Below are 141,153 nucleotides of genomic sequence, written 5' to 3'. Positions count from 1 at the left end.
AGCGATCTTCGAACTGCATTCCTCACAATCTTCATAGCAAGGAGCCTTGATCGAGTAATTGAAGACGTCTTCGAGGAACAAAAGATCCCGCATGAACGATCTTTGTGTTGTAATTTCATCATCCTCAACATTTTCATGTAGCTTTGAAGGTTGACAGTAGCTGCTTTGCTCCCTTTCCGATTGGTGCACTTGTGGAGAAGACATATGTTTCTCGTGCAGTTTCTTCGGAGTGACATGAGTCCATCCTTCAATTTCACTTGACTTGGAGCATGCCCCCAACAGTCGAGGTGAAGACTTTGAGTCGAAAGAGCCAGAAGTGACATCTTTCTTAGGGATTTCATCTTCAGTGCCGTTCTCTTGGGTTTGTTGGCATGAAGATTTGTCAGTGTGGACGATGATGCGCCTCTTTACCTTCAGTGGTCCTTTTGTGTCGACCTCTAGGATTGCTTGGCGCTTCATCCTTGAAGGAATCAAGCTTCGAACGTCGCCTTTTTCTGCTAACCCATCGAGCTTTTCTTCCTTTGGTGTTGTCTTCCTCTTTCCAAAAGGCTTCTCATTATCTTCAAATCTTTCCGAAGCTGATCGTCGCAGAGGAGAGATAGCTGTGTTGCTTTGTTTCTTAGGCTTTAACAACCTTTCAAAAACAGAGCTTTGGGATGTTGGCGCGTTAAGCCTCTTGAAGACGGAAGTTCGGTCTTGCCCACCAATACGATCAAGTGCCGAAATTCTGGGTTTTGAATGATTCAGCCTATCGAAGACTGACACTCGAATAGGAGGTTTAGGCTCCTCTTGATTTTGTTCAATGCTCACGCTGATGTGTTGAGCGCTAGCGTTTTTCGCTTTGCTTGAAATCTTCACGAGTGCATTTGGTGTGAAGCCAAGTCCAGCTTTGTTGTTGTCAACTCCGTAATCATGCTCCTTCAACTTCTTTTGAGTCTCGGTGAGGTCACGATCTTTGTCGTTGACGGTGTTTGAAACCTTCTTTCTAAGATTTGAAGAGGAAGCAAAGTCATGCCTAGCCTTTGACATGAGTTCGTAGGCATTTGGGTCAAAGCCTTCTTCGGTCTTCTTAGTTGGAAGGGAGCTTGGTTTCACTTTGACGCCATGTTGTGCCTCCAGACGGTTGATGAGTCCGGCGGTTTGCAAGTTTTTCTCCTCTGCAGTCTGTGTGAGCTTTGCGATTGTTTCATTCATCTGAGCTAGCTGCTCCTCGATTGAAGTTACTCCAGTGGTCATGACTTGCATGGTTGTACTGCCGCTCGAATCAACGTCGGAGAGTAGGAACTCTGAGTATTTCCTCAGGCTTTCCCCTCTTGATGCCCTTAGCGAGGCTAGGGTGATCACAGGCTCGTGCCTCAGGTGCTCTTGTTCCTTTGACAGAGTTAATGCAGGGGCGGAAGCCGCGGCAAAAAGAGCTCTTGCCTTACTTCGGGTTATGGTGCCCGAAATATCACCACTTGCGGCGATGATGTTCTTGTTCTTTGCTTTGATTGCAGGAACAGCTTGATCCTTTCTTGATGCCATTTGCGTTTTTCGATGATTTGAGGATAGAGATGAGAGGTAGAGATGTCCCACCGGGCGTGCCAAATTTGTGAACACGAAAGATTCCTTGAAACAAGAAACCAGAATAACGTGTACAAAATAATATTTTTGTGTTTATGATTTTGGGGTTACGATCTCTCTCAAATTTGGTCCTCTGATTCTATCTTCGTAAGGTGTAGGTTTGTGGATGAGTTGTTAATCCAAAGGGCCGTCGGGGCTTGATCTAAGGATGAACAGTTGATGAACGGATCTTCAAGGGGCGTTGGGCTTGATCTTGAAGAATGGGTGTATGGATTTCTTCAAGGGGCTTTTGGGCTTGATCTTGAAGGTTGATGGATGAGCAGATCTTCAAGGGCTTTTGGGCTTAGTCTTGAAGAACGATTGGATGTGTGGATTTGTTGAGGTTGTTGATCCAAAGGGCCGTTGGGGTTTGATCTTAGGATGAACAGTTGATGAACAATGAACACTTTCTTCAAGGGCCGTCGGGGCTTGATCTTGAGTTGGTGGAAGTTCTTCAAGGGCCGTTGGGGCTTGATCTTGAAGGAGGATTTGACGAAGAAACGAAGAGTGCTTTCTTGATCCTTCGGGATTTTCTTGAGAGCTTTAGAACTTTAAGGCTTCAAGGTTTTGGTGTGTAGAGAAATGTATTTGTGAATTGGTTGATGCTTGATACCTTGATGGAGAAGCCTATTTATAGGCTTTGAGAATGAATCACCACCACAAAATATTTTTTTCCTTTCCAAGCACCATTGCCTAATTTTCCCACTTAATGCAATATTGAAATTGAAGTGGTGTAACTTATGGCCTAATTTCCCACTTAATGCAATATTGAAATTGAAGTGGTGTAACTTATGGCCTAATTTCCCACTTAATACCATTTTAAACTTGAAGTGGTCTAACTTATGGCCTAATTTCCCACTTAACACCATTTTAAACTTGAAATGTGTATGCTTTGTCATTGCCCAAAATGAGAAGAACTTGCTTTGATCCGTAATGGATTGAAGTGTGCTTGCCTTGTCATTGCCCAACATGAGAAGAAAAACTTGTTTTGATCCTCAATGGATTGAAATGTACTTGCCTTGTCATTGCCCAAAATGAGAAGAAAAACTTGTTTAGTCCTTCAAGGGTATTTCTTCCTATTTTGTTGAGTCACACGCCACGTGTACAATTTGTACAACACGTGGCGTATGCCATGTATGCCTTGACACGTCAAAACTTTAATGCATTGGTGAGCATTTGTTTTACTGAAATTTCGATGTCTACAATCACATACAGTTGAAGTTTTCCAACAATAGTACAATACTAACATGGGACTAATTTTTCAATTATTTTTATGTACACAGTACACAACACCTACAGTCCAATCCCCTTAAGCCTTTAGCCATAATCCCGAATCCTTCTCCCATCCCCTTAAGCCTTTAGCCTCCTCCCCTTATACCTCCACTCCTCTCTATTTTTCTACTTTCCAACTCCAAGGCTTCACACCAGTTAAAAAAAATATAAAAAAATAAAAAAAATAAAAAAAAATCAAATCTCTAACTTTTTCAGAATTTAAGAAACCTTAACCTTTAAAATAGGGGATTTGATTGTGGGTTTGCTGACAGCGCTAGGGTGATGACAGTGTGGCGACTGGGAAAGGACGATCGACTGGGGTGATGCTGCTGTGTGTTTCTGGCGCGGGAAAAGAGGGTGAAGAAGGAAGTGGTCGAATCTATATTTTGAAACTGAAAACCCTTACCCAAATAATGTCGTTTAGGTTTGGGTGGTATTTTTTTTTTTTTTTTAAAAAGGCCAGACAAGGTGCCTGAGACGCCTTGAGGCACGCCTCCACTGCCTAGGCATCTCCGGCAAAGCGTTTTGCCCACTTCAACAAAACAGAGGCGTTAGCCTCACCGCCCGGTCTCAAAGACGCCCTAGGCGCTCCCCGAGGCTAGTTTTTTAAAACATTGGGTGTAGAAAGATGTTATATAGTTCAAATAATAATTTTCATATTATGTCTCTCGCACATTTCTTGTTTCTCTTTTCCGTGCCTCTTTGCACAGTCACGTTCTCTCTCTTCCTCTCTCTCACCTCCGTTTGCGCCAACTCTAACTTTACATGCGTCAGGTGTTGTAGCTGCCATTCACCTAGACTCTCTCGTGCCATTTACATATATTGATTCATTGAATATTGATTAAGATGAAAGATGACCTCAATTTTAGATTATGGAATTATTGAGTTGTCGAATTTGGTTCCGGGTTTTCTTATTTTTGATACATTGGTCTGTGACGATGTCAATGCCATGATAACATAAATTTTAACTTTCCTAAATTCTCAATGCAAGTATTTTTTTGTAGAGTGCAGGTAGGGACCTATTTATATGTTATATAGTAAATTTCATTAAATCCTCCTAGGTCCAACCTAGCCATCCAGGCACGAGGCCCCATATTGATGTCCGGCTAGAACTTAGCATCTTTTTGAACTTTTAAAAACATACGCGCGCGCGCGTGCACACACACACACACATATATATATATATATATAGCAAAACTATAACACACACACACACACACACATATATACACACACACACATATATATAGGCTTTGATTAAACCGTTGGGCATTGCACAATAGTTTAAATGAGTGTAATGTCTATATGTAAGAATCATTCAACCTAACTTTGATTTGTGTTACATTATTGTCATAATAATGTGAGTTTGATAGGGGTTAGGTTTATATATTAAGGAGAGAAAGATAAATTGACTCCACCATCCATGAATTACAGACCTATGACCTCTCACTTACAAATAACGAGAAACACCACTAGATCTTAATACCAATAAGTAGTCTAAGAATGTTGAATACAAACCAAAGTTACCAAACAACCTTATATAATTAATTTTTTCTAGATTAAATGCAAGAAATTAAGAGGCATAGGAACCATGTGGTTTTGAGGTCAAGATAAGCAAGCATAAAATTAGAAATAACTTAAAACAACGATGAAGAAAAATAACATAAAAATAAAATACAAAAACTACTTAAATAGCTCAAGGGAAATTAAAGGGGTTCTTAGATCATCCAGCACCACCGAACATTGTGGTCCTAATGCCCAAAAGTCGACACATTATCATCCACATCAAGAACTTTTGGTCGGCACGTCCCACATGGACCATGGAACCATCTGCATGACGTTCTGAATGTTCTCACCAGCTACTGTAGGTTCTGCACCTAAGAGTTGATTCATCTTCGCCAGCTCCTCCTTCCAGCTCTTGATATTCGCTTCAAATTCCTTCAATTTTTCTTCGATCATCCTCCTCATTTCCTTTAAATCAGTGAACTGCAAGTCGTTCAGGGGCTTCCCAGCAATGAAGTGGTTCATTGCCATCCAAATTTCCAATTCTCGGTTCCCTTTCTCCAGCTTGTTTACCTTCTCCAGCTCCATTTCGACCATCTGCTTCAGAAACATCTTATGGTTCACCATCACTTTGTTCCGCTCCTCCTCGGGCATGTTTTTGAACTGCTCGATGAGGCGTCGCACTTCTGAATGATCAGGCCAGGCATCAGGTAAATTGAGACTTATTTGGACTGTACATGATAGCACATGTTAGAACATCACAAAGTTTATTGATTTCATACTTCTTCATGAATCCCTTCCTCTTTTTCCTGAACGTCGCTTTTTGCGACGAGTTGTTCATCATGAAGGCTAGTTTGACTTTCTTTCTGGTCATGATTTCTCAATAGAGAGAGAAATGGAAACTAGGGAAATGAAGGGAAGAAGGCAACTTTAGGTTTCAGACTTTCAGTCGGTGTGCTTTAACCCTAGATAGCTTATGCTATTTATAGTATTTACAAGAGGCTACTTTAATCAATTATGAAATATTTTGTCCTCAATCGAAATTTAATATTTTTAAAATAATAACACGAACCATTTTTAATCTCTCACGCAACTTTGTTTAATCATGTCCATTATTTTTATTTGATTTATTCAATCCAATGGTGAAAAGTAAAAAAGAAATGTGTACACATCACCTCCACTAATATTTGCGCTGAAAATCAAATTTAGAATATGAAATCTAGGCTGGAGATTCATTACCATAATAATATTTTGTTTACATGACCTTGTTGGATTTTTGTTGATATTATCCACCATTTGGTTTTATATGGAAATTTATCTTGAAATTTTCATACATAGATGCATGTATTATAACGCAAATTTTTTGATATGGTTCATTCATTCATTAAAAGAGAGTTATTACATATAAATATCTTTGGTGATTATCACTTACAAGGTAAAATTCATTCTTCTTTAAGAAATTTTTGTTTATCTTTCTTTTCTGGCATACATACGGATATACTTTATATAACAAGACAATTTAAGTTTCTGATTTTTACCTTCTCGCATTTAAAAAAGAAAAACAAAACATCTTAAGAAGAAAATATCTCGAACGAGTCAAACTCCAATAGAGATTCATGCCTCATTTAAATGCTCACCCACCCTTCCTATGCGATAATGAATTTATAATTTATTTATAATAACATATGTCTTTTCTTGTGTGCCCATACATCCAAACGAAATATTATCATCTTTGCTGCATTCATTTTTTGCATGTGTTGATGTTTGGCTGCCCAACATTCATGTTGTAAAGCATTGTTGGCCTTACTATGCCCTATAAAATTTTATCTTGAGTTTTAGAGGCATAAGACGATCGCCCAACATACTTGATGCATTCTTCCAGTTATCCATCTAGCTTGTATTATGGATGAGAGATCTTCGTCTATTTCTTTGTGATTTTCCAAGAAGATCCAAGATAACTAAAGCATTCATTCTTAGGTACTTCATGATCCCCTTGTCTCATTTGAACCCTCATTTCCACTGAACTTGCAATTTATCTACTCTGTCCTTGACCTACTTAGATTAATATCTTTTGATTCCAACACTTCCTGCAGAAGGTTAAACTTTGCATTTACTCCCTCATACGGTTCATATATCAACATTGTATCATCTGCAAAAAGCATACACCAAGGATGTCATATTGAATGTTCCGTTAACTCATCTATTACCAATGCAAAAAGGTAAGAACTTAAAAGCTAAGTCTTGACATAACCCTATGATTATGGCAAAGCTTTCAGTTTGTTATTCATGCCGTAGTCCTTGAATCCTTGATCCATCATACGTATCATTTATTGCTTGAATATATGCTACTCATACTCATTTCTTCTCTAAAATCCTCAAAGAATTTCTCTTAGACCTTATCATAAGCTTTTCCCAAATATATAAAGACTAAGTGCAAACATTTTTCATATCTCTATATCGTTTCATCAATCCCTATAAAAATATTGGGATGTGCAATCCACACACCCCTTGGTATTATTTTCTTCTTTGATCTTCTTAAATTCATTCAATTCAACGGCTGAAAATTAGAAAGGTGTGTAAGAAATAAAAAATAATGTGTAGATATCATATCTCAAAATATTATAAATTTAAACAATAATATCAAGTGTTAGTGTGACGTCTGATCCAAAAATTTCCCATCTACTATTGGGCTCGCGTGCAAAATGCTAAACACTATGAATTCAAATCCAGCCCAATTAAGTGCCGGTCTCCCAACCCGCCCAAAACTGCACCGCGACTTCTCCTTTTATACATTGCAGACACAGAGATCCCGAGATGGGAACCGGAATCGGAATCAGAACAGAATCGGACTTTTGCAGTGATTTGCCACACTTTTCAGTCCCCAGAGGGTTCAGTTTGCGATCTCCCTTGAGTTTTGATCGAGGAGTTTGTATAGGGTAGGTAGATTTGGGGTTTTACAATCAGCTAATCGAAATATCGAATTTGAAATTACTGAATTTTGGGAAAATTGGGAATTTGTTCTATTTCATTGCGCTGAAATGTAGGGTTGTGGGGTTTTGCAGTTGCAGGAGGAGAAGATGAAAGTCAACATCTTGCGTATCCTTCTCGCTGTGTTTATGTTATTTTGTTCTTTCTTTCAAACTACACTAGTTTATATACCATTTGCAACTAGCTCATGTAATTTTCTATACTTTTATTCCAAGATATTAACTTTGTTGCATTTAATCATATGGTAGAATGAATTTTGGCTTGATTGTTTCGAATTCCTGTGATTTTGATTTTGTTCTTTCTTTCAAATTTACTAGTTTATACCATTTAGAAATAGCTTTTGTAATGCTCTTTTCTTTCCCGTCTCTGAACTGTTGCATCTAATCGTGGTGGAATGACTTTCAGCCTGACGGTATTGAATTTGTATGATTTGTCATCCTCTGGAACTATGAATATTTAATGAGCTGTAGAGTTGTACTACCTTAATTGTAGTCTAATGTTACGAATGGCAATCACAAGATCAGTATATATTATGTTAGTCATGAATCTCTTGCATATGTTCCCCCTGTTTATGATTCGGTGCGATTATCTTTTTAACAACGATCGTGATAATTTGACAATCCCATTTGCTCCGTGATCTTGTTTTAACTTGAAACATCTTTGATGGGAAATGGACGTATTATGCATTTTATCGTAACTGTTCTCTCTTGACCCTTCTCTCTTTGCGGATATCTGCTGGGGATTTTAAACAGAGTATGTCTTTTTTACCTCTTTTCGATCTCTTATGTTCATTAATCAATTGGAAATAATCAATTGCTGCATGTGTGAATGTGTCTAAATGTAAATTTGATGTGCCCTTTTTTCTGGGATATGTTTTATTTCATCTACTTTGGAGCTCTAACTCTTATCCCTTTGGACCTGCAGGTGGCATGCTGTCGCTTCATGGACATGGGATGCACAAGACGAAACATGTGGGATTTGTAGGATGGCATTTGATGGTTGTTGTCCCGATTGTAAACTCCCTGGGGATGATTGCCCGCTAAGTAAGTCGCTAACATTAGTGTCTTTATGCCTTGCACCATGTTTCATGTTTCACCAAATTCTTACATTTCTTCTATTATTAAGATCCAAGTCCACAAACTGAGTTTCATGTTGATCTGTAAACATGTGCTGGTCGAAAAGTGAAGCTCATGTTGCCTGTGTCCACATGGTTGTGCTTTTTTTTCACATTTTCCTGTCATGATTTATGTGGGTAGTTCTATTCTTCCATATATTATGGCATCAACTCGTAGCAATGCTTTGATGCAAAATATTATGGAATATACAGATCAATGATAATTTACAGACATCGACATTGGATATTCTTTATTTTTCTCTTATGAAATTTCCCAGATAATACATAACATCAGATCTGTGTCAACACCTTAGAACATCATTTACACATGGTTTCATTGGACATCATGTTACACATGGTTTGCAATGCACACAGCTAGCATGATGTGCTCCTAAGCTAACAGTCAACCCCTGTATATTTGGTTATAGCATCTAGCTGCCCAACCAAATTGTTTACAGTGCAGGCATTTCAGGTAGGAAACCCTTTATTATTTTTTGCGTGACCAACCAGATTGTGACATTTCACGTTTTGCATTAGTAGTGTGATTTGCAGTTTCTTTTAGTCTATGTTTTTTTTTCTTATTTCCCGCTAAATTATATGGTTTCTATTGATATAATCTGACGATAAAGTATTCTATTTGCAGTTTGGGGCGCATGCAACCATGCTTTCCATCTGCCATTGCATCTTAAAATGGGTAAATTCACAGACGTCTCAGGCGCATTGCCCCATGTGCCGCAGGGAGTGGCAATTCAAAGGATGAGAGAAAAAAATTGAAATCACTTTTAGGGAATTCTTGCTTACTCGCTCCCTCATCAAGTGCAGGTTTGCAAACGTTTGATTGTATACTGGTTGATGTAAATTATGACCACCTTATATCTGTTGTGTATTGGATGATGTGTGCTGAAGTAACTCCGTCTTGAGGCGTAACTTCTCAATCGTTCTTTGTATCCCTCCGTAAAAGTGAACATGAATCAGTAGAGCTTTTTACTCACCCTTATTTGGTGTTTTTGTTTTATAAATTTGTGCATCAATTGAGATTCAGGAAGCAGAGACAGCGCAAAAATATTTACCTTTTTTGTCAGCGGTTTTCAGGATCGCCGCTAAAACACTGCACCGAGGAGTTTTACCGATGTTGGCGGCGAATAGAACCGCTGACAAAGACGTTCTCCCTTCAAATTGGTCATCCATTGTTTTTGCTGCTCTTAATCTTCTTACCTTGATTTTAATACACTAGATAATTTTTTATTAATGTCAATTTGGAATTGGATTATCACAAAGGGTACTGTTAATTGGGAAATATTTTCTAACTTACTTGGTAAGCAAACGCCTAGATTAGACACCACCTGTGTTACTTCCCTACCCTTTCTTTTCGTTTTGTTTTGTTTCACATCAGGGCAGGGAAACATAATATTTGACCAAGGATTAAAAACACAACTAAGAAAGTGACCCTTAAAATAACTTTTTGTATTTCGTTACTTGATTTGATTATGCGATGAGAAAGATAGACAGAAAAAAATATACAATTGGTTATAAATTAAAATCTCTCGGGACTTGTACCCAAGGTTCTAAAAAATACTAGATGCTAGTCGGGCGGCGGATTGACGCCTAGCACTTAGGCGGCTGGGCGGGGTCTAGATGGACGCCTAAGCGGCATAGGCGGATTTAGGTAAATTTCTTATATATTTTGTAAACAAGTGCATATTAACACTTACAAAAAACACATTAAGTATATATGTCATATAACCATAGTGATGAGTATTGTAAGATGACATATTTACAAGAAGTTCACAATTTTAAACCACTTAGACTTAAATAGGATTTTTTATTTTATTTTTTCAGTTTCATTAAAAAAAAAACCACCTAGCACCGCCTAGCCCGCCTAGAGCCCATCTGATTTTTCCTACCGATTTGCAAGAAAACGTCTCGACTCACCACCGTCCAATGCTTAGACCGTTTTTTAGAACATTGCTTGTACCTAAGTTAGTTAAAAAAGAAAGGACGTTTACTTCTTGAGCTTTGAGGTAACGTCGTCCTGTTTGATTCTCCTCTGCTACTATCGCTTGTACGATAAGAAAGCACATGGACTGGAGCCCCAACATTGTCGTTTTGCAATTGATTGGATGGTAGGTAGCTTCCTCCATTGTTTTTATTACAAATTTGCAATGTACAGGCGATCATCACGTATCGCTTTTGAACAGAAAAAGTAGATGAACAACTTTTCTTTTTCGGGTTAAAAGTTAACATCCACTCTGCTCCACTTGAACACAACCTCTACAAAGCCCTACATGTTTTTGTGTATATATTATTTATAAATTATACTCCGCATGGATATGATGGGGGAGCGGTTCTTTTCCTTTGCTTATTGATAACGCTACAAATAATAATATATGTTCTTTTCCTTTGCTTATTGATAACGCTGCAAACAATAATATATGAAGCATTGAAACTGGTGATATTGCATACGTGAATTATGTTAATTAGGGAGAGCATTATGCACACCCTTTAAAACTAAAGTTTGGATATCGCTCTCGTAAATTAATGAAGTTTAGAATATATTTTATTCAAAACACCAACGGATAACTTGTAACCCAATTGGGAGTAATGAGAACACAAATCACATTGAAAAATAAATGATTAATGTTTTAAGAGACATTACTCAGTAATCACAATACTACCATCCATATCCACCTTTACAACAGAGAGATTTGAAGGAAGGAGGATAAAAATAAAAATGAGAAAAGAAAAACAAATAAATTGAACAATCACACCGAGACACACTACATGATACTATCAACCATCCACTTGGCTACACCAGATAATCAGACGGCTGAAAACAATCCCATACTGCAGAAACAAAATGACATATGTGCCCTTCACATCTCTACTACCTGTCCAGCAACGGAAACAAAGAAAACAGAAATACGTGAGAAACTATTTGGGTAGAGCATGACTTCAAGATCGGATTTTGAAGATTCGTAAATCGTGTCTGTTCATGATACATCGTGCGATTAATTTTTTATCAAGTACCGTTTATGTTTATTTTTAAATAAATATATTTAAAATAATTTTTGACCGCACACATAATTCACAGATTCTCGAAATCTCCACAAAAAGGATCCAGATTTAGAATAATTTAGTAAGGAAAGATTATATTCACATACCTCAAATTACTTCTGCCACACCATTTTAATTTTTTAATATTTTTTAAACATCAATAACACTTAATAGAAAAATATTAAAAAATTAAACAGATGTGTGGGAGAAGAAAAATTAAAATGATGTGAGATGAGTAATTTGAGATGTGTAATTATAATCTTCCTTTGGTAAGTGCATGCCACGTCATGACTCACGAGGACCCATACCTACCCTTGGTCCATCAATGAAAGATACGTTTGCTTAATCATGTAATTTAAACTTCAACCCTCATTTTTAATTTAACAAAAATAAAAGAAATTTTGTTTTATTGGAATTCAAACACTTGAATAAAATGTCAGGGATTATAACGCTCCTCCTCAAACATTTTTCATGTGAGTGTAGAAAAAAATAGTAAAATGTTTGTCTCAAGAGTGCAGATGATTAATTAAAAGTACAAAAAAAATTCAATAAAATTTTCTTCGTCCCGTCGAAGTTTAAAAATAAAAAGGGGTGTTTACAGAAATTAATTGAGGTATTACTTGGTGATGGCATAGACGGCGTAGATAATCCCAGGGATGTAACCAAAGATGGTCAGCAACAAACAGATCCAGAATTCCACCTGAAAAAACATCAAATCCACCATATATTAGACCCATGAAAACACATACATCACAATTATATTATATTTACAGATTAATTAGAGAAAATAACACTGTCTGGACCATCACGTCCGTAAAATTCTACTGGTCTAACGATTCAAACGGTGGTACCATGTGCGTTCGTGTGACGTATAATCTCTATAAACTAAACGACTCGGAAGAAAGAGTACTAACATGGCAGCCAAACTTGAGGAAGACACCAAGAGGAGGCAAGAGGATGGCGATGAGGATGTCAACGAAGTTTAGGGTTCCTTCGCTCGGCATACTTGCTGAGAATTTTTTTGCCGGAAAGCTGAGAGAGTTTTAGAAGAAGAGGAAGTAGGGCAACTGGTGGATATGTGCGTGGTGGTGTCACAGAAACGGTGAGTGGTTTATATATACAGCTCCTCCGCGTGCTGATGGGACACGTGGAGAGGGTATGCATTCGGTGGAGACAGAGCAATACAATGTACTGCGCGGTTCCTTAGCCCCGTGAAATCTGTGGATGATAAATTTTTTCGTACGTTGAGAACACGTTATAGGACATTAAATGTTATAATATACGCGGTTGAAATTTTTGTAAGTGTTTAACTACTATGTTATACAACTTGATTCATCGGACCGTGTGTCCGCTACTGAATGTCTCTTTTTGTGGAGGACGAGTAAATCTTACTTTTGGGTTGGGGCCTTTGGGTTTGGGTGTTCTATCAGAATCATACACCGTGGTATGGCATGCTGCAGAATCCGAATCCGTATCCGAATAAAGAAGCAAGAATCATACGGCTAAGTTTTGATGTAGAAATTCAGATTCATGAAACGGGTGAACATGGCTCGTGCGGTTCTCACATCAGTCCCATGTGCTTCTTGTATATACAAAGTTTGATAACCCATATTGCGTTCCTTTTTTTCGGTCGAACTTATTGTGTTTCAAGTTTCAATAGTTTTGGATTAATCAAATTTTGTTCATTAAATAATGTATTTGTTCAACAAAAAAAAAATGCTGCATTTATTGACATGTTACTGGCAAATACACTTATAAGCATATAAATATTTATATTTTTTTTCTCCATTGCACATGACCCACATGTCACTGATACTACTACCAAAAATTGTCGTTGGCCACGGGTAATTGTGGTTGACATTTTTTTTCTGGTCGTAAAAATATTCCAAGTCACTGTTCAACAATGACTTATAAAAAACAATATGTGCAACTTTTTCATCTTTAGTTATATTTTGTTGTGTGAGTTTATTGTTTTTCTTCATGTATACATAATATAATTAGAAAGCTTATGAGAAAATTCATTACTTAACATGTTTTTTTTGAAGTTCACTGTTGGACAGTGACATTGAGACAGAAAAATTTGATCAACCGAACCCTGGAAAATTTGATCAACCGGTCATAAGAAAAAGTTGGCCAGTCAAAAAACGTTGTAGGATTGAGTGTCAATCATGTAATTATTTTGAATTATAGTAGTATTTATATAATTATTTTGGTTGATTTTTTCATTGGTATCTAAATTTAAACTATTCGATAGGGGATGACCAATTAGGAATTGTTGCATAATTCTAATTTGTTTCTAGTCTAATTTAATTTGTTGCACGAGCACTCCAATAAATCGAATTTAATTATTTGCGTGATGCTAATTATTTTCTCAGACTTTTATAAGACATGTTTTATAACAAAATAACGTGATCGGATACCTCTGCACCATTTTTTTTCTTTTCCTTACATAATGATCCTTTCTTTCGTTTCTTTTTTCATTACAACACATTTTTTCACTTTGGTTAGGGGGTCTGTGAAATGTTGCAATGTTTGCCACCGACGACCATTGGGATGAAATCGAGTATCGACCAGCCTCCAGGCTGTCAGGAAAATCTAACGGCTCGTAGGTTGCCGCGGCATGCCGGAACTACGGCCGTGATGGAGGCTTCAAGTATGCAGCGACCAATGAGGTATTGGAAATTTTGGATAGAAATTTAATTGTCCCACATTAGTCACTACCAAAAGATTTTCTCACTTTATAAAGCTTTGTCTTTTATAAAAAGTGATTGAAGTGATGGATCTTGAAGAATAAAATTTAGCTCACCCTTGGACTCTGGCTCTTTAGTAATTAAATTCTTTAATTTCGAATATAATTAATTTTTTATTTTTTATTATTTTTAATCAACAGACTCATATTTTCAGATGAAGTCTAAAGAGTGATGAAAGAACGCAGAGAGCAAAGCGCCCCTCTGGAGAAGATGTCTCCCTAACTGACACATCCCTTTCTCATACCTGTTACGAATAGGCATACACCTACTATATATACATCCATCTGCATGGCATTTAGCATACAGAAAATTAACATTCTTCTTCTACAATCACAAATATCATTTCTGAGAGAACCACACAAAAATTCGACAGAAGTTAAGTTTTCCAGTGCTAGAATTCTGACTTGATCGTTGAATCCTGGTGAAGCAGACGTTCATAGAACTACAAGCACTAAGTAGAACGAAATTTCTGTTTCAATGACATTACAGTACACAAGCTTCGATCTTCAATATTTCTATTTAATATTATTTCTTTGTTTATACATTGTATTATTTATTTTTATTATAAATTGTTGACATTTCTCCAACATAGGGTCTTATCTGAATCGCCTACACTATGCACGTGATCTCATCTGCATTTTATAACCTAAAGTCCAATCTATAATCTTCGTGAAGAAGACTAGACCTTCTTCTTCTCACATGGGACACGTGGGAGCTTATTAGTGGAGTAATGGGTTTGAAGTAGCAGCCTGGCTCAGTTTGAAAACAAAAACGGACCGACGTTGATTAGACCAGTTGATTAAGACAGGTTGATGCTTGTGTGCTTAAGCATGAAGTTAGATCTCTTTTCTTATTAAAAAAAATAATAAAAAAAAAAAACAGAAAATACTATTGTCACATCTGATTAGTTATCTAATTGTTTTTTAATTAAAGGAAAGCATCACAAAGAAAAAGAGTAGGGTTGCCCCTTGGGACATTGAGAAGATCTTACTAGATTGTTTATACCTCAATTGGACAATATTATTCTTCATTTTTGTGATTCATTGGACAATATTATTCTTCATTTTTTGTGATTAGTTGGACAGTATTCCTATGAAACTTGGGAATTAACAATATGGACAGTATTCAAGAGTGTTTACAATTAGAATGAGGTATTAAGTACCAAAATCAAGATGCAAAATATCTCAATAAATTTTTGAAAATGGTGGTTGATTAAGGGTTGAGATGTTTACACTCTTCATCTCTCTTTTAACACTCTTCCCTTTGTTTTTATTATTTGATTTTTCTTTAATTTATTCGATAGAGGAATTGCGAAAAGTAAAAAAATAAAGTCATTTTCCGTGACTAAAAGCTGAAGCCAAATAATGGTGTTTCCTAAGCGGTAGGAAGAATGTGATCAGTCCTCTTAAAGTAAACCTTTTGAGGTCTTAGTTTACAAGCCTTGGATTTGTAATGCTTATGGTTTACAACAAAATTGATGATGCTTGCAAAAAAATTTATGCTCAAGGAAAGGGACCAATCAATGTGTTCGCATCCATAATTTACTTTTTTGAGGGTCGAGAAGAATTATAAAGGTTTTTCAATCCCTTCTTAACTATCATGTGTAATTTACATACGTTAAAAAATTCATAACGTGTCATGTAGAATACAGATTTAGAATTCATCCTCAATCACTAGCTCATCTCGAGGTGGTCGATGATGCTTGCAATTTACCTTGAACAAATGCGTTTGACTAAGGGCTGGGAATTGTCAAATCTAAGTCTTTTATTCAAATCAAAATGAAAGTAAAAAAAAAAAGGAAAAAACAAAGATCAATTGCTCTAAATACACGCTACATGAATGAGATCAACCATCCATTTGGCTACACCAGATTAAGATCAATCCATCAAACGGTTGAAAACAAACCCTTGATACATAAACAAAAAGACATAGCCTCCCTTCACACACATCCTTTACCACCTGTCGAATAAAAAACATTAAAAGGATCAGAATGTGATATGAGTCACTGATCCTTCTTTGTTAAAGCATATATACCACATAAGTATTGGTGGATGGCAATATATAAATTAGTGCAGGTCATTCAAGTTGACCCAAATCATTTTCTCTGTCGAACTAAATCATATGGGGTTGATAAAACCCAAAAAAGGCATATTTGCTTAAAGAGGACGTTTTATTCCTTTAAAAAATATTAGAGATAATTTGAGCAATGATCTTTTAAGTTTTAGTTTAATTGGTACTTTGATCTCTAAATTAAAATTCGTAGAGTTCAAATCTGAATTTGTAATAATGTAGAGCAATGGTCATACTGGCTAAATCTATTAGAATCTCCACACATTTTTTGCATCTTTAAACCCTTTATTTTGAATAGAAGCATTAACAGAGTTAGAAAAAATAAAAAAAACCATTACTCCACGTTATAAGAAGTTCAGGAATCAAAACTTGCGGATTTTTACTTCAAGAACAAAATCTCTAATTGAGCAAAGTTCAAGGATCACAAAATCTCTAATTGAACAAAATCTCAATTTTCTCAAAAAATTAAGATATTCGATCTCATGAAATATCCAAACCAAAACAAGCCCAATAAAAAAATTATCTAAGTCCCCATTTTAAAGCACTTTATCCTCTTTCTACGTATTCCTTCGATCATCAATGAATAATTGAATATCACACTACAACTAAAAATAAATAAAAACAAGAAATATTGATTGATAGAGAAGTTGGTGCTTACACAAATTGAAAGGATCACTTGGTGATGGCATAGATGGCATATATAATACCAGGGAGGTAACCAAACAGAGTCAGCACCAAACAGATCCAAAATTCCGACTGCAAATCATCAAAATCCACCACATATAAACATCAAAATTTCTCATAAAAATAACTGCATAAAAATTCTGTTTCAAAACACACATAGACACAGACCATACACAAATTAGGGCAACGATGAACGTTAAATCTATGAATTCCACTACTATGATGATTCAAGCAGTGTTAATATGTAAGACGTTTGTATGATGGACTCTCCACCATCATGACAGACAACATCTATAAAATAACAGACGCGAAAGAGAAAAACTTACATGACAGCCAAACCTGAGGAAGACCCCAAGAGGTGGCAAGAGGATGGCGATGATGATGTCGACGCAGGTTGCTGTACCCATACTTATCAAGTTTGATCAGAGAAAGAAAACAACAAAGGGTAGAGAGTTTGACAGAAACTGCTAAGGGTAGGGGGTGGTTTTATAGGGCTGCAAATTCTGCTGCTGAAGGAGCCACGTGGAGGCTAACCACTGGGTACACGTACGCAATTTTATTAGAAAAAAGATAAATGTTATTTATGTCATGTTTTTATACTAAACACACCTTAGGTGACATCTGACGTGGATAGCCGCATTATTTGAAAAATTTGCAAAACCCAAGAAAATGAAAGAGAAAGACTTCTCGTATACCACAATCATTATTTAATTAATTAGTTTATCTTAATTATTAGTTTATTAAATAATGAACTAAATTTAAAAATATAATTAATTCAAATGATGTGGCTGTTGATATCAAATATCACCTAAGATGATATAAACATTAAGATGATATAAACATGGTGCTTCTGATGCCTTGTGTAATTTGAGCGTGCCGACATGTTTTTTGAACTTTGTTCTTGATAAGGACCCTCCACGATGCATAGTAAAGTATCTTTTTGAGAGGTTCCTTCGATCTAAAGATAGATAGTTCTGACTTGGAGAAATGCAATGGAAAACTATTGAAAGTGGGATTTTTTTTTTTAATTTTCTATCATCTCTTTGTTTAATGTTAATTTTCATGTTAACAATAAAAATATTGTGTTAAAAAAACATGAAGTATCACAAAGTAAAAATTCCATTTTTAAAAGAGCCTCTTAAGCATTTATATTCATAATTATGCAGTTCTCTTTTCCTCTTATTATTCAGGTTGTCAATCTCTATGTATTTATACCGTTAAAAGAACTGAATTTTAGTTCTAAAATACCTTTGCAACAGCAAGATTGATCCGAATAATTATGTTATTGCAAAATTTCTTAATTTTCTAATTAAGGAATTCTTTGGATTTTCACATTCGAATTACGGATGCGTTTATAGTTTGGAAAAGTATGGTATTTTATAGAAGGATAAAATGAGAAACCAATGACAAGCTCTGCTATGGTACTGTAACTATTGTTTGATATTTTGCAACTTTTTGGACAACAATACCCCTTATTTTTTTCATTAATTTCATTATCTACCCTCTCTCCCGCAGCCTTCCTCTCTTCTATCCTCCCTCACTCTTGTAGCCTCATCCTCCTCCACCACAAACCCAGCAACCCAGGCTAACCCAATCCCAGTAAAGTAAACCCATCTGAACCCAACCCTACCTTCCTCCCTGCTAGTCCCATGACGAGACCGTCGCCCTCCGTCGAGAAAACCTCAAGACCACCTACTCGCAGGACGTGGTCGACATCGTCACTCGAGAGATGGGATGGCGAGGATTAGGCGAAAGATGTGAAAGATGACGTTACTAGTACAAAAAATAGTTTGCGTGATGCATGTACCTTCGTCGCACAAAGTCAAAAAATGTTGCCTGAAAATTAGCCCAATGACATCTTCGTCGCACACAAACCGTTGCGCAAAATCCATGAAAACAGGGTTTGCGCGACGAAGGAATAACATGCGTCGCACAAAAGGACTTATAGCGACAACAGGAACTGCATCGTGCGCAGTTTCTTTTTTTTTTTTTTCATTAAATATATTTTCTATATATATTTTTTTTTGGCAAAATTTTATTTTTATTTAAATGCGTTGAGTAAGCGCTGGGAATAGTCAAATCTGAGTCTTTTATTCAAATCAAAATGAAAGGAAAAAACAATGAACATTTGCAGTAAATACGCGCTACACGAATGATATCAACCATCCATTTGGCTACACAAGATTAAGACCAATCCATCAAACGGTTGAAAACAAACCCTTGATACATAAACAAAAAGACATAGCTGCCCTTCACACACATCCTTTACCTACCTGTCCAATAAAAAACATTAAAAGGATCAGAATGTAATATGAGTCATGATCCTTCTTTGTTAAAGCATACATACCACATAATTATTGGTGGATGGCAGTATCTATACTATGAAGAGAAACCTTCTTGTCATCTTTTATCTATTAAGAGAATTCTCTTTGTCAACTTTTTTTCTTTTTTTCCTATTTTGTCCTTACTTTTGATACATACTATTGACAAAAGGAGGAAATAGTAATTTTATACCTTTTGACAAAATGACAATCATATCCCTATTTTTCCTATTTTACCCTTTTTTTTTTTTTTGAGAAAATGACAATCATATACTTATTTTTCTAATTTTACCCTCACTTTTGATACACAATATTTATATAAAGAAGACAAAACAGTAATTATGTAATATTAAAAAAGATATTTATATAAGAAGAACAAAAAATATTTTTCACACACACAAAATGTATGATCTCTGCTAGTGTAAACTAATGCAGGTTATTTTCAAGTAGACCCAAATCATTTTCTCTGTCGAACTAAATCATAGTAGGGTTGATACGCCAAAGAAAGGCATATTTGCTTAATGAGGAAGTTTTATTCCTTTTAAAAATATTTAGAGATAATTAGAGCAATAGTCTTTTAATTTTAGCTTAATTAGAGCTTTAGGTCCCTAAACTAAAAATTTGTGAGTGTTAAAATTTGAATTTGTAATAATGTGGAGCAATGGTCATATTGGCTAAATCCATTAAAACCTCAACATAATTTTTGCGTATTTAAATCCTTTATTTTGGATAGAAGTTCTAACATAGTTAGAGAAAAAGACCATTGCTTTACATTATAAGAAGTTCAGGGACCAAAACTTGCGCATTTTTACTTCAGGGACTAAAGCTCTAATTGAGCCAAAGTTTAAGGACCACTGCTCCAATTTAAGCACTTATCCTGTTTTACGTATTCCTTCGATCATCAATGAATATCATACTTTAACTATAAAAGAAATAAAAAAAAAATTAAAACAAGAAATATTGATTGATAGAGAAGTTGGTGCTTACATTACACAAATTGAAAGGATCACTTGGTGATGATATAGAGAGCATATAGAATACCAGGGATGTAACCAAACAGAGTCAGCACCAAACAGATCCAAAACTCCGACTGCAAGTCATCAAAACCACCACATATAAACATCAAAATTCCTCATAAAAATAACTTCATGAAAATACTGTTTCAAGACACATAAACACAGACCATACAGAAATTAGGGCAACGATGAACGTTACATCTATGAATTCCACTACTATGATGATTCAAGCAATGTTAGTATGTGAGACGTGTTTGTATGATGGACTATCCACGGTCAATCAATTTTAGTACGTAATACGTGTTTGTATGACATACAACATCTATAAAATAACGGACGCGAAAAAAAATAAACTTACATGACAGCCAAACCTGAGGAAGACACCAAGAGGTGGCAAGAGTATGGCGAGGATGATGTCGATGCAGGTTGCTGTACCCATACCTATCAAGTTTGATCAGAGAAAGAAAACTACAAAGGATAGAGAGTGGTTTATACAAGAAGTGTCCGACTGCTTTGACAGAAACTGCAAAGGGTAGAGGGCGGTTATATAGAGCTGCAGCTTCTACTGCTGATGGAGCCACGTGGAGGCTAACCATTGGGTACACATGAGATAAACAATTTTATTATTTTAGTTTCCAAATAAAGAAAAATGGATTATGCATTTCCATAAATGTGTAATCGTGACACGTGTTAGTTTCCAATGTGCTTCTGATGCATCGTGGAATTTGAGCGTGCCGACATGTTTTTTAACTTTGTTCTTGATAAGGACCCTCCACGATGCATGGTAAAATATCTAAAGTTTTGAGAGGTTCGTTCGATGTAAACATAGATATTTCTGGCTTACAGAAATGCTAAGGACAAAGAAAGGGTTATCATCTCACAGTTTAATATTATTTTTTATGTCAACATTATAAAAAATTATGTAAAAAATATAAGATGATACAAAATTTACGAGAGTCTCACTTTAAAGAAAGCCTTCTAAATCCTAAGTGTTTCTTTTCATAATTATGCAGTTCCCTTTTCCTCCTATTATCCAGGCTGTCAATCTCTACGTATTTATACCGTGAAAAGAATTGAATTTTAGTTCTAAAATACATTTGCAACAGCAAGATTGATCTGAATAATTATAAATTATTGCAAAGTTTCTTAATTTTACAATTAAGGAATTCTTTGAATTGTCACATTTGTATGGCAATTTCGTATTTGAATTTTCACATTCGAATTACGGATGCTTTTATAGTTTTAAAAAGTATAGTATTTTATTCCTAATCTCTAATCTCTAATATTAGAAAGTCAGAAATGAGTTTTGGTGTCTCAAGTCTTCACCAAAAAAAACTAGACTCTCTAATAATAAGTCAATTTTGGTATTATTCACTTTACCTTTTATTTTGTCCTTAGCGTTAAAACTCAAAGTTTTCAAACTCTTTTCATTAGTTTTTCTAAAAAAAATGGACATAAAAGTCCCTAAAACAAAAAAAAATTCAAACCTTACTGAAAATAATAGAACAAAATTTGCAGGAATAATTTTGTCATAAAAAATAGATACAAAAACACTAAAGCAAAAAAAAAATTATTGGAAAAGAGATCAAATAATTTCAAAATAAATAATAGAGACGTGCACATTCTCATCCCACTTTATGCCCACATAGATTTTACAAAATTGATCAACGTCAACTGCAAAAGTGGTTTGCTAAATCAATGGGCTTTTATAAGAACCAACCTCACGTCCATATACCCACCTCTCTCCGTGTGAATCGCAGGTTATAATTTTTGTGGGTTAATTTTTGTGTTTGTAGGGTTTTGTTGATAAGCCAGTGACTTTACCAGATGAAAATGGTTAATTTGATGGTGTGGCATTGCACGATTCATGGCGTAAGCGCTCTGACCTATGGGGCACTATTAATTTAACTGTTTTTATGTATTTTTTTTAATTTTTTTTTTGGTAATATTTTCACTCAGAACTAAATTAAGGGTAAATAACTATGATGATATCAAGGGAAACTATAACCTGGTATCTGTAATTCCATTATGCATTGGAGCAGGAGATAATCGCAAAATGTCTCTGAAAGCTACCGACTGCGGAATCCGAGACTTGGCGGTTTCCAGTGAAATTGGGGGTGTTTGATTTGTAGAGATGAAGGTTTGGAGGGTGGATATTAGTGTTGATTTATGTTTTTATTCCAATTTTTCTTCTAATTCATGTTTTTAACATCAAATTTTCGTTCTTTTAGCATCTCCAAATTAGTGGTTAATACATGGATAGGTCATTTTCTTGCAATTCTGACTTCATGTACTGTGAGGATGAAAACAATTTCGATGAAGCAGACATTCGGCATTTAATTTAAGAGCTTCCCTCAACATAACATTATTCGGTAAATTCTAATAAGATATTAGAATTTAATATTGTTTTGTATTTATGTTTTTTTTTTTGGCTTTCGTATGGACTTGCAGCAGTGCACGTAGGAAGGTTAGTTAAAGGATAAAATGGGAAACCCATGACAAGTTCCGCTATGGTATTGTAACTATTGTTTGATATTTTGCAACTCTCAAACTCATGTCCTCGCGGTTATGGTCCAAACTACAGACTTTCATGCAAACAAGTTTATATTTACCATTGCATTTCAAGATATTAATTTAGGGCATTAATGGTTTAGAACGTCACAGTAAATAAGTGACAACAAACCCGTTGCACCTAACTCCTACTACAGTGGTACGAAATATATACAGGAAGCTCACATAATCACATGATAAACAATAACAACATTCATCCACTTGATTGGTTGGGGGGTCTTGTTTCCCACGAGCATGAAATGGCAGGTAAATAGAGAGTGACGTTGTGTTTTTTAAGAAGTGAGCTAAACAACATGATCGTGCCCCTTATTGAAGTTTTCCTTCAAGTTAGAGATTATGTCATAACGTTGATTGTCAGTAACCATATAGCCCCGCAATTATGTGCTACAAGCATGAGTTTTTATACAATCAGTGTCGGGTAAGTTTTACTTCATTATAGGAAGTACGTTGATAATGTATTTATAAACTAATAGTTAGAAAAATGTCACATTTTATTTATGCGTAGAAGTTAAACAGTAAAAGAACCAGAACTTGGAGAATGAAGGAATTGATTTGAAAAAAAAATATATATATATATATATATATATATAAGTGGGAGTGGGACAAATTAGAAAGATAAATTTGATAGTGAGAGTTCTCCTAATAATAGTAATGATTAGGAAAAAAAAGTACCAAGTTACAATGAAATTGGGAAGGAAATGTTGAGGATGAATCTCATATTGATGTGAGGAGGGATCTTGCATGGACTTATAAATAAGTTGGCCACTTTGCATATTGCCAATTAGTTTTATGATGGAACCTTAACTTTCTTCATAGGATCAGAGTAGGTTGACTCACGTGTGAAGACCTATGGCCCCACGTGCTCCACGTCATCCCATTTGTTCACGTGATAAGCTTGAAAATTCTCCATATGTGAGGGGACATATTGAGAGTAAATCCTACATTGAAGGAAACAGAGAATTTGTATGGACTTATAAATAAGTTTGATTATTCACCGTATTATTAATGGATTTAATGATGAAATGTCAACTTTCTTTATTAAAAAAAAACTGGTTGGAATGCAGTTGTTACAATTAGATTGGCCTCAATCCAGTGGTGCACCAAATAGGGGCCCGTTAGTAAATGGGTTCTAAAAAAAGTATTCATCTATGAAACCCATGTTTTTGTGGGCCGTGTATTAGTTGATTTGGTGGAGAAGGTGTTTGATGAAACCCTGAGACAGAGAGATGGCTTGTTCCTTACAATTCTACACTGGTGGGGTTTAGAAAAATAAATATTTACGATTAGGTCTTCGAAGATTGTGAAGAACCCATACTCCGGTGATTAAAGACATATTTGTTTAGGTAGAATACCCTGGCGATTGCTTCGTAGTCTTCTGTACTTGATACATGCTTCTGCTAACCTTGCAGCATCCCGTTCCAATTATTCCATGATCATGTAATTAGACATGGGAAGATATTTAGGAAAGGTTTGATAATCATTTTGTTTTTTTTTTTTTTTTTCGGTTTTCATTTTTTATGCTTGAGATGAGAGGAACTGTATGCGGGAAAGGAGGGGTGAAGAAGGTTGGTGGGAGAGATATAGAAGAAATAGGAAGAGCCAAAAATTAAAAAAAAAAACAAAATAGTTATCAAACGGGCTCTTAAATGTGTTGTAGGTTCATCGAGCGACAAGTTCAATCGTGGAGCCTAATTGATATTAGCAGCTACTATTAATGTAGGATTTTGACGAAGCCAAATGAGGTAGTTGGAGTTGGAAAGCTTGAGGAATTGAGCAATGTTAGGCTATCTCCAATTGAAAGGGGGCCAAAGGGCCATGTTTAGCCCTATAACTCTGCAAGAAATTATTTTTTAATGAACAGTGATAGACCATATTTTATATCATCTCCAACTGAGGGGGCTAAAGGGTTATAGGCCAAAATATAACTCGTTTGACAAAAGACCAACTCCAAACGAAGGGGCTATTTTTTAGCCCCTTCAATAATTTATTATTTTAATATGGTTAATTTAATTAAACTACCATAATAAAATAAGGTTTTCAGACATATTTTGAGTGCCATTTGTCACTAAATTAATAAGCCTCCGTGATTTCTTATCTTTATATAATGAAAATGATGTGAAAAATTGGTGAAAAATTAAAATTAAATGAGGTAAGATAGTATGGAATGGTGAAAAAGATGTGAGAAATGGCTTAGGTATTTATAGGAAAAAAAAATTAGATTTTTTTTTTTAAATTTCATCTTAAAAACAAAAAAAAAAAAATCAAATCCAACAGTAACCTGACGTCAGGTAGCATGTGTTTGGGCTGGGCTACAGGGCTAGCTAGCTGGCTGCTCTTGGCTAGTCCGTTGGCCGGTTCTCCAATTTTTTGTTGGGTGGGGCCCAAGAGCCCTCTGGCCTAGCCCTCTTTTGGAGATGGTTTTCGTGTCAAAACCGGCTATTTTTTGGCCTATGATCCTTTGATCGTGTCGGTTGAAGATGACCTTAGGACTAAGGAGAGATGAAGAAGACGTGGACATGGTGGGAAGTTTTCGAGATCGAGAAGGGGATGAGGACTCTTGTTTAACAGGTAACAACATTATTTTGCAAACCAAATCAATTGAACTCTTAAAATGTTTGGCTTCTTTATTTTAATTTTTGAACCCTAGTCAATTCAGTCGTGGAACAGGTGCTCCTCTTAAACCCTAATCAATTCTCACTTTCTTCTCGACATAGAATTGGGTTTAGTGCCTGGAAAATTCCAACCTATTTAAACTGTGTTTTACCGAATGCCTCCAAGCTAAACACACAGATATATAAGATATATATGGAGCTTAGTAAGCTTCTCCTGTTTTTGCATCATGTTCTTCCCTGGTGAATGGTTTGGTTTCCGGCTAGCTTCTGCAACGTTATTATATGATGGTGGAATATATTCTGATATATTTCAGATCATAACTACTAATGTGAGTGATGTTGAGCCAACAGTCAGAATATAGCTAGATATATAGCATAGTACAATGCAGCATGGGTTTCATCATTATCAAATGAAGATTTCATTGGAATTTGATGATTTCTTGGTAAATGCATATCTTTATCGAAAGTCAAGAACTACTGCTGAAAGTTTACCACCAGCATAATCTGGAATGAGAAAGGATTCTTGTCGGATTCTCTTTGTGAGAGTTCGGAGATCTTCTAATCATATGTGTTCATTGTATATTGTGCACGATGTATAATAAACGGATATGATTTGAGGATCTTTGGGATCCTCACAAAAAGGAACCGGCGAGGATCCTCAAGAATCTACAATACCTTCCAGAGAGCATCTCCAATTGTAGAGGCAAATATAATAAGTAATATGTACTATAATGACTCCGGGATTCTCACAAAGAGAATCCGGTGAGGATTCTTACGAATCTGCAATACCTTCCGCAAAGCATCTCCAATTGTAGAGGCAAATATAATAAGTAATATGTACTATAGTGATTGACACGATAAATATACTCAATTATCTCATAAAAAAAATATGTCATTCTAATGCAATAAGAAAATCAGGCAGGTAAAATTTTATTTTATTACACTATGTTTGGGTGAAGAAATTTAAGATTAATAAAAAATTTAAAAATGACGGAAATTGAAATGACGAGATTTTATTTTCTAGAATTTGTAAATTTTCTTGTTTGATTAACCTAAAAGAACAATGGAATTGAATACGGAATTTGTTATTTTTAAACTCTCAATCATAGAAATTGAGAAATGACACCTATTTACATGAAATTTGAACTTGGGATTTGGAGATCCCAAATTCCAAGTTTTTTTTTCTACGCAGAAATTTTAAATTTCTATGTTTATGAATCCAAACAAAATAATTGGTGTCTGTCAATTTATAAATTCTAACTTTTACCAAAATTCCATATTTATTTCTCTCATCCAAACATAATGTTATTGTCTTTCACCTTTGATATTCACTATTCTTTTTTATTTTATATTCATCTCCCCTTCATATGGAATACTTTATTAGAAATAGATATGAGGGGTTCAATTTTGCCTACACAGAAGTAGTAGGCAATTTTGCCTACTTTTATTCAAGGGTTGGGCTATGTTAACCTCCTCAATTAACTACTCGATTGGGATTTGATTTTGGCCATGTGGCTCACTAGAAAGAATTTGACTACTCATTTGCTTATGGAGATACTCTTATTAATATTAAAGTAGTCAATTGTTTAGGAATTAGTGCATTCACATTTTTCATAATACAACTACTAGCAGATAAGCATATATTTTGGATGTGTGAACAATTGCATTTTATTTTTTGTTTTTTTTATTAAGGAGTGTGATTAGTTTTTTAAAATATAAAAAAAAAACATGGAACAATGATATGCTACAACATGTACAATAATATCTCATGTAATATTGCACTGCGTAATTGATATGATATGCTACAACATGTACAATAATATCTGGTTACATGTAAGTTATTGTCGTAGTGCAGGGATATCTCATAGGGTTTTTGTAATGGCGGGACAAACCTGGACCTAGGTACTTGTGGCTATACGAACAGATGAAATCTTCCATGCCTGTACCAAATTTGCAATGTCCCATATTGTTGTGGAGTCTTCACAGAGCTGTCGTCTTACTGAATTTCATTTATTCCTTCCCACCATTTCCTCTTTGATATTCTGGGTCAATTGTGCCAGAATGCTAAACAAGGAAACCATCTCTGCAGTCAAAGACAAGATGCACAAATAAGGAGGTAAATTTGTTGACAGTCATCCATTATAATTTTTACTTTATTTTACAATTTTTTTAGAACTTAGTTTATTTTACTGTTAAGCATACATTTATATGCATCTATATGCATCTGCATGCTCTATGCTCAATTAATTTATTCAATCATAAAAGAAATATTGGTAACACAGCAAGTTGCATATATGTTGGCAAATGTGGATAGTTTGAGAGATTTGATGCTCTAATTTTTATCTGTATAGGATCTGCCATATTACATCGTTTGATCAAGTTGCATTTGCAAGACTACTATTCTAGTATATCTCTAAAGATTGAAACCCTATCTCATCTACTCGATCGTATAAAAGCAGCAAACGGCCTACCACAGGTAAATGTCAACAGTTATAGTGATCACACTGGACTGTTACATTTCTATCACCGATTAAAGTGTTCTCGTTCGTTTTTGAATGAGAATCGTTTGTATATCATCTTTTGTACGCATTCGTGCAAACTATTTTTCTCATCACGTCTAGTTACACTGATACACATTCATGAACAGTGAAGGAAAATAATGTCTCGTGCATTTGCCAACTGTACGGTACTGAGCATTTTCTGCCCAAATTAATTATCTTTTTCTAAAGTCATGCTTATATTGGTCCTCCTACACACTCATGTTATTTAACAGTAGTCCCCTCCCCTCCCCCTCACTTAAACATGAAGAGCAGCATGGGCTAAGCTATATATTATAATAGAAAGAGGTAGCTAGGCCCTAGGCAAACCCGAAAAATGACTGCTCTCATCACACTATTAAAAAGGAAAGAAAAAGAAAGGCTGCCCTCTACTCCTCTCTTTATTTATGCTTGTTTCCCACTTAAAGTGTTTTGAACATATGCCTTGTGTAGTTGTGTGTGTGCAAACTAAAAAGTTAAATAAGAGGACATATATAATTAGATATGGTTTTATCCCGCATTTGCTAAACCTTATTGATTAATTTGATTAAACTATAGGACTAAGTTACTAACAATAATCTTATCCACTTGAATAGAATGCTATCTTAATACTTCTTTGTTGTAAACATTGTTAATTATGTGATTGTTCACTTGAGACCAATAGGTAATATCTTAATAGATGAACACATTTCTCTATAAACCTTAAGACTATAAATAAGCAGTCCAATAAGAAGAAAAGAGATACTCTGATTTCTCTACTCAATCTCTCTCTAGTTTCTCTCTATTTCGTCTATTTTATTTCCAACATTCTTTGGTTGCGCACAAACTATGAAGGCTTATTTAAGAAGAAATAGTTACCTAAACCATTCTTCGTCACATGAGATTATCTAGTGAGTGAGAAGGAGAGAGCCAATATATTCCCATCGTATGAGTGTTTCTCTTATTTCCTAGGCACAAACGAAAGCAATTTGCATAAATCTTATGGTTTGTTTGATAACCATTTAGCTATTTTTTTTAGTTTTCACTTTTTGTGTTTAATGTAAAGATGAAATCATATAGACGAAATGTTAGATATGAAAATGACTGGATGAAGTTTGGTGGGAGAGAGGTAAACTAAAGTCCTATCAGCACCAAGGAGAGATGTAAACTGAAAGTCTAAGCAAAAACGCACAAAAATTGATAATACAAGACCAAAAACTGCATATTATAAGCTGTTTTCACTTTTAAGATTTTGTTTTCTTCGTTCTTCTTTATTTCTTCCACATCTCTCCCAAGCTTTCTTAGTCCTTCATTTTTGTATTCATTTCCTCTCATCTCAATTATAAAAAGGCGAAGAAAAAAAAAAATTACGGATCCTTACATAAAACTAAAATCCTAAAAAACAAGAGGAAAAAAAATAATAATAAAAGCATGCGGGCGGTGGTGGTTGTTTACAACGTTATACCCTGCAGAAGCACAGTGCCTCTGCATTTCTTTCAGTAATAAATATCTATTGCAATCAAAAAATTTTGAGTCATATAATATACAATAAAAGCATGAATGATATATCTGCAGAAATGGTTATTGGATGGGTCCGGTGGTCATGTGCATATTGCAGAGGGAAGGCAGACAGACAATGGCCAGCGAATTGCTAGTGTGATAAACCACGATCCATGTTTTGGGTCCATTTTAATTTTAAAAAAAAAATGACTCCACAACCAAGAACGCATGCCTTAAATTATTACAAGGTCAGCGACTCAGTACTCCAACCTCTTCCTCTTTCATCCAGGTCCCATGAAGGGTCATATTTTCAATTATTTATATTATCCTTCTGTTCTTCCCACATCTTTACATTCCTGTATGGCTGTCCTGTATCCCGCTGTATTTTCTTCACAAATCTTTGTGTCAGTCTTTTTTTCCTTAAATTTACTTGGGATCTTCATGCCATTTCCAACATGTTTAGCCTACAGAAATTTGTTATTTTCTCTCCCATGAATCATTGTCTGCATGTCTAACTCTAAGTACGGTTTTCATTTGTTTAATCCCTGCTTTAAATAAATAGTAATAGCTCCATTCAGTACTGCTTTACAAATACGTTTATTTGACTATTTCTGTCTCCGGTTTTGTAATTTTCTAAATGTTATAGTTCTTAGGCTTTAGACGTGTAAGGTTTAAGGATTCATAGAGGATCTTAGCTTAACTACTCTGATTGAAAAAAAAAAAAGAAAAAAAGCGCTCTATTTCATAAAATAAAAAACCAAGCTGCCATAATATGGCAGTAAACTTGAACATTAGTTTGTTATGTCTCATAAAATAGATCATTACTTGTAAATGAACTCAAATCCATGCTCACAAAAATGTGTATGCAGCTTTCATAGCTGCAGGACGTTACATAGTTGCCAGCTAGCTCCAAAGAAATAGAACTTTTTTTTTAACAAATGATATTATCTATAATAAAGGAGAGGGAGGTGGGCTAACCCTCATAATGGACTAACAATAATGTGCATAGTTCAAATTTATCTTTGGCGAGAATCAAACCTAAGACCTCATTTACAAGTGAAGAAGAATATCACTTGACCGTAATACTAAGTGGCCCAAAGAAACCAAACTTTGGTTCCACATTTTAGACCAGTGGAAGTGATACATTATGCACATCAATTCATGATATAACTAAAATCACTGTGAAACAAATTAATTTCTGGATTTGTCACTTTGCTGGGGCACTTGAATAATACATCCTCAAATATGGGACACGTGCAGGAAAATAGAAAGCAAGACATGCATGCCATGGAAACCAGAGGACAATAATTTGTATGACATGGTTCACCTTCATAATAGCGTTTTGTGCAAATAACACAATAACATGTGTAAAAAACTAACACATATTCTATAATATTGACATGAAACGCTATAATGGTAAACTTTTGCCATGCAATCCTTCTCAAATCAGTCCTAGCGGGCTCAAGCAATGAAAACGCACACACTGGACACACTAGATGTTGGATGCCAAATTCCAGGGACATGGAAACAGTAGTCACGTGAACTTCATACGTGCACGTGAATTCCCGCACCTTCCATATCTTTTTCTGGTTAAATATCCCGCACCCTACAAATATCTTTGCTGATTAGTCAATTTGGAGGGCCTCAAATCCTTCATCTCTGAAAAAGCAGAAACCCTAGCTTGCTATCACAGGACTCTTTTCTGTCTGTTAATAACGGTTCACGCATCAACCAGAAGATGAGAAAAAGATGCTCCGTCATATTCGGGTCCACCCATTGATGGCGCCAAATCCAATTGTTGGTTCAAGAAGGGTCCACGTGGACATAACCCATTACGTACCCATGCTTGAGACAACTGTGGTTAAGAGATTTTTAAATGTATCGAAAACTGTTTGGTATAATAAATTCTCAGCACACTAAAAAAAATTTCAGTGTAGTGGTCCACCTGCAGTCCCAAACCCTAATCTTTTGAATTTTGGTTTGGCATTTGGCTTCGCACATTTCCATTCATATACAGTTTGATGAACATTTTCATGTCATCTACGAAAAGAAAAAAGCATAAATTAAAGGACATCGTCCTCTTCATTGAAGACATATAAACACATCCAATCAATTGGCCCTTCTGATTATCACCGACTACGAGCTCACTATGTTATCCATATTTCTTTATCTTGCATGTTACATCATATCTTATCACTATTAAATTACTCTTTTTTTTTGTTTTTTTTTTTTTTAAATTTAATTTCTCATTGAACAATAAAATACTAGCTATTTTCTTATTCAACAATCTTTTATACCGGATACAATTTCATTTCAAAATGTGAAATTTTGATATTGAAGCAGATTGATTATGACTGTCATGCTGCTTGTGAAATTCACAAAATATGAACGATATGAGTGATTAATTTAATAGGCTTTAGTAACTTCTAGATTGTCCATCACTTTGTTGAACTTCTTTTATATGTTTTTAACATTACAATTTGGCCGGGGTCCTACAAATAACCAAGAGTATAAAATTTGTGATTTGGATGTCCCCTAATACTGTTGCCTTTTGTAATACACCATGCATGAAAACTAAAAAGGCTATCATATCCTTGGTATAAATCCTTATGCTTCAATAAATTAGAGGGCAGCTTCGCCATTTTGTTTGCCTTAATCAAGGGAAGCACTATATAACTCCATTATTCAACTGTGATATAGATTCTACTCGATCGATGAGACTGCAAGGTGAATTTTTTTTCAAAAGCAATTCGATTCGTTGTTTTGGATAAAGATGATGCGCTCTAAAGCTTTAGATCGACCCTGTTTGTTTTTTCTTTTTTTCCGAGTAACTTTTTTATATCATAGATTGGTGATTTGGTTTGTTTTTTTAACCTAAATAGTGATTCAGACGACGATGAATGTAAACTGTAAATTAATTTTTGCGTGCTATGCTTTAGTTGGTTCCCACTCCGCATTCATTTGGTTCATAACAACAATGCTAGGTATATCAAAATTTTAGACCATATTTACAAATTATATGTAATGTGTCACCAATATGAAATAAGCACGTTAGTTAAAATAATATAACCATTAACAACAATGTCGTATGGTTTATAAAATCTAGTCTAAATAGTTAGTATTAGTAGCTTTATCAGGTTTCGTAATATCATCACTCTTACACAACAAGAGGATTGAAACAAGCTAAAAGTCCAAAATATTTGATTCAAGTAAACTTTCGTTAATCATCTAATTAAAAGGCTGTTTAATTATTTATGTAATTAAAGTTGAAAATTACAGGAAAACATTGCAACCAAAACAAAAAAAAGACTAAACCTTTACGTCATTGCTGTGCCACTGCCACTGCTACAAACCGACGATAATATATAACGAATAAAAGTCTCTCCAAAAATGAAGGGGAAGAATATTTTTTTTAAAACTCGTTAATTATATGCAAGTCAATAGATTATTTATGCATTATGCCTTAATCCCTAACTTTCAAATCTAACGTGATTATTTAAGTTCAAATTTGAAAAAGGGAAACCAGCCAACAACATATAACGATCGATGTATATTAGTGTATATATAGGAATTCGTGGCATCATTTTTTTTTTTATACAATTTTTTATATAAGTTCTTGTGGAGTCTACTCCGTAATATATTTTAACGGTCCGAACCATTTATCTTTTAGACTATTATTCATAGATCATTCTTGTAAAAAATTAGACAAATACAAAACCATTTTATATATATATATATATATATAGAATCAAATCTAAAACCATTAAAACATTCATTTGTAGTGAACAAAATGATTTATACATTTCTACAAAGTAACCATAAACCCTTAACCCAATGGTGATATGGTTTCAGATTCGAATTATTGAAATACATTACAGGGTGGGCTCACAAAAACGTGTGTAAAAAAATGATATCACATATCTGATATAGACAAGCGCACACACACACTCAATAATGATGTTGTTGTTTGTATTCTAAATCCAAACATAAAGTCCACAACAAAACCCAAATCCACATCCAAATTTATAAGATAATAAGATAAGATTAACAAATACCATAGGATAATATGCTCTGTTCGAGTAGAGAGTATAAGGACATCAAATGCATCTATCTTATTAAAAAAAACAACCTGCCAGCTGTGGCCCTACTTTTATGATCAGTGCACATCAACAAATGGATTCAAAGCATCGGGAAAGGGATTACCAAATGGATCCAAAGCATACACTTGGAATTATAATTCAAGTGAGAAAACTAAACAGTGAATCAAAGAGCTTAATTTTACTAAAGTAGGCGCATATTGTTTGATGTTAGAGGACTCTATAGTTTACCTCTTGTCCTTCCATCTCTTAAACCCTCATGTTTCCTCAAAACGAAAACTAAATAAACAGATAAACAAATGCATACAAAGTACACACAACACTTTAGGTGTTTAAGCATGGAGTTATAATGATGTTTCATGTTTTTATTACCTTGTTTTGCCTCATCTAGTCGAGACAACATTTTCTTTTAGGTTTATTTTTAGATACGGTTTTTAGAACTCGATTTTAATTTTAATTTACTCTATGTAACTCAAAAGTTGTCATTTTACTCTCTAAACTCAAAAATCGCTTCACTTTTGCCCATGGAACTCAATTTTGATCTTAATTTACCTCTTGAAACTTGAAAAGTCGTCTCTATAAACTCAAAAATTTCGCTCCACATTGCGTTAGATATGTTAGTTTCTTATGTAGGTTTGATTTGGGTGAGCCAGAATAATCAATTTCTGTTTTTTTATTTTTTTTATTTTTATTTTTATTTTTTATCTCTTCAATTTCTTTTAAATTTAATATTCTCTAATTGTTGAATGTTGACTCATAATGGAGACTTATAATGAAATTTATTCCACATGTGGCATAGTCTTATTGGGTGTTGGGTCCCATATATGTTTTAGGAGGCGACCTATAAGTTTTAAGGAGGAGAGAGTCCACAAGTCAAAGTGAAATGAATTTTAAATTTGAAGGAATACAGTGATGGCTTTTAAATTACAGAGGACAAAATGAGATTAAAAATACAGTTTTAAGGGATGTAATTAAAAATAAACTTTTCTTTTATCTGTTACATGAAACGAGTGTCTCGCATTTATAACCTTGTATAGCTCACCTGATTTCACAAATGTAAGACACATGTTTCATTAAGATGTGCATGAAAGTTTTTCTTTGCCTAGTAACCCGCACCTTCGAAAATTCGATTAGTAAATTTACAATGACAAATTTTAATCGTCTCCTCTAACCTTCGAAAATTCGATTAGTAAATTTATAATGACAAGTTTTAATCATTTCCTCTAATTACATTGTGTCAGGGGCCATAACAATAAAAATGGCTATGTTCATGCCTTTTAATAGTAAATGTGTCTGTCTTTATTCTAACAAGACATTATAAAAATTAGGGGTGTGATATCCACACACTGCTTTTTACTTCTCTCACACCCTTTTAATTTTTAGCCGTCAGATCAGATGAATTGAAGAAGATTAAAGAATATAAATTAATAAAGGGTGTGAGAGAAGTAAAAAAAAAAATGTGTGGAAAGCACACCCCTAAAAATTAATGCTTGGTTATGATCATCCAAGTCAAAGCACTACCATGTTTTAGGTAGCAACTAGTGAGATCATGATCAGATTTGATAAGCACAAGTTGACAACAAGAGTATGGCTTAGTGGTGGCAGCTATCATCACCGGTTCAAATCATTTGCACCTATTTTGTATGTGATCTCTTTGTAATTTTGATCATTTATTAATACGTGCCAATCAATTTAACTCTCGTTAATTTTGTTATCATAAACTTAACACGTGTCAATCAATGATAGAGATCATAACAAGACCACATACAAAATGGATACAGAAGATTTGCTCTAATCAACTTTGACTGAAAAAAGAAAGATATTTAAGTTAGGATTAGCGTTTGATGTAATGATAAGGAAAATACTGACTCTTTTCATATACAAGTCTCTTTTGCTAAAAATTACATTTTCTGTTAAACATTACCTTATTTTGGTGCATGTGCCTTGTTCATAAGTGACTTCAGTATATACATAAATTTGCAATTTCCAAGTAAATATGAACAACTCTCGATTGAATGGAGCTGAAGAATGTTCATTAGGTAGTATAATTATGGTACATAAAAAATAAAGACATGCGAGTAAACGAATTGGGGAACAAAAATAAGACACGTAAGAGAATGGGTGTGCGGTAATCATTTTTTAATCAAAATTCAGAGGTTAAATGGCTGAAGCTTTCAAGGCATGATACGATGTTTGACCATGGTTAAAGCCACTGATGGCTTCAAGCTGCACTGGTAGTTGAAAGTTGAAGCTTTTACCAAACCCCGTCCCCCCGCAACTCAGCTAGCCTTTCGCCGTCTTCCACGTCCACTTGGATTCTCTATCTCTCACTCTGAAATCATGGGTTCTCTTTGCTCGAGCTCAGTGGCTAATTCTTAAGAGTTTTATATGATTTACCGTCTGGATTAGTGTAATTTGGCTAATCCAAGAAACTCTGATTTCCCCAAAATCAAGTGTCTTGCTTTCCTTCTAGCTTTCTAGCTGGGTTTTGGGCAGTGAAGATTTTGCTTAAAGATTGCTGATTAGTTTAAGTAAATTTAATCTGTTTTCTGGGTTCTTCGTCCAATGATTAAAAGAAGTGAAAAGAATCAATTTTTTAACACAAAGTAGCTTAATTTAGAGGGTTTTCAGGGATCTTTGGAACCCATTAAAGAATTACTTTGACTGCTTACTTTTTATGTTTTAATTCAAAATCTGCATATTTTATTTTCTTGTTGACAGAGACTTTAGTATTTAAAGTAAGATTTTATTCTGTAAAATTATATAACTGTGAGGTGAGGAATATATATATTTCTTTTCTTTTTCCCACTATAGGTTGAACTGGGATTGTCTTATACTGGGGGTTTGGTTGGGAGTTCACGTCTCTGTCTTCAATCACTCTTTCTTGGCATTCTATATGTACACATATATGTATTAATTTCTGGTGCTTTGATCTCAGCACAAATGGCTCGTTTACTAATCTGTAATCGGACTTTGTAAGATCAATGATGTCTGTGTTCTTGAAGCTGTGTGCCGTTTCAGAATAACAGTGATTTTCCAGCTCCTCACAATGCCTTTGTCCGAGCTTTATCGGATAGCCGGAAGGGTTGATTCAAGTCAAGACTTAGAGTAAGTTTTCTGTTCCAAATTTTACAGTCTTTGCAGTTTTGCCCCTTTTGATTCGTGCCATTGAATTGTTTTGTGTTTTGGGTGCTATCTCATTTAACATTTGAAAATTTGTGGATTTGTTGTGGGATTTAATGCAGAAATGATTTTCTTGAGTTGGTATGGGAAAATGGTCAGGTTGTGATGCAGGGTCAGTCCAGTAGAACTAGGAAGAATCCATCTTGTAATAGCTTACCGTCTTATAACACCCCGAAAAATCGAGATAGAGATGTAGGAAATAGCAACATTGGGAAGACAGGGAAATTTGGGTCTGTGGTGGATTCTGGATTGGATGAAATTCCGTTGTCGGTGCCATCTTCTGAGATGGGTTTGAGTGAGGATGATGACATGTTGCCTTGGTTGAATTATTCCATTGATGAGCCTTTACATCATGAGTACTGTCATGATTTTTTGCCTGAATTTTCTAGTGCAACTGCAAATGAGGCTTCCTCCAATCATAATCTTGCCTCGATCGATAAGAGGAGTAGTTCTAGTCAGGTGCTTAGGGATTCCAATCCGAATTCTGCACATGAAGATGCTAGTTTGCAACAAAGGAATGTGGGAAAGGTTGCTTTAATTGGCCGTGCTGATGTTAGCAGACCTAGAACTGGTACTAGTCAATTGCACTCGTTATCATCGCAGCAATCTCAAGCATCGTATCCATCTTCCAGATCAAGGGTTTCAGATACTGCTGGTGATAATATTAGTGCCACCCATCGCGGTGTTGGCAAGAATTCAAATCAGATTTCATCTACGGGCGGTTTTCCTGGAATGAAGATGCAGAGGCAAGATCCTGTAATACCTAGAAACACTAATCCATCCATAATGAACTTTACCCATTTTTCACGGCCAGCTGCTCTTGCAAAAGCTAATGTTCAGAACAACGGTGCAATGGCTGGCTCAGGTTCATCAAGCATGGAAAAGATCGGAGACAAGGACAAATTTTCAGCTGCAACTAGGAACAATCTGCCTGAGTCAATGCTAATTGATTCAAGCAGTGGTGCACCAAAGGAGTCAAATTCACAATGCCAACCAATTCTAGTGAGGTCCAGTGATGAATTGAAGCCAACAGAAACAAAGACTCTCGAGGAACCATGTACTGCTAAGCGGTCTGAGGGGGCATGCCAAGAAGAAACCTCTAAGAATGACATAAACGCCAATGATAAACCTTGTGAAAGTGCTAGTAGGGTATCTCCGGGTGGTGAAAAAACACTGGAACCTGTTGTTGCTTCTTCTGTTTGCTCAGGCAATAGTGTGGAGAGAGGTTCAGATGACCCACCACATGCTTTGAAGAGAAAATGTCGTGAGACTGACGAGTCTGAATGCCATAGTGATGTAAGTTGAAAACTTGGTATTCAATATTTCTTGGAGTTTTCTTAATGTTCCCCTTTCCTTAAATTAAAAAAACTTCCTCCTGTGCAGGACGTAGAGGATGAATCTGTGGGTGTCAAGAAAGGAGTGCATGCTCGGGGCACAGGTTCCAAGAGAAGCAGAGCAGCAGAGGTGCATAATTTATCGGAAAGGGTGAGCAAGACCATTCATTGATGGTATTCATAACAGGGAATATGTTAGTTCCTTCGTAATGTGCTGTTTGCAAACTCTAAGATCATTAAGTTGTACTCATTCTGGATTTCTCTGAACAGAGGCGAAGGGACAGAATCAATGAGAAGATGCGTGCGCTACAGGAACTCATACCGAATTGCAATAAGGTTGGTTTTGTTTTTTTCTTCTAAGTGTTATATTTTATCATTTTTCCGAAAATTTGCTTGTGATGTTTGATGGATTTCAGAAGTTTAACAATTTTAGTGTTAAATCAAAGATCTAATTAAAAACTCCTGGAGTGAAAGCAATTTCATAAAATAGTATTCATGCCTACGAAAGTCTATTGATTAAATCTGAAATGTATCTCTACAATCTTTCGAACTTCAACTTTTGTTTGAACTTGGTTGCTTAATGTAATAGATATTACTGATAATCATGGAAGTTTTAACATAACCTACTATTGGTTGATATCTTCTGTAATTTGGTTAGACTGAAATTTTCATTATGACATATAAGGTGGACAAAGCTTCAATGCTTGATGAGGCTATTGAGTATTTAAAGACGCTTCAACTCCAAGTACAGGTAAACATAATCTTTATCACTCCTTAACTAGTCATCTTTCGATGTTAATGTCCAATCAACTGAATGTTTGAGTATAACACGGTTATTATTTCAATATCTATGCAGATTATGTCAATGGGAGCTGGTATGTATATGCCACCAATGATGTTACCACCAGGAATGCAACACATGCATGGACCCCGTGTGGCTCATTTCTCACCCATGGGTGTTGGAATGGGAATGGGAATGAGATTAGGCATGGGTTTTGGGATGGGTATGCCCGACATGAATGGTGCATCTTCTAGTTACCCTATGCTTCAGGTGCCCCCCATGCAAGGAGCACATTTCCCTGGTTCACATATGGCAGGGCACAACGCCTTCAATGGGATGATGGGATCTAACCTTCAGATGTTTGGGCTTCCTAGTCAAGGAGTTCCTATGCAGATGCAATATGCGCCCTTAGCTCCCTCATCAGGAGGTCCCCTTATGAAGTCATCTGCAGGACTTAATGCAGGCAGTTCAGGAGGACCTGTGGAAAATGTGGAATCAGCTCCAGTTTCTGGTTCAAAGGATTTGGTTCAGAACATGAACTCTCAAGTGATGCAAAACAACAATGCCAATAGCTCTATGAATCCAACATCTAGTCAGGTTTGTGCATTTACTATGAAGTCGATTTTTGTTTATAATTATATGAATGTTAGTTTTGGAGTTTTGTTTAATTGATGCTTCATATCCGTTGGGGTTCTTTGTTAGTGTTTACATTAGAGCATCAAACCTGAATCAATTAACAATGTGTGAAAAATCCCAGGATTTTGTGTGTGTGAGATAACGTTATGATAATTGTCAAGAACCTTGGATTGTTGCATTATTTTCGTGCCTAAATCAAGTTTTTGTTGTTCTTTGGTGTTTCCAGGGCCAAGCAATTAATGAGGGATTTGGACAGACTGTATTGGTTGGAAATAATGTTCAAGCGGCTGATGCTAACAACAACAGAGCTAACAGATAACAGAATGATGTCGTGCTTAGTTGAGCAGCTAGTGAGTGTATAAAGGCATTCTCCACAAATTTTAATGTTCACACACACACCACAGTAATAATTCATTTTTGGAAGAAATTTGAACTTATCTCCGCTTGTATATTCAGGTTTCGGTTAACTAGCAGTTCTATCTGTCATTGGAGGAGAGAAATCCATGTTGCAGCATCCTGAGATTGGACCTTTTTGCCTTGCTTCTGATCTGGGTAGATACATTTTACAAGTACACAAAAAACTGAAAAAGTACGAGTCGGTGAGGTTGTTTGAACCTCGGCAATAACCATCTGAATTCTAATTTCAGGAGAGAGTACAATTACATATTGCACAGATTTTGGTCCTTGAGAAGACTCTGCAGTACCTTCTAGCATTTGTACATTCACTTTGTAGCCGGTGAGCTAATGCGATGTCTACGAGTTGAGAATATACCGGACAAATGTGTTGATTAATGAAATGATAGTAATGTCTTAGTTCATCTGTCGTTCTTTCTATCTTTCTCTGAAGCCATTTTGATGAAATATGTTACGATCGGTTTCTTTTTTATGTCCTGAAATTCCTTATTAATGAGAAATGTTAGTGCTTCGAAAGATAACATGATGAATTTTTGTCGAAAAATCTTGGTTTTCAAGGTTCCACGTTCGGTTTCTGCTCCCAGCGGGTGTTCGCAAACCTTCTGTTTTGCTGTTTTCAGTTTTCTTGATCTCTTGTATGCAATCTACTTATCGCTTCAACCGAAATGCACAATGATCAGAAAAATTGTGATCAGATGATGATAGTGATATTTGCAACTTTTAACATAAATCTGCATTCCATTTTCACGCTCATAAATTTCCTTCCCGATGAAACTGACAAGAATCAACGCCGAAAACTCAAACAGTAATTACAATTAAATCAACATCATCAAAGGGGGAAGAAAACTAACAAATATACACACCACATTACAGTACTGATTATGGCAGAGCCTTTATATCTTCTATATGCACACATCCTTTTACCATCAAAACACAAGCCAGATGCAAATTAATATTCCATCTCGTTATTTAACTTTGATAGCCTCCTTAGTTCCGGTGGCAGGAGTTCGCGAGCTTGGAGATTTCCCCCCGGTGATAGCCTTCTTTGCCTTCACCAGTGACTGTTTTACCTTTGACAGAAGGTTATTCGACTGTTTCTGAGAGGACTTAGGAACTTCCTCTGGCAGGTCCTTGGGGGGTTTTGCCTGATCACTATCCTTGGTGGGAGGAGGTTCTACATTCTGATCAGGTTTCGCAACTTCGTCCGTAATTTTCTCCAATTTATCAGCATCTGTTTTAACAGTTTCCTTTCCTTTAACTTCTAATTCATATTGCTCGGAATTGTTAAGTGGTTCATCAACTTCAACAGCTCCAGTGACTTCATCCGGCTTCTCCTCCTTGGTTTCAACTTCAGCTGGAGTCCCATTTTCTATCTTTTCTGCTGCTTTGCTTTCCACCACAGGTTCAACATCTTTCGCAGCTCCCTCAAATGATTTTTCTATAAATTCATTGAGAGAAATAATAGAGTTCTTGACATCCTCTTCAAGTACAGTTTTGTTTTCGTCGTCTTCAAATTTCACATTCTTTGTTTCATTCTTTTCTGCAGGCTTTTCTGTTTCCACCACTGCCTCTTCTGCTACCTTCTCAACCACATCAATTGGTTTTGTTGAATCCTCAGTTACCACATTTAGCTTTTCGTTCTCTTCAATTCCGCCATTCCTTGCCACCACCTCTTCTCCTACACTTGCCACCTTCACTGCCGCCTCTTCTGCTAGCTTCCCAGCCACATCAGACCCGCCTAATTCTTTCTTTTCACCCTCTTCAATTGGCGGAGCCGGATCCTCAGCTATTGCATTCCTGTCTTCATTATCTTCAGTTTCGACATCCTTTGCCGCATTATCTTCTCCAACCTTTTCCAACTTCACCTCAGCCTGCTCCGCTAGCTTCTCAATCGCATCACCTCCATTTGATTCTTTCCTTTGTTCCTCTATGATTGGTTGAATTGAATCCTCAGTTACCAAATCTCTCTTTCCATCCTCTACAGTCTCCACCTCGTTTTCTCCAACCTTTTCCAGTTCCACATCTGCCTCGTTCACTAGCTTCTCAGCCACATCAATGCCGATTGATTCCTTATTCTCATCTTCTTTAATTATTTGAGTTGAACCCTCAGGAATCACATTCCTCTTCTCGTTTTCATTGATTTTCACATTCTCTTCCCCGACGTTTTCAGTCTCCATAGCTGGCTCTTCTGCTAGCTTCTCAACCACATTGACAGCACTTTGTTCTTTCTTTTCATCTTCAGTTGCTAACTTTTCTGTGACGTCAGGTGGAGAAGCATCCCCTTCATCTTGTACTTCAATTTGAGCTTCCCGGCTAAGTGAAGCCGCTCCAAGATTTTCGGTTAGTCTAGGCTTGTTATCTTCATCATTTTTCGCTTCTTCCACGACTGTTGAATCTTCAACCTTATCAACTGAAAATCCTTCATCTTTCACTTTTTCAACATCAACACTTTCCTCAGGCCCAACTTCATCCTGTTTCTTTTCTTGTTCCACGATTTTGGGCTGTTCTGGTTCTTCCTCCACAGCTAGACTAGGTGCGTCCGTTGTTTCAGTTATCCCTTCCTCCAAGACTCTGGTAGGCTCAGTCTTTTCAGCTATAGAGTCTTCATCATTTTCCGTCTCATCCTGCACAATCTCTTCAGGCTCTACGTGCTCAGATTCTTCTAGTTTCTCCTTCACATCTAAGTCTTTGACTGTTGCTATGGATCCTTCGTCCGAAGTGACTTCCAATGGCTTCTCTTGATTCTCAATGGTTACAATTGATGATAGAGGAGCATCAACTATCTTCGGTTCCTCCACTTGCCCTACTTCAAAGCTATCTATGGATGGTTCTTTCGGTGCTTCTCTCACTACAGACGCAACCACACTTTGAATATCTAATGTTTGTGAATCAGGAATGGATTCATTTTCCATCTTTTTTTCTTCTGCGAGCGGAACATCTGGCACAGGAGCATCAACTATTTCAATGCTATCCATGGCCACTTCTTTGGGCACTTCTCTTCCTACAGACTTAATTGCGCTCTTAATCTCTGCCAGGCTCTCAACAGCATCAACGCTTGCTTTGGGATATCGAGTGTTTGTGAAGCAGGAATGGCTTCATTTTCCACTTTTATTTCTTTTACAAGCGGAACATCTGGGCAGGAGCATCAGCAGCCTTCTCAGCCTCAACTGCTGCAGCTGGAGGCTCAGATGATGTTGCAACGGTTAAGGAAACACCATCTGGTTCAGAAGCCTTTTCGCCTTCTATTTTCTTCTCAACTTGCTGCAATGGTTAAGAATGATTGGAAGGAAAATAAATGAATCCGTTCAGAAAGAGAACTTCACATAGAAATAACTCTGCTTCCAATCTCTTTTGGAATCTGTAATTTTACTTAGATCTCTTGATATCCAATTCAAATCATAAAATCCCAGATATGTATACAAATTCAAAACAACTAATATATATATATGTGTGTATGTATGTATGTATGTATATCACTTGTTGAACAGCTTAAACACACACCACCCATCAGTTTATTCATAGTAGGGATAAATTTTCAAAACCCTAAATATGAAAGTTACATAGAGTACATCCGATACCCCACATATTCTTAATATATCTTATCTGATCAGTTTCCATTAATTAAACAGAAAAAAAAGGTAATCATATGATGGATACAAGTAAAAAACAGATACCTCCAAAATTACAAAACCCTAAGAACAAGGTTTACTCCTATGAATTAACCAGAAAAAAAAAGGTATACTTCTATGTTGCTCCAAGTTGGTACTGATGAAAAAAAAATACAGATGATAAAAAAAATACATAATCATGAACAAAATCATTCATATATACCCAGTTTAAATTCCCAAAAAAGTTCATGTACTTAATCACTAAAACACTTAATTATCACAGTAAAAACTGAAGAAACAAACCTCATCAGTGGTAGGAATTTGAAGTAATGCAACAGTTTCAGCAGCCATGAGAGTGATCAACAGAAAAAGTTAACGCTTCTGCTTGGTAGTAAGTGAAGATCAAGTGACTAAAGCAGAAGCAAAAGAAAAAGGAGAAAAAAAGGCAATGTAAGAGTCCCAAAAGAAAAGCAAAAGGAAAAAAAACTTTTGGGAAGGCCACGTCACATGGTTTGCCACAGCAGCAATGATTAGATTAGAAAACCACTTTGGTTATTTTTTGTTTATCCACTTAAATATATAGATGTTAATGATTGAATTATTACTTAACTGTTGATTAATGCGTAATGTGCTTACTTATTTTTTATTGGTGACATAAGAAATGAGCATATTTATCAACGCTTAAGTAATAATCCAATCATCAACTTTCATATCGTTTAGTTTACAAAATTTGATCTACAAATTTAATCTTCTAGATTTACTCATATATAACTGGTGTAACAACTATAGTTATTTTCTCCTTTTTAATACAATGATATTGAAAAGGGTCAATCGAATTCGAAACTTCAAAATGCAAGATAAATACATTTAACTTGCATACAAATTCCTTGCGTGTGATAACTAAAGTTGGGGTCATGGGGTGTGAAAAAACACCAAAAGCTTCTGATATTTAACGCAATGAAAATTATTGAGTCAGTGTCGTTGGGGTCATGGCGGCCATGCACAGCACCAATTAATAAATCCCAAGAAGCTGGAATCCAGGGTGTACTTGTTCATAGATATGGAGAACCAGTTGATAATATTTATATTTTCTGTGATTTTTTTTTATCTTATGTTCAAACGTTTTTTTAACCTTGGGAAAAGGAATTAGACGGGGATTCGGCTATGTACAAGCTTTATACGAAATATAACCATTGCAAAAATCATTAGATTCTTATATAATGATAAACTTTTTAGGTACAAGTCGCTTTATCACCAATATCATTGATGTTATCCTCAACTTAACTAATTATTGCTAAATGTGGGGGTTTTATCATAAAGCCCTAGGTGATATTAGGGTGAAAACTCCTTTATATTAATCATATATTTTTTTATCATATGCCCGATTTAGGATCCTATTCTCTAACACGCTCTTTCACGAGTGGCTCCACACGGGGTCACAAAGGAAATCACCTCACATCTAGAACTGATTAAGTCATTATACTAGAGCTAAAGCCAATATGGTCGATAATTTTCAATCACTGGAGAAAACACCAATCTTTTCGAAGGCCCAGTCATCTCAGTTGGTATTTAGTCAATAGAGCCAATGCCAATCTTTTGGAAGACCCAGTCCTTCAGTTAATACCCATAAGCTGGAGCTACGCAACTTTTCGAAAGCTTTCCTTGCAAACAGTAGTACTCCTCGCCTCCGAGCAAGTAATCCCACGACCGAGGTTTCCAGGTAAAGCTCTAGCTGGATGATCACTGGTCTCAACTTAAGGAAGCAAATTCAGGCCTAGTAACCTGGGTCCATGACATGTCGAGATAATAGCTTGCTCTGTTACCAAGATAAACATTTTAGGCCCAGCACAGGCCACCACCAATATCACCGATATTGTTTCAACTTAACCACCAATCGTTAGGTGCAATGTTTCATTATAAAAGGCCTCGGTGATAATAGGGGTAAAATCTCTCATATACTAATTGTATATTATTTTATCATATGACTGATGTGAGATCATATTCTCTAACATATGCATGATCTAATCATTGATTTTTTTAAACCACTCAGTAGTACACGATAAAAGAGAAAATGTAAAAGAGAGATTCAAAAGTCATGGGATTTTGAAATGAAATGATTGCAAAGTCGTGAAATTTGGAATCCTTGGTCACGTATGAATGGTCCGAAGATTAGGCTCCCTTGGTTGAGAATCAAAGTGTCAGGTTTCCGGGTTTAAACACCAGGTCAGGGGCCGGTTGCGAAAATCGAATTGCCAAATAAGGTACTTTAATTCTATGATGCAGCTAAGTCCCATGTAACCCCAAATGACATCTAAGAATACCTCATCCCAAACAAAACTTTTTTTTTTTTTTTTTTAACAAACGACAACATTAATATATTAAATTGTTAAATATTAGGAAGGGAGATCGATGAAAATCAAACCTGCAACAAAGTGATTAAACATTATTACTTTTCACCAATGCGGTAAAACACATATGCCCGAACTCATGTTTAAAAATGTATTATTACTATGTGGATGAATGTGATGGAAATTAAAAGAACATGTTACCTTTACTTGTTGGTAGAGTTTTACTAACCCTAAAGCAAAGAAAAAGTAAAGCATGTGATGTGACGGACATTTTGAGCCCACCAGTTGACCAAAAGCAAAAAGAAAAAGCCCAAAAGCTACTTGTGGGCATCGTTTCATGTGGGAAAGCTTCATAAGTTTATATAGATGTCTCTTCTTCCTCTTTTCAAAGAACTCCATGCCTCGTTGAATAAAAGCCCATGGTCTTCAGGGTTGGGTTTGAGCCTTCTTGTTTTCATCTTGGCTTTTAGGTTTGAGAGGCTCTATATCCAGTATTACCAAGTACCCACAAAGCCTAACCTTCCCAGAAACCAAATGTGCAGACCCATGCATTCTAGTCCACTAAGGTTTTGTTTGTTATGTCAGACTGTCATGGAGAGGATTGGCTTCGGGAATTAAGTTAGATTGACTTGGCTTGAACTAAGCTGGATAAGAATAGTGAAACTTTTAGTGCAGCATTGATAAACTCAAATGGGCATAGCATTAGCATGGAGAAAAGAGGACAACCAGATGGCTCTTCTTCAATTCAAGAGAAATAACTATAAATTTTTAAGGCAAATTGACCAAGTTCATGAGCAACTCTATTGGCCTCACGGCCTTGCGAGCTTCACGACAACTTGCTAAAATATTCGCCAAGAAAAGAACCCTAAACAAAGTAAAAAAGAAAAGAAACTCCCGCAATTCCATATCGATCTAGTAGAGAGAGAGAGGAGACTCGTTCTGGATGAAGCTCACTCGATGATAGATAGCTTTGATGAAGAACAGCAGCTCGCTCTCACCAATTCACTTCACGCAAAGGTGGCGGCGTGGTGATAGTGTAGTAAGGTTTCTTAGCAATCCCTTGCTTTCGCATGGGACTAATTTTTCACGACTTAACGAGGTCCAGAGTCTACACGAGTCCAAGCTAATCTCATTTAACTTAGTCCAGAGCCATACAGCCCACACCAAACTTGTGACATTAGTACTAGCTAGTCCAATCCTATCTAATTAAAACAAACGAGGCCTAAGAGCATATATACCCAATTTATATCATCATTAGCTGAGATCTTATTTGTAATACACCTATTAAAAAATTGTTGTGTGTTACTGAAATACTATCACATGATAATGTTGCAAAGTCCAAACAGTCAGTTATTTATAACATCACCAATTAGTATTCTCAATATCTCTAAACTTAATTAGAACACATTTGAAATTGTCATCTTGCAACCTATTTGACGGAATGTGTATGTTGGATAACTAGATTCACTCTTTAGGCTGTGAAACTTGGAAGATTTAGGTGTAACAATCACATTATCATGTGATGTTGGTAATCTACGTGCGATGATTTGAGTAAACCATAATTGATATTTTACGGACTACGCATAATATAATATGAGTAAATTTGTAACACTAAGTGACAGTGTAATTGTATTAAAAAGTTTTTCATTAATCTACATAGCAATGGGTGTCTACCTAAACGAAGCTTCCAGCAAAATTGAATTTACAAAAATGCTGGTGCTCTTCAAGAATCTCGAGTTTAAACCACCCAGAAAAGTATGATGTGATGTACAAACCCTAATCAAGTGTCAAGTTCTAAGTAATCTCTGCTAATGAAAACGCCATGGGTAAATCGTACGTGTAAAGAGTGGTTAAAGGGGGGAAAATATTATTGAGCACAAAAAGAGGGGAAAATATTTAAGTGAATATCAGTCGCAATCATTCGCGTGTATGTCAATTGCAATCACTTATGCGTATGTTAATAATTATCAACTATTGATATATGTATATGCCATTTCATTGTAAAATTCACATACAATAAGGGATAGAAGTTCAAATAACTGTTTGCAATTGAGATTATAGGAAGGGATGGATTTCAAATTAGACCCTAATTAAGATTGAAGTGTCCGCCATGGTCCTCCTTGTTCTTTTTTTATTTTTTGTTATGAATTTGATTAGACACCTCTAATCAAAATCTGTTAAGGAAAGCCCCAATGAGAGTCCTGACATCAGTTCTTTGAAGCACACTGATTGAGAAGACAATTTCTGAGATCATTCCCATTAGAATCTCAAACAGTTCAATTAGGGGCAGAGGCTTTCCCCCAAAATTAAAAGTAATCATGTAAACGAGGCAAGAAAGTTGACTATCATTTCATTTCCCACTATAAAGCAAAAGCAAATATGTAATTATTCAAAGATGGGGTACAAGGGGAGCATTTCAACCAGACAAAGCTTTTGATAATTGATGGGATTAATAACTTAATTGGCTACCTTCAGACCCTTCTTATAATTAGTGTTTATCTTCTTATTAAAGTCAATTCACACAGTAATTAGAGAAGGTCTCGGGTTTAACATATATAAATACAAAAACAATGTATTTGAGGTGAATTCAATACTAAGTTATGACACATTATTAATTGTTACGGACTAATTAATTGTAAAATTGTAGAAGTATTCTTTGTAAAAAAAAAAAAAAAAACACAAGGTTGCCACTATAATTTGCACCTTCCCCCTCTCTTTTCAAGGCGGTTTTATGTCGCTGAAGATGCTAAAACCCTATTAAAATAACTATCATATATATGGGGATCACAGCGGAATTAATAGTAGCATTTTTACATAATAATGATTGTTAATAAGATCTTAAGCTTCCATATATGGTAATTAAGCAAACGTCACGATTCATGATGCTGATGCTCTCGTGCTTTTCCTATCATCATCACTCTCCCTCGGACAAGATAATTAAGTTTTAGTTGTGATTTAACTTAATTCTTATGAGAAGCCATGTGCTTATGTTTCCAATTGGCGCTAATGGGCCAATTGAGTTGATCACATTAAGGTCATCTCAAATGTAACCTTTTCTAGGCTCCATTAGATACATCTCCCCAGCAACACAATGTGGTGTGTTTCCCACAAATTTTCTTTTTTTCCCTACATTTCATACCTGTATTTTGCTCAATGTTATAAAAGATGCTAGGTGCTAGTTGGACGGGCAGGAGTCTAGTGCCTGGGCGTCTAGGCAAGGACCTAGGCGGTTTTTTATTTTTTTATTTTTATTTATTTTTTATTTTAATTAAATTTATTGTACAACATATAAATAAATGTCTACTTATACTTAAAAAAAATACATAATTGTATTGGGATACATAAATTGCAAAACGAAATGACATATAAATTATAAAGTATTAGGATATATTGAAAACCTAGGGAACAAACATATAATGAGTGTTTATCCAAGTATTAAACAAGTCTCTTACAATTTATTGAAAAAATATGTAAAATGAAAGTTTAATCTATTTTCTATCTAAGAACCGTGACCTAGACATGTACTTAGGTGGGCTAGACGGGCCCCTAGGCAAGTCTAGGTGCCCTTAATTTTCAAACAGGTAGAGATTAATCGGGATAGTAGCCAGTTATTTAGTGCCTAGGTAAGGACCTAAGCGAGAATTTGTAAAACAATGATTTTGCTGCAGCACTTTCTAGCCATAAAATTTGGGTAGTTTGTGGAAGGGGGTATCTATCTTATTCATAATCTTAGTGCACAAACATGCATAATCACATAAAACCCAACCAAAATCCAAAAAATCCAGAATATTATTGTTTGGCTGCTATGATGGTTTGCATACTTTGAGCTTTAATTAGATTATGGGCAACTTAAGAGCTGCTCTACTCTTGGAAAGATAATGCAGGCAGAAGATTGAGTGAGGTAGAGTCTAACTATGTGAAAGGGAAATGATATATAAGATGACCGCAAAGCCAGTCAGTATGCATGCATACTCACATTGAGAAAGACTTGGCTAGCTGTCACAATGTTCATGTAGTGCTCACCTGAGGAGTGATATACATCATGTGTTGAGAGTATCAATCCTACATTAGAGAAAGAAGGAACTTTGTATGTGTTTAAAAGTAATTTGAATTATTCCTTATATTAGCAATTGGTTTTATGGTGGAACCCGAATGTTCTTCATGGTATCAGAGTAGTTTTGCCCCTCGTGTGAAGCCTAACGACCACACGTACTCTACATCACCAGATTTGTGTTCTATGTGTAGGCTTGAAAATTTGCCACACTGATTTGGGGGGGGGGTGTTGAGAGTATCAATCCCACATCGGAGAAATGAGGGACCTTACATGTGCTTATAAGTAATTGGACTACTTCTCATATTGCCAATTGATTTTATGGTGGAACTCCAACTTTTTTCAGTGTGGTGCATGCTATCATGAGGGCATACCTCGGTTGTTTGTAATGTTTCCCTCATTGAAGATATTCTAATGTATATATAACACGTGATATTTTTTCATATTAATCTCTCTCATCACGTGACATATGCTAATAATAAGGGATGTACTTCACTTACACCCCAAATTAAGTTTTCCCATGTTGACTTAATTTGAGTGGGTTGGAATTAATTTCTGCAATTTAGTTAGCAAAAAAAGTGTCATTTCTTTGATTTTGCTGTCAATTAGTTGTCTGTTTTGTGAATTAGCTTATGAAAAGATGGCTTTAAGGATAATGCAAAAGAGGCATCTTTCAAGGGGCATATGGATTGTGCCTCCCTCCATTTCAATGATTTATTATTTTTATTATTATTTATTAGGGTTTTTATCACAAATAGTATTTGAAATTGATCCTCACCATCAAGATGATCCCTGAAATTAAAAATCAATCAATGTAGTCCCTGAAAATAGGTGTCGCAAATCAATGTGGTCTTTCCGTCACAATTCTGTTAAAAAATCTGTTAAGTGTTGATGTGGTAAATAAATGGGCCCCACAAGATTTACGGGTTTTTATCACAAATGATCCTTAAAATTGACCCACACCATCAAGATGGTCCTTGAAATTGAACCACACCATCAATATGACCTCTGAAAATGATCCACACCATCAATATAGTTCTTGAAAATAGGTGTTGCAAATCAATATGATCATTCCACCACTATTCTGTAAAATTTTTTGTTATGTGCTGATGTGAGTTTAATAATTAATTAAAAAAGTTGTCTAAATACCTTTTTGCACAATGAAATTATTTTTTCTTATAGTAGGGCCTACTCCGAAGAGAGATCCCTTCCATAAATCCTCGAAGGCACAAACTGCTTAACCAAGGCCTAAAAGGGGGTGTGGAAATATTTTTCAACCAACAATAGACGCACCTCGGCTATAACCTCATTATCTCAAGGGAGACCTCACCGTTCTTTGCATCACCAGACCACCAAAATTGTAACGGAATGACCACATTGATTTGCAACACCTATTTTCAGGGACTACATTAATTGATTTTCAATTTCAGAGACCATTGGACCATTTATGATAAAAACCCTACTTATTATGATCTAAATATCTCCTCTCCTCTCCCTTCATGAATTTCATTTACATTGTGCCTTTTCTAGTACTTAGATGTTATAATTTTACACTTACTTGAATGATGAGTTTTATTAAAGTAGTGCTACTAGTTATCAAAACCTTCCACTTGATGCATCACACTTTGCCTAAGATACAGAAAACTAAAATCTGATAAGACAGACTGCCATGTTTCCACAGAATATATGTCAACCTGAGTGGAAGATTTCTGTAAAGTGAACTCACATATTTATCTTTTGTACATGAAGGAATGAATGGAAGAAGATAACCAAGTTCTGCAGTACATGTATGATTTGTCATGTGATTGATCGTGAGTAGTTTAGCTAGATTACAAGACTTGATCCATCGGAGTGACACCGGATTAGGGTTTAGGCCTCCTCTTACACCGTCTGTCACAAGCTGGACGCTTGCGCTTGCCCATGCTTATCTCCAACGTGGTTGTAACCCTAAGATCAAACCCATTAATTCTTATCTGATGCAAGACATACCGTGTGACACTATGTTGATGTATAATAAACTGTTAATTGATTATTTTTATTTGGTCGACATTTTTGACTGGAATGCTAATGACTTCAAATCAACAGAGAAACCATGACACAGTTAAAGAGGTAGTTTAATTATATAGAAGTAGAAAAATTCAAAAAGAAGAAAAAGGAAAAAGAAAAATGCACGGCCTTGATTTTAAGGGAAAGCCCCCAGCACAATGATGGTGTTGTGATGACTGTTTGAATAAAAAAATTCACTGTCTCCCCTATAAATAAATATTTACACAATTTTATATAAATAAAACTATACTACAAAAGACACAAGTCATTCAAATTAGTAGAAAGACTTATCTGATACGGGGTTCATATCATCGTAACATTTCATACTACTAATATAAGGTTATGTATAAGACTTTTTTACATGACCTTGTATAAGTGATCAAGGTCACTATGATCAAGTAAATTCTTCCAATACAAGTTTCTCTCCCATATTAGGTCTTCAAGAGAGAGATGTTACCAATTAGATACATTTATATATACGTGTCGATATTTTTTATTTCAAAATTAATTATGTGATCATAAATATGATTGTATACAACTGATACTGGAGCAAATGTTATCCTCCTCCCCTTCAAACGGTTATAATCTCTCCATTATGGCAACGTACATCGTGGACCATTAAGTTAATAATAAAGGCAATATATGGGCCTAAATATTTTGCTAATTGGTGATTAAGAAAGCCCCACAAACCTTTTTTTTATGCAATTTCAGTTCGATGTGTTCTTCCTTGAAGCTGATAAACTTGGTGGACCAATATTTCTTCCTTCATATTGTAAGGTCTCGAGTATATATTCATTCACTCAGTTGAACCTTTTTTCTGTAGCCAAAGTCCAGCTCAGCAATTCGTAATATACAAATACACATTAATTTCAAGAAGTGATTTTGGATTAGATCTGTCCCAAGCTTTGTCTGGCCATGATTACTTAAGTGTTTAAGAGCCACAACCTTATGTTCCTCTTGTCCTTGTGACGATTGTACAGTAATGAAAACATTATCTTCACTGATGATATCAACATTAATAAGATTAGCCTGTTTTTCTTGAGGCTTTAAACTAAATGCATGCACCAAGAAACTGCAGGTAATATTGCAGTTACCAATTTACCATGCCTAAGGTTTCTCATTTGGCAAAATGATTTAATGATCAAAACTATCTACCTTCGAGGTCATCCTTCAAAGATGTTCCATGCAAAAATCCAACCACCATGTAAAATGTTTAATCATCTAACTGTTGTGAAATACAGAGAATAACTCTTTGACCGAATATCACACTAGTATTAATTCAACTTGATTAATTAAGGAATGAATATAATCAGACAACTAATAAATTTTCATTTAATTAATTTAGTTGATTTTTTGCAGAATTATTATATAAAAAACAATTTTGATGTTCATGAAACATTAGACAATAATATAAGAGAGAAGATAAAAGAGAGGATAACTAGTATTCCTCCCAAAAAAACTGAAGTTACATGTGTTGGACTGTGAAATTTTTTAAACCTTCCCAATCATTTGATGGCAGAAGACAGAGATTCATTCCCTATAATGGAGGGTCAAAAAGATAAAAAACGACCAAAAATATTATATTATATAAGCAAAGAAGTAAACCTAATTAAAAAAACCAGTTTCAATATGCAGAAACATAGATTAAACAAAAGTGAAAATATAAAAATGACAGCAAAGCCGACAGATTATCATTAAACATATATGATTTTACCAACCTAAAAAGAACAAGAGAGAATAAACATGCAAAAATAGTTGACTTCATAAAAACAGCTCATATGGTTCATATGATGAGGAATGGAGATTACGAGCATCTTCTCGTAGGGTTTTAATATCCAATTTCCTAGCAGGATGTTCTGAATTCAGACATTGCTAAGGTCAAGGGAAGCTTCATAATACAAGAACAAGTTGACAGGCTATCACAGACAAAAAAATTATTATTAATAATAAAATATGATTAAGGAGATTTTTTATTTATTTGGGAAACTATAAACATTTACCAGTTTTGGATGTTCGTTGCATATACTCTGCAATACAGAATAATAGAATATTCCGTCATCCAGAACTATAAAGAAGATGATATATTCATTCTTATATTCATTAATTTCGCTTTTTCTTTTCTTTTCTGATTTTTACATTATTTAGCTTATCAAATTACAATTGTACTTTATAGATAAGAACATTTAAGTTATTCATACCATATTAAGGTCTTTGCTTATAACATTTGCCACGGTATATTTTGAGAAGTTTGGGTAAGTGGCCTCGTTAAAACCTTGCTCGGAAAAAATCTGGTAGGAAAACATTTGAAAAAGTAACACCGAATATTACATATAACAACAAGAATATCAAAAATTAAATCCAATCATTCCTCAAGCAAGTAATGCACTACACCAATATCCAATAAAAATTGAGCAAAGCGATGATCAACACAGTTAGCTTGACAACAAATATGGGTATCAAAACCACCAGTGATCTCTTTCAACAATTCCTTTGCGTCCTCAATCACTAATTACCCTATTGGAGTGGTGTGTCAAGACTTGGACGAAGAATAACTGAAAGGATCCGGAGGGAATCGCTCTCAAAAACAATTTTCGAAAACCCCTTTTCTCACCGCAACAACAATACCTTCTCTAACCTCCAAAACCTTTCATTATAGAGCTGATGTAACCCCTTCAAAACCCTTAGCCATGGCAGCCATAGTGCCTCAACTGTATAAATTTTGCTTCAATTCAATAATGTAAGTTTATCATGATATCGATATTGTCCCAATTAGTAGACGCTTCTGCCAACACAAGTTTATGGCCTTTTTCTTAATTATGTTTTTTTCCATATAGATAAACTAATACAGAATGGTGAAAACACATCGTCTTAATTGAACTCACCTTGCAATTAATTTTAATAATTCATTCCATTTGTCCTCATTAAGCTTTCAAAATACATAATCAACTAAAAAAAGGACAGCTATGCTAATTGTCATTATTGTCAAATTTATATTAAAGAAATTTGCCTTTAATTAGTGATTACTTCTTTCATTTGTCATACCTTTAATTAGCATTTCACACAGTAATACAACTTGCTGCATACAGCAAGAAGATAAAATGAAATGGGAAAAAAAAATTAAGGCAGCCCTTAGCCATGAAAAGTGTGCTCTACCATCTGCATCTGAGTTTAAATCTCTCTTCATGTAATTTAGATAAATTTAATGTAATATATCGTTTATATTCGAAACAAAGAGGCAGACAGAGGAGTTGGCAGAATTTGGGTTATTTTTCTTTGAAATTTCTCAGCTATCTTGGGAATATTTCATTCTTTTGCATCAATTATGAAACTTTTCAAAGTAATCATGATTTGGGGAAATTACCCAAAACGCAAATAGAAAAGAAAGAAAGTCAACATAATACCAGAAGTATCTGACAGAAAAGTTGGTCAATAAAGGAGTGTATCAATGGAGTATTCAGTATTTAATCATCTACATAATTAGGAAACATTTAATTGACAATATTTTTTGATAAATAACGATTAAGAAGTTCGCTCTCCTAACGTTTTTTTTTTCTTTTCAAATGCTCAATTTAAGTCATACATTTTTTTTTTTTGAGAATTTACTTCATTAACAATTCAAATACATAATACGTCAAACTATAAACACAAGAATAATTCTAAATAATGAGTGCGCAAAGATTTTATCAACAGTTTTTTTTTTTTTGGTAACAAATAACTTAGGAGGAGATTGACTACTCTTATCACCAGCACCAAGACATACCCACAACCTGAAGAAGGAAAGACTTACACATGACACTTAATTACTAATTGTCATCGATATAGATTTACATAAAAATTTTATAAATTGCACATCCTGTTGGCAGAAGAGATCAAACTTGGATTGAAAGTTAACTATAAGCACGTTCTTACTAACTGAACCAACCTTCGTTCGCATTTATCAACAATTTATTACAGAATCATATATGAGCAAACATTACTAGTCCTAGAGATTTCTTTTGATCAGAAAATTTCCCTTTTCCAATACACGTGGCTGCTTTAGTGTTTAGAATCTTAGGATAAGAGTTTGATAAGATAGGGTCTTACTTAAAACTCAAAGCAAACAACGGAGTTGTCATTTTCCATTTTTACAAATGTGTTTATGGATTGATATTCATCTACATCACCTTAATCCTTAATTAGCATGCGCTTCTCTTTTAATTGAAAACGATATTTTATCTAGGTGGGTAACTCAAACTTGAATGCAAAAAAAATATATGCATCTTTAATCAACTTATTTACGCTCAAATTTACAAATAACATGCGCTTCTGAAATTGAATTTTCAAGAATTGGTTATATGTCTCATAAGAAATGCCCAACAAGTAGTGCTGCCAAATACTTATAAACTCTCAACATTGATGAGACATATCAAAGTCAAATAATTGGAGCTCCATCTCCCTGAGCTAGTAGTACTCCTCCTATGATCTTATCCGTCTACTAGGGTTCATCCAAATGCATATGGACCGTCGGATAGCGTCGGACCACCACCCCCGTATAAGGGGTCAAGAGCTGACTTCGACCCTGCAGTGGAATGTAGAGGAGCCTACCTCAGGAAAATGAAATTTAATTCAAAACTATAATCTCCAATCGCCCTCAAGAATGTGACTTTTCTCTTTGAGCCTTCTCCTATTAATTTGATTCCCTACCAGGCTGCCATTTCATTTTCTTAACCCCCCTTATCCCTCCCTCCCTCCCTCCCTCCCTCCCTCTCTCTCTCTCTCTCTCTCTCAAAATTCACCACTTTCTCACTTCCTAGAAAGAATACATATCAGAGGCTTCCTCTCTTGCTGTTGTTGACAATTCACATCAAAACTCAGCCACTTTTTTGTAAAGTTTTGTGCCAGCATTGCAGGTGTAGCTAGTGTTGGACTCCACATGGGGAGGCACTCTTGTTGCTACAAGCAGAAGCTAAGGAAAGGCCTCTGGTCTCCTGAAGAGGATGAGAAGCTTCTCAATTACATCACCAAGCATGGCCATGGCTGCTGGAGCTCAGTCCCTAAACTAGCAGGTACACTCTAATTCTCCATTCAATTTGTTCATCACTTTCCAAAGGGGGGAAAAACCACAGGACTAAAGTTGTGTCGGTTGTGATGGCCCGTCCCAGAGAGTAATTTAGAATATCGTCCTGTTCAGAAAGAGTTGTCTTTCTTCAGGTGACATATAGTGTGATATATTGGCAGGTCTGCAGAGGTGTGGGAAGAGCTGCAGGTTAAGGTGGATAAATTACCTGAGGCCTGATTTGAAGAGAGGGCCATTCTCACAGCAAGAAGAGAATTTGATAATAGAACTCCATGCAGTTCTTGGCAACAGGTAATATATATTTTATAGTTTTAATAACTTGGGTTTTTCTTTTTTCTTTTTCTTAAAATTTAAGATTTTTCTTCTTATTTATCTTCTGGGCAATTATAAAAATCAAATCTTTTTGCTGCTGCAATCTCAGATGGTCTCAGATTGCAGCCCAGTTACCAGGAAGAACAGACAATGAGATTAAAAATCTATGGAATTCCTGCATTAAGAAGAAGCTGAGGCAAAGAGGCATTGACCCCAACACTCACAAACCACTCTCAGAAGCGCTTGATCAAAATATTGGCAAAGAAATTAACAACAACAATAATATTAACCTCTCCCCAACTTACAAAAGCAATGAGAAGGCCTCTGTGGGATCCAATGAGCTGAGCCTCGTTGAGGCAGTGAGTTCAAAGCACCCTACTTCAGCGTCCGAAAACCGGTTCAACCCGGTTGAAGTTTCTTCTACCTCCAAACTCATAAGCAGCAATGGCGGCAGCAGCAAAAGTTTGACACATGAAGGCTCCCCCAGTAGTTGCGGGCCTTGTGATTTTGTGGGATACTTTTCTTTTCCTCATCACAATAACCAAAACAATTATGGTTCGTCGTCAGATATGGGGCTGCAGGCAGTAAATCAAAACACCACTTTCAGCTTCCTCAATCAAAATCCAGAGTTCCTGCAACCGTCCATGTCATCAAGCTCCGCCTATATTCACCGCCCCTCCTCCTCCTCCCACACGTGTGAAGCCTTCCATCAGCCTCCCATCCGATAACTCCTCCACCTGGGACTCCAATGCCAACAACAGCAACAGCAGCGGCGGCGGCTACTTCGACAGCTCTGCAGCCTTTTCTTGGTGGCCGCCGGAAGCGGTAAAATCCGACGACCCACAAGAGATCAAATGGTCTGAATATCTCCACAACACCTCATTTCAGATGGGAACCCACCAAGCCTCTCAGCCTGCTACTTACTCAGAAATCAAACCAGAATCTCAGTCACACATTTTATCAAACAGCTTGAGCGCAACATCTTGGCACCACCAGAACCCGCAGCACCAGCACCAGCAAGCTTTACAAGCTTCAGAGATGTACACAAAGGATCTTCAGAGACTTGCTGTATCTTTTGGTCAAACCCTTTAGAACCAAAAAACCAAAAAACAAAACAAATCAAACCAGGTGCAGCACAACCCACTCTAAGCTAACTTCTAGTTTGTGAGAGTGAAGGGTTTGGAAGTTGGAAGAGTTCTTCTGGGTTTTACAATTTACAGGTGTGTGCTATAGAATTTTCTTTTGATTTTTTATTTTGATTTTGATTTTTTGTAAAGTGTCCAATACCAAATTTATTTTTTTCAGCCTTTTTCAAATTTATTATTGTTACTAATATATTTGTGATCTCTCCAATATCTGAGCTTTATGTTCATAAAAAAACTCCCAGCTTTGTCCATGAAATTAATAGGGTTGAGAGTTACAGAAATAAGGGCTTTTGTTACATGTTTCTCCTCCATCTTATGTATCTTATTGTTGTTCTTGATTCAATTATTGTAGATTTAATTGCAAACAATCAAAATACATTATTGATTCGCCCGTGCGCACGAATTTTGTGCCCACTTCGTGCGGCCGAGTTTGCCTTCTTCCCTCTCTGATGTATACTGTTCTCAAAATATCTTGAGCGTGTAAAGTGAGAGGGGATAATTAATTCTCGATATTAAAAATAACAGTAAAACTAAAGCGTTTCTATAAATTTTCAAAAAAATGTTCTAGTGACGAGGAATCTCATGTGTTCTTGTCACACCAGGATGTCATATAGTCAAGAACCTATACACACACGTATACATACATACATATATATATATATATATCTGTGTGTATCTATAGAATTAAGTTTCCATAAGTACAAGTTTGAAGCTGGATGATTACTTTCTTTCGCCTTCACCTCTTTCAAATCTGTAAGACAACCAAAAATACATCTGGTTTCTTGGGATCCATTGTTTTTTTTCTTTTCAAATGACATACATCACTTTCTGTCTTGATCCTTTTCAGGTTTGAAAAAAAATACAGAACATTATATTTTCTAAAGTTCAAAATTTGAGGCCATTTTTCTCAAATGAGTGTTTGTCACTATCTCCTAGAGATGGAGATGTTTTCACCTTTAAGTTTTTAACAGTGTCTATGGCACTATGCCGCTACCTCTCCTTTCCAAATTCGCTTTAACAAAACTTAGATAAGAATGTCTGATAATTCATCTGTTAACACTTTTCACAAAGGTTTATAATTTTTGTATTTGGTTCAGTGCGTTTTTATGTGGGTCATATCCAACGTGAACGCTGACCTAATCAAACATCCCTTTAAAATAAAAAATAAAAAAATAAAAAAATAAAATTGGTCAAAAGACTCAATGGTTAAAGGCATGAAATGAAATTACGGTCTTTCTTTTACACTAATTCTACTCGTAGTGAAAGCTGTTCTAATCAAAAGCCCTAACAAAGTTTATCACCTCTTCTAAGACTCGATGGCTGAAAACATGAATTTACCGCCTTTCTTTTACTACGTCAATCTCATATACAAAAACAACAAAATGATTCGAAATAATTAGACAAATTAAAATGGAAAATAGATGAGGGAGGCAGGATTCCAACACTATATTGATGAGAATCCAGCTGCTAGCTAGAAATGGTCAGAAAACATATGAAAAATGACTTGTAATACAATAAAAGCCATCAATTCTTGTCTGATTGTTTTCTTGGTGGCAAATAGGCAAAAGACTACGTAGTCTCTGTGGCTATAACGTTATCTTAAGAAGAATAGACTTCCAATTCAGTACACAGAAATATCGATATTTAATTGTACAGTAGCTTAGAGGAAGGTGACATATTGTGAGAAAGCTATATAATTTCGTACTATATACTGCATCACAAGAGCTAGCACACCGTGTGCTGTGTCCCAAGAGTGGGCCTGAACCTTTTACTACTTCGATATGTGAGGAACAGAGAATTGGGTCCCTGCAAGATGCTGAAACTTCAAAGAAAAAAAGGAAGTGGGAGAGAAATATTTTATATGGCACTTGTATACTGACACATGACTTTTTACGCTAATGAAAAATGATTTATGAACAAAAAAATTTGTACATGTGTTTATTTCATTGACATAGGACATCATTGTAATGATGAACTCGTGTGGTGTAAGTTATTCTCGAGATTGAGAGAGAGAGTTTAGCAGTGGAACGTGTAGAAGAAGGTAGAATTGACTTTGCAGAATTATGAAGAGGGAAATTTATAGTAGTGGTACTGTGGAGGAGGGTTTTCAACTTTTCATGAATCATGTCATGACCAAGCATCTTTACCTTATGTAGCAAGACAAAGGGTAAATCTTGCTATTGGGAATGAAAAGCACAGAGTAACATTGTATATGCATTAATATAACCAATTTACATGGCTAAAACTAACATGAAATCAGGTATATTTAATCTATGATCTGTTTTTCTCCTCATGTGATGTGTTTGGTAAAGAGAAAGACATATACATAAGGGCATACACATAAAAAGGAGACACACTAAAAGAAAAGATATCAATCATCATTGATATATTGTTATGACTCTTTATCTAACATCACGTAGCATTTAACTGTATACAATCGATGACATAAAAAATCTCTCATGTAGAAAACAAAATAATTGATCCTGCCAGTCTGCCCTATGCAAACTCATAAAACGAAAATTCATAATAGCAGTACTGAGGAGGAGAAGAGTTGAGTGGGATCTGTATATACATAACTGAGAAAAAAAATGTTGGATCATCAACCATATACACATATGTAAGCGGTTATACTTGTCGTCGCATAACACATATTGCATACAATTAGTGACGCTAAAAAATCTCTTGTATAGATGGTAAAAGAATTGACTTTGCACTATAAAGACTCGACTCATAAAAAGAAAATTCATAACAGTACTACTGTGGAGGATGGTCCTCATGACTCATGAGGTGAATTGAGCATCTTTACATTATTTAGAAAGACAAAGGGTAATATATCATATATGTACATCCATTCATATCACACGCACTTTATCATTGGTACATTGGTGGCTAATGACTATTCTACCATTTCTGTTGTTACAATTTACAGCGCCTGTCTGCCTAATAATTTGATAAATAAAAATGAAAATTTTAGTTTCGAAAATTTCCATATACTATTTCATACCATTTGAGGAAAAAGAAACGATGAAAATAATAGAGGCATGGGTAGAGTCAAGGAAAAGCTATTCAAGTGCAAAAAGCCACGTCTTTCCTCCTCTGAAATACACGACAGACTCCATTTTGTTTGTCCACGCATTCTCACAGACATCGTTGTATGGTTTCCCTCGTAGAATATGCCCAAGTTTTCTTTTTATTCTTTTGCAGATTAATATATAAATAGGACGATCTCAAGCTAACAAGTTTCTCTACTTTGCGAGGATGGGAAGAGCATTTATCATACACATCTATATTCTTGCTTTGCAAAAGGTTGTTTTAACAATTCGAACTCATGACCTTTTAATTACAGAGAAACAACTTTTTCATTGCTTTCAAGACTCACCCTCTTGCAGATTAATATATAAATATCAATTTATATTTACATAAATATATATAAACATATATAAACATTATGTGTTTATATTATATATGGAGATGCATGTGAACCAAATTATTGGTCTACTGTTGGGGACCTACGATTTAAAGGGTGTTGGTAAAGAACAAAAAGCATTGCAATATTGACCAGGCTGAGAGAGGAGAAGATGGGATTACAGTAATGCAGTTGCCAATTTTGATTTCTTTGGTATTTTATAATGTTATGCTTAGAGAAACTCAAATGTTTTAATTTAATAAATTGGAATCTTTACTTCTTTTTCTTCTTCTAATATATTATATTAATACTTCTTTTGGTCGAATATGCTAATAGTTCTATAAACAACTGAGATGAACGGAATGTGATTAAAATGATTAACCTAATGATGATCGTATAAGTAAAATATTATTGGCAGAAGATTTTGTTCTGGTGCAAATGTACAGGAAATATCAAGATGATCAAGAACTTCGACACAGGGCAGGAATTAAAAAGTGTTAATGTTTCTTGCATTAGAATCGATGTTCATAGAATGTTCTTTTTCACCTAAACACTTTGAGGTTCAGAAGGAGATTTAAAAAGTGATACGAGTATTAATTAGTTGTTCTTTGTTGGCAGAGATTCCATCGAGGAATCTGCTGCACAGAAAAACCAGCATAGTCTCTCATTTGTGACAATATATAAGTGTATGGCCGTCATGCACAATTAAGATTACCGACCACGTCATTTATAGAGCATTACTTATAAAAATATTTAGGCTTCTTTTAATTTGTTCATACCAACCTCATACAGTACCATCAAAATGTGAGAAACTGTCCTAATCAGGTAGTACTACCTAATATCTTTTTCTAGTCGTTTATCAATATCTCTCTCTTTAAACGACTTATCAAGTGAGGAGAAAGATAAAAAATGATATAAACCGTGACATGTATGTTTCTCTCACAAATACGGTACTTGAAATCTCCATAGCAAGTGCAACATATATTACCTCACATGATTGTTATAGACATCCAGCACACACACACACACACACACAGAGTAAAACTACTTTGCCATCAACTTATAAAATATAGTCCGTAACAACTGGCAAATTGTCGATATGCTTTTTTTCTTAAACCCTAAACCCCAAAGTATCATGGAGAGTTTCTTTAGTTTACTTAATATTATTTTGATTTTAAATTAAAGCTAACTATTACTGTATATAACACCACCGTTTTAGTAGCTTTCAATGTATAGATAATTTAATGTTGAGTTGAAGCAGAAGAAAACACCGAAAAAAATTGGCCCCGGAGAACAATACAATTAATCATAAATTATCATTATCCATCCCTGCAGACAATCAAAGGGTTAATGATGAGGAATCTTACACATAAATCATTCCAAATAATCCGAGAGAAAGTCTAATATCTTGCCACAATCATTGAAGATTGTTAATTTCAACCCTCTCCAAAATGTGAACTGAGAGAGAGAGACAGAGGGAGAGAGAGGGAGGGAGGAAATTTGATTCCTGCACACAAACACAACACCTTTCTCTAGCTAATATTAAAATATGTTGCAAATTATGAAGAGTAACATGGGGGTAGGATCACTAATGCAACATAATACACAAATTAAAATCAACTCTCTTTGTCTGGTTTCGAACTTTGGAGCATAATTTAATCAGAACAGAGAAGCAGCTAAAGCAAATAGCAATTAATTAATTAATTAACAAAGTAGAAAAGGTTTTTATATATAATGATTTAGAGATAGAGGAGAATAAAAAGATGCATACAAAGAGAAGTCTCTGAAAACATGATTGTTCAGGGACGGCGACAATTGATCCCTAGCTACTTTGTCAACGGATGGAATTAAGAATAAAACTATCATATCGTGATAGTTTAGTTCACAGGAGTGGATACCTTTTGCAGGGTGTTAGTTTAGTTCACAGGAGTGGATACCTTTCGCAGGGTTCTACCAGCGCCGCAAAATGCAGTAAATTTTGTGTGCCCTTCATTTATGATATGGTGAAAAGGTAAGAATGTTTTAATCTGTGTTTTCCAACAATTCTCATAACATATTATGCTATCCATTATACCACATACATCCTACGTGCAAGTTGGTTTTTAGGGCGATAATACTTGTCCCTTTAAAACTGACACATAATGCAGAACAAATGGCCGAGTGGATTGAAGAGGAATTGGACTGATGGAAAACGCAACGGGAATTTACAAATTTGACGTCCGAGCTCTGATTTGGGCCTTGATACCTTTTCAAAAAGGGAACGACGATGCGGTTCCAACTTATTGATTGTCGTGATATATGATGAATTTTAGCCATCCGAAACTGTTTAGGCTTCCAAAAGAGCATTTGAAATTTTGTAATAAACATCGAACATTTCGACTTTCGTCCAAATTAAATCGTATTTTGAATTTTCTAAGGCCTCTGAGTTTCCCCAGAGCTAAATTAGTGTCCTTATAAGCCATTTGGTTGTTTATGTAACCTCATCAATTCAACAATTAATCAAAAATACTTTTGAGATTTTTCTCTCTAAACTGTTGGATTCCATAAGTTTGTACTTCGAGGAATTACGCTTATAATCCTCCTACGCTCGTCCTGCGTCAGTGATACATTCTCTAATATCGGTGAGATCCACATACAATAGTAAGACTCATCTGTGTCAGCAAAGTGTGTTAGTTTTATGTTTTCGAATAGTTTGAGGGAGTTGTTACAAGCACTCCCAAAAAAGTTATTTTGCACACTCCAAACATATAGAAATATACAGAAAAATACACTTTAGTGGGGTGTTTGATGCCATTTTTTGGAGTCCCTTACCAACATTTTAGTTTTATTGCTATTTTCAAGATGCGTAACAATGTGGTCTATAAGATTTCAAAATTTAAAAATTTACCCTGAAGTTTACAAATTGGTTCACTGTTGTTCTCTTTTGATGCCATTTTTTGGAGTCCCTTACCAACATTTTAGTTTTATTGCTATTTTCAGGGTGCGTAACAATGTGGTCTATAAGATTTCAAAATTTGAAAATTTACCCTGAAGTTTACAAATTGGTTCACTGTTGTTCTCTCTCGCCGTCAAAAGAAAAATGTTCTTATTTATTGTCGAATTGTATATGTTAATCAACATTTCATCTATATAAGCAAAAAGCATAAGCCAACCGAGTGTGTTACATTCGGAAACCAAATGTTGAAAGGCACGGGTCAACCCGTTAGATGGCCCAAATTATATGAGCACGTAGTATCGTTAACCATTTTTTAATGAACAAACTGTTAATCAAGCAACACTTTTCTTGCATATTAGGCTAAATGGGTTTGATATAACTGGGCCTTAGCATTTTGCAAAAGATTTGGCAAAAGCCGACATAAGTTGTATATAGTTATATACAATATATATTGTGACTTTTCACCAGTGCACATAGAAATGCACATTTGAGTTACATATTTGAACAAGAGCGGTTAGATCTGGTTAGTTTAGGTGAGGAGGTTTGGTGCATGGGTTGTTTAGTAGCCATTAAATTCATCTATCAACTCAAAATTGAACAAAATGTTTTTCAAACGGTGATGTTATCACACACCAATTTTTATCTTCCACATGCCTTGCTCAATTTGCAATCATCGGGTCATATAAATTGACAAAAATCTAATGATATAAATTAACAAAGTGTGTGTAAGAGATGAAAATGGATGTGTGGATAACACCATCATTTTCAAATCTCAATTGCTGAAATGATTTTTCAGTATGTCATTGATATTTGATCACTCTGTTGTCAATATTCAAATCGTCGTTATTCAATTTTAATATATTCAACAATTGAAATTTAGTCTCTAATCATTTTCTCCACAATCGAGTGGCTCCTTATACACCCTGCAACTAACAACTTACTCAACACCCTTTAGTATAGAAGTTCTCTAAGATATATATTAGTTGAGAGTTTTTACTTGTTAATCCATTCTAACTTTAAAAGAGGAAATGAATTTTTGTGGGGTAAGGGGAAAACAAGATAAAATAGCTGCATGGATGGATTTCTTAAATCTAACAAAAGCTTGGAGTTTTCGAAACGATAAATTTATGGCCTTTCCACTCCTCCATGGTAAGCCAAAACTATTAGAAGTGATTAACTACTTCAACGTACTTCTTAGATTTAAGCCAAAAAATGCCCTCTTATTTCTTGGCCAGCAAGTTTACACAACTTAGTCTATAAAGTGTTTCCCAAGTCATGTATGCAACAAACACGGTAATTTTGATAAGCACAAGAGTTTTGATTGATACTTTTCTCTATAGAGGGATCCCACTCAATCGTAACTGGATTGGTATCCACATGAAGAACATATTGTCAACGGTATACATACTAATACAATAGTTGCGGATATGTTATCGACATGGATCCCGCTTGTTTAGGAAGAAGCCTGATTTTCTCCACACTTTACTGGGATAATGGAGATTTGATTTGCCTACTTTACTGTGATACGTCTCTTCTTAATGTTGCAAAAGTCCTGCTCCAGCTACAGATGAACGGATTCTGCTTAAGAATTGGCCTCATTTTCTCTATACACATATAAATTATGAATGTCAAAATACAAATCAACCGTGAAACGTGTACATAGAACTAGATGAGAAAGGCCATGTATGCGCATCCAACAATAAATATCATCATACTTCAACGTAAACCGTTTGAATTGTGTCCGGCAGAGTGGAAGAAATTGTGTCCAGACCACGATGGGAGATTGACTGTGCTGGAGACAAGGAACTAGTACATCTTCCAGACAAGGAATCTGGTGTCACCGCACTACTGATCGTTGTCACAATGGAAGAATGAGAATATTGTTCAATCATCTGCCAGCGCTTTTACCGTCTTTCATCCAATTCGTTCATTTGTTTTTCGGTCTTTGAACTTTGATGGTAGAATTCTATTGATTTCAATTATTACAAAATTATTTCATTAAGCAGAAGGGGTAGTATTATAGTGCAGACAACTCAATACAATGACAGTGTAAATAATTTGATCAAACAATGGTCATTCAAGAGCCAGATCGCAGCAAGTTTCATCAACAACCTTAACCTCTGCTCTATCAAAATACCAATCACCAAGAGCTTCTCCAATTGTCTGCGGTAATCCGTCACATACAAAGTTTTAGATATCTTCGAACTCTCTCTACATATAATGCATATGTTTGTGTTTGCTTGTGTTAGTAGTTAAACAGGCTCACCTTGTTTCCAAGAGCTGGAAATTTATGAGCAAACAATGCACTTTCCTTCGTTTGACAGTGCACCAAACACGAATTTATGAACATCCCATTTTGATTAGGCATTGAGAATTGTTTTACTGCATTCAGCATTTGATTCCTGAATCCTGTTACATATATAACCGAAAGTTAACGTCACAGAAGTTACATGTTTAGTTTGTTTCTCAATTTTAAGACTTCAAAAAAAAAAAAAAAATTCTTGTGTGTGGGATTTCACCTTGCAGAATTTGCATCTGTGATGCGGAACAACTTGCAAGGTTAAATCTGCAACTCTCCCACTCGCTGCACGGATCTGCTGATGGTGGAACGAAACTATTATTGATCTGATTTCAAGGGGGAAAGTACAATTCAATGCATTCTTTCAGTAAAAGTCTGTCCAGTAATTCTCAAATAATTAAGACCATATTCAAGCTCAAAATGAACAATTAGCTGCCATGAATCGTATGCTGAATTGAGTATAAATAGCGAGGTTGTAATGTTCACAATTAAGTTCTCCGGGAAGAAGCACTGCAAAGTAAGTAGTGTACAACTTATTTTATGTTACCACCTATTGTCAAACCAAAACTGCCAAGAGGAAAACAACTTGTTTACCGAAGTAGGATCAAGGTGACTAGTACAGAATCGCGGCAGATTTTCTTGCACCCCCTGCAAGCTTACAACACCGCTATAATAATCCCTCAGTGTGCGTTGACCGGAAATATCAACCCTACGATTCCATACAGGATATCACCAATAAAATTTTAAGTGTTAATAACTAGCAGGGAACATTGACAAAGAGAAAAGACATTACGGATATAGTACTCACGCGTCAAGAAAAAATCCAGCATCACTCAGGCACTTCACTTTTGTACTTGTGGGAAACATGCCCCGAAACTCATCACAGTGCAAAATTGATGACAGACCGCCGGCAGAGCAACCACAAAGAAGAGCCTAATGGATGATGGATTAATATGCATTGAGAAGTGGCTTAACATGGCAACACAAAAAATTCTTTAGAATGAAGAAATGTAGTACATTTTTCGCGTCACGCATTCCCTTTGACATCAAATCGTCCATTGCAGATAACCATATACGCTGTCCTCTAAATTGCAGTTTTGCTTCCTAAAAGCAGAATCACTATATTTTAGCTTCTCATTTGCACTTATGAACAGAAATACACAAAGTACCTTCCAATAGCTGCAGCACCACTACAGCCCCTATCATAATTTTGTGGAAAAATGTAAATGGCAAGATCATCCCACCAACCTGACTATCGCTGTCCCCAGAAAATGAAGCACCATCGCAATAGCGGAGCTCTACTCTATTCCAGTTGAAAAACTCTGCAGTCCCTTACAAGATAATGGCTAAGATGGCTAAACTAAAGGGTAAAAAAAAGGCAGATGCAGGCATCAGCCTTAAACAATGTAGCATTAAGTTTGAGGAGAAACCGGGATTTTCCTCAGATTGATTGCTTAGTATTCCAGAAAATGCCATATATGGTTCCATGTACGCTGATGATCCCAATCCGAAAAGTGAAGTTGTGCGGTTAGAACAACTTTTGGTGTCGTTACACCATGCTCCTCCCTGCATCAACAAGGACTTCAGAGGGTTGCTTGGTGATCAATCAGCTAAAAGGAATCATGAAGTCTAAAAGAAAATAACTAGAAGGAAACATGAACTTGCCATTTTTCTCAAACTATCTTTATGATATAATAATCCCAATATCGACATAGAAACGTATAAATATGTCATTTTTTCTGATCTATCTCACAGACCTGAAGGTGAATGAGCCAACTGTTCGCTCCCGATCCATATCCACGATGTAAATGATAAGCAGGTGCTGTTCCATCCAAGCAGACTGCAGAGTAGGTAAATTAAAAGGAATAAGGATTAATTAAGAACTGCAAAAATTTTAGAGCATACATCATTGTATGGCATACCTGCTCCTTTAGCAGCAGCTTGTTGGACGAGTGTTAGCTCTACCATGAGTAGTGTGTCATTAAAAGCCTTGGAGCTTCCGTCGGTATCCAACAAAGACGGCACCGTCTCATCAAGATTCTTCTCTTCGACAAACCCATCAACCCAAGTTCTGAAGACAAGTGCTGTTACAATGCCAATCCACAAGAACTTCACCATGGCTCTCCTCTCCCTTCAATCTCTCCGCCACCCAAGTCTTCGAAGACGTAGATATAAAAACGAAACGCAAATGAAGAACATGGGTATAAATCAAGGAAAAGCTATTCAATTGCAAATGGCCATTATCTTTATTCATCCCTCCAGACGAGGGGTCAATGGTGAGGAATCTTACACACAAGTCATTCCAAATAATTCGAGAGAGTCTCATATCTTGCCACAATCATTGAAGATTGTTAATTTCAACTCTCTCCAAAATGTGAACTCAGAGAGAGAGAGAGAGAGAGATAGGAAATTTGATTCCTTTACTGCACACAAACACCAGACCTTCTCTAGCAAATATTAAGATATGTTCCAAATTAGGAAGGGTAACATGGGAGTAGGATGATTCACGTAATACACAAGTTATTAGCTCTCTTTGTCTGGTTTCGAACTGTGGGGCATAATTTAATCAGAATACTGAAGCAGCTGAAGCAAATAGCAATTAATTAATTAGTTATTCAATTACCAAAGTAGAAAGGGTTTTTATATATTTACACACACACACACACACACATATATATACATACATACATACATATATATACATGTATACATACATACATATTCAGAGAAGTCTCTAAAAACATGGTTGTTCAGGGAAGACGCCAATTATCTACTTTGTCAACGGATGGAATTAAGATTAAAACTGAAAAGGGAAGAATGTTTTAATCTGTGTTTCCCAACAACTTTCACTACATATGTGCAATCCATTACACCACATAAACCCTACGTGTACGTTGATTTTTAGGGCGATGCTATTTCGACCATCAAAACTGACACATTTGTTGATACACTCTCTAATATTGGTGAGATCCAAAAGTTACTTGTAACTAGCTATATAAAGTACGTTTATATCATCAACAATTTACGCATCCAACAGTAAATATCATCATACATCCACGTAAACTGTTTGAATTTGTGTCCGGCGGAGTAGGGGGAAATAGTGTCCAGACCATGATGGGAGATTGACTGCGTTGGAGGCAAGGAACTAATACATGGCCCAGACAAGGAATCTGGTATCACTGCACTACTCAACATTGTCACAATGGAAGAGTGCGAATGGTGTTCATTCATTTGTTTTTTGGTTCTTGAACTTGGTAGTAGAATTCTATTGATTTCAGTTGTTACAAAGTTATTTCATTAAGCAGAAGGGATGGTATTATAGTGCAGACAACTCAATACAATGACCATGTAAATAATCTGTCAATCAATTCTCATTCGAGAGCCAGATGGCGGCAAGTTTCATCAACAACCGTAACCTCTGCTCTATCAAAATACCAATCTCCAACAGCTTCTGCAATTGTCTGCAATAATCCGTCATATACGGTAAGTTTTAGATATCTTTAAAGTTCAAACTCTCTCTACATATAATGCATGTGTTTCTGTTTCTGTTTGTGTGTGTTAGTAGTTAAACAGGCTCACCTTGTTTCCAAGAGCTGGAGATTCATTAGCATACCATGCACTTTTCTCCGTTTGACAGTGCACCAAACACGAATTTATGAACATCCCACTTTGATTACGCATTGAGAATTGTTTTACTGCATTCAGCATTTGATTCCTGAATCCTGTTCCATATACAACAGAGAAATAATGTCACAAAAGCCACATGTTTAGTTTGTTTCTCAAGCTGTTGCAACTTTTATGAGTTGAAAACTTCCTCGTATGTGGGATTTCACCTTGAAGAATTTGCATCTGTGATGCAGAACAACTTGCAAGGTTATATCTGCAACTCTTCCACTCGCCGTGCGGATCTGCTGATGGTGGAGCTAAACTGTTATTGATCTGATTTCAAGTGGGGAAGTACAATTCAATGCATTCTTTCAGTAAAAGTCCGTCCAGTAATTTTCAAATAATTAACACCATATTCAAATTTACAATGAACAATTACCTGCCATGAATCGTATGCTGAATTGAGTATAAATAGTGGGGTTGTAATGTTCACAATTAAGTTCTTCGGGAAGAAGCACTGCAAAGTAAGAAACAGTGTAAAACTTACTTCAAGTTACCACCTATCTTCAAATCCAAAAACTGAAAGAGGAAAAAAAAAATTGTTTACCGAAGTAGGATCGAGGTGACTAGTACAGAATCGCGGCAGATTTTCTTGCACCCCCTGCAAGCTTACTACACCACTATAAAAATCCCTCATTGTGCGTTCACCGGAAATATCAACCCTACAGTTCCATACAGGATATCAGCAATAAAATTTGAACTGTAAATAACTAGCAAGGAACATTGACAGAGAAAAGGCATCACGGATACAGTACTCACACGTCAAGAAAAAGTCCAGCATCACTCAGGCACTTCACTTTTGTAGTTGTAGGAAACAAGCCCCGAAACTCATCACAGTGCAAAATTGATGACAGACCGCCGGCAGAGCAACCAGAAAGAAGAGCCTAACGTATGATGGATTAATATGCTTTGAGAAGTGGCTTAACACGGCAACACAAAAATTTCTTTAGCATAAAGAAATGTAGTACATGATTCGCGTTGCGCATTCCCTTTGACATCAAATCGTCCATTGCAGCTAACCATATACGCTGTCCTCTAAATTTCAGTTTTGCTGCCTAAAAGAAGAATCACTATATTTTAGCTTCTCATTTGCACTTAGGAACAGAAATACACAAAGTACCTCCCGATACAAGGAAGTTAATTTTTCGTTCCAATAGCTGCACTACTATAGTCGCTATCATAATTTTGTGGGAAACTGTAAACGGAAAGATCATCCCACCTACCTGATTTTCGCTGTCCCCAGAAAATGAAGCACCGTCACAATACCGGAGCTCTACTCTATTCCAGTTGAAAAACTCTGCAGTCCCTTACATGATAATGGTTAAGACGGCTAAACAAGTATAAAAAAAAGGCAGATGCATCAGCTTTAAACAATGTAGCATTAAGTTTGAGGAGAAAACCGGGATTTTCTTCAGAGTGATTGCTTAGTATTCCAGAAAATGCTATCTCTGGTTCCATGTGCGCTGATGATCCATAAGGTGAAAGCTTGCGGTTAGAACAACTTTTGGTGTCGTTACACCATGCTCCTCCCTGCATCAACAAGGACTTCAGAGGGTTGCTTGGTGATCAATCAACTAAAAGGAATCATGAAGTCCAAAAGAAAATAACTAAAAGGAAACATGAACTTGCTATTTTCCTCAAACTATCTTTACAGTATAATTATCCCAATGTCGACATAGAAACGTATAAAATATGTCATTTTTTTCTGATCTATCTCACAAACCTGAAGGTGAATGAGCCAACTGTTCGCCCCCGATCCATATCCACGATGCAAATGGTAAGCAGGTACCGTTCCATCCAAGCAGACTGCAAAGTAGGTAAATTAAACGGAATAAGGATTAACCAAGAACTGCAAAAGTTTTAGAGTATACATCATTGTATGGCATACCTGCTCCTTTGGCAGCAGCTCCTTTGACGAGTGTTAGCCCTACCATGAGTATGTCATTTGCAGCCTCGGAGCTTCCATAGGTCTCCAACAAAGACGGCACCGTCTCATCAAAATTCTTCTCTTCCACAAACCCATCAACCCATATTCTGAAAACAAGTGCTGTTACAATGCCAACCCACAAGAACTTCACCATGGCTCTCTCTCTCCTCCAATCTCTCGGCCCCAAGTCTTCGGAAACTTAGATATATAAACGAAAGTCAAATCTTAATTAAATTGGAGAGGATTTGAATATACGTACGTTAGTGCTTAGTCAAATCTGGCAGCTCCAGACGTCGCATCAACAATTTTTCACCAGCTTATCAGAAAATAAAAGGAAATGGACTGAAAAAAGAGGAAATGAATTCTTATAGTACTAAGTCAATTAAAGCTGCCCAGAAATGGGAAAAACTAAGAAGAAATGTCCGGTACGAACTTCCTTAATTTAACAAAAGCTTGGAGCGTTCGATTTCGAAATGAACAAATTAAGGCCCTTCTCATCCACCATGGTAAACCAGACTACTTCCGATTCCGCATGGTTATATATACAGATACTGTCATTGGATGTTGTTGATGCTTCAAGGTAATCCTTGGATTAAGTCCGAAACCCGTCCCCTCTTTCGTTTTTGTTATCTCAGAGTTTACGCAACTTAGTATGTAAGTTGTCTATATAGAAGAGTGTTTCCCAAGTCATGTAACAGACGCTGATTGACAGTGACTGGTGAACACAAAAACCATCACAACTATCAAATAATCCCTGAAAAATATCAATCAAAAGTTCAACTATGGAGGTTCCAAGGCTTCAAATAACATACTGATGGTAGGCTTAGCCACAGTGCCGACGCTCGAAATCTGGAGATAAAAACGAAACTCAATTCCTAAACTGGTAAAACATTCGACTGCGCGTTGGTTCTCGGTTAAATCAGAATGTTTATTGAATTCTTACTTCACTGTGGCCATCTTATCACAACATAAATCGAAATAAAGTTTAACAGAGGAGATGAATTCTTGTGGGAGTAATTCAACCGAAGTTGCCCAGAAACGGGAAAAAATCAAATGGCTGCAATACAGAGTTGCTAACACCTTACATAAAACACTGAACAGAACCCAGAATCAAAATCATCACATAATCTATTACAAACTCCTTAAAGAAGTGAGACTTCTCTCTACCTCTTCAACTACTAATTTGCTAATGCACCAACTGAGTTTGTTGGAGACATACTCAAAGATATGAAGAACTTGCACCAAAAGCATTACATCAATTGCGAAATGCTTGCTGATGGCATTTGCTTTTCTCAGCAGATTTCCTTTTTATTGTCTTCTATATCAATTTTCAATCGAACTATAAAGCTATTTCATTCAACGAAAGGGAAAACTAAGCTCTTTCGAAATTCAGATTGTGGCAAGAATTGTCACATGGATAGGGACAATCTATGGCCTTCACGCTTGTTCTGTCGAAATACCAATCTCCAACTGCTATAGCAATTGCCTGCATATTATTAGTCACACATAAACATAAGAATTAAAATTTAAGGTCGCTTGATTTTTATGATTGGACGAGAACTGGATATACTATGTTGCATCAGAGGCTCACCTTCTTGCCAATAACTGGAGAATCATCAGCAAACCATGTATCCTGCCTCTCGGATTGGCAGTGAGCAAAACACGAATTTATAAACAGCCCGTTTTGTTTAGACATAGAGAACCGTTTTACTGCATTCAGCATTTGATTCCTGAATCCTGTTTAAAAGAAGAAAAAAAAAGTTCATAACAAGCTGTACAAATTCAGTTAATTTGTTTCTGAAAATGATAAGATTCAAAGTAGTTCCTCAAATGTGGGATCACCTTGAAGAAAATTGATCTGTGATGAAGTACATTTTGCATGGTTTAATCTGCAATCGCGCCAGTAGCCGGCAGGATCTGCTGCTGGTGGAGCTAAACTGGACTGGATCTGTTTTCAGGCAGAATTATTCCATCATTTCTCAAACACTGTGCAGCATGGAACATCAGGTAAAACCAAATTTTAAATCCTATAATAACGAAACTTTACCTGCCACGAATCATATGCTGCATTGAGTATAAACAGTGGGGTTTTGACGCTGGAGATCAAGTTCTGAGGGAAGAAGCACTGCAAGGAAGGATGGTAATTGAAGTGTAAATACTAAATAGCAGTGCACATAACTTTTCTACATTTCCACCTATCTTCAAGTTTTTTTTTTTTTTTTTTTTTGTGTCAAACCACCTATCTTCAAGTCAGAAAAAATATATAAGAAGGGAAAAGGAAATTATTACCGAAGTTGGATCAAGGTGATTAGTGCAAAAATGTGGCAGATTTGGTTTCACCCCCTGTGATAAACATAATATAATACCATAAGCATACATTGAAAACCCGTAAGCATACATTGAAAACATGCACACAAAAAACATGAAGATAAAACATGGATTGGTAGTGGGTTACAATTCTTTAAGATCGAGTCAATACCTGCAAGCCAACGATGCCACTATATAAATTCCTGAGTGTGTGTCCACCAGAAACGTCATGCCTACAAGATACAGGTTCCCAATTAAAATCTGTGTTAATAAGCTACAGCATGCCTCCACACTGGAAAGAGAAAATGCATTCCGGATAGTACTTACGCATCAAGAAACAATCCAGCATCGCTCAGGCACTTCACCTTTGTATTTCCTGGCATTAAACCTCGGAACTTATCACAGTGCAAAATAGCTGCCAGACCTCCGGCTGAGCAACCTGAAAGAAGAGCCTGAAACACAATTGGTTAATATACAGTAAAAAGTGGCATAGCATGTGAATAGATCATAAGCAAGAAGTATTGTACCTGCTTGGCGTAGCGCATGCCCTTGATTTCAAGTCTTCCATTGCAGCCAACCATATACGCTCCCCTCTAAATTGCAGTTGTTTAGCCTAAAAGAAACACTATATTTTAGCATCTCATGTGCACATATGAATGAAAATAGTCGAGCTATCATCCAGTACTACCATATTTATGTTGGATTTATCAGTCTGAAGCCAATTTTTAGCTGCCAAATGATATCAATACCGCCATTTGGTAGCAAAATGTAAACATTGAGAACAGCCTCCTAACCTTGTGTTCACTATCCCCAGTAAAAGAAGCACCATCGCAATAACGAACCTTTACTCTGTTCCAGTTGAAAAAATCTGCAACCCCATACATGATAAGGTGAGGGTCAAGAAGACTAAACTAGAAAAAAGCAGATGCAAGTATAATCTTAGACAATTTAGCATTAAGTTAGAGGAACAAACCAGGATTTTCTTGGGCTTTATTGCTCAGTATTCCACTAAATGCTACCTGTTTTTCCATGTATTTTGATGATCCCCGCCTTGATGTTTTTCGGTAAACACAAGTTCTAATGTTGTTACACCATCCTCCCCCCTGCCACAAGATGTTTATTCAAGTCAATTCCTAAACTACGCAAATTGTCAACAAATCAAAGGACTTGAGAGGCTTGTTTGGAAATCAATCAACCAATAAGTAACATGATAAAAACATGTTTTACATGTTTAGAAAACATTTTGGATGATTTTAAAACTAGTCATCTGATAATTTTCATTCACGACACGCTTGCAAGTTCGTATTTCAGAAACCATCTTTAAGATTTTGATATACAAAAGAATGAATATAATACTGCATAATTACAAGATGTCATTGTTTTTTATTTGGGAACTTTAACGAAAAGCTTCCGGTACTATTCACTTTAATGAAAAACCACATTTTTACATTAAAAAGTCAATTTTGCTATTATTCACTTTACTCTTTATTTTGTCTTTATCGTTAAAACTCAAAGTTTTCGAGTCTTTTCATTAGTTTTTCTTTTTTATTTATCTCAGAATCACAAACCTCCAATTGAATGAGCCAACTATTTGCTCCTGATCCATATCCGCGATGCAAATGATAGCCCGGTAAGGTTCCATCCAAGCAGACTGCAAAATCAGAAAACTCGAGCAGGTAAATTAAGCCAAAATAAAAATAAGTCAGATCTCAAATAAATATATAAAACTCAAGTCACTATCATTCAGGAACAATGAATAAGAAATGATTCACTATATGAATGGGAAAATAAATAAATAAATAACAAATTTAACACCAATCACATCAGCTTCATGATAAATAGTATGCTAATCATTCAAGCAGGAATCTCACTCAGAATGTTAGACCACTGAAGGAATTAAAGAACTCAGAAAACAGAATTTCAAAAAGTAATAAATAAGATGTTTCCAGGAAAATTGCAATACAAGCTACAATAAATACATAAATCGAGGGACAAAGCAATCAATATATAGCATATAATCTGTTTTCTCACCTCTCCGAAAGAAGTACAGAGAAAAACAGGAAAAAGGTACAAACTTTATCTAAATCAAGCAATATGCAAAATGTTTCGAATCAAAAAATGAAAAATACAGATGTGGGTTAAGCCAGTTCGTCAGAGTTCGATTCCCAATCCCCGTAAATCAAATCAGAGTAGTTTAGAATATCGTCTTGTAACAATATGCAAAATGTATATCATAGGAGTGGAGATTTTACCTGCTCGTTTAGCTCCAGCTCCTCGAATGAGGGTTAGTCCGACCATCAGCAAGTTAGCTCCGACCTTGGACTCCCCGTAGCCCTCCAACAATGCAATCTCTGTTTCATTGTATCCGTACTCCATAAACCCAGCAACCCATTTGCTGCAAGCAAGTGAAATTACAATGCTAACCCAGAAAAGCTTCATCTTTCCTCTCTCTCTCTCTCTCTCTCTCTCTGGTTCAGTGATTCAAATCTCTCTGCCACCACCCAAGTTTTGAAAAATATAAACTTTACTTATAAAAAATCTTGGAAAAGAAATTGAATAAAAAATGCAAACTTTGATTTGCCTTGGTATTTGGAGAAATGGGCCAAATGGGTAGTGACTGGTTCCAGTAAGTGCTATACCATTTCATGGAAGATTTCTTCAGCTTGGGAGCTGATAAAACTCAGTAAATCTAGAGAGTGTGAGAGAGAAGAGTGTTTGGGGGGCTTTTAAAGGTTTAATTGCACCACAGGCACGTTTCGAATCTTAATTACGTAATTTAGGAGAGCAATGCTAGAGAAACGGGATTTCAGGGGCTCGGCAGTCGCGGACAATGTCAGCCGTTGATTTGAGTGAGAACAAAAGGTTGAGAAAATTAGGTTGTCCATTTTTTTTCAAGAAAATTAGGTTTTCATATAGTGTTATTAGTCTAGGTGTTGTAATTAATTTACGATGGGTTTGATGTTTTATGTACTTAAAAGTATAATATTAATAAAATAAATTTATCTGTTAGAAAATGGATAGTCACATCACATAATTGTAAAAATAACGCTATACGTAAACTTATGTGCAATGAATTAAATCACTTTATTTCCGATAATCGAAGTGTCTCCCTTGTTATGTAAAACAACTATTTTTATATGGATAGAGTTATTCGCATAGCTCATTTTTACTTACACACATTTTTGTCAATTTATAGTTATTAATCATCTTTAATCTATTCGATTTAACGCTCGAAAATTGATAAAGGTGTGTGAGAAATTAAAAATATATTTGCCAAACTATTCTTCAACATCATCACCACTAGTGGAATCACACATCTTCGTGTCAGAACGAGAGAACAACCTGAGAGAATAGCAATCAAGCATAAACTACACTGCATCGTGCTTTGTTCTTGAGAAGTAACTTGCATGGAACTGATTTATCATCGCATGACATTTAGGTTCAATAATACAATGTCATGTAAATTCGTTCTATGTACGTCATTCTCATCTTCTTCCGACAAAGCCCGCTCCTTCAACCGGGTAATTCTCCTATTTTGACTTGGATTCCAACAACCCGTTTACTTGCGGGTCTGCAACTCACTTTTTAGAAGACCACAGGCCGTGACAGGTGACATTACATAAACTAAGGGGTATGATATCCACACACCCTATTTTACTTTTTACAAACCTTTTTAATTTTTGACTGTCAAATCAGATGAATTGAAGAAGATCAACGAACAGAAATTATCAAGAGGTGTGTGAGAAGTAAAATAAGATGTGTGGATAACACATCCCTAAACTAAAGTGGTTGGCCCTCTCCTCTGGGTTGGAGAGCAGAAGGAAGGTGGTGGTGGGCGTGGTGATGTGAAACTGAAAATAGTTATGACTTTAATGTGGGCGTGGGGGATTTGTTTGCTTGAGATGCATACAGCTGTTTATGTGTTTTAACACTAAAAACAATCACATCACCACCTTGATCCGACGGTCCATATTGAGTGGACCTACCATGGTCATTATTGTCGTTGATCTTTTGTTCGTGAATATTGTAGTTTTGAGAGTTCAAATTTTGCATGTGCAGTGTTTTTCGCTGAAGATATTGACTCCTGTCCACTGATGAATGGAAACAAGTACATGTATAATTAATCCATAATTTTGGCGGCAATTAATTTCCTTGTCAGGCAAAATTTAAATTTAAGTATGACCCAATTGATATTATCTTCTCTACAACCCTAGCTAGGTACTATCTAGAGAAAATATATAAAGAAAAAATCCCTCAGCCGCTGACCCTGGCTGTTGGTCTTAAGAACAGCGGCAATCTCTGTTGGTCTTTTCCTTTTATATTTTTACGCACTTCTTTTTTAGTTGTGATTGTTCTTTCGTTGTGTCAAGAAGAGCTTTCGTGATTGTGGTCACTCTCTTGTTATGTCAAGGAGAGTTTTTGTGATGGCTATAACTTATGGATCACACTTAGATCTTTAAGGAATAGCTATTGTTTAGAGTTAATGTTGGTTTTTGATTTTTGTTTTGGTTTTTGAGCATGGCAAAGGACTATGAGAAGAAAGCTCGACGTTTTTTGGAGATAACTCATAGCAGTACTTCTTTTTTGACAATTACAAGATCATCAAAGGCAGCGCGGTCTGTTTCTCGTAATGTTGTTACGTTGATTCTATGACTCGCAAGGTTGTTATATTTCCTGTTGGTTAGATATGCGTCTCCATGCCTATGGTAGTTGAGGATGTAATTGTATTCATAACGAGTTTGTAAATGTGAAATTGTATGATGTTTTTTGGCTTGTATGACATTTTGGTTGTATCGACATGCATGTCCTATGTATGTTCTTAAAGGTTTCTTAATAAATTCTTATTACCTCAAAAGAAAAAAAAAAAAAAAAAAAAAAAAGGTTGCGTCCACTTAATTAACTCTTATCATGTAATTGAGAGTACGTTACTCTATCACATGATAAGAAAGAATGAAATAAAATAATTATGTCCCTGGTTAGAATGTACGACTAAAAGGTGTGAAATTTCTCTAACTTTGACAGCAACATTTACTTGTACAGTTTGTTCCTAAGATTATTCACCTACGCATCTCTCTCCTGAATTTTTGTCATAAAAGAATCAACATAAGCTTCAAGCACATCATACACTTTTGGAAAATAGCACTGTGAATTGTAAGCATTGGATAAACAGAAACGGGAGAACGGTAAATGAAGAGCGATTTTTTAGTATGCATGGCATGGCCCATGGGTGGGTGTATGCTATGTATAAACCGGAATCCTCTTATCTATACTACACTTATATTGTATACATACACACTGATATATGTTACATCATTTGCTGCACATTCAACACTTCATTCATAGAATGACTATAGTCCTGTAGATATAAAGAACTATATCTCTGATACGATGATTCTTTCGGATAACTAAAATGAACTTACTTAAGTAGTTAACTCAAGGTAAGGTTGTTCAAATCTTCTATATTCGTTTTTTGTGCAATCTTTTTGTGTCTCTATCATAATTGACATATACTAATAAATTTAATCAGTCTTAATTTATTGTTATAGGCTTAACACGAATCAATCAATAATAGAGGTCATAAAAAAACGACGTGCAAAATGTGCGGAGAAGATTTAATCTCGACGTAAACTTTGGGAAGAAATAATAGGGAAGATTGATGTAGATTGTAGTGTGAATGGGGTAAAGCATTGTAATATAAAGCCAGCTAACTAGAAGCCAACGAAAAGCTTGGAATGTTCGAAATGAACAAATTATAGAGACTAGAGAATGCTTAATTATGAGGTGGAGGAGACGTCAACGTCCTTCCCAATGCTTAATTATGAGGTGGAGGAGACGTCACAATTTAATTACCGTAGCTAATGCTAATTAAGATTAGGTCAACAAACCATACTTTTTTTTTTATGTTTTTTGTGGTAACAACGAACCATGCTTTGCGTTTACTTAACGAATTGGTCATCTATTAATAGACACCACGTACAAGTACATACATTCACACGTTGCGTAATCTAGGTTTTGTGGACTCGTGTTTTCTTTGGTCAACTGTGTTTTGAATTCATTGCTTCATTAGGATGAATTTTCATGTACTTGTGTGTGGTGTGTGGTGTGTGCTCTTCGTGAAAAGATTTTTAGGTGAGATCCGTGAGCAGATTCAAGATTCCAACATTAAGTGGTCCTAATCAAGATACATAGGCATTGATTGGACTGAATTGGGGCTTAGAGCATATGCGTCTAGATAGGGCCTAGACATGCACTTAGGTGGACTAGACAGATTTAAGTGCATTTATTAAATACTATACAAAAAAACCTTTCCTCTTCGTTGCAACCAAGGACCGGGAACAGTAGAATCATGGTGGTCTTCTCTGTGTTCCTCTTAATTCGAAATTAGATCTTTCTTCTTAGTTCAAGCTTTTGTATCACGCCACTTAATACTACGGTCAAGTGGTATTCCTTTTCACTTGTAAGTGAGAGGTCTTAGGTTCAATTATTGCCAAAGATGAATTTGAACCATATTATTACTAGCACATTATGAGGTTTAGGTCACTCCCCCACCCTTTTAGTATAGATTATATCATTTGTTCAAAAAATAAAAAATAAAAAATTTTGTAGCACAAAGTCTGCATCTACACAACCATGGTGATTTTCTCTCTTTCACCACATGCCCAAACTGTTGGGTGGTCCTCGAAGTGAAGGTCCTCACAAGCGCTTATTCGGACTTCCGAGTAGTCCCGAAAGCACTTAGGTCCATGAATGGATCCACCCGTGAGTGTGATTGTCCTTGTTGGAGTTTGAATACAAATAAATCATGCCACAATTCCCCATCGCTCAAATCTGATTTGGTATTAGGCTTTATAAACCCTCGTGCATTGTAGTTAATTAGACAAGGATTAAAGTGGTGGGAAGGGCCTTGGGCTTATATATATATATATAGTCAAGTATATCTTAGGAGATGATTGAGGCACCCAAAACAAAAAATATATTATTCTGTTTTTGCGTTTTGGGTAGCAGCAGCGTAAAAATCTTTCCATTCGCATAAAGAGAGAAGCATAAAAAAGTTCGCCAGAGATAAAAGATCTGTTGCCATCAGAAGCTTAGTTAGGACTAATAAGAGAGCAGATGTAAGATTAAAAGTCAGTTTAGGATCTAGAAAACACTTCTGTGACAAGAACTTTTACAATAAACACACTGAGAGTTTTAGTATAAATTCAAATGCTAATTTAAAAAATACTTGAAAATGTTTCCTAAAACAGTATCTCATATGTACTTCTTTAAAAAAAAATCACGTCTATGAGTCAAAACAACTTTTATGTTTTCTAAGAAAAAGCAATCCCAAATAGACCTTAAATATTGTTAGGAGTATTATATGAATGGATAAGATGTTGCCAAATGTCAAGAGATTAGTCTTGCAGTTATAAGATTGTTAGAAGATAGCTTAGTTAGGAAGCTATCTTATATAGTATAAATATCCTTTGTAATGAAACAGTTGAGGTTAATGTGAAATAGAAAATACAATTCAGAAATATATCTTGCTCTCCAAGTATTCTTTCTCTCTCGTTTCTCTCTCTCTCTATCAATCTTCTTCTTCTTTGATATATGTCTAGATTGGTTTACATGGTATCATCGCCAGAAAAAGCATAAAGCTTGCGGTGTATCGATCTGGGGTTTCTGTATATGCTTCCGCTTCTGATCGCACATATATGTGCTTCTCTCTTCTATTTCTTTCTTCTTGATTTGGGCCTTTTCTTCTCAAATTAGGGTTCATCCATTTGTGTTTGGTTTTCTGCACACCAAGTGTTCGACGTTTGTTCTCTGTCAATTTCGGTGAAGCAATTCTATCAAAATGGTGACCGTCTCTCAGTTGCAAATCTTGCAATCGCCTATTACATCTCTTATCTCCTCTGTCTCTACGTCCGTAACCATGAAGCTGGACGATACCAATTACTTAACTTGGCATTTTCAGATGCAGCTTTTGTTGGAAGGCTATGGCATTATGGGGTTTTTTATGGGTCTACTCCTTGCCCTCCTCGATTTTCTGATGTGATTTCTGGGGATTCTGAAGTTGTTTCGGGTAGTACTACTGCACAAGTTGAATCTGATGCATACAGGATTTGGAAAATGCATGACAAAGCTTTGATGCAGCTCATTTCTACAACTCTTTCGCCTCCTGCAATTTCTTGTGCAATTGGGAGTATCAGTTCTCGGGATTTGTGGACTCGTCTGAAAGAACAATTTTCTACCGTTACTCGATCCAGTATTTTCCAGATGAAATCTGAGTTACAAACTATCAAGAAAGGTAATGATTCCATCACTCTATATCTGCAACGGATCAAGGAAGCTCGCGATTATTTTTCTGCTGCTGGTGTTCATTTTGAAGATGATGATATTGTAATTCTTACATTGACTGGCTTACCTTCTGAGTTCAATACCATTCGGTCAGTCATTAGGGGTCGTGATACAGTTATTTCATTGAAAGATCTTCGTTCTCAACTTCTTGCTGAAGAAGCAATGCTTGAAACTATGCATGCTGCCCCTATGCTTACTGCTTTGGTTGCTCAACAGTCGGGTTTTCCTTCTAAGAATTCTGGTGGTTTTTCGTCTCAGCATCCTAACTCCAATTATCAGTATAATGGTTCTCGAGGTTTCAATACCAAGAATAAAGGCACACATCGGTTTAATTCTAATAACAGGTTTGGCACCAACAAGTCCTTCTTTCCTAATTCTGGCCCTGGAATTTTGGGAAATTCTCCACAACAGTTTGGTTCTTCTCCATTGATGACATGCCAAATCTGTGGCAAGCATAATCATTTTGCCAACACTTGTCGTTTTAGAAATGCTTCTGTTTCTCAAGGCTGCCAAATCTGTGGGAAAACTAATCATTTTGTTGATACTTGTCGGTTTCGAAATACTGGGGTTAATTTAGGATGTCAAATCTGTGGGAACTCTAACCATAGTGCTGAGTTTTGTTTCCAGAAGAGTTCTAATGATCTAATGATTGCCATGTATGCTCACACCAACTCTAGACCTCAGCCTATTTCTTCTCAGTCATCTGCTCCATTTCAGCAAGTTTGGCTCACTGACTCGGGAACAACAAATCACATGACCACTGAGTTGCAGAATCTGTCTCTTGCAACTCCTTATCCATCCAATGAGACTATCCAAGCTGCTAATGGTGAAGGTTTAGCCATATCTCATATTGGCTCCACCACTTTTCAAACTCCATTACACTTTCTGAAATTAAATTCTGTTTTATATGTTCCGAAATTAACACAGAATCTGCTATCAGTTCATAGAATCTGCTTAGACAATAATTGTTGGTTAATCTTTGATGCATTTTGTTTCTGGATTCAGGACAAAACCATAGGGAGGATACTCTACAAAGGACTGTGCAGTAATGGGGTGTATCCGATTCTCTCTTCAACATCCGATGCTTCTTCAAAACGTGCCTATGCTGCTGCTTACCTTGGACAACAAGTGAATTCAAGATTATGGCATAACAGACTAGGTCATCCTTCTAATCCTATAGTATCTCAGATTTTAAGAAAGTCCAGATTGTCTTGTAGTCCTAATTCATTGCCTAAGTTGTGTTCTACCTGTTTGGAAGGAAAGTTTACAAAACTTCCTTTTCCTGTGTCTCAGTTTAAGTCTGTAAAACCTTTTAAGATAGTTTATAGTGATGTTTGGGGTCCAGCTCCTTGTTTGTCCATTGAAGGGTTCAAGTATTATGCAACCTTCATTGATGAGTGTACTCGTTATACTTGGATTTTTCCAATAAGTAATAAAAATGATGTTTACCCTACTTTTGTATCTTTCTATCAATACATTACAAATCAATTTGATGCCTCTGTGAAAACATTACAAACAGATGGGGGAGGGGAGTATATAGGGAAATTTTTTCAAGCTTTTCTTTTGAATAAAGGGATTCTTCATCATATGTCCTGTCTTCATACCCCTGAGCAAAACGGCCTAGCCGAGCGAAAACATAGACATATAATTGAGACTTCCATCACTTTGTTACAAACAGCTTCATTACCACCTCTTTTTTGGTCCTATGCAGTTCAAACTTCTGTATATCTTATCAATAGGATGCCATATTCTACATTGGATAACAAATCCCCATTTGAGCTACTACTTTTCATGCCATTCCAGAAATTCAACATCTTCGAGTTTTTGGTTGCTCTTGTTTCCCACTATTGAGAGCTTATAATAGTACAAAACTCCAACCTAGAACTACAAAGTGTGTCTTCTTAGGGTATGTTTCTAAGTTTAAAGGGTACATATGTTTTGAGGTGGCTAAGAAACGGTTTTATATATCAAGACATGTCATTTTTGATGAATTTGAATTTCCTTATTCCACCCTAGTGTCTTCTGTTAAACCTGTTAATTCTCCTGTCCTTACCTCCCATGTTTCTAATTCTGGTTTGGTACCAAATAATGATAATGTGATGGTTGTGCCTTCTGTTTCTTTTTCTAGTTTGATGCAGTCTAGTTCCTCACAGTCTGCTCCAAATAGTTCCTTAGACACTAGGAGTCACCCTATCACTACAACTAGTTTGTCAAATGGATCTAGTCTGTCTATGCCCTCTGCAACATCAGGTAGCTATACTCTCCCTGGTGATCTTCCTGAGGCTGCACCCATTACTAGCACTGCAGATCAGTCCGTATCCTCTTCTGTTCCTGTGGTACCTGAATTCCAACCTGACCACCTCCAAGTAGTCATCTCTGTTCCATCCTTTAATTTGCATCCAATGCAAACTAGATCGAAGAGTGGTATTTCTAAGAAAATTGCATTCCTGTCTGTGGTCCATGAACATGGAGGGGTTGATCTCACTAAAGTGGAACCTGCTACCTATAAATCTGCTTTGACATCTCCTGTGTGGTGTGAAGCCATAAAAGAATAACTCTCAGCTCTCAATCATCAAGGTACTTGGTCCTTGTTTCCTTTTCTTCCTCACAAAAATTTAGTGGGCTGTAAATGGGTGTTCAAAATAAAGAAGAATGCTGATGGTTCTATATGGAGATATAAGGCCCGATTAGTTGCAAAGGGGTTTAATCAAGAAGAAGGTATCGATTATGGGGAGACTTTCAGTCCTGTGGTAAAACCAACCACTGTGAGACTTGTTATTGCTTTGGCTGCACACTATGGCTGGTGTTTAAGGCAGTTAGATGTGAAAAATGCCTTTTTACATGGCATTCTTCAAGAAAAGGTCTATATGTCTCAACCTCCTGGATTTCATGATTCTAAACATGAGGATTATGTTTGCAAGCTCTATAAGTCCTTGTATGGTTTGAAACAAGCCCCTAGGACATGGAATGACAGATTTACCAAGTTTCTACCTTCTTTGGGATTTCAGTCCACTTATTCTAATTCTTCACTCTTTGTCAAGCATGCTGGTGATTCTATTGTGATTCTTTTATTGTATGTTGATGATATAATCATCACAGGTAGTGCAAGTCACTGTGTTACTGATGTTATTCATGCCTTGGCAAATGAGTTTGATATTAAGGACTTGGGACCATTGCATTACTTTCTGGGCATACAGATTATGCAGCAACCAAATGGGATTTTTTTGTCTCAAGATAAGTATCTCACTGATCTTCTCACCAAGTCAGAAATGTTGTCTTCCAAGCCATGTGCCATTCCCTATTTACCTTATAATCGTTTATTGAAAGATGATGGGAAACCGTACAACAATCCAGCACTGTATAGAAGTCTCGTGAGTGCTCTTCAGTATCTAACTTTCACAAGACCTGATATTGCTTTTGCAGTTCATCAAGTGAGTCAATTTATGCAGGCCCCAATGGAATCTCATTTTCTGGCAGTCAAGAGGGTTCTTAGATACCTTCGGGCTACACAAGGCTGTGGTATTCGATATGTTAAGGGCGATTTGGATCTTACAGCTTTTAGTGATGCAGATTGGACAAGGGATCCTAATGATAGGCGATCCACCACTGGTTTGGTTGTTTTCCTAGGCTCGAATCCGATCTCATGGTCCTCCAAGAAACAACAAACTATATCTCAGTCATCCACAGAGGCCGAGTATCGGGCATTGTCTTTTACAGCAGCTGAGATTGATTGGATTAAATAGTTGTTGGCATTTCTGCAGGTTTCTGTATCTGCTACACCAACTCTGTATTGTGATAATCTTTCCGCTATAGCCTTAACCTTGAATCCTGTTCAGCATCAACGAACAAAACATATAGAGGTTGATATACATTTTGTGCGAGAACGGGTTGCTAACGAACTTCTGCAAGTGCATTTTGTATCTTCTGGTGAGCAGTTTGCCGATATTTTCACAAAGGGGTTGTCCGCACCTTTGCTTCAGCACCATTGCAACAATCTCCGGCTCAGTTTCTCTGCCCCTGAGCTTGAGGGGGGATGTTAGGAGTATTATATGAATGGATAAGATGTTGCCAAATGTCAAGAGATTAGTCTTGCAGTTATAAGATTGTTAGAAGATAGCTTAGTTAGGAAGCTATCTTAGATAGTATAAATATCCTTTGTAATGAAACAGTTGAGGTTAATGTGAAATAGAAAATACAATTTAGAAATATATCTTGCTCTCCAAGTATTCTTTTTCTCTCGTTTCTCTCTCTCTCTATCAATCTTCTTCCTCTCTGATATATGTCTAGATTGGTTTACAAATATTTGAGAGTTTTAACAAAACACTTTCGGTATTGTTTATTTTTAACGAAAAATCACATTTTTACCTTTTTCTGGTACTATTCACTATACCTTTATTTATCATTATTCATTAAAACTAAAATTTTTTGAACTTTTCGTTAATTTTCTTTAAATATTTTGCATATTACATATCTTGAGATAGTCAAAGAATTCGAGAGTGTATTCAAAATAATTATTGGATCTCAATGCGTTTTGTTGGGCTCCAGTACCGATCTGCATTATACAATAGTAACTTTCATTATAAACCCGTCTTATGAGCGACACATCCGAGATCCCTCACCTTTGTTCCCTTTGTTTAATATGTTCTCTTAATGCAAAAGGTTTGTTAATCATGTGTATGTACTTTTCCACCTCTAATATCCTTTGTATATATATGTGTGCGCGCGATCGATTAAAACATGATTAGTTTGTACACGGTTAATTAGTTTAGCTATTTATATATACATAATTAACTAAAAGAAAATTCAGATTCAATTGCATGGATTCAATGTACATAATTTTAGATTTTGTAGTTGCTGTCCACGCTCATGACCTTGAGTTTCATCTTGTTTTTCTTTTTCGTTGATGTTTCTTTGTTTTTCTCTTTGAGGATTTTGGCTTCATCCCCCTACTTGCATTCTTTTATTTTCGTTTTTTTCTTTATTTAATAAATTTTGGAGATAGGGGACTAGGGGAGAGAGGGGGTAGTTCTATAAGGGAGTTAACATTTTCTAATCGTTATAAGTAAAACGAAGTAGCCTGCTTTTAATTCATGACTAAATCCCGGGGTCTTAGTTTTTTCTTTCCACATTATACAGTTTTAGAGAGTGAGATTTCTACTAGTTCGATAACTAAACCTTATGCGTACTTTGACTCACTTAATCTATTATCATCCTTTGAATAAGAAAAAAACGTTAGATAGAGTTTGCTTCATATTTCATCCCATGATCGATTCAATTGCTACAAAATCTACCATGCTTCATTTTCCTATATCACAAGTGATCCAATTAGGCGAATGCTTTCACATTATGGATCTAATTTAAACCACATAATTAAGTGTGCTGGTCTTTTATGACCAAAAAACAAAAAAAAGTATGGTGCAGTCACGTGTAAGAGACACAATAATTAAATGATGAATCCAGTTAATTTGGAAAACCACCAAATTAATGAAAAGAGGTGGTGGCATGTGAGCTAGCTAGCTGAGCTCTTTGTCATGGTCCCATGATCACATGCATCTTTTGAAGCTTGATGGCACAACCCATCAAGTTCTGTCACGCACTGCTGTTACTCACATATTGTATTCCACCAACAAATCGGGGTTTGGTCCGCACACTTATTTTTGCAACTCCAAAATTCCTCATTAATTAGCCTACTTTCACTAATTAACCACACAATGAGCATGGTAGTATCATTGTGGAACTCATCATCCAAGCAAGAACCATTTAGAATATGAACCTGTTCCTTGCATGGTACAGAGTTCTTAGTCGTTGGATCTTAGTTATTGTTATTAGTTAAGGATTCAACAACTAAGGACCTAGACCATGACATGAGCTGGTCCTTACTAAAAAAATCTACAAGAAACAATATCATAGTAACACTAATTTAAGAGGCATTTGATAATCATTTTGTTTTCATTTTTCACTTTTTAGTTTTCAAAATTTGGTTTTAGTTTTTGGTTTAACATTTTCATTTTTTTGAAAACTGATAGTTACCAAACAACTAAAAACTTAAAAACTTAAAACGAAATGATTATTAAATGTTCTGTGAATAAATTGTAATATAATGCAAAGACTGGAATGCTTGCAGATTATCTTTTGGCAAGCATTTTTGTAGGACACACAAAATGGACATGTCCTACAGTCCTAGTCCGAGGATTCCAAGCTTCACTAATGGCGAAGCCAGTAAAAAGAAAACAGGAAAATCTTGAGAGCTCCACACCACTATACTAACGTGGGTTTGACCTAATAAGGCATAAAGATGGAATTGTGAATCTTACGTTTTAGTTTAAAGCTGTAGTCTACAGACGTGAGTTACGTTAGTTAGTATCTAAGTTAGAATCTCCCTGCATGTAGAGTAGACTATAGAATACGCCATATGGAAAAGTAAAAAAAATCTGGTTGAGGCCATGTTTGGGAAACTTGATGAGCTAATTTCATTTAGGTCAAATTTAAGCTAAGGGCATCATTTTTGGGTCTTATTTTGTATGTAGGTTGAGCTGACATTGGGCTTAATCATTTGAGCTGTAGAGCAGCAGCCCGGCCCAAATTCTACCTAAGGCACGTGGACGTCATGGATGTGCTAATGAACTTAGGAACACTTAGAAATGAGCTACAAAATATTGGATGGAGGAATTTTAAAAGACAGATAACAAATGTATTAATGTAGAAATTTCAGAATTCCTCAATCTCTCTTGTACCGTGTTTCTAATTCACTCAAAATATAGCCTACGTAACCTAATAGTCAAATTCAAATACGACTATGCAATTTGGATTGAACGCAGGAATTGCTTCTACAACTCATTTGAAGGGGTTTTAAAAGTATGCATAAAAAGGCGATTCCATGCCAGCATGGTTTTCCGCCTTGCGAGGGTTGAAGAGGAGGGAAGAGGGGTGGGGGAGAATGTCTATTGTACGAAGTCTTACTTTTACTTTGCAAAGAGACTGTTTTCACGACTCAAACCCGTTTCGGTCACAAAAGAGAAGAGAAGAGGGGTGGGGGAGAACGTCTATTGTATGAAGTCTTACTCTTACTTTGCAAAGATGCTATTTTCACGACTCAAACCCGTTTTGGTCACAAAAAAGCAACACTTATGTTGCGCCAAGGCTCGCCCTCAAAGAAGTATACATAGCAAAACAAAAACACTTGAATTGCCATTTTTTTTAGCACAACGATATATTTTACACTAAGAGGAGGGAGAGTTTGGCTAAGCCATACAATGAGTAACCTAATTTGGCATTGATTCGTCATCTACGAAATTCGAACCTAATACCTCTTACTTACAAGTGAAGAGAAATACCACCAAACATTATTAGAAAGTTTTTTAATAATTTGAAAGTTATTTTAATTATTCTAATGCGCTTCTAAACAAATCTTAAGTGCCTTTATTTGTTTGGACCAGTATACTAACACATGCAAAATGGCCAAGATGGTTTTTGCAAGACAAATTCACTTTTCTTTATTCATGAAAAGGTGGTAGAAAAACTTATTAAACAGAAAATTCACACATTCAATGTCCGAAACACACTATATCTTACAATTCCAAGAAAAAACACACACACACACACACAAAAAAAGAAAAAGAAGATAAAAATAGAGAAAATAAACCCATTAATTATCCTTATAATTCCTCCCCTTGGTGAATTATATATGATCTATCTCTCCCTTTCTTTCTTTTCTGTTTTTTCCCTTTTAAATTGGGCTTCATAAAGTTGCCACCTTTTCTTCTGTATTTTCCTCAGTGGAGGCAGCAGCTTCATTAGTCTTGCTTCCACTTTCTTGAACAACACTTGAATCATTGTGAATGGCAGGTGTCTGGTGCAAAGATTTGAGCTGCAGCTTTGGATCTGCCTCGTCTGCTTTGTACTTGTACCATGAAGCCCAGTAGACATAGTTCACAAAGTTGATGCAGCTAAGGATTGCCAAGAAATAGTAAAATAGCTGCAAATTGTTTTTGTTTAGGTCCTTGCCATGCAGCCATCCTAGTTTGCTCGGAGTAATCCTACTGGTCACAACATTGATCACGTCAACGAAAATCGAGCTCAAGAAGTACCCTAAAGAAAGTGACAGAAAAGTGAACGAGGTGGAGAGCGATTTCATGCCCACAGGAGCTTCCTTGTAGAAGAATTCAAGTAACCCTACTAGGGTAAACATGTCAGCAATACCGAAAATAGCGTATTGGAAAGAAAGCCAGAAGAGAGATATCGGCTTTGTGAAGTCCTTGTTGGCTTGGTTCTTTCTCTTTACTTCTACTATGCCGGCTACTGCCATTGAGATTGCGCAGAGGACTAGTCCAACGCCGACGCGCTGAAGCTGCGTGATGCCTGACGGGTGCTTTGTGATTTTTCGCGCAAAGGGGATGAAGAAGAACTCGTAGAGCGGGATGAGGATGGACATGAAGAGGAGAGGGATGACGGGGATTGATGGTGCCGGAACCTCAATGCGGCCTAAGTGGCGGTCCATGATGCTTCCTTGTTGGACTGAAAATGTTTGGAGCTGTGCTAAACAAGTGTTCATGATGATGGTGCTGAAGAAAATTGGCAGCATTCTTGTTAGGACCTTCACTTCTTCCACTTGTGTAACGGTGCAAACTTTCCAGGGTTGGGGCTTGGAGTCTTTGCCAAGTATGGCAGCTTTGTCTAGACAACTGATTCAATACCATTAGGCAGTAATTAATTAGTACTCACTACTCTGTCATAACCAAAGGCACTATTTTCTTGCACGAAATCGTCACTTGAGCCACACATAAAGGTAAATTTGACAAATTTCAGTGCGGGGCACATGAAAGGGTAATTTTGACTGACTTTGTATACGAAATCAACAAAAGTTAAGGGATGTTTTTGGGTGGAAAAATCTACAAACTACAGGAAATGCGGAGCAATTGAAAATACATGAATGAAAGTTTGAACTTTGTGAAACTACAGGTACAATACTATGCAGTAAAAAAAGACGCTAATTACCTAGTTACGGTCTAAATTCGTTTTTAATCCACGTAGTTATCACGGAGATCTATTTTTATTTTATATTTTCAATTGCAACAAATCTGATCTCTTAGTTTGTACCAAACTCGAAGTAATTGTAAATAAAGGAATGAAAGTGAAACTTTATAAACTATTTAAATTTAAGAACATCCGTCGACTTTTGCTAATATCATGAATGAAATCGTCAAGTGCGCGACACATGGGTTGGAGGCGGGGGTAATTTGATAAATGTTTCTTACAAAAAATTATCATAAGTTGACGAATTTCTTGAATGAAATAATCTGCATACTTCCAAAAATTAAATTCAGTGCAATTGGAAATACATGAACGAAAGTATTACCACATGAACTAGATGGAAATTTCTCTTGTTTTTTAGCACTTTTTTTTTTTAATTTTTTTTTATCAATCTTCTTTGTGAAATCTTGTTCAGAACACGCCCATTTTCTAGAATAAAAAAATGAAGTGATCTACATAGTTGTAAATTGCTATCTAATGAAGTCAACAAAAAAATGATTAAAAGATTCCAAAAACTTCACATCCTGTCTACCCCTCAAATAAATAAACGGATATCATGGTCCAAAAAGTTCGCTTCATAAAGCAAAACCCTATCACATGCACAGAAACTTTGATGTGAACTTTTCGTTGTATTATCAATTTCCTCCTTAGTCATATGCTTTTCTTTTGTTTTCTTGTCAATTTTCAAGAATCTTGGCATGCCAAGATGGGAACATACCATCTGGTAAGCCTTGTTTGAATTATTGCAAATTATTGGCGAACTTTAACAAAAAATTAATGTAATGTTACCTGAATTGATCTGTATGTGCAATTTTCTCTTCAGTATACTTTAGGTCATTTTCACTGATCTCATACAATTCATGAGAGCTCACCGGCTGCAGTAAACTTCTATTTTTTATAGCGACAACAATAACCTGTCACATCATTTCGCCACATTACACTAGTTAATATTAACTAGTAAAATAATCAAGTTTGTGCGCAAAGAGTTTGATAAGAGAGAAAGGCAGACCTGAATGATTCTAATGATGGGGCTGTCGCCGGGGATTTGCAGGCGATAGAAAGGTTTGCCCATCGCAAGAACAGCGAACCCGATAAATGCTCCAGCCGTGCATATAAAGAAACCCCAGTACCAAGCTACTTCAGTGCTAATGGTCACAATGGCGGTGACGCCAATAATTGATCCAACTGTAGTACTAAGCAAAAGCCAGTTGAAAAATGTTGCGAGTGATTTTGCTTCCTCCTTCCGGTTAAACTGATCAGCACCAAGTGCGGGCAGTGCTCCCCTCACGCCACCTGTTCCCAGAGCTAACAAGCACAGGGATGCATAGAGCATGACAGCGATACGGCCTTCGACACACTTTGTCAAGCAAGTTTCTTTTGGGTGCAAATGCTTTGAGTAAGCTTGAATTGTCATCATCACCAAAGCCTAAGTGCGAATAACAAAATTTATTAAAGTTTGTGACATAAGTAGAACTAGAACAGGAATAACAAAATATGTGAAATTTTTTTGTAACCAGTATTTCAACTGCGCCAAAAATCAGGCAAGTTGTGAATCTGCTCAAGTATGTGTCAGAAATGAAGCCTCCGACGAGGGAGAGGAGATAATTTGATCCCATGAAGTTTGTGAGAAGGTTGGCGGAGTGCGCCAGATCCAAATGCATCATGTACAGAAAGTACAGCACCAAGCTGCTCATGTTCGCAACGAATCCCATGTTGTCCAATGCCAGCAACACTACACAAGCCGAATAAATGCATTGTAAACCATAATTAATATACAAAAGCAAGGATATAACTAGCATGCTGGGAAGTGATTTCCCTGCAACCCTTTTCTGAGAATGGTTGCTTACCGAAAATGAAGCTGGAGGCGGTGAATCCTCCCTTTTTCTTGTCTGTCGGCTCGAGGGAGCTGTAAACTGGCTCGGCATTCTCTTCTGCCTGGTGTGGAGAACATTGTGAAACCTATTAACAAGAGTAACACAAAAAACACAGAGACATAAACAGAAAGAAGATTTAGGGCTTTTTGACTTACCATGGTTGAAAATTGAGAATAAATTAAGTTGAGAATGTTTGTTTTTGGTACAAGAGGCCTTGAACATATAGCATTCAAAGATGCCTAGTTTTTTTGTATTTAAGGCATCAGATTGATTGCCTTTGTTGCCAGCTTTGCTCTCTCTCTCTCTCTCTCTCTCTCTCTCTCTCTCTCTCTCTCTCTCATGGTGTGTCCCTCAGTGTTGGAGGAATGCAACTTGGAACTTTACCCTTTTGTCATGTTTCATTAGGTTTGATTGAGTGTCTGGATTATGATGATTTTGAACATATGAATGCCGTTAATTGTATGTTCTCGGACAACTATGCTCAAATGGTTTCTCCATGAGGTATTTCAATGATTAGGTTATATGTCGCTGATCAGTCTTACTAGATAGTCACGGAACATTAAATTATACAAACAAAAAGCACTCAATTTGTAATATCACATGTTGTCTATCAGCCACAATTAGATATCAAACTTGTTATATTGAGTTGTAACTTGTAACGAATTAGTTAGGTGATAAAAGTTGATAATTATAAATGAAATGAAACCTGCACAATTCAATAAGTGAATACAATATATGCAAAAAGTCTCGATGCAATTATTATAATATTATCATTATATGCTGTATTTTAGTTTGTTAATTAACCCTAATACAGACTTATTGAACATCTCATTAACCTTAATACAAAGATCTTACTGAAGCAAATTCACAAGTATCATATGAGAACCTAAAGTATATTTAGCAAGAAATCCTAATAAAAGGGCTTGAAAACTTTGAGTTTTAACGATAAGAACAAAAAAAAGGATAAAGTGAATAGTACCAATATTGACTTTTTAGAATAAAAATGTGATTTTTCGTTAAAATGAATAGTACCAGAAGTTTTTCGTTAAAATTCCCTAAAGCAAATGCACTGAACAGTTCATTAGAATACGGCGGTGGTGATTTGGCATGACCATAATTTGTTATTGGCCAAGTGCACCATTAATAAAATATTTTCGATCCACCACATGATCAAGCTTTATAACTTATATTATTCTTTCGCCTTATCTAGTAATTTGATGTTATTGAGTCATGTATTATAATATATGTTAACAATAAGGTTAATATTTTACTGAGTAGGGGTATGGTACTATTAATTATATGTATATGTGTATTGCAAAACTAAACTAGTAATATTATGTGTCGATAAATTAATAATATCACGTGTTAACATGACAATCACACAGAAAAATTTATCATGTACCACTTCTACTCTCTTAGTGCAACCCTCCTAAAATGAAACCCTGGGGCCGAGTTGAAAGCATCCGACCCAGTTGCAAACTTAAGGGGAAGGGAAGCACATGAAGTGAACCCTCATCTCATTATACTTTTTTAGTAGTAGTTGACAATACAGCTCAAAAGGATCTTGATTTCATCATGTTTTCTGGGACCAAAGCTTCAAAAAAATTCATTTTTCTTAAATATTTGTAGTAGAGAAATGATAAACACACATTTTTTAACTACTCACGTATTCGTGTTAAATTTTGTTTGATACTCAACTGATATGCTTTATCATTTATACAAATACAATTAAGTGAACCGTCACGATATTATGAAAGATATCCAAAGCTCTCAAGCAATATTCCTTAAATTTCACACTACCCTAATCAACGGATATAATTCACGTCTATCATTCTAGACTTCTAATGACCCTTTAGGTTCTGGGGTCATGCTCCCATACCTGTTTCTTTAAATTTGAGGAAGCAAGCCAAATGGGCCTTAACAACCGTGTACAACTCGACTTGATCGAAAGCTTCTTTAGGTCATGGGTCCCTATTTATATACTAATTAATCCACTTCCCCATTCACCATTTTCGTCCAATAGTACTTTGGAGTTGCCACCAAGCAAGATGACAATGCCATTTGATAAAGCACTTAAACAGAGGCTGTTCAGAGAAATTGACAAGATTCATTGGGTGGCCATGCAAGGGTAGAATTTCCCTCTAAATAGTTGTGTGTGGGTATATATATATATATGTATGTATGTATATATCTGTGTGTTTATTTCTTCTTATTTTGTGATTTAATATAGTTAGTGATATTACAGAATTTTTTTTAGACAAAAACAAAATAGATGCCGTCGATGATTTTATTTTTTAGTCAAGGAAATTAAATGGAAAAAAAAATACAAAATTAAAGGGAATTATATTATAAAAAGGCCTAATAAATTTGGATTGATTGGAATTGGAGACTATATCTTTTTTACAACAGATGATGGTTAAGAATTCTTCATAAGAGATACATTTGACAACAAGTGATAATTAAGAATTAATCAAATTTATAACGAAAATGGGTACAGTGTCAGTCAACTATATGCATTATGAACTTGAAATTCTCAAGTAGATTTCCCATCAATGGGTAGCATGGGTGAGGTAAAGTTCAATCAATTAGGACCAAAGAAAAGGTTCAATTAATTTGATGTCACTGTCAACTTTAAGGGCACCTTGATTACTAGGCTCCAAACAAGAAAATTTTAACTTTTTATTTGGTAGGACTAAGAACGACTTCATAACGGATCATGTCAAAAATAATGTTCCAATTTTCATTACAAAATTTCATAACCAGACCATAATTTTTAAATTCAAAATTTTTGGGATAAGAGTAATCTAAAAAACTTTGAAATATATTTCGAAAATTTATATATTTTGCAAATTTTTAATATCCTCGAACCTTTTCCTACATGCACTTTATTGTAATTTTATTTTTGAACAAACTATATTATCTACACTAAAGGGAGAATGTGGGTTTATCTTCACAATGAGTTAGCAATAATATGGTTCAAATTCGTCTTTAGCAAGAATCGAACTTAAGACATCTTATTTACAAGTAAAGAATAATACTCCTAGAATGTAGTACTAAGTGGCTAATGTACATTCTTAATATTTGTTATATGTTGATGTATAAATCCAAGAATTTTTGTTGTATGGTTAATATAAAAACAATGAGCAAAATGTAAATGTATCCAAAACTAACAATAATAAGTTACAAAAAACATTACAAAATATATAATTTTAGTAAATAATTAGCTATAAAAAAATTGGAATACTTCGGGATTTTCTTTATTGGAATAAGTTTGGATTCTAAATGCATTTCAATTTTCAGTAACTTTATGAAAGTATTCGTATTCAGACGGTTTAATGACATGATCAGAATTCTGATACCAATTTGTAGGAGGAAGGGGGATAGAAATCTTAAGTAAAACTTTATGTAGTGAAGAAGGGAGAGGCTTTTAACGTGAAAACTTTCAGATTTCTTCACACATCAAAAACCGATAACAATACATGATTTTCATAGCTGCAGCAATACATCTTAATTTATTTAGCTAATTAAGAACAACTTTGTAACTGAAACATCTGGAGAAATAAATATTATGACCGACTCTGGTAGTTTCAAACATTACAACTCTAGGGCTTCTATCTTCATTAATCCTTATTCATGCCTCTAACTCAATAACTGAAATTTGATTTGATTCTCCAACAACTTGAACTTGACAAGGAAAACCAGTCTCCCTGCATAGTTGGACCTTCAGCTCAAAAATGGCTTTGATGTAAGAAAAGTTAGTCACAGAGATTGCTGATGATGTTTCCTGTCTAAGTGCTTATGCATTTTCCAGAAATATTATGTTCCATGATTAAAGCAGGAGTTGCCCCCACCTCCCATTTCTATTTCCATCATCTTTCTTTCTCTTATCTCCATCAATTCCTCTTTTGATTTTTGTATGCTTTTTTCCAAAGTTGTTGCATATGCAGCATGCTCCACCTCCTTCCCCTTTGCCTTCTCTTCTTTTTACCTGAAGATTTTACCGTCAGTTGTAGCCTTTTTCCTGCAGCTTTTTATCAGTCCACATTCTTCATAGTAAGTACTTGTTTTGTCAGATTTTATCTGTTAAGGTTCATGTTCTTTTCCAGTGCCAAAAAAAGGTTCATATGTTCACTTTCAATTATGTGATTCTGGTATGGGTGGTGCATAAAGAAAACCCCAATGGCTTCCAGTAAGAGTAGCTAGCTACCTGCTACACAATGTTAGGGGAGAATATGCCCTAGTACCATATATACACACACATACATTTTATCTTTATCTCAATCATCACGCAACTAATAAATTATTCCTCACAATAAAAACGTCTACAGTGGCGGATTTAGAATTTTGACTGAGGGGTTCTAATCTAAAACTTTAAAAAAAAATTGGATAAAAATAACATTAAGAGTTATGCAATAACACTCTTTATTTATAAATCATGATAAAACAACATTACAATTTAGTAAATTACAAAAATTTACCTCAACGTTGTTTTTAGCCAAATCATAAAATATAGCTTTACTATACTTTATGGAGAAAGAAAAGAAAAAAAAAGTTTTTCTATTAGCTATTCTAAATAAAAGGTCAACTTATTGGGCTTTCTCACTCTTTAAGTTCATTTGAAATCTAACCCATATTGAGTGAGGGTCATGTCTGTGAAACAGTTCATTTCATATAAAGTTCGTAAGATAAAGCAAGAAATTACTGACACAGGACCAAGAAAAAAAAAGTGTGTCAACATGCCTCTTCTTCCTTGTGGGAAAGCTTCTGCAACTTCACAACTCCTCCATGGATGCATCATGCACTAGAATTTTGATTGGCGTAACTATGTCATTTAACACAATAAACAAATTGCCCGGACATAACCCGTATATATCCATAGGCATAAACCAGTCTCCATGTCGAAACATTGGAGGGTCCCCGGAGGACCTTCATTGGTGTTTTACCGACATTGGGTGCGTGCCGGGATAACCTTGGTCCATCTATGGATCTTCCTTTGAGCATCTCGAGAATCTAAAAAGAAATTAAATACGTTTTTCTTTTTTTATGAAATTAAAGGATTATAAACTTAAACCTTGCCTACTCCTACCAACCATCATCACTAGTCACTAGCTAACCCCAAAAGTCTCAATAACAACAAAAATTATAGGAGTACTATTATGCTTAAAACAAATAATCTAAACTTCGAGAATAAAGATTTAAACTTTGGTGCCTATAAGGAGTGCACATTCTTTTTCATACAAGAATAACTACATATCATATAACTGTTGAGGTATATTTATCACATACGAACAAACAAATATCATTTTAAATTTATTTCATACAATCAAACATGTATCTCATTTGATTCGTACGATCAAACAGAAACATATTAAGAAAAATTTCAGTGGAGTAGAAAGCCCAAATTACAGCCCATAATCTTATATCAAGAAGCCTCCCAAAGTTTGAGGGCCCAAATACAAAAAGCTACCCAATATAGAGCTTAAGCCTATCTGCACGGTGCAGCCGAACCATTGTAAAGAGTCTTTCGCGTCCATTCCTAAACTCCAGCCAAAAACCCTCTCTCTTCCCTCTCTGCATTTCACTCTTTCTCTCTCCTCTTTCCTACTGTAATGGGCATAAAGGTACGATATTTTTTATTCAGAGCAATATTATTTATTAGCTAATGGTTTTTCATGATCTGTGGATTTTGTGATGTTAGGGTTTAACAAAGCCTCTCTGTCTGTCTCTCTCCCCCTTTCTCTCTCTCTCTCTCTCTCTCTCTCTCTCTCTCTCTCTCTCTCTTATATTTTGACCTTCATGTTGCCACCTTTTCTTCTTTATTTTCCTCAGTGGAGGCAGCAGCTTCATCAATCTTGCTTCCACTTTCTTGAACAACACTTGCATCATTGTGAATGAGAGGTGTTTGGTGCAAAGTTTTAAGCTGCAGCTTTAGATCTGTCTCATCTGCTTTGTACTTGTACCATGAAGCCCAATATACATAGTTCACAAAGTTGATGCAGCTAAGGATTGCCAAGAAATAGTAAAATAGCTGCAAATTGTTTTTGTTTAGGTCTATTCCATAGAGCCATCCTTGTTTGCTCGGAGCAACTCTTCTCGTCACGGCATTGATCAAGTCAACGAAAACTGAGCTCAAGAAGTACCCAAAAGAAAGTGAAAGAAAAGTGAACGAAGTAGAAAGCGATTTCATCCCTGCTGGAGCTTCCTTGTAGAAGAATTCAAGTAACCCTACTAGGGTAAACATGTCAGCAATGCCGAAAATAGCGTATTGGAACGAAAGCCAGAAGAGAGATATCTTTGTTAGGTCCTTGTTGGCTTGGTTCTTTCTTTTCACTTCCACCAGGCCCGCTACTGCCATTGAGATTGCGGAGAGGACTAGTCCAACACCAACGCGCTGAAGCTGCGTTATGCCTGCTGGGTGCTTTGTGATCTTTCTCGCGAAAGGCACGAAGAAGAACTCATACAGTGGGATGAGGATGGACATGAAGAGAAGAGGAATGACGGGGATAGATGGCGCCGGAACCTCGATGGAGCCCAAGTGGAGGTCCATGATGCTTCCTTGTTGGACTGAGAATGTTTGGAGTTGTGCCAAACAAGTGTTCATTATGATGGTGCTGAAGAGAATTGGCAACATTCTTGTCAGGACCTTCACTTCTTCCACTTGTGTTACTGTGCAAACCTTCCATGGTTCGGGCTTGGAGCCTTTGCCAAGTATGGCAGCTTTGTCCAGACAACTGATTCGATACCATTAGAAAAAAAATTAGTACAATGTGTCATAACCCATAAGGCACCAATTTCTTTTAGAAATCGTCACGTGTGAGGCACATAAAAGGTAATTTGACAATTTCAGTGCATGACATATAAGGGTAAATTTAACTCTCACTAATCATAAATTAATGTAATGGTACCTGAATTGATGTGTATGGGCAATTTTTTCTTCCGTATAATTTGATTCCTTCTCACTAATCTCATACAGTTCATGCGAGCTTCCTGGCTGCGGTAAACGCCTATTTTTTATTGCAACAACAATAACCTGTCACAATATTCTGACATGTGTTAAAATGTAATTAATAAAGTTTTTGTGCTAATTGAGTTTGACTAGATGGAAAGGCCTTTAACACAGAGAGAGAGGGAGAGAGAGAGAGAGGCAGACCTGAACGATCCTTATGATGGGGCTGTCGCCGGGGACTTGGAGGCGATAGAAAGGCTTACCCATTGCAAGAACAGAGAACCCAATAACGGCTGCAATAGTTGATATAAAGAAACCCCAGTACCAATCTACATTCATGCTCACATACACGATGCCCGTGACACCAATAGTGGCTCCAGCTGTAGTACTGAGCATAAACCAATTGAAAAACGTCGCCAGCGACTTCGCTTCCTCTTTCCGGTTAAACTGGTCAGCACCAAGTGCCGGCAGCGCTCCCCTCACGCCACCTGTTCCCAGTGCCAACAAGCACAGGGATCCATACAGCATTGCAGCGATACGGCCTTGGACACAATTTGAAGGGCAAGTTTTTATTGGGTGCAAATGCTTTGAATAAGCTTGCGTTGTCATCATCACCAAAGCCTAAAAGTGAAACAAATTTTATAAAATTTCGTGACATAAGTAGAACTGGAGAACCAGAAGAAAATATACCAAATCATGTGAATTTTTTTTCTTTACCAGTATCTCAATTACGCCAAAAATCAGGCATGTTGTGAATCTGCTCAAGAATGTGTCCGATATGAAGCCTCCAACGAGGGTGAGGAGGAAAGTTGATCCCATGAAGTTTGTGAGAAGGTTGGAGGAGTGCGCCAGATCAAAATGCATCACGTACATAAAGTACAGCACCATGCTGACCATGTTCGCGACGAATCCCATGCTGTCCAACGCCAGCAACACTATACAAGCAAGAAAAAAATGCAGTGTAAACCAATATATACAAAAGCAAGCAGTATAACCAGATAGAATTCTGCACAGAAGGGATTTCCGCACACCCTTTTTTCTGAGAATGGCTACTTACCGAAAATGAAGCTGGAGGCAGTGAGTCCTCCCTTCTTCTTGTCCACCGGCTCGAGGGAGCTGTAGGTTGGCTTGGCATTCTCTTCTGCCTGGTGTGCAGAACATTGTGAAACACATTAACACGAGTAACACAAAAAACACAGACATGAACAGAAAGAAGATTTAGGGTTTTCTTACTTACCATTGTTGAAAGTTGAGAATAAGTTGAGAGTACTTGTTTTTTGACACGAGCCCTTGAACATATAGCACAAAAAGAGGCCTAGTATTTAACGTTGAAGGCATCGGATTGATCGCCTTATTGTTGTCAACTTTGTTCTCTCTCTCTCTCTCTCTCTCTCTCTCTATATATATATATATCTAAATTTACATTTCTGTCTCTCTTCTCTCTACCTCTGTCTTTCTCTGTCTCTTTTTGTCATGGCGTGTCCCTCAAGTGGAGGAATGCAACTTGGAACTTTCACCTTCTTTTTTTTTTTGCTGTGAATTTTTGTCCATTTTGCATTTGGGAACATGTCGTTTTTCATTAGGTTTGATTAAATGTCTGGATTATGATAAATGAAGTTAATTGTATGCTCTCGACGAACTCTATGTTCATTTTTTTGGTTGATTCCTCCATGAAGTTTTTCAATGATTAGGATATGTGAGCAAGGACGGATGTACATTGGGGCCAAGTGATACCAGGACTGCCTGGAGGCCTTGAAACAAGCATGTGAAGGTCTTTTGGCGAATCTTCGAATGTTTGATTCGGGTCCCCTTTTAGTACACACTATGTGTTGATACAACAATCGCAAGAAAAAATTTCTCATGTAACAGTCTTTTTTCTTAGGACAACCCAAAAAGGAAACCCTGGAACGAAAGACTTTGAAAGCATCAACCGAGTTGCAAATTTAAAGGGGAAGAAAAGCACATGAAGTGAACCGTCTTCTCATTTATCCAAATACTCTTTTAGTAGTAGTTGACAATGCAGCTCAAAGGGATCTTGATTAATTTCACCATGTTTTCTGGGACCAAAGCTTCAAAATTTCATGTTCTCATCATGTCTTTGTAGTTTCAAATCTGCCTGATAATAACTAAGTATTAATATATGAGAAATGCTAAAGAGATTCTCGAAAGTGAGTCTCTTTGACATCTTATGTTTTGACACAATATTTTATAATGTTGATACGCAACTACGAGGTGGTAAAGAATTTACAGAGAATCTCACTTAGCATTTCTCTTAATATTATTCACCAATCATTTTACAAGTCCAAAACAGAAACCAGCATCAGAAAAAAGTGTGAACTTTGGCATGCTTTGGTCATTTCACATTTCTTGTGACGGACGAAGCAAGAATATTTGTATCGGTACCATCGATATTGCAGTTAATTTAAGAGCTGTTTTCTTAATCATAGACTAATTAAACAAAGATATCCAAACCTCTAAAGTAATATCCTGAAATCTCAGTTAAAGTATTATACAAGCGGCATAATATATTAATATTACGTAGTTAATAAAACACTTAGACAGAGGGTTCTAGGAGGAATTGATAAAATTCATTGGGTGGTCATACAACCACTTTATCTAAGAGATAATTAGCAAACGTGTATGCGCAATATTGCTGGTGTTTAAATGGTTCTAGAAATATATACATACAACAAACTCATGTTATATAAAATAAATTTATATACATAAGTTCATAGTTATTAAAAGATTAGCAGTGCTTAATTGCTCATTGTTCAAATGATCGATGAGCTACGAAAATTAGATTTTCATTCAGGTGTACATAGTAATTAGAAAGTTGGCAGTGCTAATCTGGTCAATATTCACAAAGATTTTTCTTAGTCATCTTCATTCTTCCTTGTTTGCGAATGAACAGATTTCTCTTGGTCATCTAAAGTGGTGCCTTTTCTTTTTTGTTCTGTCCAGAAATAAACTTGTTATTGTAAACACATATAAATGTTTGCAAAAAAGACAGTATTGATAACTATGGCAGATTGCGCCATGAATCTCCATCGAAGAGCAAGAACAAGGAACAATGAATATTATAGCAGAGAGAAAGTAATATCTCGCAAATGTTGTTATATTATCTAGCCGAATCCAATTGCTTACATATTTCAGTATATATAGCTAACCAAACAAAACTAACAGCTGTCAAAACTTAATAACTAAGTTAGCTAAACATCTTAACCACCTGGCTAACTTATACAAGCCTATGACTAAAATACCCATGCACAAATACTCGGTTAATAAGTATCACCGTACTCTATCAACAACCAAACCAGATAAAAACAGTTCGTTGATATATATAAACTTTTTCTTACTAAATTACAAAACCAACTAAAGTGACTTTCGTAAAAATGCCAATTAACTTTGCCTTTCATGCCAGTCACCTCTCCTATCCTTCCCCATCGATTCCTAACCTACCACATGCAATTATTTGGATTTTAAATTGACTACCAAAGTTAAACCCGAAGTTAAATCTGGTGCAACTGAGTGGACTAAATATTGACATAGACAAATAGTAGTGGGAATGATGATGGATTTAGTACATCATTTTCTTTCTTCCGCGTTCTGATTATTTGAGATTTGCTACGAAAAACTAATCCATAACTTACTTAGGTTCCAAGTGGAAAAATAATACAGTCAACTATGAGCTTGAAATTCTCAAGTAAACTTCCCATCAAAAGGCAGCATGGGTGAGGTGAAGTTCAATCAATTACGACCAAAAAATAGGTTTTTGGCCACGAGCCCTCTGTCCCACACATCTATCCAAAAGCAGGTGTGGTTCACCGGTTCCATCGAATGTTCCTATCTCTCGGCAAATATCGTGTGAGTGTGCAGTTATGCTTCGGATGGTTCACCATATAATAGATCAACCGATTTCCCATTCTTTTCTGATGCACTCGCTTTATAGCACACTAAAAAATTTCTCGACAACAAGAACAGGATCCAGGAATATTTACCTCATGAAATATGGGTTCATTAAAGATTCCAATATATTTAATTAAACAAATAATAAAAAGTTCCAATATGGAATAGAAAGCCCAAAATGTAGCCCATGAAAGTGGCTAACCAATGCAACAGAGTAAGCCCACCTGCACGAGCCCCAACAAACACTAGAGACTTCGGCCTTTGGGAGTACATGGGCGGGAAGCATTTTCATCCCTAACCTCCAGCCAAAACCCTTTCTCTTCTCTCTCCATTTCACTCTTTCTCTCTCCTCTTTTCTTCTGCAATGGGTATAAAGGTACAAATTTTCGTTTCCAGATTAATAGTATTGAATTAAATCTGGGATTTATTGGCTAATGTGATTTTATGATTTGCGGACGTTGTGATGTTAGGGTTTAACGAAGCTGCTGGCGGACAATGCCCCGAAGGCCATGAAGGAGCAGAAATTCGAGAGCTATTTCGGCCGAAAGATCGCCATCGATGCCAGCATGAGCATTTACCAGTTCCTTGTATTCTCTCTCTCTAATTGATGTATTAACTGCATGAATTTAGATTAAGGAAGCTTAATTTTGAAGTGGGTTTTTGTGGAATTGTGTAGATTGTTGTGGGAAGAACTGGGACTGAGATGCTCACCAATGAGGCTGGTGAAGTTACTAGGTACCCTTTACTAAAGTTCTAAACTTTTAGTTACTTAAGTGGGTTTGCTAAGAACCTTATATTTTTCAAATAATGACATGGGTTTTGTTTATCTGGGTTCATTGTAGTCATCTGCAAGGCATGTTTTCACGGACGATTAGGCTTCTGGAAACTGGAATTAAACCACTGTAATTAGTTTCTTTACCCTTAATATATGTTCTGTTAGTCTTGATATTGTCCTTCTTGTTGTCCTATCTAACCCAAAAGCTTATTGACAAGTGTCGGTCTAAAAAATTGTTTTTCAGCTATGTTTTCGATGGGAAGCCTCCAGAATTGAAGAAACAAGAGCTGGCAAAGCGGTAGCTTTCCTGTTGACTAATTCCTTAATCATGGTTACTGATCAATGCATTTGTTCAATAATGCTTGACATAATGAACTTGTGATGCAGTTACTCAAAGAGGGCAGATGCCACTGATGATTTGGCAGCGGCTGTGGAGGTGCGTGTATATTATTTTTGACTTTTTGATTGGTAAAATGTAGACAACGTAAAGTGCATTTCACAGTGTTTTTATTGTCTTCAACTCTTTCCAGGATGGCAACAAGGAAGATATTGAGAAGTACAGTAAACGAACAGTAAAGGTTGGTTCTTTGCCTGTATTTCTTTTGTTATCTGTAACCATAATTACCATCACTGCACTTAAGATATGTTATATGAGAAATAGAATGTTTGAGTCCATGTGGTTCTTGTATTGACAGGTGACAAAGCAGCACAATGATGACTGCAAAAGACTTCTAAGGCTCATGGGGGTGCCTGTAGTTGAGGTGGGAAATAATATATTTTAAGCAAGCTGTTGCAGATTTGAATTTCAGTGCGAAAACAAATATGAATGTTTGTAATTCACGATGTTTTGATTTTCACAGGCTCCCTCAGAAGCAGAGGCACAGTGTGCTGTGCTTTGCAAATCTGGAAAGGCAAGTGACCAGTTCGTTACGAGTTGTTTAAGGATTCTTACAAGAATGCCATTTACTTTAGTATTTCATTTTTTTTATATTTCTACAGTATTTATGTGGACCCTATTTGTGCAAAAAGGCTTCGTTCCAAGGGGGGATATACGGCATCAAATTTTGTTGAATTAATAGGAGCCATTTCTTTCCTGGCCTGAACATGTCCTTAGAAATATACGACATTAATTAAACTTCTGTCTGTTGCAGGTTTATGCTGTGGCCTCTGAAGATATGGATTCCCTTACATTTGGAGCACCTAAGTTTCTTCGTCATTTGATGGATCCTAGCTCAAGGAAAATCCCTGTCATGGAATTCGATATAGCTAAGGTGCTTACAAATTTTTAAGAATGTCGTGATTGCCTAATATTTGATTCACGGTTCTAATTGTGGCCTTGCTTCAGGTGTTGGAGGAGCTAAATCTTACTATGGATCAATTCATTGACTTGTGCATTCTTTCCGGATGTGATTATTGTGACAGCATTCGAGGTACATAGGAGTTTCAAATTCAGTTTGTGACCACATCTTCTCTCATATATATTATTGAGACTCGTTTCTCTAGTTTCCTTGAAATCTTAGCTATGCATCCATTACTCAGTACCTTATAAATTTACACTACAGGGATTGGAGGACAGACAGCTTTGAAGCTCATCCGTCAGCATGGCTCCATTGAGAGTATACTCGAGAACATAAACAAAGAAAGGTTCATCTTGTATTTTGGACTTGTATTTTATATATACGACGGTGCATGAAAATGAATTTGTATTTTTTATGGGTGCACTTTGTGCTATTTCCCTGGTTTGTTTCTGCTGTAATTATATGCACATTTATTGTTTTTCTATCTCCAGGTACCAAATACCAGAGGAGTGGCCCTATCAAGAGGCTCGGAGACTTTTTAAGGAACCAGTTGCTTTATCTGATGAAGAACAAGTTGAGATTAAATGGACAGCTCCAGATGAAGAAGTAAATGACTTGCCAGTTGACAGTTTTTATATGATGATGTATCTTTTTGACTCTTGCATGTCAAAGTACTCAAATCGTCTTCTCGTTTTTACAGGGACTGACTGCGTTTTTGGTGAATGAAAATGGATTTAACAGTGACAGAGTGACAAAGGTGTGCTCCTACTCAGCAATTTTACGTGCTTTCCCTGAGATTAAGTTGATTCTTTTTCCGTATCTTGTAAGCTTTATTTATCTCGACTTCTCTGTTGATTAGGCAATAGAAAAAATTAAAGCAGCCAAGAACAAGTCATCGCAGGGAAGGTGAGTGATTTAGCATGAATAGCTATGAATTCACAAATTTCCTTCTTTATTGGGATCTAAGGTATCATTCATTTTATCGTTCACAGACTTGAATCATTTTTCAAGCCGACTGCTAACCCATCTGTACCCATTAAACGAAAGGTATGGTCCATTAAGTGTTTTAAGCTTCCATTTTTCTTCTCTCTGTGTCTATATATATGGTTAGAGGCAGACAACATTCTTATGCATTAATTGGTTGTATCATCTATCTTCATTGGGCATTTATTTATGTTTTATTTGAGGCTTAAGAGTTCTTTGTTGGTCTTACACGTCATTACTGTGCTCGCTAGTGGTCTCTCAGGTTATTACAAGTTCCCTTTGCTGAACAGAATTGATGATATGAATTAAATGCGTTGCTTTACATGCTAAGATATTCATTCCTTTGCACATCTTATTGAATCTTAATTGGAAATTCATAAGGCTGCAAGCTGTGTGTGCTGAAACATTACAGGTTCCCCTCATTTCGATTTTGATATCTGTCTCTGTCAGATTGCCTTTTCCTCCCTAACTCATGAAAAGAACAAAAATGGCGGAACAGGTTATCATTCTTTCTTGCTACATTGAATGACAGGGAAGCAAATGTGTGCTTAAATGTCCCAAACCAGCAACCAGGCATAAGATGTTCTTTCTACAAGATTGTAATCCTTCGAGGCCCACTGTCATTGGCAGCATAAGTCTGCCAATTCTTCATTTGGGCTCCAAGCACTTGATGCCGTTAGCCAAAGGCGTCTGTTTTGGCACATGAAGCTGAAAACCTTGGTGAAGCTTCACAGAATCTGTGCTTAATCCAATCTCATTTAATTTATATCATCAGTATCATAGGAAAAATGAATTGTTGCTATCGCGTTTTGCCACAGCTAGAATGCAGAACTTTATGAAAAGCTTGTAACCGGGGTCTTACGGTTCTAGTTTCTTGAGCTCAAGCTGTAGTAATTAGCATAAATATGTGCGTGTGAAGGCCCCTTGTCTCTAATTTATAGCAAAATCACTTGTTTATTCCTGCACTCTCATCTTGCTTGCCTTTTTAAGGTCTTTTTAGTAGGACTTTCTATCATCTTTTAGTTTTGTTTTTGTAATATTTGTTTATCCTTGTTGCAGGAAACACCACAAAGCACGGCTAAAGAAACCGCTAAAGAAACCGCGAACAAAAAGGCAAAGGCTGGTGGCGGTAGAAAGAAAAAATAGTTGAATTTGCCTTGTAACTTCAAGCGAGATGGAGTTGAGTAAAGCAAACTCGCTACGGATTGACGCACTTTCATTTTCTTACGTTAGGATTGCAAGACTTAGGTTGTTTTCGGAGGATGTTTGATGTAAAATTTTGAAGAGATTATGCAGTGTTTTAACGCCACCTTAATTGGAGGTTAAGGAGATCAAACCTGGTGTGTAAGTCTCCTTTCATGCAATCTCTTGTAACCAGAATTGTCCAACCAGTGAAATGTCGAACTCCCGGTTCATCAGAACGTCGCCTGCCGTGGTTGCTGCTTATTCCCGATCCGGTAATGGCTTACCGGATCTGTAAAGCCATCAAAGTAGACAATAACATTTAGATGATGTTTACTAACCATGGATGGGTATGCAAGGTACAACATGTTTTAAAATAACTAGGGCTTACCCTAAAATGGTAAAACTAGTTATCTCATACCTAAACGGTATCTTTTTGATTCATGACTTTTTCAAGTCTAAGTACATAAGGCTTTACATGTTCAAACTGATTTTTTCACGTTACACAAATACTTTATTCAATTCTCCTGTTCCAATATCGCTTGTATAAAAGTCTAAGTACATAAGGCTTTACATATTCAAACTGATTTTTTCACATTAAACAAATACTTTATTCAATTCTCCTGTTCCAATATCGTTTGTATAAAAGTCCGGTATGTGCCTCTACTAAAACATTACACACTTCCACCCAAACCCAAAATTAAGTCAAATGTGCCAAATTTCAAAAACCAAAGCCATCCGATCCCTATTGCAAGGATGCAACAGCCTCAAACGGCTCAAAAAAATCCACGCCCACGTCATCACCAACGGTCTTCAACCGGATCCCGCCATTTCAAACAAGCTGCTCAACTTCTGCGCCGTCTCCGTCTCCGGCAGCTTGGCCTACGCGCAGCTGCTCTTCTATCATCACCTCCAAAACCCACAAACCCAGGATTGGAATTCCCTCATCAGAGGCTTCTCCAACAGCCCTTCTCCTCACCACGCCATTTTTTACTACAATCGCATGCTTTCGTCTGGTTCCGATTCTCCTCCTGATACATTCACTTTCTCCTTCGTGCTCAAGGCCTGCGAGAAGTTGAAGGCCCGGAAGAAGTGTGAAGAGGTTCATGGAGCTGTGGTGAGATATGGGTACGAGAAGGACGTCGTTGTTTGCACCAATCTTATGAGATCCTATGCGGGAGATGGGTTGATTGAGAGTGCAGAGAAGGTGTTTGATAATATGTCTGAGAGAGACTTGGTGTCTTGGAATTCTATGATTTCGTGCTACTCTCAGAAGGGTCTTCACCATATGGCGTTGAAGACGTATAAGCTTATGAGAAATGAGAATGTGGGTCTTGATGCGTTTACGATTGTTGGGTTGCTTTCATCTTGTGCTCACTTGGGCGCACTGAATATCGGAGTTCAGATGCATAGAATTGCTAGTGAAAAGGGGCTTGTGGGGAATGTTTATGTTGGGAATGCGCTTATTGATATGTATGCTAAATGTGGTAACTTGGATAGTGCTCTTTGCGTCTTTGAGAGGATGAGGAAGAAAGATGTTTTTACTTGGAACTCCATGATTGTTGGGTATGGAGTACATGGTCATGGAGAAGAAGCAATCTCATTTTTTGGGCGGATGTTGGTCGAAGGAGTCCAGCCAAACTCCATCACATTTCTTGGTTTGTTATGTGGATGCAGTCACCAAGGTTTGGTTGACAAGGGTGTCGAGTACTTCAATGTGATGAGCTCCAAGTTCAGTGTCAAGCCTGGAATTAAGCATTACGGGTGCCTGGTGGATCTGTTTGGCAGAGCTGGGATGCTCGAAAAGGCGCTTCAATTTATTGGGACTTCGCGTGCCCAGGAGGATCCGGTCCTTTGGCGGACTCTGCTTGGCTCTTGCAAGATTCATAAAAATGTAGAAATAGGAGAAATTGCCATGAGGAATCTAAGCCAGCTAGGGTCAGCTAATGCAGGGGACTATGTGCTTCTTGCTTCGATTTATTCTACAGAGAAAAATGCAGATGGTGTTGCAAAGATGAGAAAATTGATCAAAACTGAGGGAGTAAAGACCACTCCTGGTTGGAGCTGGATTGAAATTGGTGATCAGGTTCACAAATTTGTCGTGGACGACAAGTCACATCCAGATGCTAATGAAATTTACCAAAAATTGAGGAAAATAGTTCATCGAGCTGCTCTGCATGGTTACGTGCAGGAGGATTCCCTCATGACAGTGTCTGAACTTACTTCCAAAGACACAGATTGTTTGGGAACTTCCGGTTCATGTCACAGCGAGAAGCTGGCAATTGCTTTTGGCCTAGCAAGAACTCCAGAAGGAACGCCTTTACGAATAGTAAAGAACCTTAGAGTCTGCAGAGATTGTCATTCGTTTACAAAGTTTGTTTCACAAGCTTTCGATCGGAAAATAATTGTTAGGGATCGTGTTCGGTTTCATCACTTCAAGGGTGGATTGTGTTCATGTAAAGACTATTGGTGACCAATCTAAATGATTATTTGAATCAAACGAGCACACAATGAGGCCTAATCTCCAAATTGATTTCTGCTATAATTCAAAATCCAGTTCTTCAATTTGTTCATTTCAAGCAAAAGTAAGGTTGCGTATAACAGACGTTCCTCTCCTGGTGCTCGCAAGGTGGAGAGCCTTATTGGCTTGAGGTTGCATTTTTTATTCAATATTCTTTTATTTAATAAATACTTGGAAAATATACCTTTTTAGGGTTCCAGATTATCTTCATCCTTATCCAGTTCAATGTCAACTCTTGACTTGCATAATAAATCATATCTGTGAATAAAAATACGGATTTAATCGCAATTAAATGCTTGCATGTGACATGTTTTCTTCCTTCATCCAATTGATAAGCTGCACTTAGAAGTAAGTCCCATCGTATAAATCTTAGACCATCATTGTGATTGATTTTGCGCCAAGTCCTCCGTTAGATCCAAGTACTTCATATTTTTTCGAAATTTTTTTTTTCAAGTCTTCCTAGTTCTCCCTCTACCACTTTTGCCTTGAGTCCCTACTTCATAGTTGTATCTTCTAACTGGAGCATCTGCAAGTTTTTGGTTCATGTGTCCAAACCATCTTAATCGATATTCTCTCATGTTATCTCCAATTGCAGTCAATCCTACTTTACCTCGGATATCCTTGTTCTTAATCATATATTTTCTTGTGTACCTACACATTCAACAAAACATTTTCATCTTCACTACACTCATTTTTTGTAAGTATTGTTTTTTTACCACCCAACATTATGCTAAATCCATACTATATTCGTTAAAAATAAATAAGGTCTACAATGAGCTCAAATTTATATCAATCAAACACTGTCACGTTTTTTATTGACCCCTAATCGCACTAAACATAACCAAAACAAAGTTCACCAAAGTTGTTATTAGTAATGGGTTTGGTTACTTAATGTGAACCCAACTACATATTCCCAAAGTCAATGGAGTGTACAGCTAATTTTCAAACACGCACTAGGACATAGATTCTCCAAAACAAGCATATGCTCTTGAAAGTTTCCATCTTATTTTCTAAATGTAACCAGTAAGGCGCTTAATGATGCTGACGTGGTCGTCTTACAGCTGCTCAAAGCATGATTAGTACTTAAGAAAGGTGGTTTAGTGATGGGGTTAGGAAAATGATTGATGAACTTGGAGATGGAGGCCCTCCAACCAACCAAAGTTACGACATTCTAGTGCAATTGCAAACAGTGTGACAGATAACAGAAAAGCCATTTGCAGGAAGCAACCACCAAAACATGTCAAATTCTGGGAAGAAAAAAATAGAGAATGTTCCTAAAACAATGGAGTCTAAGTTAAATAAAGGAGTTTTTGGGAGCCCACTGTGGCGGTTGGAGGATGGAGCCACTCTTGGCTTTCCATGCTTTCTAACAACTCAACCAAAGGAAACAACAATTGCAACCTTTAGAAGCAATAACCAAGTTTTATCCCACTAAGTGATGTCGGCTATATGATTTCTAGAATGCTACTGCACTCGTTTTTTGCCAAGTGTTCCGTTAGCAATTGCAACCTAACCAATTTAGCAACGTCAAGTTTGTTAAAGAATAAACTTGTATACTTTTCCAAAACGCTTAGTTTTAGAATTTATTTATGTGAGTCACTTTGTCTAATTCATGTGATGACTAATATTACATGGTCGCATTGCGTTGGATTTGATATTGAAAGCACATTTAAATTTATACAACTCGTAATATCAGGTCTAATAATGAGTGGTCATAGATTCTTTGATCATGGTCACGAAATGATCAAGAGAACATTTTTATTTATAATATATTGTAATGGCATTATTATAAGAAATTTTCAGCTGTACCAACTTAATTGGAAATATAAAAACAAAAGGACAAATTATTTATTTTTGTAAGGTTAAGAACAACTAATGACAAAATTAATGAAATTCAACTTCATGACAATTTTTTTTTTTTGTCGAACATACATAATCATTTTTTTATTGGTCCAATTAAAAAATAACACGTGTTACTTTTTAAAAAATTTAAAAAAAAAATTAAATAACATATGCACTATTTTTTATAACAATAAAATATGTGTTAAAATATCATAAGGATAGATCTATCAATATATATATATATATATATATAATATTTACTAATAAGTAATAATATGTCGATATCAGTTGTGAGAAAGTAAAAGAAGTGAACCAGTGTAAAACCATTAGTCAAAAAGAAGGCAATATTGTCTACTCATCAGATTGAAGTTAAATGGTCAATTAAAGAATAGAATATAATACAATGAGGTGGCCCGTAACCTTTACCTGGTATTTACTCAAATGATCAAATCTATCCCCTTCCATGAATTGAAAACCCTCCTACTTAATTATCTGTTGGAAAAAAACTACAGCGTAATGAAAAAAAAAAAATACAACCGCTTAGTACTAAAGTCTAGTTGTACTTTTTTTTTTTACTTGTAAGTAAGAAATCTTAAATTCGGTTGAAAGTGAATTTGAATAAAATTAATATAACTAATCCATTGTGAGATTTAGCTAACTATCCTACATTTTAATATAAATAATACCATATCTTTAAAAATAAAAAAAAATAACTTGCTTATTGAGAACCAAAAACTTACCAAAAGGTCAAATTCAAAGCAATAATATCATGAATGATGTGTCACTACATATGTCATTGAGTTTATATAAAAAAAACAAAGTAAGATTTAGGGTTAGCTCATATTGAATGAATAAAAAGCTTCGCGATGACAATACAGTGTGAACCTTTGTATTCCAATTTCTCTCACTTTTCATATTTAGGTTGCTAATAGAATTTTTAAAGCAGATGTCAAAAGATGCCAAGTAGATAAATAACAGTAAAAAATAGCAACAGACCCTCTCCAACCGAGCTTTCAATTTCTTACGTGACACTGAGTTAATTGAAAACAAAGTCTTTTGCTATCAAATTTATTAAATGATTTTCTAAGGGATCTAATGCAATATATAATAAATGTTGTTGTGTGTTCAAGTATTTAATTGGTTGTCTCAATAATTGGATCTCAGACATATTATTCAGCATATTAAGTGGAGCAAAAAATTGTACAAAATATCAAATTGCCACATGAGCCATCAAATATCATTTTGATGTTTAAAATTTAACATCTCTCGTAGAGATTCTTCAAAATTTCGGCCGAATATTTGCTACATAACAATTAATTCTCATTACAAAATATCGCAAAAAACGTATTAAATAATACATAAAAAAAATATAAATAAAAAAATTATACACACTTATTAAACTGTAATTGCCAGAAAATCAAATTAACGACTTTCAAACGAGGATTTAAACTTTTGATATATGAAATTGTGTAGTACATCTCACTGTGTACAATTACTAGTAAAATAAATAAAGATGCATAGAGACAAAAATACTAAAAATAAACAAAAATAAAGACAAGAGGGTAAGATCCGGTGGAGGCGCAAATGGCTGTAAATGGGGTCAACGGTTTGCTCAAGAAGCAGATAGATGGTCAAGGACTCGTATGTCATGACGTTGCTTTGGAGGCATGCCTCATGCTTTACCTTTACCTTCACTCACAACGTCGACAACAAATATTACCAGCTTCAGCAACAGTTTCAATTATGAAAAGCGATTTCTGCAGATCGCGTAACGTGGAGCACGTGTTGTCATTAAAGTTTACGTTCATAAGTGTGACAACTTGTTCTGATTTTTAAAAGAAATTAAGTTTTTACCGTAAGACTAATTAATAATTTGAAAAGTCAGCTACTTCTAAGCACATGTTAGGTTTGCTATCCCTGATGTTTGCAAATTATGAAATTTGACACATTACTTTGTTCGTAAATTTTTCTACAAATCTAATCTTTTAAACATTCGTCTTTGAAAAATGACGAAACTTTTCAATACGATACCAAACAGCTCTAAGTTTTCTTATAATATTTACCACAGTACGTACCAAAGGCTTCAACATTCACCTACTCCTTTGCTATAAATACTAATCCTACCAATCATTTCCTATTTATTCACACATCCAAACTTTTCTCTTCCTCTTTCTAATTAGCACCACCACCAATGGCGGCTGTCTTTGCTCTCTTTCTTGTGGCTTTTGCCACCGTCTTAGGCAGCTCTGCCGCTGATCCCGACATGCTTCAGGACATTTGCGTCGCCGACCTCACCGCCGGTAACTTCCTCTTCTTCTTCGTCAATTCTTCATCTATATTTCCAGTGTTTCAGTATTCTAGTGCTAAAAGTAAACACAGAAATTCATGTCAAAAGAACAGAAGAAAATAAAATTAAAAAGCTAAAGTTGCCACTTTTCTTTGTCCCCTCAATTATTGCAAATTACAAGTTGACCCTGTTCATTAGCAACTTTTCAGGTTCTAATGATTTCAGGAGAGATTTGGTATTTTCTTTATTCTTTTCTGTAACTTGCTGCGTTAATATTCTTAACTTTTCTTTTATTTATAATTCTTTTGCTGGTTATTCACTTTATTGTGTTTATGTCTGGTAATCATGTCCTTAATTGTCCCCAATAATTAGGATGAGGATCCCATCCAGATCTAAATGGTGGGTATCTTAGGGATTCTTACATCCTAGCCGTTTATTGTATATTGTGTGTTCAGTTTTCGTCAGGTACTATTTGTGTTTAATTTTAAGGAACTGTTATTAGCACTCCAAAAATCTCATTCTATACTTTTCACAAGTGTATTTTTCTTTCTAATTATAGAAAGTTTGGAGTGCCAAATAAGAATTTTAGAATGTTAATAACAATTCTCTATTTTTAAATAATAAAATTCAAATTATTTCTGATCTTACGATATACGATGAACAGCTAAGATATGTGGATTCCTAGGATCCCCACCATTTGGATCCGGATGGGATCCTCATCCCAATAATTAATCTCATTCAGCCATTAAACATATAATTGAAGCTGATTAAGTAAACCCAAATCATGATTTCTGGAAAAAATTAAGAAAAATCCATGATTTGATTACCCAACTCTTGCACGACGGAGTCTTGTTGGCTTGGGGTCATCTTTTGATTAGCTTAATTTTCTCTCACTTTATTGTTGTTGAGCCTACTAATCATGTTTCTGCAAGGAGCTTGTAGTTCGGTTGGTTCAAGACCATCCTCACTTGCATCCGAGGTTCCGAGTAATAAGAACCCTAATTAGCCCCCAACAAACAATCACATTGATCCACTAATACACTAGAACCTGATTAAAAATAAAACCAATTCATGATTTCAGGAAATTAAGTATCAGTTTTAGTACAATTTCTTGCTTAATCCAAGTGAATTGTGGTATATAACACAGCGGTGAAAGTCAATGGATTCGTCTGCAAGAATGCAGCAAATGCAACAGCAGAGGACTTTTTCTTCACCGGACTAGCCAAACCAGGCCTCACCAACAACACATTCGGCTCCTTGGTGACTTTAGCCAATGTCGAAAAAATCCCCGGCCTCAACACCCTCGGCATTTCGCTTGCCAGAATTGACTATGCCCCCGGCGGAATTAACCCACCCCACACTCACCCCAGAGCCACAGAAATTGTCTACGTTCTAGAAGGAGTATTGGACGTTGGATTTATCACCACAGCAAACAAGCTCATCAGCAAAACTATTAAGCAAGGTGAAGTCTTTGTGTTCCCCAAAGGGTTGGTTCACTTCCAGAACAACAATGGGAAGAGTCCGGCTTCGGTGATTTCTGCGTTTAACTCTCAGCTGCAGGGCACCCAGAACATCGCCCTCACGTTGTTCGCTGCCACGCCGGAGGTGCCGGATGATGTGCTGACCAAGACGTTCAAGGTGGGAACCAAGGAGGTTAACAAAATCAAGTCTAAGCTAGCACCGAAGGCCTAGAGAGCTTTTTGGGTTCTGAGTTACGTTTGTTTTGTAATTTGATGGAAGGGGGTGATGATCGTTGTATTTTCTCTCTTTGATTAGTCCAAATTTGTTACATGTTTTGTTCTTCAAGTCTTCAAATCAGCTACCTACCTCACCTAAATCTCACATTATAAATAAAAGTCTTTGCTACATACATTGCCCATTTTCTAACTAGAAAGTCAGCAAACCCTGTGGATTTTTCAAGAGTTACAAGTTCAAGGGTAGCAATTCTGAGACTCCCGGTTTAGCGTACGACGCTCGCATCCTGGGTAAGGAAAAATAAGGAAAACTCGATTTGAAGTGCCAGATACTAAAATTGAAGTGTTAGAATCGCTACTCTAAGTTCGATGCATGCATATGGTCTAATATTTTAGTAAATAGGATTTTGGATTTCCGCCATGCGTTCCAGGTTCGGAACTTTCCTTGCCCTTAATAATAATTTTTTCAAAAAAACATGTTCGACGCATCCTCCAACCTCAGGTAAAAGTCAATGTACTCATAAGCGCCTAACTTGAGATGTGGATCATCCAAGGCACATTAGCATGGCCTACTTCTCTTGTTCGAACCCCGGTTTGAAACCAAACTTCTACTCAGGAGGATAAATGAGGCTATTTAGATAAGATCCGAGGTAGATCCAACTTTCTATTCACTTGTGGAATCCAAGCGATCTGGGAGGGACCATTAGTTAAACCCAAAACGAAACAATAAAAGAAGGGCATGTAGGCAATAATTAAGAAAGAATAATCAGCATGGTTGGGGGAAGATTAGGTGGATAATATGTTTTCTAAGGGCATAAAGACGACTACATATAAACCACTTCACAACAATGAGAATAGAGAAAGATGATTAAATATGTTAGAAGGTTGGATATGATAAAATAAGCCTAAACTTAATATTCTAGCGTTAAAACCATGATTAGTTGTAGCTAATGACACTAACTATTGTTTAATTATAATGGTAACGTTTCAGCATGGGCCTATTTATTTTAAATTAACGTGTAAACTATGATGATGTATTAACTATACTATATTCCGGTGGGAATATGATTTCCGCACGCCTATTTTCTCCTTCTGCACTCCTCTTGATTCTCTTTTGATCTGTTCGATTCAAAGACTTAAAAAGAGTGCGGAAATCAACAATGCGACAGCCAGTTCAAACACAAAGATAAACTGCATTTCCATAAAAATTAGAAGTACTAAACCGAATTGTAACCAACAATACATAATGCAGTTAAGACGTGTCTAGAACAGCAATGTAGAAAACACGATAAAAAGGTAAAGGTTTTACTTCAATCCAGTCTGCTGCCTGCCGTCGGGGATTGCAAATAGAACAATGGGCTTTGACGGCCTGAGGTAGGGAACATCGCATCGGAAATATCCTTTCCTCTCGAGCTGCAATATATCCCCACGCTTGAGATTTCGCATGTTGGAATCCCCAAGTGCTGCAGTCTCCTTTTCGGTACATGGGTTAACAACATCAACGAAATTCTCATCTTCTTCGAGCTGCAATCACAAGTTACAAAAACAAATATGTAACTCAGCCTGTACATATTACATCACTTACAGAAGAAGAAAAAAAAAGAGTCAGCTAAAACGTTTTGCTCAGATCGGTCTTTTATCACTTATATTTCTATCTTATAACATGATTTTCGAGATAAACTCCGCATATTTCCCCCTCAAACATGAAATCTTCCATACACTACAATTAAAGGTACACATATGAAGCATCCTTTGTGACTGAGTTAAGCATCAGGCTGTTAAACAAACTACCCCAACCCCAAGTTCCCTTCCCATCCTTATGAAAAGAAAATTCAAGGTGTTTTACAATCGACAGACTAATTGATTAGTAATACACTAAGAACAAAAACTTCACATTTGTTGATTGGCACGTACCTTCTTCTTTGTTATCAGATGATCAAACTCCATCAATGAGAGCTTAACAAGCTCATCTGATTCAGGGAGCCAGGTGAGCTTCAATTTTGTGGTCTTAACAGAACCCTCGGGATGCAAGACCCCTGTGAGTTTGAGATTTCCGTCTTCATCCTTCTCAATTCCCTTAACTATGGCATTCCCCCAATCCATCAAGGTTACTTCCTCGTCTACTTTGATGGCCTCCGCATCAGCATAGTCTAGCCATATCCTCCTTGTGTATGTTGTTGCCTTCTCCCCAGCACCTTCATACTTCTTATGCCTAGGAATGATGCGGACAAATGGTTTCTCAGGACCATTGGTCAGGGTCATCAACACACGGCGCTCTTCAATGACGACAGTATGTCTTGGGCATACAGGATCAATTATCTTCTTATTAATAGTCCAGAGTTTGTCCCATTCCATGAGATTCAGATTTTTCGAAGCCCCCTAAAATTAATCATTCAGAAGGGTGTATAAATTGAATTTTCATCTTATGTACACAAACTAGTACCGAGTAAGGAAAAACAATTAAGGACATAATAAGAAGCATTGGTCAGGCATTATATATATATATATATATATGTTATAGGCATAGCTCATAACTTCTTTATGCATAATACTACGACAGACTAGTGTCTTACCTGCTCAAGAATGAATTGTATTAAGGCTTCAACTTTGAGACCTCTGCGCACAATTCCTTGGACAGTTGGAAAACGAGGATCGTCCCATCCACTAACCTTCTCATTTTGAACGAACCACAATAGCTTGCGCTTGCTGAGAAGCGTATAAACCATGTTCAATCTACTAAATTCATAGATATGAACTTTTCGCAGTCCCATGTCCTCTTGAACTCGATAGTACTGAGCATTGCGATCATGATACTCACTAGATCGAAGTGCATGTGTGATACCTTCTATGGAATCAACAAATGGACAGGCAAAATCATAAGTTGGGTATAAGTTGTACTTGGACCCAATCCGATGATGTGGTGTTGGATTGCAGCGATAATAAACTGGATCACGGACAGATTTATTTGGATCCTGCATATCCAGCTTCCCACGGACACAGCACTCCCTACCCCTCTTAGACCCAGCAATCATCTCATTCCATAATTTAAGATTCTCCTCTAGACTGTTGTTTCTACATTTTGATTCAATGCCATCCATCCTTTCTTTCTTCATCTCTTCACGTGGCGTATCATCAACATATGCTTTACCCTGGCGAATCAAATTCTCGGCCATTTTCATTAACTGAGGAAAGTAATCTGAAGTATAGGTAACCTTTTCATACTTGATACCCAAAGTCTCAATATCCTTGAGAATATTGTCCACAAACTCATTGCTTTCTTTATCAGGATTTGTATCATCAAACCGCACAATAAGCTGACCCTGATACCGTTGAGCAAAATACTGATTCAATAACGCTGCTTTTGAGTGCCCAATGTGAAGATAACCACTGGGTTCTGGCGCAAATCTCAGTCGAACCTTCCCAACCTTTGCTTCAGGAAGATCTACTTCAAATGTTGGTTTGCTTCCTGCTTTACCTTTCTCAGATGCATCTCCATTTGCACCCTTTGACTGTGGATCAGCCTGATTGCCTTTTGCTTTAGCTGCAATTGGCTTTCCTGAAGCCTTTCTTGCTGATGAAGGTAGCAGTGACTTCATTCAGAGCATCACCATATCCGGCTAATAGGGAATTGAACCACCGAGAAAGGTTTGGATACTTCTTTGAATTCCTCAAACTCTCCCATCTTTTCCCAGTTCCTGCAAAGAAACACGTATTAGGGCCGGTTTGAGATTGCCTTTCTGGCAGCCAACGTTTGATAGATTAACTTAAAAAGCACTTCTGGGTCATGGAAGCACTTTCTGGAAAAAAAACACCTGCTAGGTGCTCCTTCAGAAAGCACCTCCTTTGATAAAAGTTAACAATGGTTGCAATAAAAGCACGTCTAGCAGAATCGCTCTCGAGCAGACGTACTTTTTACAGAAGCAGTCCCAAAGACCCAAAAAGCACTTGCAATTATGTTACTTGTCCTTAAATTTCTACTTCTTCATAATCATGCTAAAAAAAGATCATAAACAACGACCAACAAACCGTAAGGGAATCAAAGCTATACCTGCAAGACCGGACCAGATTGCGATATCAGCGATCGACAAAGATTGATTGGCGAAAAAAGTATTGCTTCCCAAATATTCATCCAAATGCTTACAAGCACTCTCAAACGCAGAACCCTGTGAGAGCACAGGCGCGTACTCAAGCCACTCATCAATCTTCCCAGCTTCGAATGCATTCTCCCCATACAATTTCGCAATCCGACCCATATATCGAAGAAGTACATTTTTTCCATGTAATTTCAACCTAAATCCACAGATGCATTCAACATCTAATTTAACCCTTCGCAAAAAAATAACAAATGACTGATAAAAAAATACCAATCGGAGAAAAGTAATAGGATTTAGGGTTTACCCATTGGAGAACTGAAAAGAATAAGGGGAATCAGGAGGGAGAGAGGCGTCGGTTGGGAGAGAAATCCCGGCGAGCTTGGCCGCGACAAGCTCCGCGAGCGGAGGGTTCTCGGCGGGGAACGAAACAACCTTAATCTCCATCGTCAAAATCCAAGGTGTAGATTTTGCTCCTGGACTAGTTGCTTGATTGCTGGATTAGAATTGAACGAAGAAGATGAGATGAAGAGAGAAAGGACGAACGAGGGCGACGACGTGCGAATCCAGACAGAACTGATTCGGTGGGCACACTAAAACCCTAAAACTCAAAACTAATGGGCCGTCGCAGAATCGCAATTATAAAAGTGGAGTCGGATTCTCTCTTCCATTTTTTTTACCTCCCCTCCTATTTGAATTTTAATGATCACGGTTAAGTCATATCAATATCTTATATTACTTCTTTTTAAAATAAAAGAATGTAAGATGAGAGGGATAGAAGGTGATGAAAAGACGGAGATAATCCTAGTCCTATAAAAGTGAGTGGGAGAGAGAAAGATTTAGGATTTCGGAAGACGGTATTATCCACACTGACATTTTTGTTTTTCATTACTTCTTTTTTTGCTTGTTTTTCATTTTAATTAAGGAAAATGAGAGTGAAAATAGATAAAGATGAAGTGAAGCCATAGATAACTCTGTTTAAAATGAATGGTCGGATATTGGCACATACAAAGAGCACATTTATTTCAACTAATATGATTACGCTTACGTCTGTAAGTGAAAAATGGAATTAATTCTTACTTTATGAGTGGACTATACTGCTACATGCTTGGGATTTAAGCAAATTTGTTTTCATTAACGCTAGATTTTCCCAATTTTTCCACCATTTAAATCTTGTCACATGTTGAGATCAATTAAAACAGTCCAATCATTTGAACGACCAACGTCTTTTTATTTTATTTTTCTTTAAAAATGGGATTAGCTAGTGATAAAACCACAACAGTCCATTTTTTTAGAGGTTTGAAAGACTTACCTAAGCATTTCAGCTTTTTTATGTCACCATCGTGATATTCACCAGCTCCTGACATCAAATCCAAGATGAGCCGTGACCAAAGTCCCTTTATTACTTAAGCTAAAACAAAGCCAAAAACATGAAATTACGGACAATTACTAACTTCATCCTCAGCAGAAATTGCAAAATCTTTCACCATTTTCTCTTTCAATTATTCTTCACACATTGCTCTCAAGTTCTGCAAAATCCGTCACAAGCCAAAGACCACTTAAAGAACACGGGACAGACATGCGCATTTACAAGTTAAATCGATACAAATGGTCCAACGGAAGAAGGATGTGTTACTTGAAACTACAAGGCATGTCAAAGATGCAACGTTCAACTCTCGCGCCTTTTAGGTTGGCTGTATGCACACTTGAGGATCGGTGTCGTTTGCCGTTGAAAATTGTCTTAGGGCTTCATCTTGTATACAGCCGCGCGTTCCACGAATATCAAGAAGGTTGACTTGCCTTCTTCCCTAAGATACATTACTACAAAAGTGGCTTATTATGTTGGAGACTGATGTTGGTTTTATATAATATACTGGCAAATAAGACATTTCTGATAGCCTCTTTACATGGTGTTGGAAGTACTGTCGGTTATAACCAACATAGAATGTTAATGTTGGATAAAACCGACATAGTTTTCAATTTTTAACCGACATAGATTGTCTATGTTGCTTATAACCGACATAGTTTTTAATTTTTTAAATGATGGTGTCATATAAAAAGGGAATAGAGTTGCTTTTAAGCGACATAAAGTTAATGTTGATTAAGGAGCTATTTCTTGCACTTCTACCCAACAGTATATTTTTTTTTATAAATATTTTCAAACTTCCTGGCGGTTGTAGCCGATAGGTTGGTGTTTTTATTTTTTTAAATACGTATCTCGTGTGACAAAATTTTGGGTGGGATATTTCCCACCATTTTTTCAGACGAAAAAGAGGATGTCAGTTCTAGCCGACAGATTTTAATTATATTCTTTACACATAAAAGAGTGATGTCGGTTTGAGCCGCTGGAAATATTTTAACCCTACATAAAACCCCTTTCTCTCTTCCTTGCGACGCTGCCTTCTCGCTTCCCCAGTTTCTTCTTCTTCCCGTTGCATTCATTCCCCCTTTCCTTCTCCTGTTCTTCTCCCCTTCTCCTTCTCCCTTCATCTCTCCCAAAATCACAACTAAAAATCCCAAATTCATAGTCACAGTGCCGCTGCTCTGCGGTTTTCCGTAAACGAATTGCAGTCTCAGGGCACTCCCATAGCACCACAGTAGCACCACCGTATAGCTCTCTCTGCAAATTTCTTCACTCCGTTGCTGCTATACAACTCACAGTCGCATCACCAGGTGAATATACTTTAGGTTCTCATATGATACTTCTCACTTTTAGGATCGCCAGTTATAGGTAATTTTGTAGTAGTGATACCGTACGTCTCCATTCATGAGCTTCACCAGTTTGCTGCTGACGAGCAGGCTAATGCCCTCCTCAGATATGTCTCCTTTATTTCCAAACATCTGGTTCAGCAATGCTTCTGGAATCCCACCACCGGCGTGTGTGATCCTGATCCAAAATATCAAATCAGCATCTCGTGATGATTGGTTAACTTGTAATCCAAGCAACCGAATTATCCATGAAATCCATAGTAAGTATTCAATATCTATTAGACATCAATGTTATGAATTCAATTGCCAAGCTTGTATCTGAGCTCCAAATGCACGAGATGAACGGACTGTCCTAACTGATCTTCGGTCAAATTAGCTTCGATCAACCAATCTAATGAATCTATTGTATAAAGGTTGCTACAGTATTTTGGATAACAAGCGGTTCATAATGTACATGAAAAAATATGGATGAGCCACATTACATTATTTTAGTTGTAGCATACCAGGGTATGTGTGCCCAAATGCATTTAAGATTTTCTACATTTACACAACCGACATTTATATTTTGTGATCTCTAAAAACACTTCAGATGACTTTTAGATTCTGCTATAGATGTAAATAGATTTCAATATATTTCATACGTATAACATAGTTTTACAACTCGCGGACATCGCGCGGGCTCAAATGCTAGTTTGGACTAATCAAAGAGAGAAAATACAAGGATCATCACCCCAGTCCATCAAATTATAAACACAAAGAAACAAAGCAGCTCTCTAGGCCTTGGGTGCTAGATTAGACTTGATTTTGTTAACCTGCTTGGTTCCCACCTGGAACGTCTTGGTCAGCACATTATCCAGCACCTCCGGCGTGGCAGCGAACAATGTGAGGGCAATGTCCACTCTGCCCTGCAGCTGAGAGTTGAAGGTGGCAATCATGGAAGCCGGGCTCTTCTCATTGTTGTTTTGGAAATGAACCAACCCTTTGGGGAACACAAAGACTTCACCTTGCTTAATAGTTTTTCTGATGAGCTTGTTTGCTGTGGTAATAAACCCAACGTCCAATTCTCCTTCAAGAACGTAAACAATTTCTGTGGCTCTGGGGTGAGTGTGGGGTGGGTTAATTCCGCCGGGGGCAAAGTCGATTCTGGCAAGCGAAACGCCGAGGGTGTTGAGGCCGGGGATTTTTTCGACATTGGCTAAAGTCGCCATGGAGCCGAACGTGTTGTTGGTGAGGCCTGGTTTGGCTAGTCCGGTGAAGAAAAAGTCCTCTGCTGTTGCATTTGCTGCGTCCTTGCAGACGAATCCATTGACCTTCACCGCTGTGTTATGTACCACAATTCACTTGGATTAAGCAAGAAATTGTACTAGAACTGATACTTAATTTCCTGAAATCATGAATCATGAATTGGGTTTATTTTTAATCAGGTTCTAGTGTATTAGTGGATCAATGTGCTTGTTTGTTGGGGGCTAATTAAGGTTCTTATTACTTGGAACCTCGGGTGCAAGTGAGGATGGTCTTAAACCAACTGACCTACAAGCTCCTTGCAGAAACATGATTAGTAGGCTCAACAATAATAAAGTGAGAGAAAATTAAGCTAATCAAGGGGCAACCCTAAGCCAACAAGGCTCTCTGCTTTACAAGAGTCGAGTAATCAAATCATAGATTTTTCTTAATTTTTTCCAGAAATCATGAATTGGGTTTACTTAATCAGCTTCAATTATATGTTTAATGGCTGAATGTGTTTAAATATTGGGGAGAATTAGGTACCGTTTAGTACGTGGAATGGGATGGAACACACTCGTCTCACGTTTGGTGCACTAAATTGTTTGGGACGTGCTGTCCTGTGAAACGAATTTTAGTCATTTTTTTCATTCCACCTTCCCCCAGAAGTAACTTGTTCCAGCACATGGAACACAAAATTATAATTTTTTTAGACAACAATACCCTTACTTTTTTTCATTAATTCCACTGTCTACCCTCATTTTCTTTCTCGTAGCCTCCCTCTCGTCTACCCTCCCTCTTTCATGTAGCCTCCTCCTCCTCCACCACAAACCTAGCAACCCAACTATGGCTAACCCAATCCCAGCAAGCCCATCCAAACCTAAACCCAACTTCTTCCCGCCACCTCCCTCCTCCTTGCTAGTCCCACGAGGAGACTGTCGCCAGTGACGCCCAGGACTCGCATAGCATGCACCGCCGAGCCTCTTCCGCCGATGACAAAAAACACAAAGAGGAGACCAAGGTCGTCATTGACGATGTCGAAGCTCCTCCACCGCCGCCTGTTCAATCCCTCTGCGCTCCACCTTCTTCTTCGATGCCGTAACCATAGCCAGGTCATCACCGTAAGCCTAGGGAGGACGATGACGACGACACTACAAGGAGGACGATGACTATGCTGCAGAAATTGATTGAAATGAATTTGCAGATCCGACGAGGCCTCTGTAAATTGAAAAAAAATAATAATAATTTGGGATTTTTCTGTGTTTGATTTGAAGAAAAATAAATTAAAAGAAGAGAAATATGGGTTTGAATTGAAGAGAAAGAAAATGAAATGAAGAGAAAGTATGAGTTTGATTTACTAAGTTTGATTTTTACTAGGAGCAATCTGGGCATGTGAAGAACAAGAAGCATATGGAAGAAGAGAAAGTAGAGAGACGAGAGAGAGAGAGAGAGAGTCAAATAAAAAAGTGTAAATAATAAACAATTAATAAAATGAATTAATAAGTTGAACAGGAATTTCTTATGGGGTCACACTGAGGATAAGTCCAAGGTTCACCTAGTTAAGTGGGAGACAGTTTCCACACCTAAATCTATGGGTGGCTTAGGCTTGAAAGATACCCATGCTATGAACCAAGCTCTCCTTGCTAAAACTGGTTGGAAACTTATGCAAAGAGACCCGGGCCTCTGGGCACAAGTTCTGAAAGGAAAATATCTCAAACACCACGACATGGTGGGTGCTTGCTCTGCTAAGTTCACTAATTGTTCTCATACTTGGCGTGGAATCCTCTTTGGTGCCCAAATCATTCCTAATGGTATGAGATGGAGAGTCGGATCTGGAAGCCAAATCCATTTTTGGAAAGACAACTGGCTTGAGAGTGGCGTACTCGAAAATTTTGCTACCATCCCTCTTTCAGCTGACATGCTTGAATGGTCTGTTGATGATTTCCTTACTGATGATGGTTGGAATGTAGAATTGTTATACTCCTGCCTTCCCCCTGATATTGTGGAACATATTTTCAGTTTACATGTTGGGATTGCGAATCATAGGGAAGATAAGGTAATTTGGAGCCTCACCAATTCTGGAACCTTCTCCGTGAAAACTGCTTATCTCTCTCTCTTTGGCGATGATGATATCATTCCTTGGAAATGGAACTTCATTTGGAAACTCAAGCTCCCACCCAAATTAGTGACTTTTCTTTGGACTATTGGTCATGGGAAAATTCTCACCAATGTGCAGAGAGCTAGAAGAGGGTTTACTAATAACCCGTGTTGTCCAATCTGCCCTAATATTGAGGAGTCAATGGATCATATTTTCAGGTCTTGTAAGCAGTCCCCTTTCTTTTGGAATGGTGTTGGAATCCCTCCTGAAGTTGCCCATTCCTTTGCTCTTGATTTTCAGAGTTGGATGGCCATAAACCTTAGGACACAATGTTCTACCATACATGGTTTACCCTGGAACCTTATCTTTGCTTCAACTCTTTGGTATTGCTGGAAAGGGAGGAACAATCTTGTCTTCAACGATGGTCAACAACCGCCTGTCTCTCCCCAGAAGTTCATTTTTCAATTTGCAAGGGATTGGTATGATGCCAACAAGTCTACTTCTAGTAAGCCTCCTAGACAAATTATCTCAATCCATTGGATCCACCCGCCTATTGGTAGATATAAAATCAATACAGATGGGAGTTGTAATGACCCATTTAGGCACATAAGTGCTGGAGGTTTGATTCGCAATTCTGAAGGGGATTGGATTAAGGGATTTGCTGCTAATTTGGGCAGAGGAACCATCATGGAAGCTGAGCTTTGGGGTGTTTTCATGGGCCTTTCTATAGCTTGGGATGAGGGATGCAGGGATGTGATCCTTGAATGTGATTCTTGGGATGCTGTTACTTTGATCCAAAAACCTATTCTGGATTCGCACCCTCTCTACAATCTCATTATTGACTGCAAAGAAGCCATCGGAAAAAATTGGAGATGTGAAGTCACTCATATATATAGAGAAATGAATGCCTCAGCTGATCACATGGCTGACTTGGGTCATGGGCTATCCCTAGGCCTCCATGTTTTTGTTTCTCCTCCTACCTCTGCTAGTAATGTTCTAGTTTCTGATTCTATCGGCAGGGCCCTTCCTAGGGCTGTTCTTGCCTGATTTTTTTGTTTTGTTGCCGGGCTTTGCCCTCCGTTGTACCAAAAAAAAAATAAAATGAATTAATAAAACAACAAAAAAGTATTGATATTCGCCAGTGTAAAAAATATGATGCTTTAGATTTTGACCTTATAATTCAAGATTCTTAAATAAGAACTCATCTACAAATAAACGGTCAATAAAAACTCAAATTTAAAATCTGCAACCACAGCGAAACACTATTGACCTACTAATATAATTTATTTACACCCATACCACTTTTTTCAAATCCCTAAATTTATTCCAAATTAAAAGTTGTAGAAAAAGTGCAATGAAATATATAAACTGTTGTATTGCATTGATTGTATCCATATCATACCAAAAATTTACCATTTTTGTGATATATATATATTTTGCATTAATTGGGAAGTAAATTAATTTGTTCCAATTATTAAAAAAAATTATACTAAATCCGTATTATATATTTTGAATCAAATAACACTTCTCTAACTTGTAGGTAAATTATTTTTCATGTACTGTTGCATATATTAGGCACGTTTTATTGTTGTATAAATATAGGTATGACATAATATTTTTCAATATAATACATCAAATTATATTTCTTCTTGTTATGGGTAAATTATTCTCCATGTATTAGTGAAAAAAAGATATTATATTACACATGGGGTATAATTTTTTTGTAGATAAATTATTGGACATTAATTTGTAGGTAGGTAAATTAATTTGTTCCAATTATATATATATATACACACACACACACACACACTACACCTAGATTATATATATATATATATATATATATTATTTTTAATTGAGAAAACCTAGATTTTATATTTTGAATCAAATAACATTTTTGTATACATGGTAGGTAAATTATTTTTCATGTATTATTACATATATTAGCCTATTAGGGACATTTTTTGGTAAAAATATATAAAGTAATATGTATAAGATTGTTTGTAGGTAAAAGATAAAATCAAAAGCATGATCCAATTCCTAAGTTTATTCAATATTTTGTTGTTGGTATACAATATTTTGCATAATTGGAAATGAACAGTTAAAATAGTAGGTAGGTAAATTAATATGGTCTAATTATATAAACACACACACACACACACACACACACACACACACACACACACATATATATATATATATATATATATATTTATACACATTTTGAATCAAATAACATTTTTGTACATGGTAGGTAAATTACTTTTTTTTTAATGTATTATTACATATATTAGGTTTTTTTTTTTTGTTTTTGTTTTTGTAAAAATATATATATGAACTCATAATGCCAAATACATAGAATTAAGCCAACAATTCTCATATTTGATATTAATATGCAATGAATTTTTTAACATTAATGTCTTATTTTTCTTTTTGCAAAATCATTAACTCTCTCTATACAATCTGCATAGAATAGTTGTGCACATCAAATATGCAATAGGGGTATTTTAGGCATCTAAAAATGTAAAATGTGTAAAGTACATGTAATTAATGAATTCACTTAGGTGGATCCTAGACACTGGTTTTTTTGAGTAAAAAAATTATGTCGGGTTTGATATAGAAAAAATTGAATTTGAGGGGTTAAAGTCATATTTTCAGTAAAAAAAAATATATTTCATAGATAAGCATATCGCATAAACATTGCATCATATAACAGACATAATTAGGGCATGTTAGTTATTTAATTTTTTGGTTCCATTCGCCATGCACTTAACAGACGCAGAATGAACAACTGCCCTGTTCCATCTTGCATGTACCGACCATAGCATGAAATCTTCGTTCTATCCCATTCCGTTTCGTCTCATTCCATCCCTTTCTATCCTGTCTGCGTACCAAACGGTACCTTAGGAACATGATTACCAGACATAAACACAATAAAGTGAATAACCAGCAAAAGAATTATAAATAAAAGAAAAGCTAAGAATATTAACACAGCAAGTTACAGAAAATAATAAAGGAAATGCCAAATCTCTTTTGAAATAGAACTTTAACGAAAAGATCCGGTACTGTTTATTTTAACGAAAACCATATTTTTACACTAAAAAGTCAATCATGATACTATTCACTTTACCATTTATTTTGTTCTTATCGTTAAAACTCAAAGTTTTCAAATCATTTTCATTAATTTTCGCTCTCCTGAAATCATTAGAACATGAAAAGTTGCTAATGAACAGGGTCACTTGTAATTTGAAATAATTGAGGGGACAAAGAAAAGTGGCAACTTTAGGTTTTTTTTCTTTTTCTTCTGTTCTTTTGACATGTATTCCTGTGTTCACTTTTAGCACTAGAATACTGAAACACTGGAAATATAGATGAAGAATTGATGAAGAAGAAGAAGAAGAAGAAGAAGAGGAAGTTACCGGCGGTGAGGTCGGCGACGCAATTGTCCTCATGCATGTCGGGATCAGCGGCAGAGCTGCCTAAGACGGTGGCAAAAGCCACAAGAAAGAGAGCAAAGACAGCCGCCATTGGTGGTGGTGCTAATTAGAAAGAAAATGCAGGTTAGTGCCAAAGAGGAAGAGAAAAGTTTGGATGTGTGAATGAATAGGAAATGATTGGTAGGATGAGTATTTATAGCAAAGGAGTAGGTGAATGTTGAAGCCTTTGGTACGTATTGTGGTAAGTATTGTGGCAAATCTAACATATGATTAGAAGTAGCTGAGTTACTTTTCATATAGTCAATTGGTCTTACAGTGAAATTTAACTTTTTTTAAGAATCAGAGTAAGTTGTCACACTTGTGAACATGAACTCTAACGACAATCACATGCTCCACGTTACGCGATTTGTAGAAATCGCTTTCCATAATTGAAACTGTTGCCGAAGCTGGTAATACTTGTTGTTGGCACTGTGAGTGAAGGTAAAGATTATAAAAGTGGATGGCAGAGAGAAGGTTTATGGTTTAGGAAGGCGGTACTATCCATACTCACATTTTTATTTTTCATACTTTTTTATTTGCTCGTTTTTCATTTTAATAAAGAGAAAATGAGAGTGTAAAAATAGACAAAGGAGATGTGAAGCCATAGATAACTTTATTTAAAATGAATGGTCAAATATTTGCTCATACAAAAGAGCACATTTATTTCAACTAACGCAATTACACCTACTGTAAATTTAAAATGGAATTAATTCTTACTTTATGAGTGGACTATAGTGCTACATGCTTGGGATTTAAGCAAATTTGTTTCCTTCAACACTAGGTTTTCCCAATTTTTCCACCATTTAAATATTGTCATCTGTTGAGATCAATAAAAACAGTCTAATCATTTGAACAACCAATGTCTTTTATTTTATTTTTCTTTAAAAATGGGATTAACTAATGATAAAACCACGGCATTCCACTTTTTTAGAGATTTGGAAGACTCACAAAAACATTTCCGCTTTTTTATACCACCATCGTGATATTTACCAGCTTTAGACATCAAATCCAAGATGAGCCGTGACCAATGTCCCTTTATTACTTAAGCTAAAACAAAGCCAAAAACATGAAATTACGGACAATTACAAACTTCATCCTCAGTAGAAATTGCAAAATCTTTCACCATTTTCTCTTTCAATTATTCTTCACACATTGCTCTCAAGTTCTGCAAAATCCGTCACAAGCCAAAGACCACTTAAAGAACACGAGACAGACATGCGCATTTACAGGTTAAACCGATACAAATGGTCCAAGGGAAAAAGGATGTTATTTGAAACTACAAGGCATGTCAAAGATGCAACGTTCAACTCTCGCGCCTTTAGGCTGGCTGTATGTACACTTGAGGATCTGTGTCGTTTGCCGTTGAAATTTGTCTTAGGGCTTCATCTTGTATGCAGCCGCGAGTTCCACGGATATCATGAAGGTTGACTTGCCTTCTTCCCTAAGATAACGTACGTCTCCATTCATAAGCTTCACCAGTTTGCTGCTGACAAGCAGGCTAATGCCCTCCTCAGATATGTCTCCGTCATTTCCAAACATCTGGTTCAGCAATGCTTCTGGAATCCCACCACCGGCGTGTGTGATCCTGATCCAAAATATCAAATCAGCATCTCGTGATGATTGGTTAACTTGTAATCCAAGCAACCGAATTATACATGAAATCCATAGTAAGTATTCAATATCTATTAGACATCAATGTTATGAATTCAAATGCCAAGCTGTACCTGAGCTCCAAATGCACAAGATGAACAGACTGTCCTAACTGATCTTCGGTCAAATTAGCTTCGATAGTAAGCTGGCCTCCAGTTGGCACAAAACTAATTGATACGGCTAAGAAATCAGCTACGACTTGTTGAAGCCTAATACTATCCCCATATAAAGTCTGAGTCATGATCTCTTCCGGTGCATCTTGGACAACACGGATGCTCTTGGCATTGCTCTTCATCATGACTTGACTGACAGCGGCATTCAGTACGTCATGCAATGTGAACTCAACCATTTCCAGGTTCAAGTAGCTGTCGAGGGATCAGAAAAACACAGAAACATTAACAACCAGTCAAAATAAACAAAATCAATAGCATCTACAGAAAAGAACAAGTTCATATTTTATCTACCATTCTATGTAACCTAAACTAATTATCTCATTCCTTGTAGCTCAGGACTTGATAAAGATGAAAGCAGTCAAGAATTTTATGAGGGAACTGTCTTCACATGAGGTAAAAAATGTAGACGAACGATAACCAGCAAGGTGAAAAAAATCAGTGTTTAACGACTGGACTTTATCATACCCGTCAATGATGGTATCAAGATCCGAGTCATCTAGTATTTTGTTGAGCTGGTTCTGGCACTGGGCGCTCGTATGCAGAAGCAGTTGTTGTTCTTCTCCCAACTCAGTATCCTCCATCATTTTCCGAGAAAATATTATTCCGGCTAAAGGATTCCGGATCTGCCTTCTAATATAAGACAATTCTTTCGATCTCTTCACTGCAGTTTGTTCTGATAAGCGCTGGACGTGAAGTGCTTGTTGCAGCTCTGGGCTAGCAAGCTGCAAGAAGCAAAAGACCCCAGTGACCGAGCCTTCGCTGTCCAATTTCTTAGTCACACACAGCAGGCATTCTATGTACTTTCCATTGCGAGCACAGAAACCAAAGGGAACCTTTTCGGACACCTGACCTGTCATGGCATGGTTCAGGACAACACCAAGATTTACAAAAGATTCCTGGCTTTTGAGAGGACAACATGCCATGTGGATCCCAAAAACCTCTCCCAGAAGCATTTTATCCATGACCTCCTCTCGTTTCCATCCTGTTAACTTCGTCATTGCTGAATTCCACTCAGAACACCAGCCAAATTCATCTGTACCAAATATTGGGGGAATCAAGGGGTTAGGGTTTTGTACAATTGCTTTGTAATCACCCTCAATCCGGGTGAATCTGTCCATCACATTCTTCTGACCAGTGATATCTTGTGCCACAAAACACACCCCCACAACATTTTCCCGAATGTCTCTGCTTGCACAAGCATTCACAACTAAGCTGATGGGACCAAGGTCAGCCCTAGAACCATGTGTTTTTATCTCGAATTGGATGTTTTGTTCCTCTTTGCCTGATCAGAAGAGAAAAAAGAGGACGAGTTTATTACAAACAGAAGACTATAATTGAAAACATCGTACACAGCCATACGAGCATATGGCTATTTCTAGTAATATTTGACAATCTAAAAGGCCTAAAATGTCAAATAGAGTAATGAGTGACATACCATGCAATGCAGAGTTCAACATCTTTTCCACCGTGTCAGTCGAAGAATCTTCCACGAGTGAGAGCAAATGCTTACCGATTGCTTTATCAACAGGAAGTACCAGTTAGCTCGCCAATTTTTGTATTCCACCCATTAACCAGCCCATGAACATCAACAGCCAAAATGGGAACCGTCGCTGTTTCAATCAAACGGACCATCTCACTCGTCACAGCTTCCAGTTCTTGCATCCCTTCAAGTTTTAGGTCACTAAGCCTTACATTGATTGCTTTGGTGTTTGCTTCCAAGGTGGTTCCGGCATCTTTGAATGCATTCCTCAGAATAAGCTGCAAAGAATGAATGGCATCCATTTCATAGTCCTTCCAAGGCAAGCTCCTCCTTTTGACAACTTCAAGGAAAGCCTTGAATGATGATCTAGGGTGCATTTTGCAACCATCATCTTTCTCACCGGTTTCATGTTTTGCACCACCCCATCGAATTTCAGCAGCAGTGTTGGATCGAAACCAAAAGAGCAAGTCCTTGGAAGTTAACCACACAGCTGCCATTCCACATACTACATCACCAAGAGCAAGAGCCCCGGGGAATCCTGCATCATACAAGCTATCTGTACTCAAACCCGTAGAATCCATATGGTACTCGGAGAGCCAAGAAGCTATGTCATGAAGCTGGAAGTCACTCGGAGTCATTCCAAGTCTCCATACCTTGTTCTTGTACAATAGGGCAGCTCCATCACATTTCACCAGATCCATAATATTAGGGCTCTGTGACATAATACCCAAGGGTGCATCTCGTAACAGCATATCACACAACAGTGTTTGAGTGCGCAAGATGTTCTTCTCAACCATCTGTTCTTCCAACTCTATTTCCTTATTGACATGGATGGCAAACACTTGAGTTAAAAACTCACAGGCATACCTGAGAGGGAAAGGAACAAATCTTGGACTTGTATTATGGCATACTACCAAACCCCAAAGTCTCTTTTTTTTTTGAGGTGGAACAGAATCAGGATCGGTAACCTCGTCATCCCCCTCATTAACAACTACTGCCATAACAAGAGATGCAATGGAATTCATATTCTTCATGTATTCTAAATGACAACTATGTGGGGCTCTCAGGGTTGAACCGCACAATGTGAGATCCAGCGGAAGCTTCTCATCTTGAAAAACCTTCACATGTTTCGCACAACAATCAACAATCATGCGGACCTTATTCTTCATAAATAGGAACCGTGAAGCCTGTGGGATGTCAGTGGATGGATAATGCAAACCTAGATATGGCTCCAAGCCAGGCTTCGTAAGCTCAGAGACCACTTCTCCATGATCATCATCATGAAATTTATAGGCCATCACCCTGTCATAACCAGTGAGTTCAAAAACCTCTTGTACCATTGTATCACAAAGCCTCTCCATGCTCCCACTAGGCAAAGACTGCAATCTGGCAATTGCTTTGGCTGCAAGCTTGTACGATTGCAGGGCCCCGGCAGCAGTCATAGGGACTTCATAAGGCTTCACCGGCTCAAAGTCAATGATCAAACTGCCCGTTACTCGATGGGTTATTGCATAGAAAGGCTTGCCAGAGGTCTTGCAATGGACTAAGATGGGATTTAAGAGAGAAACCTCTCCAAATCCTAGGGCCTTATGCAGTGCAGAGGCACTAGGTGCAGTGAAAATTGTTCTAATATCTGTTCCTACGCCAAGAACAGGGGAGTCCCCGACACTTGGGACTGCATGACTGACCGCAGTCAGCATTTCAGGGGCATTCGCACTGTAAGCAATGACCTTGAAAGTCTTCTCATCTAAGGCTAGCAAGCATCCAAACGGTTGGATCGTCTTGCCTTTCTGTATGTGATGGAGATAAGCAGTGGTCACTTTGTCAGACCTAGGTTGTTGATCCCCGCCAACTGAACTGCCAGCGCGCACTGAGCTCGAGTAGTCAAAGGAACTACCTGACTCCTCATAATCTGCATGCAGCTTTGCATCAACAGTTGTCTGAGCGATAACTCTAGCACTGTGTCTAGACCGCCCTGAATTGCTGGACGAGTTGCTAGGTCTTGAAGAAGACATTCTCACACAAACTGCGAACGGAAAACAAAATTAATCTGGTTGTGGTTATCATTGAGTTTATTTTCATCATAGCAATCGCCGTTCGGATCATTGTAATACTAGAAGTAAAAAATCAGTAGCAAAGCTCAGGATTATTCTACTAATAAGCTTAATGATGCTGAAAATACCAGTATTTTTACAGGACTACATCAACATTTTAACATATGAAAACTTATCACAAAGAACAGAACTATTTCTTCCCAAAACAGTAAAAACACAAACGTCTTTAGCATTTACAAAAACTAACAGAAACAAGTGAAACTAATTACAACAGAAACTTCGGTGAAAGTAGAACAATTACTCAACTTCAAGTTGATCTGATATCTTGAACAAATAACTAAAAACCAATTACTTAATTAAACCAAACCCAGGTAAGAAAAAGATTGAAACAACTAGTAATTAAAGAAGCCAAAGTAACTGAATCAAGAATATCAGTTAAATCCCTATGATCTTGAGTTCGAGTTAGATTAATTTAAAGTAGAATATCGTTTGTATCAAAAAATTAGTCAACAACAATTCTAGATCAAAAGGAAAAACACCCAACTCCTAAAAGTGATCAGAACTACATATTTGCTGCTAAAAACAAATTAAATTAGGCAAAAAAAGAAATGAAAACAGCCTAACCTTTCTTCAGCTGCAGTACAAGCACGCAGAACTTAACTCAGTCTCTCAGATGCAAACCCAACTTATAGAAAACCCAAATCCGCAAACAAAAACTTGGGATTGCTACAGAACTGTTACTGAATTAAAAAAATGGTCACTAAAGTCTCGAACTTTCAGTCCCATCCCCATCTGTCCCTGGACCGGGACTCCAATCCCAGCAGCAGGACTCAACTGTTAGTGCACAAAGGAACCGCCTTTAATAAAATAATTTAAAAAAGTACGGTTTTACAGAGAAAAGAAAAAAATTAGGAGATCGGGTCCACTCCAAAAACACAAAACAATGGATCCAAGATGGAGTTTCTGCAGCTGGATAAAGCTACCAAACTTGGTGGGGGGATGGGGAGTGATTGGATGAGTATTTTGGGTTACCTTTCCAAATGGGTAAATGGAGTTAGTTGATGACAGCCATAAATAGCAACGATCACCATCTCCCACTTCCCCTTCCAATTAAAATATTCATGGATATCTGGCGGTTCCCAGCTGAAATTTGGGAAGAGAAAGCAACCCATTGGGCAGAATATCATGGTTGTATTAATATTGTCAATGGCGTAGTTAATCTGCTTCATGATTGCTTCATAAACTAATGGGAAAATTAGGCTTCCTTCCAGAGAGGGTCAGACAGAGAGAGAGAGAGAGAGCGAGAGCTTGGGATTTTCTTGGATATGCGATAAGGAAAAACTAATAATTAAAGGCATGGCCTTTTGCGTTTGGAACCTTTTTTTACTCAATGGGATGGATAAAAACAAAAGAACGAGTAAGGCGGACTAATGGGGATCACGTGCCGAACCCTATCGGCGGATTTTGGATAAGTCTTATTGGTGATGGATTGGATTGGATGTCATGTTGCTCTCGCACTCAACGTTGTGTTATTGAGTCGGAACACGTAATATATATTACGATAGTTCTTTAAAAGTATGTGTAATACTTTGATTTGATTAGTGTTTAGTTAATTATACAATTTTACGTTGATCATCTAAACATGTAACATTTATTATTGATTCGCTTTGTTACATTAACGTCTTGAGAGTTGTAGGCAAGACATTTCGCATAGTCCGGACAAATTCTTAGGTATGTTCGATTGCATGGTCCTTGCTCTAACAAATGTGTGGCAACAAAGAATCACACATTGAATCCCATATTTTTGCTGACTCTAAGTTGTGCATTGAAAATGACTCATTGCAAACCCGATAACATTTCATGCTAATAACATATTAAAATGTGTTTCAGATTTCTCACATGATATATAATTAATCCAGTGTAACGCCCTGACAAGTGTGTGTAAGTTTGCTCCTTGTGTGTTGCTCAGTCCATCTACTTGAGGGTCAGCATAATGTGTCATGTTGCTTCAAATCGTGAAAAGAGAAGTACATGCCCCCAACCAAAAAGACTGGACTTGAGATGTCACGATAGCATCTTGAGATATGTTACATGTATATAAGTCCTTTTTAAGCTTGGGAAAATTATTGATAAAAAAAAAATTTGGGAAAATTTTTGCGTGTGTATGGCTGTACAAGATCTCTCTTACAAATATGAGACCACAAATAGAGTACAGAGATTTGCCGAATACGAGATCCTAGTTAGTGTGTTGCAGACTTGCAACCATCTGATATGCTCGTTGAATATTATATTTTACAGTAACTCTACATTGTGCATCAAATGACTTTTAAGCATCATGGAGCGAGTAAAGTCTTCTTTTATTGGCGTCTTATGCTAATAACATAATAAAAATGATTAAATAAGATCACGTTTTTCTTTTGTGAATAGTAAATCTAACTTTGTTATCTAATTATTACTCTCCTGTGTATATTCCGCTAATTATGCGTAGCACTTCGACCTAATGATATAACGCTTGTTTAAAAGTGTTTTTAAAATTACTGAAAATATTTTTAGAGAAAATATTTGTAGTTCCAAAAGCACTCGAAATGTTTCTTTAAAAAACATTAGTTATGTATTTCTTACAAGAAACAGTTCAAATGTTTTTTCACAACTCATAAAAAAATATTTCATTATTTTAAAAAGACTTTCAAACGAGCACATTGTAACATGACCGCTAACTTTTTCACGATATGAAGGACAGGCGCAGCGTCCCAGCACGTGCATGTGAGTCTCTCTTTGGGTGTTGGCCCAGCCCTCTGCTCGAGGGTCAAATCCCCTGATAACCGGCAGTAGAGGGGAACCACTAGATTTGACCCATAATCGTGTGGGGCCCACCTTCTTTTGCCGTCTTCCTTATCCTTTGGCATCATCTGCCAGATGCAGTGAATAAAGTTTGGAGCTGTTTCTGCGGATTCTGTGAAATGGTAAATGGGTCGGGCACAGAATCGGGTCGGACTTTGATCACATTTCAGGCCCATCTTTGTTCAAGTCTTCCCAGATATTTTTGAGTGCGGAACTTTTTCCCCGACCTAAAAAAGGAAAAACAAAGGTGTGGACCATCTTCTCTTTTTCTACTTTTGTTGGCGCTTGAGCTTTTATTGGTAATAAACATTTGAACATGATGGATTGTGTTGCTTCCCTCTTGGTTGGTAATTGTGTGTGGATGTAGATAGGTGTGTTTTTACACAAGTGATATGGGGAAGAATCGAAATTGAAACCTCGGGTGATTGTAAATGTGCTCAACCACCAGAGCTACAAGTTCTTTGTGACTTGAATAGGTTATCGTTGTTGAGATGGGAGTGCAAGAGTTTAAAAACACGAGACTCGTTCTCATGGTCATCTGGTGACTAAGAATTCATGATCACTCGCCTTTGGATTTGGTATCAAGATTTGAGATTAAAACACTAGACGTACGTCCATTTGATCATACCCCTTGATTATCAGACGACCAAGAGAATATTTGTGTTGAAAACCCGTGTTTGAAAGTTGCACAAAAGGAAGGACGTCCAAATTGAGATGTATTGTTTCCTTGTTGGGGTTTATGAACATGAAATTCTAGAAATTCAACGTTGGGGGAGGAATCACACCAATATACCTGCTCCCTTCACCATCACCGCAACCAACTTTGCCGCCGGCAATCGCCACTGCCTTAAACCTACAAGTTGATAGTCCGCCGGCAATCAAACCAATAGCTTGTAACTATCATGCCTTGGAACAGAGCAATTTGTCTATCATCAGTCCTCCATTTGTACAGTTTACATGATCATGAGCAGGTACTTGTAATATGTCACATTGAGATCGGGGAGCGGTCATCTTGAAGAGCCGACGTCGTTTCCACCTCCGACAGAGAGTATTGGAGGTAGTTTCTTGATGCTGGCCATGTATGTACTCGACATTCTTGTTCTTCCAATAAAACAAGTCGATATAGCTCATCCATCAAAACCAACCCCAGAAAACACGACTTAGTCTTACTCTCTTAAAGGACTGAAAATCTAGTGATGCATCAAACAACTCATATGCAAACGCTGCACCTGCCAGAGAAGCAAATACAAGTCCGATGTCAGTCTACGTTTGCATAAACAATGGCCACCAGGCATCAGAAGAGGCTACATTTCAGATCCACATCGGACTCCTCATATGAAGGTCTTTATCGCAAAAGACGCCCTACTACGGCAAGGATTTTTAGTGAAAGGTGTGGCTTTACAAACAGTGTTAAAGATATGGAGCCTTCTCTTATTTCAGCATGCTCTCTTGGAAACCAGAGAGATTTGTAATGCATCAGCTTGTGTTTCTAAGAAACAAAATGGATAATTGCTAATATAATTGGCTCTAAACTTCTGGTGTTGTAAATTCTAACTG

The 141,153-nt window shown here is 36.5% G+C and overlaps 19 protein-coding genes and 1 long non-coding RNA gene across 24 annotated transcripts; 6 read left to right on the top strand and 14 right to left on the bottom strand.

The window, feature by feature from the left end:
• Nucleotides 1–4,659: 4,659 nt before the first annotated feature.
• Nucleotides 4,660–5,031, bottom strand: LOC125473892. Its single transcript, XM_048577310.1, has one exon. It carries the CDS (start codon nt 5,029–5,031, stop codon nt 4,660–4,662), a length of 372 nt encoding a protein of 123 aa, XP_048433267.1.
• Nucleotides 5,032–7,191: 2,160 nt separating this feature from the next.
• LOC103955846 (anaphase-promoting complex subunit 11) lies at nt 7,192–9,470 on the top strand. Its single transcript, XM_048577309.1, is given in 5 exon segments — nt 7,192–7,306; nt 7,422–7,473; nt 8,290–8,408; nt 9,123–9,154; nt 9,156–9,470. Coding segments are annotated over 5 exon segments (402 nt in total). The 3' UTR covers nt 9,240–9,470.
• A 2,679-nt stretch (nt 9,471–12,149) lies between these two features.
• On the bottom strand, nt 12,150–12,631 carry LOC103955845 (hydrophobic protein RCI2A-like). The gene is made up of 2 exons (XM_048577308.1): nt 12,448–12,631; nt 12,150–12,233 (listed from the first exon to the last, which is right to left on the bottom strand). Exons 1-2 carry the CDS (start codon nt 12,535–12,537, stop codon nt 12,150–12,152), a joined length of 174 nt encoding a protein of 57 aa, XP_048433265.1. The 5' UTR covers nt 12,538–12,631.
• Nucleotides 12,632–16,029: 3,398 nt separating this feature from the next.
• LOC103955842 (hydrophobic protein RCI2A) lies at nt 16,030–17,504 on the bottom strand. The gene is made up of 3 exons (XM_009367743.3): nt 17,364–17,504; nt 17,012–17,109; nt 16,030–16,242 (listed from the first exon to the last, which is right to left on the bottom strand). The coding sequence occupies exons 1-2, from the start codon at nt 17,442–17,444 to the stop codon at nt 17,026–17,028; spliced, it is 165 nt and encodes a 54-aa protein (XP_009366018.1). The 5' UTR covers nt 17,445–17,504; the 3' UTR covers nt 16,030–16,242; nt 17,012–17,025.
• Nucleotides 17,505–19,109: 1,605 nt separating this feature from the next.
• Nucleotides 19,110–20,902, bottom strand: LOC103955844 (hydrophobic protein RCI2B). The gene is made up of 3 exons (XM_009367746.3): nt 20,733–20,902; nt 20,346–20,448; nt 19,110–19,310 (listed from the first exon to the last, which is right to left on the bottom strand). Exons 1-2 carry the CDS (start codon nt 20,811–20,813, stop codon nt 20,365–20,367), a joined length of 165 nt encoding a protein of 54 aa, XP_009366021.1. The 5' UTR covers nt 20,814–20,902; the 3' UTR covers nt 19,110–19,310; nt 20,346–20,364.
• Nucleotides 20,903–36,605: 15,703 nt separating this feature from the next.
• LOC103955840 (transcription factor PIF3) lies at nt 36,606–40,422 on the top strand. 2 transcript variants are annotated; one of them, XR_007255295.1, is made up of 9 exons: nt 36,606–36,778; nt 36,916–38,149; nt 38,237–38,338; nt 38,458–38,523; nt 38,873–38,938; nt 39,044–39,565; nt 39,831–39,954; nt 40,061–40,156; nt 40,252–40,422. XR_007255295.1 is itself a non-coding variant. In XM_009367741.3 (8 exons), the coding sequence occupies exons 1-7, from the start codon at nt 36,720–36,722 to the stop codon at nt 39,921–39,923; spliced, it is 2,142 nt and encodes a 713-aa protein (XP_009366016.2). In that variant the 5' UTR covers nt 36,606–36,719; the 3' UTR covers nt 39,924–39,954; nt 40,061–40,422. The 2 variants fall into 2 exon arrangements, 1 of the variants encoding a protein (XP_009366016.2); XM_009367741.3 differs by having other exon boundaries at nt 40,061–40,422.
• Nucleotides 40,423–40,983: 561 nt separating this feature from the next.
• LOC103955837 (chromatin-remodeling ATPase INO80-like) lies at nt 40,984–44,078 on the bottom strand. Its single transcript, XM_009367738.3, has 2 exons — nt 43,930–44,078; nt 40,984–43,279 (listed from the first exon to the last, which is right to left on the bottom strand). Exon 2 carries the CDS (start codon nt 42,991–42,993, stop codon nt 40,984–40,986), a length of 2,010 nt encoding a protein of 669 aa, XP_009366013.2. The 5' UTR covers nt 42,994–43,279; nt 43,930–44,078.
• A 12,701-nt stretch (nt 44,079–56,779) lies between these two features.
• Nucleotides 56,780–58,880, top strand: LOC103955839 (transcription factor MYB61). The gene is given in 4 exon segments (XM_009367739.2): nt 56,780–57,116; nt 57,289–57,418; nt 57,549–58,101; nt 58,103–58,880. Coding segments are annotated over 4 exon segments (1,245 nt in total). The 5' UTR covers nt 56,780–56,983; the 3' UTR covers nt 58,532–58,880.
• A 7,991-nt stretch (nt 58,881–66,871) lies between these two features.
• LOC125468100 (pectin acetylesterase 12-like) lies at nt 66,872–69,432 on the bottom strand. Its single transcript, XM_048576119.1, has 11 exons — nt 69,147–69,432; nt 68,982–69,064; nt 68,655–68,790; nt 68,469–68,546; nt 68,242–68,324; nt 68,033–68,157; nt 67,819–67,933; nt 67,651–67,734; nt 67,445–67,550; nt 67,192–67,334; nt 66,872–67,088 (listed from the first exon to the last, which is right to left on the bottom strand). Exons 1-11 carry the CDS (start codon nt 69,340–69,342, stop codon nt 66,999–67,001), a joined length of 1,239 nt encoding a protein of 412 aa, XP_048432076.1. The 5' UTR covers nt 69,343–69,432; the 3' UTR covers nt 66,872–66,998.
• Nucleotides 69,433–70,166: 734 nt separating this feature from the next.
• Nucleotides 70,167–73,461, bottom strand: LOC103955835 (pectin acetylesterase 12-like). 3 transcript variants are annotated; one of them, XM_048576113.1, is made up of 12 exons: nt 73,077–73,456; nt 72,779–72,924; nt 72,614–72,696; nt 72,291–72,420; nt 72,114–72,187; nt 71,859–71,945; nt 71,650–71,774; nt 71,438–71,552; nt 71,270–71,347; nt 71,058–71,163; nt 70,804–70,946; nt 70,170–70,685 (listed from the first exon to the last, which is right to left on the bottom strand). In XM_048576113.1, exons 2-12 carry the CDS (start codon nt 72,822–72,824, stop codon nt 70,596–70,598), a joined length of 1,077 nt encoding a protein of 358 aa, XP_048432070.1. In that variant the 5' UTR covers nt 72,825–72,924; nt 73,077–73,456; the 3' UTR covers nt 70,170–70,595. The 3 variants fall into 3 exon arrangements, 2 of the variants coding, with proteins under 2 accessions (XP_048432070.1, XP_048432064.1); XR_007255285.1 differs by having other exon boundaries at nt 70,167–70,685; nt 71,058–71,132; nt 72,779–73,461; XM_048576107.1 differs by having other exon boundaries at nt 72,779–73,456.
• Nucleotides 73,462–73,796: 335 nt separating this feature from the next.
• On the bottom strand, nt 73,797–77,885 carry LOC103955836 (pectin acetylesterase 10). Its single transcript, XM_048576104.1, is given in 13 exon segments — nt 73,797–74,303; nt 74,409–74,554; nt 74,660–74,765; nt 74,865–74,942; nt 75,107–75,160; nt 75,297–75,357; nt 75,452–75,576; nt 75,652–75,677; nt 75,680–75,737; nt 75,919–75,992; nt 76,098–76,227; nt 76,693–76,775; nt 77,377–77,885. Coding segments are annotated over 13 exon segments (1,242 nt in total). The 5' UTR covers nt 77,564–77,885; the 3' UTR covers nt 73,797–74,189.
• Nucleotides 77,886–90,931: 13,046 nt separating this feature from the next.
• Nucleotides 90,932–94,815, bottom strand: LOC103955827 (protein NRT1/ PTR FAMILY 4.5). Its single transcript, XM_009367729.3, has 6 exons — nt 94,524–94,815; nt 94,342–94,429; nt 94,009–94,226; nt 93,504–93,920; nt 93,284–93,408; nt 90,932–92,145 (listed from the first exon to the last, which is right to left on the bottom strand). The coding sequence occupies exons 1-6, from the start codon at nt 94,524–94,526 to the stop codon at nt 91,203–91,205; spliced, it is 1,794 nt and encodes a 597-aa protein (XP_009366004.2). The 5' UTR covers nt 94,527–94,815; the 3' UTR covers nt 90,932–91,202.
• Nucleotides 94,816–100,162: 5,347 nt separating this feature from the next.
• Nucleotides 100,163–102,612, bottom strand: LOC103955828 (protein NRT1/ PTR FAMILY 4.5-like). The gene is made up of 6 exons (XM_048572777.1): nt 102,555–102,612; nt 102,372–102,464; nt 102,032–102,249; nt 101,519–101,935; nt 101,274–101,398; nt 100,163–101,099 (listed from the first exon to the last, which is right to left on the bottom strand). Exons 1-6 carry the CDS (start codon nt 102,610–102,612, stop codon nt 100,163–100,165), a joined length of 1,848 nt encoding a protein of 615 aa, XP_048428734.1.
• Nucleotides 102,613–103,405: 793 nt separating this feature from the next.
• Nucleotides 103,406–123,478, bottom strand: LOC125473369. The gene is made up of 3 exons (XR_007255277.1): nt 123,382–123,478; nt 108,413–108,418; nt 103,406–103,426 (listed from the first exon to the last, which is right to left on the bottom strand). It is a non-coding gene; the product is annotated as an uncharacterized LOC125473369 (long non-coding RNA).
• LOC103955829 (flap endonuclease 1) lies at nt 105,461–109,613 on the top strand. 2 transcript variants are annotated; one of them, XM_009367731.3, is made up of 18 exons: nt 105,461–105,596; nt 105,691–105,807; nt 105,897–105,955; nt 106,063–106,122; nt 106,240–106,293; nt 106,383–106,431; nt 106,526–106,573; nt 106,691–106,756; nt 106,856–106,906; nt 107,147–107,266; nt 107,341–107,425; nt 107,558–107,639; nt 107,785–107,899; nt 107,994–108,050; nt 108,153–108,199; nt 108,286–108,340; nt 108,810–108,997; nt 109,337–109,371. In XM_009367731.3, exons 1-17 carry the CDS (start codon nt 105,585–105,587, stop codon nt 108,981–108,983), a joined length of 1,251 nt encoding a protein of 416 aa, XP_009366006.1. In that variant the 5' UTR covers nt 105,461–105,584; the 3' UTR covers nt 108,984–108,997; nt 109,337–109,371. The 2 variants fall into 2 exon arrangements, with proteins under 2 accessions (XP_009366006.1, XP_009366007.1); XM_009367732.3 differs by lacking the exon at nt 108,810–108,997 and having other exon boundaries at nt 109,337–109,613.
• Nucleotides 110,139–112,004, top strand: LOC125473362 (pentatricopeptide repeat-containing protein At3g56550-like). The gene has a single exon (XM_048576082.1). It carries the CDS (start codon nt 110,169–110,171, stop codon nt 111,930–111,932), a length of 1,764 nt encoding a protein of 587 aa, XP_048432039.1. The 5' UTR covers nt 110,139–110,168; the 3' UTR covers nt 111,933–112,004.
• On the top strand, nt 115,980–117,977 carry LOC103955832 (germin-like protein 5-1). Its single transcript, XM_009367734.3, has 2 exons — nt 115,980–116,122; nt 117,257–117,977. The coding sequence occupies exons 1-2, from the start codon at nt 116,014–116,016 to the stop codon at nt 117,799–117,801; spliced, it is 654 nt and encodes a 217-aa protein (XP_009366009.1). The 5' UTR covers nt 115,980–116,013; the 3' UTR covers nt 117,802–117,977.
• LOC103955834 (glutamate--tRNA ligase, cytoplasmic) lies at nt 118,194–122,504 on the bottom strand. Its single transcript, XM_048576079.1, is given in 7 exon segments — nt 118,194–118,493; nt 119,113–119,327; nt 119,718–120,182; nt 120,377–121,375; nt 121,377–121,498; nt 121,852–122,093; nt 122,202–122,504. Coding segments are annotated over 7 exon segments (2,205 nt in total). The 5' UTR covers nt 122,342–122,504; the 3' UTR covers nt 118,194–118,471.
• A 1,792-nt stretch (nt 123,479–125,270) lies between the features above and the next one.
• LOC103955826 (rhicadhesin receptor-like) lies at nt 125,271–131,725 on the bottom strand. Its single transcript, XM_009367728.3, has 2 exons — nt 131,342–131,725; nt 125,271–125,921 (listed from the first exon to the last, which is right to left on the bottom strand). The coding sequence occupies exons 1-2, from the start codon at nt 131,448–131,450 to the stop codon at nt 125,377–125,379; spliced, it is 654 nt and encodes a 217-aa protein (XP_009366003.2). The 5' UTR covers nt 131,451–131,725; the 3' UTR covers nt 125,271–125,376.
• A 770-nt stretch (nt 131,726–132,495) lies between these two features.
• LOC103955825 (phytochrome A-2) lies at nt 132,496–138,094 on the bottom strand. Its single transcript, XM_009367726.3, is given in 7 exon segments — nt 132,496–132,983; nt 133,123–133,413; nt 133,687–134,503; nt 134,657–134,753; nt 134,755–136,727; nt 137,380–137,589; nt 137,788–138,094. Coding segments are annotated over 5 exon segments (3,378 nt in total). The 5' UTR covers nt 136,717–136,727; nt 137,380–137,589; nt 137,788–138,094; the 3' UTR covers nt 132,496–132,772.
• Between the last annotated feature and the right edge of the window lie 3,059 nt (nt 138,095–141,153).

This window comes from the organism of the source record quoted next, unplaced genomic scaffold, assembly GCF_019419815.1.
Source record: "Pyrus x bretschneideri cultivar Hongxiangsu unplaced genomic scaffold, Pyrus_bretschneideri_v1 Contig11, whole genome shotgun sequence".
In the NCBI taxonomy this organism is placed as follows: domain Eukaryota; kingdom Viridiplantae; phylum Streptophyta; class Magnoliopsida; order Rosales; family Rosaceae; genus Pyrus; species Pyrus x bretschneideri.
Note: the sequence above shows the minus strand (reverse complement) of the source record. Positions and strands in the feature narration are given on the sequence as shown.

Coding starts and splice junctions, on each gene's coding strand:
- LOC103955840 (XM_009367741.3), top strand. CDS start 36,720: ATGCCTTTGTCCGAGCTTTATCGGATAGCCGGAAGGGTTGATTCAAGT. Junction 38,150..38,236: donor AGTCTGAATGCCATAGTGAT/GTAAGTTGAAAA, acceptor CCTCCTGTGCAG/GACGTAGAGGATGAATCTGT. Junction 38,524..38,872: donor TCATACCGAATTGCAATAAG/GTTGGTTTTGTT, acceptor ATGACATATAAG/GTGGACAAAGCTTCAATGCT.
- LOC103955827 (XM_009367729.3), bottom strand. Junction 93,409..93,503: donor CCATCATTAGAATCATTCAG/GTCTGCCTTTCT, acceptor ATGATGTGACAG/GTTATTGTTGTCGCTATAAA. Junction 92,146..93,283: donor GCACATACAGATCAATTCAG/GTAACATTACAT, acceptor GTATTGAATCAG/TTGTCTAGACAAAGCTGCCA.
- LOC103955828 (XM_048572777.1), bottom strand. CDS start 102,612: ATGTTCAAGGGCTCGTGTCAAAAAACAAGTACTCTCAACTTATTCTCA. Junction 102,465..102,554: donor CTTATTCTCAACTTTCAACA/ATGGTAAGTAAG, acceptor AATGTTCTGCAC/ACCAGGCAGAAGAGAATGCC. Junction 101,399..101,518: donor CCATCATAAGGATCGTTCAG/GTCTGCCTCTCT, acceptor ATATTGTGACAG/GTTATTGTTGTTGCAATAAA.
- LOC103955835 (XM_048576107.1), bottom strand. CDS start 72,971: ATGGTGAAGTTCTTGTGGGTTGGCATTGTAACAGCACTTGTTTTCAGA. Junction 71,946..72,113: donor CTGGGGACAGCGAAAATCAG/GTAGGTGGGATG, acceptor TTCTTCTTTTAG/GCAGCAAAACTGAAATTTAG. Junction 70,686..70,803: donor CTCCAGCTCTTGGAAACAAG/GTGAGCCTGTTT, acceptor GGATTATTGCAG/ACAATTGCAGAAGCTGTTGG.
- LOC125468100 (XM_048576119.1), bottom strand. CDS start 69,342: ATGGTGAAGTTCTTGTGGATTGGCATTGTAACAGCACTTGTCTTCAGA. Junction 69,065..69,146: donor AGCTGCTGCTAAAGGAGCAG/GTATGCCATACA, acceptor CCTACTCTGCAG/TCTGCTTGGATGGAACAGCA. Junction 67,089..67,191: donor TTCCAGCTCTTGGAAACAAG/GTGAGCCTGTTT, acceptor GGATTACCGCAG/ACAATTGGAGAAGCTCTTGG.
- LOC103955832 (XM_009367734.3), top strand. CDS start 116,014: ATGGCGGCTGTCTTTGCTCTCTTTCTTGTGGCTTTTGCCACCGTCTTA. Junction 116,123..117,256: donor CGTCGCCGACCTCACCGCCG/GTAACTTCCTCT, acceptor TATATAACACAG/CGGTGAAAGTCAATGGATTC.
- LOC103955844 (XM_009367746.3), bottom strand. CDS start 20,813: ATGGGTACAGCAACCTGCATCGACATCATCCTCGCCATACTCTTGCCA. Junction 20,449..20,732: donor TCCTCAGGTTTGGCTGTCAT/GTAAGTTTATTT, acceptor GATGACTTGCAG/TCGGAGTTTTGGATCTGTTT.
- LOC103955842 (XM_009367743.3), bottom strand. CDS start 17,444: ATGGGTACAGCAACCTGCGTCGACATCATCATCGCCATCCTCTTGCCA. Junction 17,110..17,363: donor TCCTCAGGTTTGGCTGTCAT/GTAAGTTTTTCT, acceptor GATGATTTGCAG/TCGGAATTTTGGATCTGTTT.
- LOC103955829 (XM_009367731.3), top strand. Junction 105,808..105,896: donor TGAGCATTTACCAGTTCCTT/GTATTCTCTCTC, acceptor GGAATTGTGTAG/ATTGTTGTGGGAAGAACTGG. Junction 106,294..106,382: donor AAACAAGAGCTGGCAAAGCG/GTAGCTTTCCTG, acceptor CTTGTGATGCAG/TTACTCAAAGAGGGCAGATG.
- LOC125473892 (XM_048577310.1), bottom strand. CDS start 5,031: ATGCCCGAGGAGGAGCGGAACAAAGTGATGGTGAACCATAAGATGTTT.
- LOC103955837 (XM_009367738.3), bottom strand. CDS start 42,993: ATGGATAGCATTGAAATAGTTGATGCTCCTGTGCCAGATGTTCCGCTC.
- LOC103955845 (XM_048577308.1), bottom strand. CDS start 12,537: ATGCCGAGCGAAGGAACCCTAAACTTCGTTGACATCCTCATCGCCATC. Junction 12,234..12,447: donor TCCTCAAGTTTGGCTGCCAT/GTTAGTACTCTT, acceptor ATGTTTTTTCAG/GTGGAATTCTGGATCTGTTT.
- LOC103955826 (XM_009367728.3), bottom strand. CDS start 131,450: ATGGCGGCTGTCTTTGCTCTCTTTCTTGTGGCTTTTGCCACCGTCTTA. Junction 125,922..131,341: donor CGTCGCCGACCTCACCGCCG/GTAACTTCCTCT, acceptor TACATAACACAG/CGGTGAAGGTCAATGGATTC.
- LOC125473362 (XM_048576082.1), top strand. CDS start 110,169: ATGTGCCAAATTTCAAAAACCAAAGCCATCCGATCCCTATTGCAAGGA.